Genomic DNA, 144,179 nt, shown 5'->3' with positions numbered 1-144,179 from the left:
CCTTGCTTTCCATGAAAACATACATGAAATGAGTTGCAAAATGAATCGGAAACATAGTCAAGATGTTGACAAGGTTAGAAATAATTATTTTTAATTGAAATAATAATTGTGTCCTTCAGACTTGGCTTTTGTCAAAGAATCCTCCATTGGTAGCAATTACAGCCTTGCAGACCTTGGCCTTCTAGTTCTTCTGAAAGAGATTTCACCCCATGCTTCCTGAAGCACCTCCCACCAGTTGGATTGGCTTGATGGGCACTTCTTACGTACCATACGGTCAAGCTGCTCCCACAACAGCTCAATAGGGTTGAGATCCGGTGACTGTGTTGGCCACTATATTCATAGACAGAATAGCAGCTGACTGCTTCTTCCCTAAATAGTTCTAGCATAGTTTGGAGCTGTGCTTTGGGTCATTGTCCTGTTGTAGGAGGAAATTGGCTCCAATTAAGCACAATTGATAGCCTTCCTTCTTCAAGATCCCTTTTACCCTGTACAAATCTCCCACTTTACCACCACCAAAGCACCCCCAGACCATCACATTGCCTCCACCATGCTTGACAGATGGCGTCAAGCACTCCTCCAACATCTTTTCATTTTTTCTGCATCTCACAAACGTTCTTCTATGTGATCAGAACCTCTCAAACATTGATTCGTCTGTCCATAACACTTTTTCCAATCTTCCTCTGTCCAGTGTTATTTTGCCCATCTTAATCTGTTCTTTTTATTGGCCAGTCTGAGATATGTCTTTTTCTTTGCAACTCTGCCTAGAAGGCCAGCATCTCGGAGTCGCCTCTTCACTGTTGACGTCGAGACTGCTGTTTTGTGGGTAATATTTAAGTTCAGGACATATGAGGCATCTGTTTCTCAAACTAGACACTAATGTACATGTCCTCTTGCTCAGTTGTGCACCGGAGCTTAACATTTCTATTTGTATTCTGGTTAGAGCCAGTTTGCGCTGTTCTGTGAAGGGAGTAGTACACAGCGTTGTGCGAGATCTTCAGTTTCTTGGCAATTTCTCGCATGGAATAGCCTTCATTTGTCAGGGCAAGAATAGACTGCCGAGTTTCGGAAGAAAGGTCTTTGTTTCTAGTCATTTTGAGCCTGTAATCGAACCCACAAATGATGATGCTCCAGATACTCAACTAGTCTAAAGAAGGACAGTTTTATTGCTTCTTTAATCAGAACAACAGTTTTCATAATTGCAAAATGGTTTTCTAATGATCAATTAACCTTTTAAAATTATAAACTTGGATTAGCTAACACAACATGTTGGAACACAGGAGTGATGGTTGCTGATAATGGGCCTCTGTACACCTAAGTATGTAGATATTCCAAAACAAATCAGCCGTTTCCAGCTACAATAGTCATTTACAACATGAACCATGTCTACACTGATTTTCTGATTAATTTGATGTTATTTTAATGCTTTTCTTTCAAAAACAAGGACATTTCTAAGTGACCCCAAACTTTGAACTGTAGTGTATATTGTATGAAGATCAATAAATATTATGTTAAACCTAAAACGAATATGCTATGAACGTCATAAAACCTGACTTATTTGGAAATTGTGGAATGTGTAACATTGTGGGAATGTTCTGTGCAACCTATGAGAATTTCACAAGAATATTCTTGTAACATCCCAGACAACTCTCATAACTAAATTAAATGTTCTGAGAACCTTTAAACAACTTAGACCAGGTGTTCTGCTAACATGCTAGGAATGTCCTGTGCAACCCAACTTAATAATTGCATGAATGTCATCACAACTAAGCATATTTTGTGTTGTAGGAACCGATGTACCCACATTGTTCCCACAACCTAATAAAATGTTATGTCAACATTCTTGCAACATCAAAGGAATGTTTTGTGCACCCTGACATAAATATTATCTGAATATCAGCACAACAGCACAGTTTTAGTGTTTTCTCTTGGTATACAGTATCCGCACAATGTTCCCACAACCTAAATAAATATTATGTGAACGTTTAAAGAACATACTAAATGTGTTCTGGGAAGGTTCTTGTAACACCAGGTGAATGTTTTTTTGCATTGTAGAATTGTACAAACAACTATACAGTTTTTGTGTTTTGGGAACATATATTTTGTGATGTCCCCACAATGTTCCCACCAGACTGTTCCCACAACCTAATGAAACATTCTGGGAACCTTTAGTTTAAATATGGTCTAGGAATGTTCTACAAACATTCTATAATCATCAGCATGACTAGACAGTTTGAGTTATTAGAACATTTGCTGCGATCTAACCAATCTCCTGGGAACTTTCACAGAATCAATTTTTGTTTGATGGGAAGACGTCAATATTCTTGTAATATTTGCATGAAATATCTTAAATTACAAAAATGTAGCATGTTCAGAATGTGTTATTTATTACAAAGAAATGCAGCAACTCCTGCAAGTTAACGCAATTATATTTTTTTATCGTTTGGCAGCCCTAGTTATTACCCTAAGACCATGTACTTATCTGGTCATTTCTGTACTGTACCAGAAATATAACATTTGTCAATCAAGAACATAATAAAACTATATTAGCCTGTAACCGGTCATGAGAAGCAAAGGCAAAGTCATACTAAAATACCTAGACAATATAATGAATCTCTCAGCGCCGTTGCATCCTCAATAGCTCTACAAGCATCTGACTAATTTCCAGTGGCAATTAGGAGCCTTTATACATTCCAAACTGCACTGCTCCTGCAGCTGCTACCTCTGAGGGAATATAAGGAGCTTAAACATTAGATGTGTTCATTGGAAAGTGAGATATCAAGCCTTTGCCTCATCACATTAGTGCCAGCCCTTAAAGTGACTGTTTACCATGAGGTAGTGTTCACGGCTTTTAATGAGCTCTCTGCCTGTTCTAGTATCATTCCAATTAGGCCTTCTTCTCAGACTATTGCATGATTACCAACATATGAAGCCTCAGATACCATTGTATTAGGTACAGCAGTGAATGGAGCCCAGACTGTTTTCCCTGTATAAGCCAGCACCTGGTGAATTACACATAGTAGCATATGATGAAACAGGTATTGGTTTATTAATCCAGAGGAGAGGAGTATACACATCCCTTAGGTCACACCTGTGAAAATTCATATGTGAATTGAATATTATTTTCTAGAATTGTAATTATAGACTACAGGTTCATGGAGGTTACGTGCCACCACAGGTTTAATGTGTTGAATGCCTCCTTTCTTACAATAAGATGGTATTCTCAAAAGAATATGGATCGACTGACATTAGTAGTATAGATTTTGAATGACATCCTGTCTCCTGAGTGGTGCAGTGGTCTAAGGCACTGCATCTCAGTGCTAGAGGTGTCACTACAGACCCTGTTTCAAATCCAAGGCTGTATCACAACCGGCTGTTATTGGGAGTCCCATAGGGTGGTACACAATTGGCCCTGGGTTAGGGTTTGGCCATGGTAGGCTGTAATTGTAAATACGAATTTGTTCTTAACTAACTTGCTTGGTTAAATAAAAGATATCTGATGTGATAACAAACCATCACTAAGAATAGGCTGATCTGATGTGGTACAATTCTGGCCACTGCCATATCCCCAGCTAGCAGAAGCTATTGTATTTCTGATCAAAACACAGGCAGGAGGAGAGTCAGCCATTTACACTGACAGCTTGCGGATCTCACATCACGATGGCTGTGGCTCTCCAGGAAATGTGCCCTTTATAGGACATTACTTTTTTATCAGGGCCCGTGTGGATCTGGTCAAAAGTAGTGCACTATATAGGGAATGTGCTACTTGGGAAGCACCCTTAATCTCATCCTATCGTATAGTGTGTCTGTGAAGATGCTGATTTGTCAAGAAGCACACTACCCAGACATTAAAGTATTTATATTTTGGGAGAGTATGATGAAGGACAACATTATATAGGCTACTTTAGCTATTAGCTATGTTAGTTGCCGTCATCACTGACAGAAAGCAGTATTAGAATGTAATGTATAGTAGCCTATCATTCCAGAAAATGCTATTAAAACAGAGCAAAACAGGAGACATTGATAATGGCTAAAACCGACAGCAGATTTAGATTTAGCCTAGATTTGACACTCTTCACATGAAGAAGAGACAGGGGAAAAAATTATACAAGAGAAAGACCTTAAAAGAATCAATTTGGCAAGGTGTCTGGGTATGTGACTTCATACAGCACTGTGATTCCAACTGTCTTCCAGAAAGAGTGGGATGACTGTCTCTCTTCCACACTGACAGGCAGGCCAGGGCCAAATTGACAGTTCTTTAAAGCAGCTGACAGAAAGCGGAATTAATGAAGTCATTGCTGGACTTTAATTGTGTTAAGAAGTAAAAAAATAAAATAATCTAATATAAGAAAAGGTTACCAAGTCCTCTGTGGTGTCAGATTATCTACTTCTATGAATATTAATGTGCCTAATGAAGACAATATTTGCTTCATTACCTTCATTATTCTGTATTCAGGTGCCAAGCTTCCACTGCCATTGATTTGTTGTTAAAGAACAAATATGTCATGGGAGAAATGACAGTCTTACCTTTTATCTGAAATGTATCAAAATGCCTTTCTTTTCAGATGATGAGATTCTTTTTGTGTGGATTTTTTACCATGCATATTTAATTTTCAAAAACAGATTTGAGTGTGTATGTAATCGTGGCACACTTGCAAGTAGGCTATATTGGATAAACTGGATAAGCAATATTATTTTATGATGAATTATTTAAAGGGGGCAGAGGGAATGTAAAATCTATATGGACATTATACACTCCATTCCACTGGACAACAAATAAACAGGAAGCCACTAGAGCAAAATTGTTATAAGGGTCAATTACTGTGTAGACTTATGTTAATATTTTTATCATACTATACTATACTTCTTTCCTGATTCCAAGAGATAAACACAGTGATTCTATTGTGTCTAAGCAAATAGATATTAGAGGACAAATAGAGAATCTACAAGTCTGAGGATCATCAGCTTTGCAAGGTGGGGGAACGCAAATGTCGGCCATTGTTGGCAGATACCGTTATGTGATAAGATGTTTGATGACAAGTTACGTGCTCCTTCTGCATGCTACAGTAGGGGCCCTGGGGGATGGAAACACCAAGTGCTCCCCAAACTTCAATATTAACCAAGCATTATGATCGCCAGTTTCATTGAAGAGACAGAAACACAGAAATTAAAATGAACCTCGTTCTCCATGACAAGGCTACCTGAGTCCTTGTGAAGGATGAGCTATGGCTATTTCTGGAGAATTAAGTGCCGAGTCTTTGCCACAGGGCAAACCCTGAATAGCCAGGGCTGAAATTACTTGAAAAGGGACAGGACTGATGTACTTTCCACATGTCATTGAAGGAGTGTCTTTTTCCCCAGAACTCATAGATCAACATGGAAATCGACTGACTGTACACGAGGACTGATATGCAATGGTAAAATCTTTTGTGGGAAATGATCCTCCCAAAGTCAACAAATATACAACGAGGAAATGTATGTTCCTGATAAAAATGTATGTTTGTATGCAATATAATGTACATCTACAGTACGTGTTAGATAAACTGTATGCCATTTGGTATCACATTGTGCACTTAGTGTGAGTTGTAAATATAATCATCATGACATCGTTTTGAAGGTTTTCTCAGGAAAGTCTAAAAACAACATGGAAGATTGAAATCCCTGTTCTGTTCTAAACATGTCTGGTTGAGGAAGGATATACTGTCATAATATTGATATATTATGACAGTAAATATTCCTATTTGTCCAGATGTCTTTCTTTGTCCTGAATGGTTAATTAAAAGGAATAATAACCTTAGCTAATGTATGTCTTGGAGTGATGTATACAACTGTGTGAAGGATGGGGAAGTATGTACCTCTGGTCTTCTTTTTACTGCATCTGACAGATTACTTTTTCAGAGTCTTTGTCTGTTCTCTGCATGTGGGAGTTCCAACTACTAAACTAAGATATTTAGTCAAACAATCAACTTTGGCCATCATCACTGAATTACTGATGATGATTTGAAGTGTGTTTTTGGGAAACAGTAATTCAGGCCAAGATGATTGTGTTTGTGGACACAATCATTTTGGCGGATCATGATGAAAAATTCAGAATTTTATTTTATAGATTAGTTATTTTCATGTAGTTTTATGTTTCAGCAGTCTGTGTAACAAATGGAACTCACAGCACACTAATATTAAACAATTTGGAAGAGATCATGAACAATATATGAAGTCATGAACAATATTTAGCTTCATTGGAATGTTTGACTTTTCACCATGCACAATGGCTTTTGTTTGAGATGCTGCTCAACCTCAGCCATTGTATGGCAAAGCAGTCTGTGACAAATTGATTCTTTTGATTCAGCTACCGTTATTCTGTATTCCTGTTGAAATGTTTAAACATTTACTTTATGTTCATTTAAAAAAGGTTGTTCTTCTTTTCCTCGTGAGGAATTGTTGAACAAGCAATGTTCTCATCATGTTCTCAAGTTGATTGACTTCCATGTCACTGTAAATACCATTAGACCTTAAGGGGAATATACAGTACACTGTATTGTAAACAGTACAAAACATCTCATCATTTTACAGTTTATTTACCTTCTTATGAATGTATGAATTAGTAGTAGTGTGCCGTTTGTTTTTCCATCCGATCTCTGCAAGGCCACAAACGACCCAGGAGACTGTAGGAAGTGCCTGATCTGAGAGAAAAGTCGTGATAAGTCCTTCAACAACGCTTTTCTCTCTTCCACAAGCCTAGTCTGGCCTACCTATTAACACTTCCTTTCAATTATTCATGCTGATGGATAAAACACCTCCACAATTAATTGCATATGAGCCACCAGCACCCTCTGAAAACTACTGATAGGGCAGATCCTGCAATCACCGCATAGCCAACACCCATTCATTTACTTTGAAGCGTTTTCAGGATTTTATAGGCTCATTTGTTGCAAAACAAAAATAATAGCAATTTTATACTAACACTATTATGTAAACATCGCTCTGGACGCTGAAATGAATTGTATCAGATATTTGGTAGGCTACAGTAGATACACACAGTAAATTAAGGTCTGATGGCCTCCTCCAGTAATAATAAGCATTGAAGAGATAGAAAGAAAGAAAAGATAGACCCTTAAGATATGAAACTTTCCTAGCTTGTATACTGTATTCTGTTTCATGGACAGAACTTCAGAGAAAATGAGCACCACACGTCTGACATGCTCATGTAAATTAGATTAGATTAGAACCCCAACCTTGAGCCCGTCCGCTATGCAAAAGGCATTTCATTTCATATATTCATTATAAAACATTCAATGGATGCAGTATTAATTGCCCTACTTATTTAAAAATCTTAAAGATGGTCGGTTGGAGAGTTTTGGGATCACACTTCATACTATATACATGTGTGTTCAAATCATCATTTTTCCCCAAACCATGTATCTTCTCTAAAAGCTCATATCTAGACAAAACTTTCAAACATGTCCATTTGAACCTTACCTAATTGACTTCAGTGACCAACCACTTTCATGTAGAGTGGCAGGTAGCCTAGAAGTTAGAGCATTGGGCCAGTAACCAAAAGGTTGCTGGTTTGAATCCCCAAGCTGATAAGTGTTGATGTGACCATGGACAAGGCACTTAACCAACATTTTCTCCAGGGGTGCCATACGACTTCAGCTGACCCTGTAAAATTCCACATTTCCCTGCATATATCCGGTGTGCATATATCCGGGGTATGTGACAATAATAAAACATCTTTAATATCTCAGATGCAATTAAACATAAATTCTATCAAACATTTGAACCGTGATATAGTCAATGTTGTTATTAACTTTTCTTTAGATTTCTTCCGCATTATGGGCTGTAGATTCTGTATCATCAGACATAAAATACACAAGATATAAAATAATTGTATTTTCAACTACAGTATGCATACCCACAGCTAAGGCTAATGTGTAGCCCAACGTTTTATTGCCGTGCTGCTGAGTGCAATGCCATGCATGCAGCCCAAAAGGCTTCAAATCATTGGGGAGATTGTTAGGCTTCTGTGGAAATTATGGAAATGCAGGGGGAAATGGACAAGCAACACTTCATAACAATTAATCAGACTCCGCTGATTAATAAAGTTCTATATTTTTTTTTATTCTCGATGATTCAGGGGATTATCAAAAGGACACTGTCCTTGTCATATTGATTAAGAGAACGCCTCTGCAAGAGGACGACACGCTAAAGGGAGATGCTCTCTCTCTTGCCCGTAAAATAAATATTAAAATGAGAATATTAACTCGTTAACCTTGACAAGTATTTGTAATTTTCATAAGGGGGGAAAACTATAGCAGATTCAGCATAAAAAAATGCTGTGTGGGTTTAAGAAAGGGATGGCAGAGGGGAGCAGGGTGAGAGGGACGACGACAACACACAACAAATTACAGAGAATGAAGAATGCTACTGCATGAATCCTGTCATTTTTATGGGCTGAAATGATTAATTTGTTTGTTCAAATTCTCAATTAAGGCAGGAGGAACTGTGGAGAAATAGAGGATGAGAGCACTGCAGTGCAGTGCGGTGCTGTATTGGCTTTGCTAGGACCCAAGGGAAAGATACCTGATACAGTGCATTCAAAAAATATTCAGACCCGTTGACTTTTTCCACATTTTGCTATGTTACAGCCTTATTCTAAAATGGATTTTTTAAAAAATCCTCATCAATATGCACAGTACCCCATAATGACAAAGCAAAAACAGTAAAAAAAAAACAGAAATACATTATTTAAATAGGTATTCAGCCCCTTTGCTATGACACTCGAAATTGAGCTCAGGTGCACCTGGTCTCCATTGATCATCCTAAAGATGTTTCTTCAAATTGATTGGAGTACATCTGTGGTAAATTCAATTGATTGGACATGATTTGGAAAGGCACAGACCTCTCTACATAAGGTCCCACTGTTGACAATGCATGTCAGGCACAGATCTGGGGAAGGGTACCAAACATGTTCTACAACATTGAAGAACACAGTGGCCTCCATCATTCTTAAATGGATGAAGTTTGGAACTACCAAGACTCTTTCTAGAGCTGGCCACCCAGCCAAACTGAGCAAATGGGGGAGAAGGGCCTTTGTCTGGGAGGTGACCATGAACGCAATAGTCACTCTGACAGAGCTCCAGAGTTCCTCTGTGAAGTATGATAGTTGGCAGAATCATGCTGTGGGGATGTTTTTCAGCACCAGGGAGACTAGTCAGGATTGAAGGAAAGATGAATGGAGGAAGGTACAGTGAGATCCTTGATTAAAACCTGCTCCAACGCACTCAGGACCTCAAATTGTGGTGAAGGTTCACCTTCCAACAGGACAACAACCCTAAGCACACAGCCAAGACAACGCAGGAGTGACTTGGGAAATGTCTCTCAATGTCCTTGAGTGGCCCAGCCAGAGCCCAGACTTGAACCCAATCAAACATGTCTGAAGAGACCTGAAAATAGCTGTGCATTAGTAAAAATTCCCAAAAATCTGTTTTTGCTTTGTAATTATGGGGTATTGTGTGTAGATTGATGAGGAAAAAATATTTTAATCCATTTTAGAATAATGCTGTAATGTAACAAAATGTGAAAAAAGTCAAGGGGTCTGAATTATTTCCGAATGCACTGTACATAGGCCTTGGGTCACGTAAGCGAACATATGTCCTTACATAGGCTGAAACAGGACTAAAAATGTACATACATAGGCTGAAACAGGGATAAATATGTACATTCATAGGCTGAAACAGGGATAAATATGTACATTCATAGGCTGGAACAGGACTAAAAATGCACATACATAGGCTGAAACAGGGATAAATATGCACATACATAGGCTGAAACAGGGATAAATATGCACATACATAGGCTGAAACAGGGATAAATATGCACATACATAGGCTGAAACAGGGATAAATATGTACATACATAGGCTGAAACAGGGATAAATATGCACATACATAGGCTGAAACAGGGATAAATATGCACATACATAGGCTGAAACAGGGATAAATATGCACATACATAGGCTGAAACAGGGATAAATATGCACATACATAGGCTGAAACAGGGATAAATATGTACATACATAGGCTGAAACAGGGATAAATATGTACATACATAGGCTGAAACAGGGATAAATTTGTACATACAGTAATATAGGCTGAAACAGGGCTAAATGTTTACATACATAGGTATTCATATGGGATTTATTTTAGACATAACATTGTAACATGTATATGTAAGATCAAGCAAATACAAATCGTTTTCATTCCTCATGTCATTCTGCCTACCATATTTATTTGTCCAGGTTTCTCGATCAAGCGCAATGCCCTTAAAATGTCAGTTGTCTTCTATTAGAAATAAAGTGCAGATCACCACACACACACACACACAGCAGCCTTGGCATCACACACACAGAACATAAAATATGTAGCTTGCACTTCTTTTTCCCCAGGGGACCAGTGTACTTATTATTGTCAGAGTGACAGATGTTTTTCAAATGACGCCGTCCCATGTGTGTTGAACCTTTACCGAAACCATGAGAGACTATTGAATCCTCTACACAATCTGATCTCCATGACATTAGGAGTCTCATGAGTCTGCTGGGAGTTCCACTTCTGTTGGATGCACTCGGATTGTAAAGATCTCCAGCAACCAGCAGGAGATCTCTTGACTGCAGGTTTTACGGAGGAACAGCAAATTCTAGTGAGAATATCACCAATTATATGTGGACAATACAACCACTCTTACATTGGATGAGGCAGCTGCTCATATGTTCCCAGAACCACTCTGAGATAGAGACTTCACATCGTTCTTGTCACTGATTTGACAACAATGCTGCATTTCGATGGCTTATAATGCTAAGTGTCTGTTGGGCAACCTGCCCAAAAACCCAAACAACAATCCTTTACTGTCCACTGCAAGCCTTACTCAACGTTAAATCATCAAAACATTTCCTGACAGAGGAAGTTATTGCATTTGGCATACACTACAGTTTTTTTTTAAGACAAAGCGCAACTCCGTTATAATGTTTTAGACCGTTTTATGATTTTCCTAATGAAATCACAGTGTGTTTTCCAGATCAGTGGTTGCATTTAATGGTGTTGGCCACCTTTTCCTCCAACAAGGTGTCCTCTAAAAATCCAGAACGGCACGGCATTGACTGGAGCCAGCACTTCACAGTGAAGTGAAAATGCTTATTAGTCAAACAATGCCCATGAGAATAATGCCAGCATCAGCCAGTAGTGAAGGATAACTCTGTCTCCATGACACTCTGGAGCCTGTGTTCCACACCAGTCCTGCTTGAGTACACAGAGAACACACATTATGTATATGAGTAAACCATACAGTACTGCAGGCCAGGCCAAGGTAAAGGACAGTCATTTTTAGCAGCACAGGACTCCTATGAAGTATGAATTTCATGAATTTGCATACGTTTTAGGGTTTTACTGGTCAGTTTCTGCTCATTCTTTTTACTAATTTGGCTATTAGATACCTAAAGACATGTCACACTAATCATCTTGTACATCTCACTATGATTCTAATACACCAGTCCCTTGTTTGCACATGTTTAGTACAAAAAGGTATGTCAAAGCACTGTGTATTTATGGGGAACATTTGCTGTGTACGGAAAAGATGGAAATCAATTTCCCGCTCCTACTGATAATTGATGGCTTTTCTGAGTGTGCTCCCAAAGAGAAAGATGACAAGCCAGGTCTATCATAGTTTGAATGGTAGTAAAGCTGCCAAGGCCTCATTTCCTGGAGGCTTCTGACCCCTGAGCAACCCAATGTCTCTCTTACTGCCTAGAGCCAACACTCATTCATCAACCAGGCCTGGAACAGGTCCAATGTGTCAATATCACTGTCCCACATATCTTTCTATCTATATGGACTGTATGTATATACTGTAGGTGTATTTATGAATTGATCTATTGGTTATGGTAACTGTGTAAAATCACAGATTATAGATATGCACAGAGTATACAAAACATTAAGAACACTTTCTCTTTCCATGACATAGACTGATTAAATCCAAGTGAAAGTTAAGCCACTTGTTAAATTCACTTCAATAAGTGTAGATAAAAGGGAGAAGACAGGTTGAATAAAGATTTATAAGCCTTGAGACAATTGAAACATTGATTGTGTATGTGTGCCATTCAGAGGTTGAATGGGCAAGACAAAATGTTTACGTGCCTTTGAACGGGGTATGGTACTAGGTGCCAGGTGCACCGGATTGAGTGTGTCAAGAACTGCAACGCTGCTGGGTTTTCCACGCCAACTATTCTGTATCAAGAATGCTCCACCACCCAAAGGACATTCTGTCACGCTTGCTCCCGCTCCCCCTCTCTGGCGCTCGAGGACGCCAGGCAGCACATAATTACGCACACCTGTCACCATCGTTACGCGCATCAGCACTTCATGGGACTCACCTGGACTCTTAACTTTTTGATTGTCTCCCCTATATCTGTCACTTCCTCAATATCTTCCCCGTGTATGCATTAATGTCGTTTTGTTTCCCTTGTCCAGATGCTGTCCTTGTTTTGTTTCATGTCCATTATTTATTAAATATTCACTCCCTGTACTTGCTTCTCATCTCCCAATGTCTGTCCTCACAGAATGCAGACACCAATATTGGAAGCAACAGAGAGTTCTTTGTTTCTTGTTTGGTTTGGTGACGTTGGGTCCAGGTGTTGCTCCCGAAGGAACCAGGGGAGCCTCAGCTGACTCGTCTGGCTTCCATGTCTCAGAACCTCAGATTTCCCACTTCCTGGTTGGATTTTTCTCAGGTTTTTGCCTGCTATATGAGTTCTGTTATACTCATAGACATCATTCAAACAGTTTTAGAAACTTCAGAGTGTTTTATATCCAATACTACTAATAACATGCATATATTAGCTTCTGGGCCTGAGTAGCAGGAAGTTTACTCTGGGCACGCTTTTCACCCGAAAGTGAAAATGCTGCCCCCTATCCCAAACAGGTTTTAACTGACCCTTTTTTTCAATTTTTGCCTAAAATGACATACCCAAATCTAACTGCTTGTAGCTCAGGACCTGAAGCAAGGATATGCATATTCTTGATACCCTTTGAAAGGAAAAACTTTGAAGTTTGTGGAATTGTGAAATTAATGGAGGAGAATATAACACATTAGATCTGGTAAAAGATAATACAAACAGAAAACATGCATTTTCTTTTTTTACATCATCTTTGAAATGCAAGAGAAAGGCCATAATATAATATTGCAGTTTAGGCACAATTTAGATTTTGGCCACTAGATGTGTGTGAACAAAGTTTCAGATTGATCCAGTGAAGCATTGCAATACTGGACAACATTTTGTATCAAGTCTGCCCAAATGTGCTGAATTGGTCAATTGATACATTTCCAAGTACATAACTATAGAGAACATACAAACATGATATGGTAATACAAAATGTAAGTTTACACAGTCCCAGAAATGTCATACATGATGGATCATTAGCTTATACACTAACTTTCACACACCTAGATGTCACGTTCTGACCTTTATTTCCTTTGTTTTGTATTTATTTAGTATGGTCAGGGCGTGAGTTGGGTGGGCAGTCTATGTTTGTTTTTCTATGTTTTGGGGTATTTCTATGTTTCGGCCTAGTATGGTTCTCAATCAGAGGCAGGTGTCATTAGTTGTCTCTGATTGAGAATCATACTTAGGTAGCCTGGGTTTCACTGTGTGTTTGTGGGTGATTGTTCCTGTCTCTGTCTTTGCACCAGATAGGACTGTTTAGGTTTTCCATGTTTATTGTTTTGTAGTGTTCATGTGTACATTTACATATTAAAAGAACCATGGACACTTACCACGCCGCATATTGGTCCTCTGATCCTTTTCGCCTCTCCTCTTCGGAAGAAGAGGAGGAAATCCCTGACACTAGATGGCTGGGCAGGGTGGGTGTGGAGCCAGAGACAGCAGGGGTTCAAACTGTAGAACCCAGTTCCTACATTTGAATATAAAAATTGATTTTATCAAACAAAACTATGCTACATTTTTATCTCTGGGACCCTCAGGATGAAAAATTAGAGAAAGATTACTGAATGTAAGTACATTATTTACCTTCAGAGGTGAACGTATCAAACCAGTTGCTGTGATTTTTTGTTGTTGTTGTTTTGCACTCTCCTCAAACAATAGCATGGTGTTTTTTCACTCTAATAGCTACTGTAAATTGGACAGTGCAGTTAGATTAACAATAATTTAAGATTTCTGCCCATATAAAACATGTCTATGTCCTGCAAAGATTATTGTTACTTACAATGTCATGCTAATCATATTAGCTTACACTAGCTCAACCGTCCCGGTATAGGGGCCACCGATCCCATAGAGGTTATTAAGAACGGGAAGCATATAAATAGCGCACATAGAACAGATCTACCACTTCTTAGACTTGCTTTCAATGAGAATGACAGATTACATTTCTATGTGAAATTTGGTTGTCTCCTAAAAAGTTCAATACTGCAGCTTTAATGATTTTTGTATATTTATTTAGTTGTACTGCATATGAATGGGTGTCTCTGAAATGTCCGACTTGTTAAATGGTTGATCGTGGCACATGTACTTCAAATAATGTGTTACCCATTTACAGCAAATAAAGCCTTATACTTTGTCGTGTCTTTGGCTATGCCGGATTAAGTGATATGACATGCTATTCTATAAAATAATTTATTCGTAATTAATATTACCTGATTGAGCTAATCATGTAAATGTAATTAACTAGAGAGTCGGGGCACCACAAAATCATATTTATAGAGCTGTTATCTTCCGAATAAACTCTTAAAGACCTAGTCATATTTTACATCAATAGCAGACAATATTAATCATCACCTTAATTCAGTCTCATCTGAAAGTTGTAAATTTATTGGTTATCTTCACGAACCCTGGCTAACAAGTTGAATCAGCAATAAAAAATTGGGTTTAATTATTTATTTACTAAATACCTAACTAATCACACAGAATTACATATACAAAGAATGAATTATACCTTGATTACAATTTACGTCATAAAGGAAAACGTCCCTAGCGGGCGGAACAGATATGACAGCTGGTTACACAAAAGAAAAGGGGCTGGGTTTGAGTGAAAGAGCGGGAAGACTGAGGGACAAAGGAAGAAGCTGTGCTATCATAAATACTGTATCTTATGCATTCTAAATTACCACCCATTTGGAAAAGGAAAATACAATGAATATTTTCTCTGAGCTGCGCTTCGGTAGGTTGGTGGTAGATGGAAGGCCGTGTTGCCAAACCGAGTCCTTTGTCCTTTGAAGAATGTCTCTGGTGGTCAATTGGATACATTGTAGTAACGTCGTTGTGTGGTAGACGGGATACTCTGTCTGTCCTTTACTAGCCCGCGTTTGCAGCTGCTATAGCTAACTCAACGGCTAGGAGGTATCACTTCTGTAGTGAATAAGAGTTCAAAGTTCATACCATTCGCAACCAAAGCTCACGCTGATGTTGGCTTCGTTCTGTAGTTATTATCTGAACCATTCTGACATCGGACCGTCGTCCTCACATCCTCCGAACAAGAGGTTACATTTTCGTCAAGGCTTTATATAGTGGAGCAAGAAGGGTGTCTGAAAAGTTTTATAACCCGTGACTCTTCACAGCCACTGATTGAGCAGAGCCCTAACCTTATGAAAACCCAATTCTCACATTTTAGAAGCTAAAATCACATTTCATCCCATCACGAATAATTTCATATTCAAACATTTAAATTGAACAACAATTCCATGTGAATCCGATAACTCTGATGTGTAGACTTTCCACTCTAGAGTTTGTCATCTTATCATTGATGAGAATGTCTCAGATGACAACCGAACTGACATCATATTCATAAAGTACCACCGCATATGTTCAATTGGTTGGATTACCAGAACATAGTTAAATTCCCCCCACCTTCTGATGTTCCCAGAATCTCTATGTTAACCAAGGGGTTTGAAAATTTAACATCAGTAGGGTAGAGAGAGGAAAAAGGGGGGAAGAGGTATTTATGACTGTCATAAACCTACCCCCAGGCCAACGTCATGACAACTTGGGGCGGGCACAATTACTGCATAACTGTGTAACCGACAGTTATGAATGAAGACTGTCATGAAAATAAAATAACCATCACAAGTGTATGCATATATTATTATTTTTTCTGGAGAGGAGGGGTGACCAGGTGACTGAAGACGGGATGACCAGGCAATTAATGTGGTTGAGTGTGTTTCTGCAGTAAATGGACTCTTAACAACGTGATGAAACTTTGTTGCTCCTTGCTAAAACAAGCAAGGTTGTTGTAGCAAACGAGTCTTCAGTTGCCTAGACAATGCACCCCTACCTGCAGCAGCACATATAGAAATATAATGGATAGAGCGGGCTTGAAACCTCTAACCCTGGCAATTTGACTGGTAAATTCATGGGTACACTCGCAGTGGCTGCATGGTATTGTGAGTCACTATATTCCATGGTAATATAGAATGTTTATTCAAATGATGTTAACTTATGTGGCACATGCAATGGAATCTATTGTTTGTAATGTCAGTTGAGTTGAATCAACAAATCCCAGCACATATTGATGGGTACACTTCCTGGTTTTACTTCCTGCTTTGCTACTCGCAATGTCCGCCTGTCCACCCATTATGCCATCATTGACTTGAATGGGGACGCCGGTTTTATTCATTCCATTTCTATGGCAGCACATGCAGCCAGGAGCGGAGGAGAGGAGAAAATATGCATATTTCATTTTAAATCCATGACCGTCACAGCCCTAGCGATACTGTAAATGAGCGTTGATGTACTACAGGATGAGTCTTTAGATGCTAACAGAACAGTACCATCATAGAAAGAAGTGGTGAGTATAATATCATTAATGTCTTTGGGGCATACAAGTGAAAAATTCAGGAGTGTAAGTTGGCGTTTTCATTATAGCATAGGTAAGCTTCACAAAATAACGGTTGCATGTCTTTCGGCTCTAATTTTAGGTATGTTGTCAGGTCTGCTTCATCTCTTTGATGGCATCGCTGACGATTAGCAAGACAGTGCCACACAAAACCATCTGGACAGACACACATCTCTCACTGCTGAGGGAGACAGTTTTGGGTCTGACAAAAATACATTTCAATGTCATCGTTGTTGTCACTTTAAAAGTATCAGGTTCCCTTGGAGACATACATATTTACTGGATGACATTCATATTGAGATGGCAGACTCACTTGATGAAGTGTTTTGGAAAATGTTAAGTTTTGTTTTTGCATCTTTTACTTTCGGTTTTGTACACCAGCTTTAAACAGCTGATTATACACTCTTTTCTGTTATGGAAAATATGTTTCCCATTGGTTTAGATGGTACTGAAATTAGGAGAACTATTTGAATTTAAGCAATCAGGAAATGGTGGAGCGATTTCTGCATTGTCCATCTTTAAGTGTTACCAAGTTGGTTAGGTTGAAACACCAACCAAATCCATGGCTGTCCCTGCTGATTGCATTACGTACAAAACAAACCATATGACACTTCAGACTGACATGTGCTAAAGTGCATTATAGTTATAGCTGGGATAAAGGTCACGTAGCCTGCTTTTATAAATGAAATCAGACAGCTTGAGCATACATGTAGTGTCAAGTCTGAAGGAAAATCCCTCGGATCTTTTAGGGACAGATGTAGACAGACCTCGAAAGATCTCTCCTTCCTTCTTTGTGAGTAGCAGACACTTAATCATCAAATTGAACAGAGAGAGAGAAGTATTTTAACCAGTTCATTACATAAGACATAATAGACATGACATGGAGATGCTGTGCCTCATGGAGATGCTGTGCCTCATGGAGATGCTGTGCCTCATGGAGATGATGTGCCTCATGGAGATGCTGTGCCTCATGGAGATGCTGTGCTGTGTTAAAATGTGAAAATGCCCTTTTGATTTTCACTACTGTCTTTCTGAACTAGAAGGTTTGAAACCTGCCAGGGGTCATCACTATTCTGCATCATGCAGGAACAGTCAACGAACAGTTCATACCGGCTAATTCATCTTTCCTTCATGATATTGTCTGGTCATCATGTACATTTGGAGGTCTTATTTATTCTGTTTCTAGAATGTAGTATATCTACATATTCATTGCAGGTGTAATTGTCTATCAACTACCCTGTCCGGAGAAGCCTGTACAAGTGTGCGAGTAGCAGACTTTTGCTCAGAGGGAGAGAGAGAGACTTGAAAGGAAGTAAGCAAATTAATGCAATGCCTCATTAGCATGGTTTTATTTGACCATGCCTGCGCGGCCAATTAGAGAGCATATGTAATTCAAAACATTCAACCTAAATAGAACAAACTTAAACCAAAAACACATTTTTCTCATGGGACTCCATCTTTGCCTTGTTTTAATTCAAATTAAGTTTTTCCCAGTAACACAATTTATAACGTTACTGAAGTGTATACATATAATATTATGGGTATATTCAGGCTTAAATGCATGTAGATGGCTTATCTATCTATGGTGTGAATACCATTTTACATTAGGTCAAGGTTAAGGCCAGAAAAAACTAGGCTCACATCTGGCTATAGCTGACATGTTTGGCTATTGCTCTTTGTAATCAATACCTTCCATCCTGTCTTAAGAAATGGATGCTTGGCTGAAATATCTGTGTGCTGCCCTAACGACACAACGTGCAGCTCTCAGCTCAGCCCTCACGACACAATGTGCAGCTCTGCCCTAACGACACAACTGCCCTAACGACACAACGTGCAGTTCTGCTTGAGCCTAAGTCGCAGTCAGAAATAGATTGACAGCCAGTTCGCCAATGAATCATTCCCTTAGTGAAGATTTAACAGAGCATACCTCATAATCACAAACAGAGACAGCAGGGACTGAAAAATGTATACAAGTAAAAGGCTGCTGGTACATAAGACACATAGCAACTGATCTGCACCATTGCTAGCCTTATGACCAAAGCAAAATCCAGGTCCCAAATTGTTACTGTGCAGTGGACTCAGAGCCTCAGCCATGTGAAAAATAGTAACACCTGTATTGCTTATACTGGTTGTTAAGCATTGGAATAAAATGTTGAGCAATATGCATAACCAAATGCTGGAATAATGAGACTGCATGTGTGGTCTCCTCCTTGGAGATGCCAGGAACGGAGCCATCTGTGCGGCTGCTGCCAGCTGTTTTCGTTCTTATAACATGTTTATTAAAAGCTGAAGTTGTTGTCCTCTTCAAGAAAAGGAAAAAAATATAAATTATTGGTGGCAATGTCTGTCTGTGATCGGATTGTCTCCATTGTCTTCATTAGAAAAGGAGTTGGGATTCATTGTCTCCACTGTCTTCATTAGAAAAGGAGTTGGAATTTATTATCTTCACTGTCTTCATTAGAAAAAGAGTTGGGATTCATTGTCTCCACTGTCTTCATTAGAAAAAGAGTTGGGATTCATTGTCTCCACTGTCGTCATTAGAAAAGGAGTTGGAATTTATTATCTTCACTGTCTTCATTAGAAAAAGAGTTGGGATTCATTGTCTCCACTGTCTTCATTAGAAAAGGAGTTGGAATTTATTATCTTCACTGTCTTCATTAGAAAAAGAGTTGGGATTCATTGTCTCCACTGTCTTCATTAGAAAAAAAGTTGGGATTCATTGTCTCCACTGTCTTCATTAGAAAAGCAGTTGGGATTCCTTGTCTCCACTGACTTCATTAGAAAAGGAGATGGGATTCATTGTCTCCGCTGTCTTCATTAGAAAAGGAGTTGGGATTCATTATAGTCACTGACTTCAATAGAAAAGGAGTTGGGATTAATTTCCAACTCCCATAAAATATGTTGATCATTTTAAGAGATCTATACAAAATAATTCAGACATAAAAACTGGACAAATGTAAATCAAATATAAATTAAGACTTATGATTGCGTTTGTATGATACTACTATATCAACTGAGTCATATCTTCATTATGCATGCATAATTATGAGATCATGAGATCAAATCAAATTACTTTCCATTTTCAGAGTCAATTAGAAAAATATTGATTGGCTACAATCAGGCAAATGTTTGCACAGCAGGCAACCACCAACTTAAACTTCTCAAGTTAGAATCAGATCAGATCTCCCATAATTGAGGGTGGCAGAACAGCAGACCACCCTCTGTAGCTGTCAACAAGATGCGTCATGGATGCATCCTGCCATCCTTCCTGGGCTGGGTGATGGACACGGAGAAGGAGCACTGGAAATGTCCATCAGCATCCTTTAGCCAGTGCCATGTGCTGAACAAGACAGCTCAGGTCTGAACAGACACTGACAAACCCAGGGTTGGACACACTGTCGACACAGACTAAAGCAATGCCAAGAGACAAGTGACAGGTTGCTTTGATGCCTTACCTAAGTGCCCACTGCAGTAGGCCCACATGCAAACAGGGAGGCAGAAATGCTCACACACACACACACACACACACACACACACACAAACACACATTATTTTAAATTCCCTAAATACCCTACCCTAAAGATACATATAGGCCATCACAAAGGTTTAAACTGCAGAAACTCAGGGAAAGGCAAAACGATGTACTAACAGCAGGCCTACAGTTCACTAACATGTGCAATACATTGACATAGACTAGGTAAGATGTAGAGCTCTAGACAGCGTGTTCAATGTTCAGTACTTTAACAAACAAATGCTCTTTTTCTTTTTAAGCAATTACCTGCCACAGGGTGAACCTTATAGGATCAAGTGAAATGTTTGAGATAAATCATTAAAGACACTGACAGGGCATTTATCTTCACTCCTGCTTTACTGCCAAGTGCACAACATACACACCGACACAGACACATACCGACACACACACACACACACACACAGACACATACACACACACACACACACACACACACACACACACACACACACACACACACACACACACACACACACACACACACACACACACACACACACACACACACACACACACACACACACACACACACACACACACACACACACACTCCCTGAACCCAATGGGTGTTTTTGAACAGCCCTGCTGCTTAGTCCCAGTGTGCCTCAGTGTGTGTTCTTGTAAGAACACCGTTGCATGTGTCAATCCTCCAGTGGATCCATGTTCATAAAGCGCTTCATTTTGAAATCAAGCATGAATAATTAATTAATTTCACAAGGCTTCCTTAACGATATATTACAGGAGAGGAAATAGGTCAAGCGACTCGATGGTAGCCTATGCCAAAACTGATATATTAGGATTGATAAACTGGGTGGTTTGAGTCCTGAATTCTGATTGGCTGAAAGCCATGTTGTACCACAGGTATGACACAACATTCTGTTTTACTGCTCTAACTACGTTGGTAACCAGTTTATAATAGCAATAAGGCACCTCAGGGTTTGTGATATAAGGTCAATATACCACCAGGCACCACGTTGCGTCGCGCTTAAAAACAGCCCTTAGCCGTGGTATATTGGCCATATACCACACCTCCTCGGGCCTTATTGCTTAAATATTATCCTAAAGATATCAAGGCCATTGTTTATTCAACTTAGATAATAGACACCAAATTTAGAATTAAAAACAACAGAGATATTTAGATCCAAATACAATATTCTTGGACATTGAGCAATGTCATTCTCTAACATGTTAGTCCTGGCAAACTTTGACAAGGATTTCTCACAGTGGAGCGTTTGCTTCAAGGTTAGCAATCAGAGCATAAAACAGTAAAACCATTGTGTTAGTCATTGTCATAAATATGTGCATTTCAAATTACTCCAAATTAATATACAAAGTTCTCATGCAACTAATTGTAATATAGTTTGATATTTTATTGAGGCTCTTAGTTCTTTTGACTATTTTTTCCCCCAAACTGGTTTCTATATTTGATTTTGAAATGGGCATCTGCTGTTAACAGTATGCATATGTTGTTGTTCTACTTTGTAACCTATGACTCTCAAGATGGATCACTGGCTGTCCGTCTCACATGAAATTTCAGCTTTGAATCAAAAACAGGTTTGGATTTCCTAGGCCTTCCTTCTTTCATCATGGTGTCATGATGCTGGCTTAGGGGTAGGTTTATGACAGTCATAAATACCTCTCCCCCTTTTTTCCCCTCTTTCTACCCTACTGATGTGACTATTGAAAATCCCTTGGTTAACATAGAGATTCAAGGGAACATCAGAAGGTGGGGGGAAATTAACCATATTTTGGTCATCCTACCAGTTGAACATATGCGTTGGTACTTAATGAATATGTCAGTTCGGTTGTCATCTGAGACATTCTCATCAATGATAAAATGACATAAACTTTCCAGTGGAAAGTCAACATATTATAGTTATCAGATCCACATGGAATTGTTGTACAATTTAACCTGTTGAACCTATGGGGGCGCTGTGTCATTATTGGATAAAAAGACGTGCCCGTTTTAAGTGCAATATTTTGTCACGAAAAGATGCTCGACTATGCATGGAATTGACAGCCTTGGAAAGACACAACTCTGACGTCTCCAAAACTGCAAAGATATTATCTGTGAGTGCCCCAGAACTAATGCAACAGGCGAAACCAAGATGAAGTTTCATACAGGAAATGCCCCAGATTCTGAAGACGCTGTGTTCCAATGTCTCCTTATATGGCTGTGAATGCGCCAGGAATGAGCCCGCGCTTTCTGTCTATTCCCCGAGGTGTCTGCAGCATTGTGACGTGTTTGTAGGCATATCATTGGAAGATTGACCATAAGAGACTACATTTACCTGGTGTCCCGCCCGGTGTCCTGTGTGCGTAATCTGTAGGTCCATGCGCGTTCCATTTCTTCAGAACAGAAAGTAAAATGCCACGATGGATTTTATCGTCGATAGATATGTGAAAAACACTCTGAGGATTGATTCTAAACATCGGTTTGCCATGTTTCTGTCGATATTATGGAGTTAATTTAGAAAAAGGTTTGCGTTTTAATGACTTATTATTTATTTTTTTCCTTACCCAAACGCGATGAACAAAACGGAGCGATTAGTCGACACAAATAATATTTTTTGTAAAAACTGAACATTTGCTATCTAACAGAGTCTCCTCATTGAAAACATCTGAAGTTCTTCAAAGGTAAATGATTTTATTTGAATGCTTTTATGGTTTTTGTGGAAAATGTTGCATGCTGAATGCTAACGCTAAATGGTACGTTAGCCATCAATACTGTTACACAAATGCTTGTTTTGCAATGGTTGAGAAGCATATTTTGAAAATCTGAGATGACAGTGTTGTTAACAAAAGGCTAAGCTTGAGAGCAAATAGATTCATTTCATTTCATTTGCGATTTTCATGAATAGTTAACGTTGTGTTATGCTAATGAGCTTGCGGATAGATTTACACAATCATGGATACAGGTTTTTTTTCGTAGCTAAACGTGACGCAGAAAACGGAGCGATTTGTCCTAAACAAATAATCTTTCAGGAAAAACTGAACATTTGCTATCTGACAGTCTCCTCATTGAAAACATCTGAAGTTCTTCAAAGGTAAATGATTTTATTTGAATGCTTTTCTGTTTTTTTGTGTAAATGTTGCCTGCTGAATGCTAACGCTAAATGCTACGCTAAATGCTACGTTAGCTATCAATACTGTTACACAAATGCTTGTTTTGCAATGGTTGAGAAGCATATTTTGAAAATCTGAGATGACAGTGTTGTTAACAAAAGGCTAAGCTTGAGAGCAAATAGATTAATTTCATTTCATTTGCGATTTTCATGAATAGTTAACGTTGCGTTATGGTAATGAGCTTGAGGCTGTAGTCACGATACCGGATCCGGGATGGCTCGACGCAAGAAGTTAAATGTTTGAATATGAAATTATTTGTGAGGAGATGAAATTTGATTTTAGCTTCTAAAATGTGAGGATTGGGTTTTCATGAGTGAATTAGGCCTGACTCAGTGGCCCACCCACGTGAAGAGACATTGGTTATAAACTATGAAAAACACCCTCCTCTCCCTTCCTATATAAAGCCTTGAAGACAATATAACTTCATGTTCCGGGGACATTAAGGTGACGGTCTTGACCTTAGGAGGACAGTTGACACCTACAGAGCAAAGCCAATCTCAGCTACCTAACGAAATTAGCATTGAATTCCCACGTGAAGAGGACGATCGACACGTCGAATATGATGAATTTCGACAATACCAGCCAGAATATAGCATGAGCATATAAGCATGGCAACGGGGTATGAACTTTGAACTCTGATTCACTCCATCCACCAAGCGTGGACTGGGAAAGAGTATACCGTCTACCACACAACGACGTTACTAAAACGTTACTAAAACGAGTACAGTTTACCACCAGAGACGCTCTTCAAAGGATGGAATAACTCTTGGGCAACTCGGCCTTCCATCTACCACCAACCTATTGAAGCGCAGCTCAGAGTAAATATTGCATTTTCCTTTTCCAAATGGGCTATAATTTAGAATGCATAAGATCCTGTATTTACGATAGAGTAGCTGCCTATGGCCCAATAGAGATATCGCTTCTCCCTTTGTTCTTCAGTCTTCCCGCTCTTTCACTCAAACCCAACCCCCTTTTCTCTGTCTCTAACCAACTGTCATATCTGTTCCATCCGCTACGGATATTTCCTTTATGAAATAATTTGTAATCAATGTATGGTTCATTCTGTGTATATGTAATTCTGTGTGATTAGTTGGGTATTTAGTAAATAAATAATTAAACCCAAGTTTGTATTGCTGACTCAACTTGTTAGCCAGGGTTTGTGAAGATAACCAAGAATGTACAACTTTCAGATGAGACTGAAATAAGGTAACGATTAATATTGACTGCTATTGATGTAAAATATTACCAGGTCTTTAAGAGTTTATTCTAAGGATAACTGCTCTATAAATATTATTTCGTGGTGCCCCGACTTTCTAGTTAATTACATTTACATGATTAGCTCAATCAGGTAATATTAATTGCAGAGAAAGGATTTTATAGAATAGCATGTCATATCACTTAATCCGGCATAGCCAAATACACGACAATGGCTAGTATATTTTAATTAGACTGGCTATGCTGCTCGGTTTTGTAGCCAACCTGCGTAACTAAATAGTTGAATCAAAGATGCAAATGAGTGTTGGGTTGTTGCAACATTGGAAACAGTCACGAGGAGGTGAAACTAACTGCTCTTAGTGAATTCCAGAACACTGATTTCCTTAAATAAGAAAATCCTTGTTCAACATGAGGTCGTGGTCAAAAGTTTTTTTAATTTTGTTTCACATACACTATGTATACAAAAGTATGTGGACACCCCTTCAAATTGGTGGATTTGGCTATTTCAGCCATGGCCGTTGCTGACAGGTGTATTAAATCGAGCCCATAGCCATGCAATCTCCATAAACAAACATTGGCAGTAGAATGGCCTTACTGAAGAGCTCAGTGACTTTCAAATTGGCACTGTCATAGGATGCTGCCTTTCCAACATTAAACTTTTTTTTTTACAGAGACATTTGAGAGATTTTTTGCCCCCCAAAAAATTGACTGATTGATGTCAAAGTGCATGTTTGTGCCTTTCTTGTGTTTAGCGAACATCGATTACATGTTTCATCATTGAATGAGTACATGTGAGCAACATCATTTGCAATTGGAATATGTTTATATGATTTTATAATGTTGGGGCTTTGATATCCTCAGACAGACAAAATTCTAACTAAGTATACACACATCAGTGTGTCTTTGTTTACGGCCTTCTCAGCATGCAGGCAACACAATGCATCTAATTGCTGCAACACTGAACATTTTGGAAGCTTGAAGCCACAAGTGTCCACAGTTAGGAACATAATCCCACTAAAACTGGTTTGTTACCATATGTTATGGTTGTGGATCATCAGCCATGTGGTGGAAAATCCATAAGCAGCCAAGTAAGAGGGATGCAGCCGTGTAACACTGAAATGCTTGACAAAAAGATGTGAAATTGTACTATAGCATAGACTAGTAGCAATATACAATATACTGTATATACACTGATTGTACCAAACATTAGGAACACATGCTCTTTCCATGACATAGATTGACTAGGTGAATCCAGGTAAAAGCTATGATCCCTAATTGATGTCCCTTGTTAAATCCACTTCAATCAGTGTAGATTAAGGGAAGGAGACAGGTTAAATATGGATTTTTAAGCCGTGAAACAATTGAGACATGGATTGTGTATGTGTGCCATTCAGAGAGTGAATGGGCAAGACAATATTTAAGTACCTTTGAATGGGGTATGGTAGTAGGTGCCAGGCGCACCGGTTTGAGTGTGTCAAGAACTTCAAAACTGCAGAGTTTTTCACGCTCAACAGCTCCTTGTGTGTGTCAAGTTGGCTGGATGTCCATTGGGTGGTGGAGTCAACATGTGCCAACATCCCTGTGGAACACTTTCGACACCTTGTAGAGTCCATTACCCGACAAAGGCGTTTGTACACTCAGTGTATAGCAGAGATATCCCATAGACATCAATGCATGATTCACGCATGCACACGCACACACACACACACACACACACACACACACACACACACACACACACACACACACACACACACACACACACACAACCTCCCATAGACATCAATGCATGATTTACACACACGCACGCACACACACACATAAGAACACACACCCCTGAACTGAGGGGAGCTGGGTGGCGGTGTACACACACATGCTTCTTTTGAAACACACAGCCGGGACCGGGGTGGGTGTTAAAAGCTGTCAGACAGGTATGGCTGGGGTTGCATCTAAGCCGTGATTGATCACACCGGTTCAGGCCGAGTTCAGGGGAGGTCGCTGGCATTGTGGGTAAGATGACTGATATCCACATCAATGGCATGATGGAATATTATTATGAAGCCATTTGTAATGTAGGGACGGACTGGCCAGGGCAAACCAGTTTCTCCGAAAGGGTTTGTGAGATCATGTTGCACTGTGAGGACCACCGAAGTCATCCATCATATTACCTAAACCTAGTTTCTGATTATGTCATGAGTAGCTTCTCTATGTAATAGGAACACAATTTGTCTAAACTCCTACTTACCTCAATAATCTAGTAAGGACATTTCTGGTGAAGCAGTTGGTCAAGTTCTCCTGCAGCATTGCAATTCTCAAACAGAAATTGTAGAAATGGGCGGGGATTAGACATAATTATCACTGTATAAGATATTTCTAAAATATTAGAGCACAATATTACAGCACAAAACGTGTTTTTGTGATGGTGAATGTGAAGTTGATGAACATGATGCTACGCAAGACTGATTCACAGATTACAAAGACATAAACAGGTGTTGTATACTTCTTATACAACTCTATAACCTCATAGCATTTACTATGTTTGGAAGTAATTTCAGTTTTGAAATACCTATTTATTTCTTCCTTTCAACACCTCAGCAAAACATTGTGAAAACAAAAGGTAATTTAAATCGATGACGTATTGTACCTTCTTTAAAAAAAAGTTTCTACCGGGCCATATCCTGGTATTTTCTCTAGCCCCTGTCCCTTTAATAAGTTATTGAGCGTAACAAATGTATGGTTTCCACTAGCCATAAAACGAAAATTGGCACAAAATAAAGTCGCTTTTTGGTCTTACTTTTTTTTTACTTTAAGGTTAGCAGAGTTGTTACGGTTAAGGTTAGGTTTAATATGAAACATTTATAAGACACATTTTAGAAATGGGCGGGGTTTAGACATAATTATGACTTTGTGGCTAGTGACGACCAAATGTCTGACTGCCATCATCAAGTCCAGGCGAGGAGGGAGGAGTTTTTAATGTTCAGTTTGTACTATGTATTGATGTTTGCTGGCATCGCCTCACCCTGCCTGCTCCTTGCGTGATATAGCCTACTGTACCATTACCCAAACGTTTTACGCTCTTCCTTCCATATATGCTATTTAATACAGGGTGCTCTCAGAACCTGACTGGCATCTATCTGACGGACGTCGTCCTATGGCTTTGGTGGACCGAAACGGAAAGAAAAGGAGAAGACAATCCGCCCTATATGATCTAGGAACCGTGAAAGAAGAAGAATTGCTTTGACACCTGCATTGCCCAGGCAACGTTTTCTGACTCTGGATTTTATAGTAAGAGGAAAGAAGTAGCCTACTCTGAGAGCAAAATAGAGTCGCTCGCTCTGCATGGACTAGTTTATTAGACTGCATACTGATTTCACCTGGACAGAGTGAGCTACGTGAACTACGAGTTAAAAAAATGCCAAGGAGGAAACAGCAGGCGCCGAAAAGGGCTACGGGTAAGAGGACATTCACACGTATATTGGTATTGAACAATATTAGATGTTATTCTTATCAAACTGATATAGCCTCTTTACTGACCCAAAGCGAATATCAATGTGACGGTAATACGATATGACAAAGGTGCAATTCATTCAAATATACTCGAGTCTTTTTTTAAATAATAAGTTAAAGTTTTCTGTTTTTGAATAAGAGAGAGATGCATAGGCTATTATGCGCACATATGTGGGGGTAATTTCATTGAATTAGTCTACTTTAGGGTTTATAATTTAGTCCAAGTCATTCGAAAATAGTTTTACTAGAAAGCAAAAGTTGTGTGTATTACCATAAACCATTAAGCCGTGCGTAAAAGTACATTTCAGATGTGTGCTTCGAGTAGGCTATCTCAAACAGTTTAACTTACAAAGAACTCTTATTATTTGATATCACGGACAAATGGAGAACAGAGTACTTTTTGGTGTGTGTGTGTGTACTGTGTTATGTGTTTAAACAAGATGGAGAACACCTGAGACAATCATTGACAACCACTAACAGTGTAATGCAAATGTTATATAAATAGTTATACCTGACTGTCACTGAGTAAACTGAATACATACAGTAGGCCTACATCATCTACAGTGCAAGGTGTAAAATATGAACAAAGCTCCGTTGCCTAAATGTAGGTGTTATGGGTCATCAGGAAAAATACATGCACATCTTTCAAATAAGGCTAGAGTTTGTGTTGCCCTTAGTTTTTTGTGTGTGTACTTAAGCATATTTCTCAGTGTGGCCTTTCTTCATGACAAATAGTACTGTAGTGCTAAAGGTCATCAGTGTGCCAATACTTGGTTTGTTATGGTGACCAACTAATTTTAGTGTTTACTAATCGGGTTACTTATGCCAGATCGATCATTACCAAAACCATCAGGCTGTCCTACTCCTTCTTTCATCCTTTGTTACCTCACTCTGCTAAATAATTGGTGTTAATGCTCAGTAATTCAGGCCATATACATCACCTGTATGATTAATCTTAACCTTGTTCTTTGACAGTGTTTCCACCATTGTAATAACGCACTGTAAGTGCAGACCAGTGGCTTTATTAAAATAGGGACTGAAAATATTTGAGATGATGGATATGAATTGATTGATAAAAGGTATTGTCAGTGGAGGTGGCAGAATGGGGTGGGTATAATTTGTGCAACGTTCCAACAGGAATCTGTTCCAAAAACTTCAGAAATAACAAGGTTGCCAACAAACAACGCATACAAAGTTGGATAGCGGCCGAATACGATACCGGGTAGGGAGTGAGCTATTTCATAGTTTTCACTCACCACGTTTATTCAGAAAAATGTCTCTGGTAGCCTATGGACAAAGATTAAGAATAAGCTACGTTGGTGAGTTGATGCCTATTCGGCAGCTAGTTAGCTAGGTGAATTGATCATGCTACTTTGTATGCGTTGTTTGTTGGCGACCTTGCACTTTATGAAGTTTGTGGAACAGATTCCTGTTGGAACGTTCCACAAATTATACCGACCCTGCAGTTCAGTGGGTTTCGAAGTTGTCACTCCTTTTTATGATTGCGGATGTAGGCATCAGATGGTGGTTGTTCTCTGCCAGTAATGGCAGATCAATATAGTCGCTTAAGATCGTGAAACCCTTATCTAATAGACACCCACTCAAGTGTATGGATACACACACACAGACCGACAGAAAACCACCTCCAAACACACACACTCATCCTTATATATACACACACAGTGCCTTCGGAAAGTATTCAGACCCCTTGACTTTTATCACATTTTGTTACGTTACAGCCTTATTCTAAAATGGATAGTAAAAATAATAAAAAAGCACTCTACACACAATACCCCATAATGACAAAGCGAAAACTTTTTTTTATTTTTTACTTCTGCTTATTTATTAATAATAAAAATAGAATTTATTACATCAATAGTCAGACCCTTTGCTGTGAGACTCGAAATTGAGCTCAGGTGCGTTCTGTTTCCGTTGATCATATTTGAGATGTGTTTTGACAACTTGATTGGAGTCCACCTGTGGTTATTTCAATTGATTGGACATGAATTGGAAAGGCACATACCTGTCTATGTAAGGTCCCACAGTTGACCGTGCATGTCAGAGCAAAAACATAGCCATGAGGTCAAAGGAATTGTCCGTGGAGCTCCGTGATGGTGTTGTCAAAGCACAGATCTTGGGAAGGGTACCAAAAAATATCTGCAGCATTGAAGGTCCCGAAGAAAACAGTGGCCTCCCATCATTCTTAAATGGAATAAGTTTGGAACCACCAAGACTGTTCCTAGAGTTGGCCGCCAGGCCAAACTGAGCAATCGGGGGAGAAAACCCTTGGTCAGAGAGGTGACCAAGAACCTGATGGTCACTCTGACGGAGCTCTAGAGTTCCTCTGTGGAGATGGGAGAACCTTCCAGAAGGACAACCATCTCTGCAGCACTCCACCAATCAGGCCTTTATGGTAGAGTGGCCAGACTGAAGCCACTCTTCAATAAATGGCACATGACAGTCCGCTTGGAGTTTGCCAAAAGGCACCTAAAGACTCCCAGACCATGAGAAAGAAGATCCTATGGTCTGATGAAACCAAGATTGAACTTTTTGGCATGAATGCCAAACGTAATGTCTGGAGTAAACCTGGCACCATCCGTACGGTGAAGGATGGTGGTGATGGCATCATCCTGTGGGGTTGTATTTCAGCGGCAGGGACTGGGAGACTAGTCAGGATTGAGGGAAAGATGAACGGTGCAAAGTACAGAGAGATCCTTGATGAAAACCTGATCCAGAGTGCTCAGGACCTCAGACTGGGGCAAAGGTTCACCTTCCAACGCAACCACGCCCCTAAGCACACAGCCAAAACAACGCAGGAGTGGCTTCGGGACAAGTCCTTGAATGTGTTTGAGTGGCCCAGCAAGAGCCCGGACTTGAATCCGATCGAACATCTCTGGAGAGACATGAAAATAGCTGTCCAGCAACACTCTCAATCTACCCTGACAGAGGTTGAGAAGATCTGCAGAGAAGAATGGGAGAAACTCCCCAAATACAGGTGTGGCAAGCTTGAACTTTCATACACAAGACGACTCAAGGCTGTAATCGCTGCCAAACGTGCGTCAACAAAGTACTGAGGAAAGTGTCTGAATACTTATGTCAATTAAATATTACATTTTTTTTATTGTATTTTTTATACATTTGCAAAAATGTCTAAAAACCTGTTTTTGCTTTGTCATTATGGTGTATTGTGTGTAAATTGTGGGGGGGAAACGATTTAATACATTTTAGAATAAAGCTTTAACGTAACAAAATGTACAAAACGTCAAGGGGTCTGAATACTTTCCGAATGCATTGTAATGTACATACCTACATACACAAAACACCAGTCTCAACGTCAACAGCGAAGAGGCGAGTCCAGGATGCTGGCCTTCTTGGCAGAGTTGCAAAGAAAAAAACATACCTCAGGCTGACCAATAAAAATGTAAGAATTAAGATGGCCAAAAGAACACAGACACTGGACAGAGGAACTCTGCCTTTGAAAGCCAACATCCCGGAGTCGCCTGTTCACGTTGAGACTGGTGTATTGCGGTTACTATTTAATGAAGCTGCCAGGTGAGGACTTGTGAGGTGTCTGTTTCTCAAACTGGACACTCTAATGTACTTGTCCTCTTGCTCAGTTGTGCACTGGGGCCTCCCGCTCCTCTTTTCTATTCTGGTTAGAGACCGTTTGTGCTGTTCTGTGAAGGGAGTAGTACTCAGTGTTGTGCGAGATCTTCAATTTCTTGGAAATTTCTCACATGGAATAGCCTTCATTTCTCAGAACAAGAATAGACTGCCGAGTTTCGGAAGAAAGGTCTTTGTTTCTAGTCATTTTGAGCCTGTAATCGAACCCACAAATGATGATGCTCCAGATACTCAACTAGTCTAAAGAAGGCCAGTTTTAGTGCTTCTTTAATCAGAACCACAGTTTTCACCTGTGCTAACATTATTGCAAAATGTTTTTCTAATGATCAATTAACCTTTTTAAAATTATAAACTTGGATTACCTAACACAACGTGTCATTGGAACACAGGAGTGATGGTTGCTGATAATGGGCCTCTGTACGCCTATGTAGATATTCCATAAAAAATCTGCTGTTTCCAGGGATAATAGTCATTTACAACATTATCAATGTCAACACTTTATTTCTGATCCATTTTATGTTATTTTAATGGACAAAAAAAGGTGCTTTTCTTTAGAAAACAAGGACATTTCTAAGTGACCCCAAACTTCTGACCGGTAGTGTACACACACACACATATAGTTGAAGTTGGAAATTTACGTATACCTTAGCCAAATACATTTAAACTCAGTTTTTCACAATTAACATAGGTCAGTTAGGATCACCACTTTATTTTAAGAATGTGAAATGTCAGAATAATAGTAGAGAGAATGATTTATTTCAGATTTCTTTCTTTCATCACATTCCCAGTGGGTCAGAAGTTTACATACACTCAATGAGTATTTGGTAGCATTGCCTTTCAATTTCGGGTGGCCTTCTACAAGCTTCCCACAATAAGTTGGGTGAATTTTGGCCCATTCCTCCCAACAGAGCTGGTGTAACTGAGTCAGGTTTGTGGACCTCCTTGCTCGCATATGCTTTTTCAGTTCTGCCAACAAATCTTCTATAGGATTGAGGTCAGGGCTTTGTGATGGCCACTCCAATACCTTGACTTTGTTGTCCTTAAGCCATTTTGCCACCACAACTCTGGAAGTATGCTTGGGGTCATTGTCCATTTGGAAGATCCATTTGCAACCAAGCTTTAACTTCCTGACTGATGTCTTGAGATGTTTCTTCAATATATCCACATAATTTTCCTCACTCGTGATGCCATCTATTTTGTGAAGTGAACCAGTCCCTCCTTTAGCAAAGCACCCTCACAACATGATGCTGCCACCCCCGTGCTTCACAGTTGGGATGGTGTTTTTCGGCTTGCAAGCCTCCCCCTTTTTCCTCCAAGCATAACAATGGTCATTATGGCCAAACAATTATATTTTTGTTTCATCAGATCAGAGGATATTTCTCCAAAAAGTACGATCCTTGTTCCAATGTGCAGTTACAAACCGTAACTGCACACTGGCTTATGGCAGTTTTGGAGCAGTGGCTTCTTCCTTGCTGAGTGGTCGATATAGGACTCGTTTTACTGTGGATATAAATACTTTTGTACCGGTTTCCTCCAGCATCATCACAAGGTCCTTTGCTGCTGTTCTGGGATTGATTTGCACGTTTCCCACCAAACTACATTCATCTCTAGGAGACAGAACGCGTCTCTTCCCTGAGCGGAATGACTGCTACATGGTCCCATGGTGTTTATACTTGCGTACTGTTGTTTGTACAGATGAACGTGGTAACTTAAGGCGTTTGAAAATTGCTCCCAAGGAAGAACCAGACTTGTGGAGGTCTACCATTTTTTTTTCTGAGGTCTTGGCATATTTTTTTTGATTTTGCCATATTGTCAAGGCATTGCGTTTGAAGCTAGGCCTTGAAATACATCCACAGGTACACCTCCAATTAATGTCAATTAGCCTATCAGAAGCTTCTAAAGCCATGACATCATTTTCTGGATTTTTCCAGGCTGTTTAAAGGCACAGTCAACTTAGTGTATGTAAAACTACTTCCGGCGCCGACAGAGATGACCGCCTCGCTTCGCGGTCCTAGCAGTTTTTTGTTTTTTTACGTGTTATTTCTTACATTAGTACCCCAGGTCATCTTAGGTTTCATTACATACAGTCGAGAAGAACTACTGAATATAAGATCAGCGTCAACTCACCATCAGTACGACCAAGAATATGTTTTTCCCGACGCGGATCCTGTGTTCTGCCTTTCAAACAGGACAACGGAATGGATCCCATGCAGCGACCCAAAAAAACGACTCCGAAAAAGAGGGAAACGAGGCGGTCTTCTGGTCAGACTCCGGAGACGGGCACACAGTGCACCACTCCCTAGCATTCTTCTTGCCAATGTCCAGTCTCTTGACAACAAGGTTGATGAAATCTGAGCAAGGGTAGCATTCCAGAGGGACATCAGAGACTGTAACGTTCTTTGCTTCACGGAAACATGGCTCACTGGAGAGACTCTATCCGAGGCGGTGCAGCCAACGAGTTTCTCCACGCATCGCGCCGACAGAAACAAACATCTTTCTGGTAAGAAGAGGGGCGGGGGCGTATGCCTTATGGCTAACGAGACATGGTGTGATGAAAGAAACATACAGGAACTCAAATCCTCCTGTTCACCTGATTTAGAATTCCTCACAATCAAATGTAGACCGCATTCTCTTCGATTATAATCACAGCCGTATATATCCCCCCCCAAGCAGACACATCGATGGCTCTGAACGAACTTTATTTAACTCTTTGCAAACTGGAAACCATTTATCCGGAGGCTGCATTCATTGTAGCTGGGGATTTTAACAAGGCTAATCTGAAAACAAGACTCCCTAAATTTTATCAGCATATCGATTGCGCAACCAGGGGTGGAAAAACCTTGGATCATTGTTACTCTAACTTCCGCCACGCATATAAGGCCCTGCCCCGCCCCCCTTTCGGAAAAGCTGACCACGACTCCATTTTGTTGATCCCTGCCTACAGACAGAAACTAAAACAAGAGGCTCCCACGCTGAGGTCTGTCCAACGCTGGTCCGACCAAGCTGACTCCACACTCCAAGACTGCTTCCATCACGTGAACTGGGATATGTTTCGTATTGCGTCAGATAACAATATTGACGAAAACGCTGATTCGGTGTGCGAGTTCATTAGAACGTGCGTTGAAGATGTCGTTCCCATAGCAACGATTAAAACATTCCCTAACCAGAAACCGTGGATTGATGGCAGCATTCGCGTGAAACTGAAAGCGCGAACCACTGCTTTTAATCAGGGCAAGGTGTCTGGTAATATGTCCGAATATAAACAATGCAGCTATTCCCTCCGCAAGGCTATCAAACAAGCTAAGCGTCAGTAAAGAGACAAAGTAGAATCTCAATTCACCGGCTCAGACACGAGGCATGTGGCAGGGTCTACAGTCAATCACGGACTACAAGAAGAAATCCAGCCCACTCACGGACCAGGATGTCTTGCTCCCAGGCAGACTAAATAACTTTTTTGCCCGCTTTGAGGACAATACAGTGCCACTGACACGGCCTGCAACGAAAACATGCGGTCTCTCCTTCACTGCAGCCGAGGTGAGTAAGACATTTAAACGTGTTAACCCTCGCAAGGCTGCAGGCCCAGACGGCATCCCCAGCCGCGCCCTCAGAGCATGCGCAGACCAGCTGGCCGGTGTGTTTACGGATATATTCAATCAATCCCTTTACCAGTCTGCTGTTCCCACATGCTTCAAGAGGGCCACCATTGTTCCTGTTCCCAAGAAAGCTAAGGTAACTGAGCTAAATGACTACCGCCCCGTAGCACTCACTTCCGTCATCATGAAGTGCTTTGAGAGACTAGTCAAGGACCAATACACCTCCACCCTACCTGACACCCTAGACCCACTCCAATTTGCTTACCGCCCAAATAGGTCCACAGACGATGCAATCTCAACCACACTGCACACTGCCCTAACCCATCTGGACAAGTGGAATACCTATGTGAGAATGCTGTTCGACTACAGCTCGGCATTCAACACCATAGTACCCTCCAAGCTCGTCTCGACCCCGCCCTGTGCAACTGGGTGCTGGACTTCCTGACGGGCCGCCCCCAGGTGGTGAGGGTAGGCAACAACATCTCCCCGCTGATCCTCAACACTGGGGCCCCACAAGGGTGCGTTCTGAGCCCTCTCCTGTACTCCCTGTTCACCCACGACTACGTGGCCACGCATGCCTCCAACTCAATCATCAAGTTTGCGGACGACACAACAGTGGTAGACTTGATTACCAACAATGACGAGACGGCCTACAGGGAGGAGGTGAGGGCCCTCGGAGTGTGGTGTCAGGAAAATAACCTCACACTCAACGTCAACAAAACTAAGGAGATGATTGTGGACTTCAGGAAACAGCAGAGGGAACACCCCCCTATCCACATCGATGGAACAGTAGTGGAGAGGGTAGTACGTTTTAAGTTCCTCGGCATACACATCACAGACAAACTGAATTGGTCCACTCACACAGACAGCATCGTGAAGAAGGCGCAGCAGCGCCTCTTCAACCTCAGGAGGCTGAAGAAATTTGGCTTGTCACCAAAAGCACTCACAAACTTCTACAGATGCACAATCGAGAGCATCCTGGCGGGCTGTATCACCGCCTGGTACGGCAACTGCTCCGCCCTCAACCGTAAGGCTCTCCAGAGGGTAGTGAGGTCTGCACAACGCATCACCGGGGGCAAACTACCTGCCCTCCAGGACACCTACACCACCCGATGTTACAGGAAGGCCATAAAGATCATCAAGGACATCAACCACCCGAGCCACTGCCTGTTCACCCCGCTATCATCCAGAAGGCGAGGTCAGTACAGGTGCATGAAAGCTGGGACCGAGAGACTGAAAAACAGCTTCTATCTCAAGGCCATCACACTGTTAAACAGCCACCACTAACATTGAGTGGCTGCTGCCAACACACTGACACTGACTCAACTCCAGCCACTTTAATAATGGGAATTGATGGGAAATGATGTAAATATATCACTAGCCACTTTAAACAATGCTACCTTATATAATGTTACTTACCCTACATTATTCATCTCATATGCATACGTATATACTGTACTCTATATCATCGACTGCATCCTTATGTAATACATGTATCACTAGCCACTTTAACTATGCCACTTTGTTTACATACTCATCTCATATCTATATACTGTACTCGATACCATCTACTGTATCTTGCCTATGCTGCTCTGTACCATCACTCATTCATATATCCTTATGTACATATTCTTTATCCCCTTACACTGTGTATAAGACAGTAGTTTTGGAATTGTTAGTTAGATTACTTGTTGGTTATTACTGCATTGTCGGAACTAGAAGCACAAGCATTTCGCTACACTCGCATTAACATCTGCTAACCATGTGTATGTGACAAATACAATTTGATTTGATTTGAACTTCCGACTCACTGGAATTTTTATACAGTGAAATAATCTGTCTGTAAACAATTGTTGGGGAAATTACTTGTCATGCACAAAGTAGATGTCCTAACCAAATTAATTAAAAATCCTACAATGTGATTTTTCTGGATTTTTTTTCTTATTTTGTCTGTCATAGTTGAAGTGTACCTGTGATTAAAATTACAGGCCTCTCATCTTTTTTAAGTGGGAGAACTTGCACAATTCGTGGCTGACTAAATACCTTTTTGGCCCACTGTATATACACTGCTCAAAAAAATAAAGGGAACACTAAAATAACACATCCTAGATCTGAATGAATGAAATATTCTTATTAAATACTTTTTTCTTTACATAGTTGAATGTGCTGACAACAAAATCACACACATTATCAATGGAAATCAAATTTATCAACCCATGGAGGTTTGGATTTGGAGTCACACTCAAAATTAAAGTGGAAAACCACACTACAGGCTGATCCAACTTTGATGTAATGTCCTTAAAACAAGTCAAAATGAGGCTCAGTAGTGTGTGTGGCCTCCACGTGCCTGTATGTTCTCCCTATAACGCCTGGGCACGCTCCTGATGAGGTGGCGGATGGTCTCCTGAGGGATCTCCTCCCAGACCTGGACTAAAGCATCCGCCAACTCCTGGACAGTCTGTGGTGCAACGTGGCATTGGTGGATTGAGCGAGACATGATGTCCAAGATATGCTCAATTGGATTCAGGTCTGGGGAACGGGCGGGCCAGTCCATAGCATCAATGCCTTCCTCTTGCAGGAGCTGCTGACACACTCCAGCCACATGAAGTCTAGCATTGTCTTGCATTAGGAGGATCCCAGGGCCAACCGAACCAGAATATGGTCTCACAAGTGGTCTGAGGATCTCATCTCGTTACCTAATGGCAGTCAGGCTACCTCTGGCGAGCACATGGAGGGCTGTGTGGCCCGCCAAAGAAATGCCACACCATGACTGACCCACCGCCAAACCGGTCATGCTGGAGGATGTTGCAGGCAGCAGAACATTCTCCACGGCGTCTCCAGACTGTCATGTCTGTCACATGTGCTCAGTGTGAACCTGCTTTCATCTGTGAAGAGCACAGGGGGCCAGTGGCGAATTTGCCAATCTTGGTGTTCTCTGGCAAATGGAAAAACGTCCTGCACGGTGTTGGGCTGTAAGCACAACCCCCACCTGTGGACGTCGGGCCCTCATACCACCCTCATGGAGTCTGTTTCTGACCGTTTGAGCAGACACATGCACATTTGTGGCCTGCTGGAGGTCATTTTGCAGGGCTCTGGCAGTGCTCCTCCTGCTCCTCCTTGCACAAAGGCGGAGGTAGCGATCCTCCTGCTGGGTTGTTGCCCTCCTACGGCCTCCTCCACGTCTCCTGATGTACTGGCCTGTCTCTTGGTAGGGCTTCCATGCTCTGGACACTACGCTGACAGACACAGCAAACCTTTTTGCCACAGCTCGCATTGATGTGCCATCCTGGATGAGCTGCACTACCTGAGCCACTTGTGTGGGTTGTAGACTCCGTCTCATGCTACCACTAGAGTGAAAAGCACCGCCAGCATTCAAAAGTGACCAAAACATCAGCCAGGAAGCATAGGAACTGAGAAGTGGTCTGTGGTCCCCACCTGCAGAACCACTCCTTTGTTGGGGGTGTCTTGCTAATTGCCTATAATTTCCACATGTTGTCTATTCCATTTGCACAACAGCATGTGAAATTTATTGTCAATCAGTGTTGCTTCCTAAGTGGACAGTTTGATTTCACAGAAGTGTAATTGACTTGGAGTTGCATTGTGTTTAAGTGTTCCCTTTATTTTTTTGAGCAGTGTATATCACACACACACACACAGTTGAAGTCAGAAGTTTACATACACCTTAGTCAAATACATTTAAACTGAGTCTTCTTGGGTATGATGCTACAAGCCTGGCACACCTGTATTTGGGGAATTTCTCCCATTATTCTCTGCAGATCCTCTCAAGCTCTGTCAGAGTGGAATGGGAGCTTTGCTTGACAGCTATTTTCATGTCTCTCCAGAGATGTTCGATCGGGTTCAAGTCCGAGCTCTGACTGGGCTACTCAAGGACATTCAGACACTTTCCCCGAAGCCACTCCTGCATTGTATTGGCTGTGTGATTAGGATTGTTGTCCTGTTGGAAGGTGAACCTTCGCTCCAGTCTGCGGTCCTGAGAGTTCTGGAGCAGGTTTTCATCAAGGATCTCTCTGTACTTTGCTCCGTTAATCTTTGCCTTGATCCTAACTAGTCTCCCTGTCCCTGCCACTGAAAAACATGCTGCCACCACCATGCTTCACCGTAGTGATGGTGCCAGGTTTCCTCCTGACGTGACCCTTTGCATTCAGACCAAAGAGTTCTATCTTGGTTTCATCAGACCAGAGAATCTTGTTTCTCATAGTCGGAGAGTCATTTAGGTGCCTTTTGGCTAACTCCAAGTGGGTTGTCATTTGCCTTTTGCAGAGGAGTGGCTTTCATCTAGCAACTGTACCATAAAGGCCTGATTGTTGGAGTGCTGCAGAGATGGTTGTCCTTCTGGAATGTTCTCCCATCTCCACAGAGGAACTCTAGAGCCCTGTCAGTGTCGCCTGTCGGGTTCTTGATCACCTCTCTGACCAAGGCCTTTCTTCCCAGATTGCTCAGTTTGGCCAGGCTGCCAGCTCCAGGAAGAGTCTTGGTGGTTCCAAACTTCTTCCATTTAAGAATGATGGAGGCTACTGTGTTCTTGGGGACCTTCAATGTTGCTGAAATGTGTTGGTACCTTTCCCCAGATCTGTGCCTCTACACAATCCTGTCTCGGAGCTCCACGGACGATTCCTTTGCCCTTATGGCATGGTTTTTGCTCTGACATGCACTGTCAACTGAGGGACCTTATGCAGGTTTGTGCCTTTCCAAATCATGTCCAATCAAATGAATTTACCACAGGTGGAGTCCAATCGTTGTAGAAACATCTCAAGGATGATCAATGGATACAGGATGCACCTGAGCTTCATTTCAAGTCTCATAGTAAAGGGTCAGAAATCTTATGTAAATAAGGTATCTGATTTTTATTATTTATAAATTGGCCAACATTTCTAAAAACCTGTTTTCATTTTGTATTGTGTGTGTATATTGATGAGGAATAGTTTTTTATTTAATCCATTATATAATAAGGCTGTAACAACAATGTTAAAAGTCCAAGGGGTCTAAATGCTTTCCATATGCACTGGGTATTTATTATTATTGTTATTATTATTATTATTATTATTATTATTATTATTCACACACTAAGTATTTTTGTCCCACAAAAATCCCTTTTCTTAAAAACAATGTGTCCCCAACCCACTATTATCCTGGGAACTTTTGAAAAGATGCCTAAGATCCCTTTACACGCTCTCAGCTGCCTCGTCTGTAATCTGGTAAATGTGTCAGCCCTTTAGAGAAATAAGCCTTCCTGAAGAGTTTCTTCATTGTTGAGGTAATTGTCTCCTCTTTGACAGGCACATTCATCAGTGGCTTAATGGTCAATCAAAAGTTGGCAGGCAGAGTGTTTCCATTCTTTCCTATCCACTACATTAGGAATACTTAATCAAAATGTCTCCCGGTAATGGTTGTGAAGAGTTCATGACTGACTGATCCGTTGTCAGTGCCGATAGAAAATTAACAGCTCGGCACCGGAGAGATGTTGGCCTGCAGATAAACAAATTGTGTATTAATATTTCATCTTCAAGACCTGGGATGTGCTAGCAGGCAGCTGAATATTCCTGGGCGTTGTTGTCATTTTTCTCACTCGCTTTTTCCCCCCCCTCTGTATTCTTGAAGGCTCTTTGCAGCTGTAACTCATTTCGCTTGATGACTTTACTGGGGTTACAGAGAGTGATGACAAATTGATTACCTGGCAGAGCAAGAATGGTGCGAAGAGAGACGTGGGCTGACAGTCATGTTATAATAATATGTTTAATGATGTGTGGATGGGAACCGGGAGAGAGGGCTATTGAAATAAGAGATGCAAGGATTAGTTTTTATTTTTTTTTTGTGCAGATGTAGTAGGCCTATACCTCAGTGAAAATGTGATTTTGAAGGTGTAATGAAGAGAATGTCCTCAGCTACAGCCAATTAATTTATGGGACATTTTGTTTGAGGCGACAGACATTCATGCGAATTTCAGTTACAGTATTAGATTTGCTCATCATTCATTGAACGTAAGGGTGACTTAAAGTTACAATTCCTTTCTGGCACCAAGGAATATGGGATGGAGTATAGGAAAGCATTTCAGTGTTTTGTTTCATATGTTGCAGACATGCAACCCTATGACTGGACTAAATACTGTAGCTCTAGCTGTGCCTCAAACCGTTAGCCCAATTTGCTTTTAAACAAGATACATTGAACAACAAACAAAGTCTTTAAGTGTTGCAGTGCCAGTACGTGAGTGACAGTAGCTTGTGGGGATTGGCAAGCTGAAAGTGATTTGTTCTGGAAACATCTTATCATCAAGGCAGATGTTGTTTATTCTAGTTCATGTAAAAAGAAAAGGATGTCCAGAGTAGCAGTTTGATTTGAAAGAAGGGTAAGGGCACCACCAAATATAGAAGTGATACATTTTCTGTCCTATTTTTCTATAGAAGATTATAACCTTTGCTAATTATTGTGTTTTGTACCAAAAAGTGTTGACTTTGTCAAAGGTCTTGATGGCTTAGTTTTGCTCTCATATTGAGTTGTCCTCATATTTGGTATAAGAGTAATATGGGGTGTGTTGTGTGATTTTGGAATGATAAATGCCGTTTAGCGAATGTTTTTTATCCAAGGAGACTTGCAGTCATGCGTGCATACATTTTTAGAGTGGGTGGACCCAGCAGGATTCAACCCACAATCTTGGCATTGCAAGCACCATGCTCTACCAGCTAAGCTATAGAGCTCTCGTTACATTTCACGACAGTGAGGTGAGGTGACAGCAGGTGTGGATAGGTAATAGTCTGAGAGGGAGTCAGTGCGCCCCCCTGCTATCTATGTGATAAGAACAGAGACTCCTATGCCCTCCAGCGGACTGATCTCTCCTGTGTGGAAAACAGACTGTTATGATTGGTCTCAAGGCGAGTGCCTGACTGCCTGTGCAGTGTTGCACCGTACCTCCTCAGTCACAACGAGACTGCAGCCTACAACTGCAGCTTGCAACTGCTCATTCACCTTGCGTTCCCTCTGAGACCTGTGCTAGTTTCCAGGCAAATTACACAATTTGATATGCCATTGGGCTGGGTGATTCATGTGTCCATGTGATCATCGTAGCAGAAAAATGCTTTGTTATATTTTTGTTCCAAATTAAGGCCGACAATAACTAGAATATTGGGAGAGTTTATTGTAAGCAGGCTAAATCTCAAGGATCAAGGAAATTATGCCACAGCACTGTGCTTTGTCCAGGTTCCAGATACAATGGTTTAAAGACCGAAATGGGGAAAAGACTGAAGAGTAAGGGCTGTTCATCTAAATATACTTTGAAGATGAAAATGGGGAAGGATTAGTAGAGATAATGTAATAAAACACTTCCTGCTGTGTGAAGGATGTTTGTATATGACGAAGTACAGTGGAGGATTTCCACTTGCCAAGAGCACTGCATTCTTGTAAGTATGCAATAAGCACATTTACCCTGTACATCACCTTATAAAACACAGTTTACTCCAACACAGGAAAGACTAGGACTACCTGAGAATTGTTGAATGAAATGTATGGTTGTAGACCTACTTTTTGGACATATGGCTCTGAAGGCAGTGCTGGATCCGGTATCTAGCGCCATATGCCTCTCAAATGGATACATCCATATACATCCATATCTGTTCTATTTGACCCAATTCACAGAAGAATATCCTGTGTTGTATATATGATGTTCTCTCATTTTAGTTGTATACACATCATATTGTGTACGCCACATCATATTGTACGTTACTTAAATTGTGAAATAAATCAAAAGTAGTTGTGTGTAAGATTAGCATAGAGAAATTTCAATTTCGACGACAGCACCTCGAGAAACTATACAACATTTGAGCAATTTAGTGCTTTTGAGGTTGTTTTGTTTTGAATCTTTTATTTTGGGGTGGGGTTTGATTAATTCATTTTTTTCTTTACACATAATGTGGGTTGAATGCTGTAACAACACAGAATAAAACAATTTAATACCAGTCCCATTGTTAGTGTCTGCCCATTACTGCTAATCGGTTATTACCCATAATGTATTCCCATTACTTTAATCAAATATTTCAGTAGTTGTGTATATTACATTTGATTACTTGATTATTTTATTCTCAAGTCATCAACTCATCGCTATAGAGCTGCTGCCTATACTGTCTGACAAACATCATTTTAGTAGTTCTTCAAAGTAAATAAGGCTTACTTTTATGACTGCTGAATACCTACTATCAATCACTTAGATTGGGTATTTTCAGGTAGAGACCTCGCGAATTAACTGCTCTCTCCCTTTCCATCACACATTCTTCTGTCTCCTCTCTCTCTCCTTTCCTTTTCTTCCCCACACTAACCTAATGTGGCAGGCGTAAAAGAAACACACAGACCAGACAAGTAGGCGTGCAATGGATTATGGTCATTGTAGTTAGTTTAGCGCAGACAATGTGGTAAATTATGTAGAATTATTGGTCTGTTGGAAGCTACAACTCCCTACAACATCACACAGTTCGTAGTAGTGATCTGATTTATCTTTAGAGAAACTGTGCAAAGTGCACATTAAGCTCACTGAAAAAACAGACACATAATAGAACTGATTCGGTCAATTAGTTGTTTTTAACAAAAAATAATCAACATTTTGGTTAATTGCTCAGTGCCACTGAATGCAAAAAAATCTCAAACGCAGTGAAAACATTAATCTGAAGTTATCTGCGGTGTACCTAATTTGATTCTAATCAAATCCTTAATCGGCTTAAATTAAGATGTATTATGCAAATGAACTCTCAGCAGTTACTGTTTGCAGGAGCTAGGACAATATTGTGCTAATGGTGTGATCTGTTACAATTTACAAAGGTAAGCTGACTTCATACTGTGGCTCTATGCTTTTCCTAGAGGTCAAAAGGCAGTTTCATTTGCATTTAAATGTTGTTCATATTTTAGCATACATTCTTAGAAAAAAAGGGTTCCAAAAGGATTCTTCAGTTGTCCCCATATGAGTAACTTTTAAAGAACAAATGTTATTTTCAGGTAGAACCCTTTTGAGTTTAATGTAGAACCCTCTGTGCAAATGATTCTACCTGGAACCAAAAAGCTGACCTCCCTGGCCTATGCTCTCCATTCTCTAGACTGGTGTCAAACGGAGGCTTTTATGTTTGAAAGAATTTCACCAATTCAATCACATTTCGTGTCTTGAAAGAACGACTCTTGTACATTAACCTCTTAGTATTAAACTATTCAGGAATATAAAGTGGGCAAAAAAATCATGGTATTTTCAATGTCAATTACTGTATTTGACAATCAATTCATTGATCAATCAATGGACTGAACAGAACCGTATATCGGTTTCTTCTGATTTTGGGCATTTAAAACAATTTTGCTATGATAGCAAAATATCAGATCGATATACAGATAGATATATAATGTCAGTTGATGGGCCTCTTAGTAACATATTGCAATAAACATTCATACTGAACAATATTCCTAAAATTCAATACAGCAAATGTAGTGTGTGGTTACTCAAATCAGACTGTTTTCGCTCTTCACTTTCCATTGGTGTGCATTTCAAGCCTTGAGTTATTTGCCTGCATGTGCTGAGCCAGTCTTTTGAAACCAACATCTTAATTGAATCTCATTAAATAGCACTGACAGCTTGGGTGTTTTTGTTGAATATAGAGTAATTCTGCTGTGCTTGCAACTTGATTAAGAGGATTCAAGAGAACATATTATTGTATGCCTTGGTTTACTCTGGTATGTAAAATTAAGTCAATCATTAAAGGGAATAACCTGTTTAATGACGTTTTACCAGGCATGTACTTACTAGGTTAACAGTTATGTTACTTACAGTGCATTCGGAAGTTATTTAGACCCCTTCGACCCTTTTCCACATTTTGTATTCTGTTTTTCCTCCTCAATCTACACACAACACACTATGACAAAGTGAAAACAGGTGTTTAAAAATGTTTGCATATGTATCAACATTAAAATAAAAAAAATACCTTATTTAAGTATTCAGATCTTTTCCTATGCGACTTGAATTTGAGCTCAGGTGCATCCTGTTTCAATTGATTATACTTGATGTTTCTACACCTTGATTGGAGTCCGCCTGTGGTAAATTCAATTGATTGGAAATGATTTGGAAAGGCACACACCTGTCTATACAAGGTCCCACAGTTGGCAGTGCATGTCAGAGTAACAACCTAGCCATGAAGTCGAAGGAATTGTTGGTAGAGCTCTGAGGCAGGATTGTATCACGGTACAGATCTGGGGAAGGGTACCACCAAAAGTTTGCAGCATTAAAGGTTCCCAAGAACACAGTGGACTCCCTCATTCTTAAACAGAATAAGTTTGGAACCACCAAGACTCCTCCTAGAGCTGGCCGCCCTGCCAAACTGAGCAATTGGGGGAAAGGGCCTTTGTCAGGGAGGTGACCAAGAACCTGATGGTCACTCTGTCAAAGCCACTCAGTAGAAGGCATGTGACAGGCACCTAAAAGGAATCTGACCATGAGAAACAAGATTCTCTGGTCTGATGAAACCAAGATTGACCTCTTTGGCCTGAATGCCAAGCGTCACGTCTGGAGGAGTCTTGGTATCATCCCTACGGTGTTGGCAGCATCATGCTCATGGGGATGTTTTCAGTGGCAGGGACTGGGAGAAGGATCAAGGGAAAGATGAACAGAGAAAAGTACAGAGATCCTTGTTGCAAACCTGCTCCAGAGCACTCAGGACCTCAGACTGGGGCGACGGTTCACCTTCCAACAGGACAATGACCCTAAGAACACAGCCAAGACAATGCAGGAATGGCTTTGGGACAAGTCTCTGAATATCCTTGAATGGCCCAGCCAGATCCCGGACTTGAACCCGATCAAACATCTGTGGAGAGACATGTAAATAGCTGTGCAGTGACGCTCCCCATCCAACCTCATAGAGCTTGAGAGGATCTGCAGAGAAGAATATGAGAAAATCCCCAAACACAGGTGTGCCAAGCTTGTTGTGTCATACCCAAGACGACTCAAGGCTGTAATCGCTGCCAAAGGTGCTTCAACAAAGTACTGACTAAAGGGTCTAATTACTTATGTAAATCTAGTATTTTATTTGATATACATTTGCAAAAAATGTATTAAAAAAATATTTATCATTATGGGGTGTAGGAAACATTTTAATAAATTTTAGGACAATGCTGTAACGTAACAAAATGTGGAAAAAAGTGGGTCTGAATACTTTCCGAATGCACTGTACGTGCCTATTAGTACTTACATTCTCATTTTCCAGGAAAATACAATACTAAACAAATAATTGAGCATCTTAGACAATTACTGCATAAGTTCATATGTATGTAATATCTTGTAGTATGTTATCTTGTAATAGCGTGGTACTTTGTTATTCTACTGGAACAGTGTTACCTTGGAAACTCAACATGCACAACAACGTACTATACAGTAACAGGACAGTTTGCATGCAACTCAAAATGTGAATCATTTTGATTTTATTGTTGCATTTATTCATGCAGGGCAAAATATATAATCTTAGCTTCAATAACAGAGTCCGTAGTAGACGGAGTTATGAAAAATATACATCCTGTATCATCTAAGCTAGCAATAAAAGGCAATTGGAATTGGTTCAAAATTGTCTGTCCTTGTAATGAGAGGATGATGACATGGTATAATTTAGGGAAAGGAAATGAATGCGGGTAGACCAAAGAAATAATGGTTCTGTTGCATTTCTTATTCCCCATGAAGATTCACTAATTCTGCTTAATATACCAGGAAATGTATGATCGCCAGTTAATTATTAGGTATTTTCTAACATTGTTATAGTCTGGTAGTAACACAAATGATGTATGGACAATGTAGATTTGATAGATAGTGTGTGTATGAAGACGAGTAGGCTACACAAATATTTTCAACATTGAATCCATTTCTTAGCCCACTTTTTCTTCTTTAGCCCCCCCCTCTTTTTTTACCATTAACTCAGATCATCCTGTACTTAAGAACATGAATCATTGCAGATTCCAGTACTTGGCCCATGAATGATCTCAGATTGCAGACATCTGATTAAACTACACAAGTCCTTTTCACCATTTTTAAGATCATGAAAAGGGTGGGGGTTTTCCGAAGGAGATGGATCTAAAGCTCAATAATTCTGTCCTCCCATGATTAATAGTAGACAGGGAGGGCTTTGTACAGGAAAGAGCTACATCTAATTGTGGGCCAAGTGTATCTAAGTGAAAGAAAACAACATGATGCCAAAGGCTTCCTGTATGAAGTGACATGACTAATCATGAAAGGTTCACGTGGGTGTTAGATGCTGTGATGATGTCACAGATGAGATTTTAGAGACCGCAAATGTTTCATGACTGATTGGACAAATGCGTTTCTGGCATTCCCACACAATTCTAAAGAACACCCAGGCAACTTTTTCCGAAGAAATGTTGTTAGTTGAAAGGCAGAGAGGTGTGTGTGTGTGTGAGGGTTTCCGGTAATAGCCGGCTTTTGGCGTTTTATTATAATTATTTTGGGCGAGAAATTAAATTGGTGCCGACCAATTGTCCGGGAGAATAAGAAATCCTGTTGCGAAATAATACGTTTTAGACTCTTCATTGATGTAAATACCAGATGATATAAATACATTTGAGTGGTAATGCTATTCGGTCTATAGGTTAATTTGCATAATTTAGTGGAATTAAAATGGTGCGTGTGTACACAGTATAAGCGTTATGTATCTTATTTATCACACTAGTACAGCATTCAGATACTGCTGCCGCAGTATGCATTTTGAATACATACACTACCGGTCAAAAGTGTTAGAACATCTACTCATTCAAGGGCTTTTCTTTATTTGGACTATTTTCTATTTTCTAGAATAATAGTGAAGACATCAAAACTATGAAATAACACACATGGAATCATCTAGCAAACAAAAAAGTGTTAAACAAATCAAAATATATTTTAGATTCTTCAATGTAGCTACCCTTTGGCTTGACAGCTTTGCACACACTTGGCATTCTGTCAACCAGCTTCACCTGGAATGCATTTCCAACATTCTTGAAGGAGTTCCCACATATGCTGAGCACTTGTTGGCTGCTTTTCCTTCACTCTCTGACTCATCCCAAACCATCTCAATTTAGTTGAGGTCAGGGGATTGTGGAGGCCATGTCAATTTTATTTTATTGATTTATTTAGCCAGGTAGGCCAGTAGAAAAATCTATGTACAATGTGTGCAAATGTAGAAGAGTAGGGAGGTAAGGCAATAAATATGCCATAGAGGAAAAATAATTACAATTTAGCATTAACACTGGAGTGATAGATGTGCACATGATGATGTGCAAGTAGAGATACTGGGGTGCAAAAGAGCAAGAAGATAAATAACAATACGGGGAAGGGGTAGTTGTGGTGTGCTATTTACAGATTGGCTGTGTACAGGTACAGTGATCGTTAAGCATCAGCTGTCAGAGCATCTTAAAGTTAGAGAGGGAGATATGACTCCAGCTTCAGTGATACATTTTTTTTGTAAATCGTTCCAGTCATTGGCAGCAGAGAACTGGAAGGAAAGGCAGCCAAAGAAGGAATTGGCTTTTGGGATGACCAGTGAAATATACCTGCTGGAGTGCGTGCTACGGGTGGGTGTTGCTATGGGGACCAGTGAGCTGAGATAAGGCGGGGCTTTACCTTGTAAAGACTTATAGATGACCTGGAGCCAGTGGGTTTGGTGACGAACATGTAGTGAGGGCCAGCCAAGCATACAGATCGCAGTGGTGGGTAGTATATGAGGCTTTGGTGACAAAACGGATGGCACTGTGATAGACTGCATCCAATTTGCTGAGTAGAGTGTTGGAGTCTATTTTGTAAATGACATCGCCGAAGTCAAGGATCGGTAGGATAGTCCATTTTACGAGGGTATGTTTGGCAGCATGAGTGAAGGATGCTTTGTTGCAAAATAGGAAGCTGATTCTATATTTCATTTTGGATTAGAGATGCTTAATGTGGGGGGGGCAACAATCGGTTGAAGAGCATGTATTTCGTTTTACTAGCATTTAAGAGCAGTTGGAGGCCATGGAAGACGTGTTGAAGCTCGTTTGGAGGTTTGTTAACAGTGTCCAAAGAAGGGCCAGATGTATACAGAATGGTGTCGTCTGTGTAGAGGTGGATCAGAGAATCACCAGCAACAAGAGCGACATCATTGATATATACAGAGAAAAGAGTTGGCCTGAGAGTAGAACCCTGTGGCACCCCCATAGACTGCCAGAGGTCTGTACCATAGGCCCACCGATTTGACATACTGAACTCTATCTGAGAAGTAGTTGGTGAACCAGGCGAGGCAGTCATTTGAGAAACCAAGGCCATTGAGTCTGCCAATGAGAATACGGTGATTGACAGAGTCGAAAGCCTTGGCCAGGTCGATGAATACGGCTGCACAGTGCGGCCTTTTATCGATGGCAGTTATATATTGTTTTGGACCTTGCGAGTGGCTGAGGTGCACCCATGACCAGCTCGGAAACCAGATTGCATAGTGGAGAAGGTACGATGGGATTTGAGATGGTCGGTGATCTGTTTGTTAACTTGTTTTTTGAAGATTTTAGAAAGGCAGGTCAGGATGGATATAGGTCTGTAGCAGTTTGTGTTTAGAGTGTCTCCCCCTTTGAAGAGAGGGATGACCGCGGCGGCTTTCCAATCTTTGGGGATCTCGATTCGAAAGAGGTTGAACAAACTAGTAATAGGGGTTGCAAAAATTTGCCGGATAATTTTAGAGAGGGTCCAGACTGTCTAGCCCAGCTGGTTTGTAGGGATTCAGATTTTGCAGCTATTTCAGAACATCCGCTGTCTGGATTTGGGTTAAGGAGAAATGGGGGCTTGGGCAAGTTGCTGCAGGGGGTGCTGAGCTGTTGGCCCGGGGTAGTGGTAGTCAGGTGGAAAGCATAGCCAATCGTAGAAAAATGCTTGTTGAAATGATCGATTAGTATATTCGATGCTAATGCAGAATGCCACGGGCTGTTTTTGTGCTGGTCAAGGGCAGTCAAGTCTGGGGTGAACCAAGGGTTATATCTGTTCTTAGTTTTTTTATTTTATTGAATGGGGCATGCTTATTTATGATGGCGAGGAAAGCACTTTTAAAGAATAACCAGCCATCCTCTACTGACGGGATGAGGTCAATATCCTTCCAAGGATACCCGGGCCAGGTCTATTAGAAAGGCCTGCTTGTTGAAGTGTTTGAGGGAGCATTTGACATTGATAAGAGGTGGTCGTTTGACCACAGACCTATTACGCACACAGGCAATGAGGCAGTGATCGCGGAGATCCTGGTTGAAGACAGCAGAGGTGTATTTAGAGGGCAAGTTGGTCAGGATGATATCTAAGAAGGTATTTATGGTTGTACCTGGTCGGTTTCTTTAATAATTTGTGTGAGATTGAGGGCATCTATCTTAGATTGTAGGATGGCCGGGGGGGTTAAGCATATCCCAGTTTAGGTCACCTAACAGTACGAACTCTGCCCCCCGTTTATCTTCAATCAATTCACATATGGTGTCCACAGCTGGGGGCTGAAGGGGGTTTATAACAAGCGGCAGCTGTGAGAGACTTGATTCTGGAAAGGTGGATTTTTAAAATGTGATTTTCTGGGAAAAAAATTCTCATTTTGTCTGTCATAGTTGAAGTGTACCTATGATGAAAATTACAGGCCTCATCTTTTTAAGTGGGAGAACTTGCACAATTGGTGGCTGACTAAATACTTTTTTGCCCGACTACATGGGAAAAGACAAACACCCACGTCCGACTGCTCCGCCATCTTGGATTAAAATAACCGTTACACAGCCTGGAGTTGTGTTGAGTCATTGTCCTGTTAAAAAACAGGTGATGGTCCCACTAAGCACAAACCAAATGGGATGGCCGATCACTGCAGAATGCTGTGGTAGCCATGCTGGTTAAGTGTGCCTTGAATTCTAAATAATCAGACAGTGTCACCAGCAAAGCACCCCCACACTGACACCTCCTCCTCCATGCTTTACGGTGGGAAATACACATGCGGAGATCATCTGTTCACCCACACCGCGTCTCACATGGCGGTTGGAACCAAAAATCTCCAATTTGGACTCCAGACCAAAGGACAAATTTACACTGGTCTAATGTCCATTGCTTGTGTTTCTTGACCCAAGCAAGTCCCTTCTTATTTGTGTCCTTTAGTAGTGGTTTATTTGCAGCATATCGACCATGAAGGCCTGATTTACACTGAACAGTTGATGTTGAGATGTCTGTTCCTTGAACTCTGTGAAGCATTTATTTGGGCTGCAATTTCTGAGGCTGGTAACTCTAATGAACTTATCCTCTGAAAAAGAGGTAACTCTGGGTCTTTCATTCCTTTGACTGTCCTCATGAGAGCCAGTTTCATCATAGCTCTTGATGTTTTTGCGACTGCACTTGAAGAAACATTCAAAGTTCTTGAAATGCTCCTCATTGACTGACCTTCATGTCTTAAAGTAATGATGGACTGTCATTTATCTTTGCTTATTTGAGCTGTTCTTGCCGTAATATGGACTTGGTCTTTTACCAAATAGAGCTATCTTCTGTATACCTCCCCTACCTTGTCACAACTCAACTGATTGGCTCAAATGCATTAAGAAGGAAAGACATTTCACAATTTTTAACAAGGCACACCTGTTAATTTAAATGCATTCCAGGTGACAACAGTACCTCATGAAGCTGGTTGAGAGAATGCCAAGAGTGTGCAAAGCTGTCATCAAGGTGAAGAGTAGCTGTTTGAAGAATCTCAAATATGAAATATCATTTGAATTGTTTAACACTTTTTTGATTTTGACATGATTCCATATGTGTTATTTCAAAGTTTTGATGTCTTCACTATTATTCTACAATGTAGAAATGATTCAAAATAAAGAAAAACCCTTGAATGAGTAGGTGTTCTAAAACTTTTGACCGGTAGTGTGTACTTCGTTTGAAACCTGAACGTTTTACTACATATTATGAGGCATGTCTTACCTTGCTTCAAAGTAGCCTAGCCAAAATCAGACCAAATCTGTTGAGGCAATTATTTTATATTATAAACTGGGTGGTTTGAGACCTGAATGCTGATTGGCGGGCAGCCGTGTTATATCAGACCGTATACCACAGGTATGACAAAACATTTAATTTTAATACTCTAATTACATTGGTAACCAGTTTATAATAGCAATAATGCACCTTGGGGGTTTGATACAGTTGAAGTCGGAAGGTTACATACATTTAGGTTGGAGTCATTAACTTGTTTTTCAACCACTCCACAAATTTCTTGTTAACAAACTATAGTTGTGGCAAGTCGGTTAGGTCGGAAATATCAATACTTATTCACTTATAAGTGAAATAATCTGTCTGTAAACAATTGTTGGAAAAATGACTGTATCACAACTCCAGTGGGTCAGAAGTTTACATACACTAAGTTGACTGTGCCTTTAAACAGCTTCGAACATTCCAGAAAATGATGTCAGAAGCTTCTGATAGGCTAATTGACATCCTTTGAGTCAATTGGAGGTGTACCTGTGGATGTATTTTAAGGCCTACCTTCAAATTCAGTGCTTCTTTGCTTGACGACATGGGAAAATCAAAAGAAATCAGCTAAGACCTCAGATAAAGAATTGGAGACCTCCACAAGTCTGGTTCATCCTTTGGTGCAATTTCCAAACGCCTGAAGGTACCACATTCATCTGTACAAATAATAGTACGCAAGTATAAACACCATGGGACCACGCAGCTGTCATACCGCCCAGGAAGGAGACGCATTCTGTCTCCTAGAGATGAACGCACTTTGGTGCGAATAGTGCAAATACATCCCAGAACAAAAGCAAAGGACCTTGTGATGATGCTGGAGGAAACGGGTACAAAAGTATTTATATCCACAGTAAAACGAGTCCTATATCGACATAACCTGAAAGGCCGCTCAGCAAGGAAGAAGCCACTGCTCCAAAACCGCCATAAAAAAGCCAAACTACGGTTTGCAACTGCACATGGGGACAAAGATCGTATTTTTTGGAGAAATGTCCTCTGGTCTGATGAAACAGAACTGTTTGTCCATAATGACCATCGTTATGTTCGGAGGAAAAATGGGGAGGCTAGTAAGCCGAAGAACACCATCCCAACTGTAAAGCATAGGGGTGGCAGCATTATGTGGTGGGGGTGCTTTGCTGCAGGAGGGGCTGGTGCACTTCACAAAATAGATGGCGTCATGAGGAAGGAACATTATGTGGATATATGGAAGCAACATCTCAAGACATCAGTCAGGAAGTTAAAGCTTGGTCACAAACTTCAACTGTATATGGCCAATATACCACAGCTAAGGCCTGTATTCAAGCACTCCGCATTGCGTCTTGCAATAAGAACAGCCCTTAGTCGTGGTATATTGGCCATATACAACACCTCCTCGGCCTTATTACTTAATGAACTATCTTTTATTGTTAAATAGCCAAAGGCACAATCCTAGTTATACTAGCAACCTATGCAATTATTATGTATTTTTTGGGGCCTACTGGTACATTAGTATGAATTTGTGATCTATCGTCCCACAACTGTCTGAGTCTGTTTGGAATAGGCTATTTATTTCTTGACAAGTTGACTGATGTCATAGGTAAACTTTTCTACTATGGGGGATAGTAGATTGACAGGTAAGTGATTTTGCTGTTTGTTACTTGTCTTGTTGGGTGAGAAAAAAGTACATTTGTAAAGTTATTCTAACATCATCAGAATTTGGTAAGAAGGACCGCACATCGTTGCAACCTCGACTTGCATGGTCTGTTTAATATTAATAGCATAATCTAAATGAGATTTCTGTCATTCTGAACACCGTGGGTGGACGCCCTAATCAGGTTACACACCCAATGCATATGAGTCAGGTACATTTCTCAACTGACCGGTAAATTTAAATGTTCCCGGTCAATTGTCTGGCGCCACATTTTCCTAACGAAAACCCTGGGGTGTGTGTGTGTGTGTGGGAGGCAGGGCTTTCGGGGATCAGCAGTGTAATACATGCCATTACATTGCCAGTGGGAGTCATTAACGGTCAGCAGGATCCTGTTCCACATCATACTGCAGTCAAATTAATTCTGCGGTAAAACGACAATATGCATTTCAGTGGAAACCAGACTTTAATGTTCTCAGGCGTTTCCACTGTTGTTCCCTGAACATACAGTGTACATATTTATTTGTCCTTTACTGTTTTTCAATAAAAATGGAAAGTGGAAAAGGGAAATATCAATACTTATTGAGCTAACAGTGATGTGATCAGGTACTGGTGGGAAGTCTTCACATTCAGAAGGAATGTTAATGAGTCCAAAAGCCATTTTAGCTGTAAAAGACAATATTTTTTCCCTTCCCTCTCATATCCTGCAAAACATGCTGACTCAGCATTTCCTTTTTTTTGGATCAAAGTTCATTAGTTTTATATTTTTATTCATTGTTTTTTAAAAATCTTTAACTAAAGGACCTTTCAGTAAGCGTTTCACTGTTAGTCTACACCTGTTGTTTACGAAACATGCGACAAATACAATTTGATTTGAATTATCTCATAGTCCCCTCAGGTAATTTTGTGAAGTAAATCACAGCCATTTTCTCCATGACGTCTGTGGTGTAGTGTTTGGATAAGAGGGAAGCCATTGTCTGGAGGTGAAAGTTATCATGTTGGGAGTGAACCACGAGCCAGTCGTCCCCTTGGCCATAATAAGCCACAGCAATCCTCTGTCTGTGAGTCTGAGTGACATGACCAGAGCTCAGGGCTGTGGGAAGATCATCTCCACGATAACGTAAGAGGTCACACATAGATCAAAGCACGTTGCCCAGAGCCATGACATTAACACTGGACAGGCTCTTTGTCAGCTGGACAGGGTACTGCATATCTCTTCATATCTACTGGAAACATGCATCCAAACAATCTGCTCCTCTATCATTGTTGTGAACTGAGCCAGACTGTTTCAGTTCTGTATGTACCCAACAACAATCATTGCATGTCTCAGTACTGTACAGTATATGCATTCATCCCCAAGCTGGCTGAACAAGGCTTAGAGACAGGGGTTGATTCAATTTGAAAAGGGACTTTGTGATTGGCTGTTCGATACGTGAAACTGTATATCAGATGTCATATGGAGGATGTAAGTGGATTCATTTCTGATGTCTATTTAACACCTATATCAATAACACATTTGATGTAGTTTATATAGATTTGACTTTGTGTTTGTAAACATTGTTAAATGTTAAGTGCATTTCCCTCGTATTTTGACAACACCCTGACCCCCCTTCAGAATAACTTTGACTCTGAACCCCTAACCCTATTTGCTGACACTTTCATTTCCTGAAACACAAAAGAGGTGGATCCAGAAGCGCTGAGTTATGACTCATGACTTCCTGTCCTGTCCACTCTCTTACCTTGTCAATCTAAGAGACTCATGCAGCTGTCAGGACACATGTACTATGGCCAAAATAACAGCTGCTATACATTGTCTTAGAAAATCGCTTATCCTTATGTTGTTGTTGTTTTGTAGTGTGTTTGCATGTATGTCTTGTGCTCTACTGTACATACGCAATTGCAGTCCTTATACATTGTGTCAGTGACATGTGTTTGCACACTTCAAATCAAATCAAATTTCAAATCAAATCAAATTTTATTTGTCACATACACATGGTTAGCAGATGTTAATGCGAGTGTAGCGAAATGCTTGTGCTTCTAGTTCCGACAATGCAGTGATAACCAACAAGTAATCTAACTAACAATTCCAAAACTACTGTCTTATACACAGTGTAAGGGGATAAGGAATATGTACATAAGGATATATGAATGAGTGATGGTACAGAGCAGCATACAGTAGATGGTATCGAGTACAGTATATACATATGAGATGAGTATGTAGACAAAGTAAACAAAGTGGCATAGTTAAAGTGGCTAGTGACATAAGAATGCAGTCGATGATCTAGAGTACAGTATATACATATGCATATGAGATGAATAATGTAGGGTAAGTAACATTATATAAGGTAGCATTGTTTAAAGTGGCTAGTGATATATTTACATCATTTCCCATCAATTCCCATTATTAAAGTGGCTGGAGTTGGGTCAGTGTCAATGACCGTGTGTTGGCAGCAGCCACTCAATGTTAGTGATTGCTGTTTAACAGTCTGATGGCCTTGAGATAGAAGCTGTTTTTCAGTCTCTCGGTCCCAGCTTTGATGGACCTGTACTGACCTCGCCTTCTGGATGATAGCGGGGTGAACAGGCAGTGGTTCGGGTGGTTGATGTCCTTGATGATCTTTATGGCCTTCCTGTAACATCGGGTGGTGTAGGTGTCCTGGAGGGCAGGTAGTTTGCCCCCGGTGATGCGTTGTGCAGACCTCACTACCCTCTGGAGAGCCTTACGGTTGAGGGCGGAGCAGTTGCCGTACCAGGCGGTGATACAGCCCGCCAGGATGCTCTCGATTGTGCATCTGTAGAAGTTTGTGAGTGCTTTTGGTGACAAGCCGAATTTCTTCAGCCTCCTGAGGTTGAAGAGGCGCTGCTGCGCCTTCTTCACGACGCTGTCAGTGTGAGTGGACCAATTCAGTTTGTCTGTGATGTGTATGCCGAGGAACTTAAAACTTGCTACCCTCTCCACTACTGATCCATCGATGTGGATAGGGGTGTTCCCTCTGCTGTTTCCTGAAGTCCACAATCATCTCCTTAGTTTTGTTGACGTTGAGTGTGAGGTTATTTTCCTGACACCACACTCCGAGGGCCCTCACCTCCTCCCTGTAGGCCGTCTCGTCGTTGTTGGTAATCAAGCCTACCACTGTTGTGTCGTCCGCAAACTTGATGATTGAGTTGGAGGCGTGCATGGCCACGCAGTCGTGGGTGAACAGGGAGTACAGGAGAGGGCTCAGAACGCACCCTTGTGGGGCCCCCGTGTTGAGGATCAGCGGGGAGGAGATGTTGTTGCCTACCCTCACCACCTGTGGGCGGCCCGTCAGGAAGTCCAGTACCCAGTTGCACAGGGCGGGGTCGAGACCCAGGGTCTCGAGCTTGATGACGAGCTTGGAGGGTACTATGGTATTGAATGCCGAGCTGTAGTCGATGAACAGCATTCTCACATAGGTATTCCTCTTGTCCAGGTGGGTTAGGGCAGTGTGCAGTGTGGTTGAGATTGCATCGTCTGTGGACCTATTTGGGCGGTAAGCAAATTGGAGTGGGTCTAGGGTGTCAGGTAGGAAGGAGGTGATATGGTCCTTGACTAGTCTCTCAAAGCACTTCATGATGACGGAAGTGAGTGCTACGGGGCGGTAGTCGTTTAGCTCAGTTACCTTAGCTTTCTTGGGAACAGGAACAATGGTGGCCCTCTTGAAGCATGTGGGAACAGCAGACTGGTATAGGGATTGATTGAATATGTCCGTAAACACACCGGCCAGCTGGTCTGCGCATGCTCTGAGGGCGCGGCTGGGGATGCCGTCTGGGCCTGCAGCCTTGCGAGGGTTAACACGTTTAAATGTCTTACTCACCTCGGCTGCAGTGAAGGAGAGACCGCATGTTTTCGTTGCAGGCCGTGTCAGTGGCACTGTATTGTCCTCAAAGCGGGCAAAAAAGTGATTTAGTCTGCCTGGGAGCAAGACATCCTGGTCCGTGACTGGGCTGGGTTTCTTCTTGTAGTCCGTGATTGACTGTAGACCCTGCCACATGCCTCTTGTGTCTGAGCCATTGAATTGAGATTCCACTTTGTCTCTGTACTGACGCTTAGCTTGTTTAATAGCCTTGCGGAGGGAATAGCTGCATTGTTTATATTCGGACATATTACCAGACACCTTGCCCTGATTAAAAGCAGTGGTTCTGGCTTTCAGTTTCACGCGAATGCTGCCATCAATCCACGGTTTCTGGTTTGGGAATGTTTTTATCGTTGCTATGGGAACGACATCTTCGACGCACGTTCTAATGAACTCGCACACCGAATCAGCGTATTCGTCAATATTTCCATCTGACGCAATACGAAACATGTCCCAGTCCACGTGATGGAAGCAGTCTTGGAGTGTGGAGTCAGCTTGGTCTGACCAGCGTTGGACAGACCTCAGCGTGGGAGCCTCTTGTTTTAGTTTCTGCCTGTAGGCAGGGATCAGCAAAATGGAGTCGTGGTCAGCTTTTCCGAAAAGGGGGCGGGGCAGGGCCTTATATGCGTCGCGGAAGTTAGAGTAACAATGATCCAAGGTTTTACCACCCCTGGTTGCGCAATCGATATGCTGGTAAAATTTAGGGAGTCTTGTTTTCAGATTAGCTTTGTTAAAATCCCCAGCTACAATGAATGCAGCCTCCGGATAAATGGTTTCCAGTTTGCAAAGAGTTAAATAAAGTTCGTTCAGAGCCATCGATGTGTCTGCTTGGGGGATATATACGGCTGTGATTATAATCGAGGAGAATTCTCTTGGAAGATAATGCGGTCTACATTTGATTGTGAGGAATTCTAAATCAGGTGAACAGAAGGATTTGAGTTCCTGTATGTTTCCTTCATCACACCATGTCTCGTTAGTCATGAGGCATACGCCCCCGCCACTCTTCTTACCAGAAAGATGTTTGTTTCTGTCGGCGCGATGCGTGGAGAAACCCGTTGGCTGCACCGCCTCGGATAGCGTCTTCCCAGTAAGCCATGTTTCTGTGAAGCAGAGAACGTTGCAGTCTCTGATGTCCCTCTGGAATGCTACCCTTGCTCGGATTTCGTCAACCTTGTTGTCAAGAGACTGGACATTGGCAAGAAGAATGCTGGGGAGTGGTGCGCGATGTGCCCTTTTTCGGAGTCTGACCAGAACACCGCCTCGTTTCCCTCTTTTTCGGAGTCGTTTCCTTGGGTCGCTGCATGCGATCCATTCCGTTGTCCTGTTTGTAAGGCAGAACACCGGATCCGCGTCGCGGAAAACATATTCTTGGTCGTACTGATGGTGAGTTGGCGCTGATCTTATATTCAGTAGTTCTTCTCGACTGTATGTAATGAAACCTAAGATGACCTGGGGTACTAATGTAAGAAATAACACGTAAAAAAACAAAAAACTGCATAGTTTCCTAGGAACGCGAAGCGAGGCGGCCATATCAGTCGGCGCCGGAAGTCACTTGTTTGTGCGTAAATACTGTATGTGTTTATTTTTGCATGTTCCCTACATGTACTATGGCAGCCCCACCATTCTCGCATGGACCCAACTGAGAAGGTTCCGGCAGTGTCCAGACGCATCCTTTTAAAAGGACCTCATCAGGTCCTGAACCCCCCCACCCCCCCCACATTCATATTCATTTCCTCCTCTGATTTGGGGGAAATGATAAAAGGCGAGTTTCTTCCCCCCACTCTTATTTCCTGCCTGCATTACTTACAACACAAACTTGCACACTCATTCACATTTAAATTTTTCGTATTTTTTAAATGTATTATTTCCCCCTAATCCTACCACCCCTCCTCTAATTGAAGTAAAGTAATGGACAACAATACTTAGGCTTCCAGTTCCAGCTTATACATTCTCATTTGATTTAGACCCTAGACCAGGGGTCCCCAAACTTTTTCCTGTGAGGGCCACATAACTTTTCCCTTCTCTGATGGGGGGCCGGTGTCAGTTTGTAACAGAAAAAGTGTGACGATCGTAGGGGAGCTTAAAAAATTTATTGTTTTCCAGAAAGCCACACATAACCAAATAACCCTTTCCAGGTTCTTTACAGAAAAAAAGTCAGGAAACAAATAATAACACTATTAATGAAATAAATAATAACTAAATAACCCTCTCTGAGTTCTTCACAGAAAAAACAGGAAATAAATAATAACTAAATAACTCTCTCTGGGTTCTTCATAGAAAAAAAAGCCATGGAACATTAACTTTCTGTCGTGCCATGCACAATCTTAACAGATAAAAGTTCAGCTCAGTTGTCAGAGCAGAATCTCTCTGACACATATGAGCAGTCTCTTAAAGTTCTTGTGTTCCTTCCTTATAATCCTTTTGTAGGTTCCAGTAGGCTTGTAGACACCGCTGTTTGCAGCTCTCTCTCATCAACTTCCCTGTGAAAACCACAAAAGAAGCAGGTTGAGAAACTGAACTAAGTGATACAGCACCTACACAGCACAATACATTTCACTACCAGTATGGTTGTAAAGATGGATTTTATCCCAGTAGATTTTATTATGATTATATTTGTTTATGCTCAGAATGACTCATTCAAGTCAGAAAAGTGAGCTTACCTATGTATGTTCATCAGTGTGAACTGTGGGCCTGCATCTGGCTGGTGAGAAGTTGAATATCAGGTTCCATTCTAGTTACAGCCAGTCTCAAGCACTGATGCAAATGTTCATCTGTCAATCTTGATCTTATCGGGGTTTTCAGCAGTTTCATGCGAGAAAAGGTTTTCTCGCAGATATACGTGCTGCCAAAAACTGTGGACATTTTCATTGCGTGTTTTTTGATGTTTGGATATGTGTCGTTTGGGAGGGCGGCATAGAAGTCAATGAGACTGTTGGGCTTGAATGCGTCTTTCAGAACATCACAGTTCTGTAACTCAGCCAACTCAAACTGATATGAAGGCTGGGCTTCATCAATGTCGGCAACAAAGGGGTTCTGAAAAAGACGGATTTCTTTTGCATGAACATGTAGTTCACTGAATCGCACACCGAACTCCGCCTTCAGCATTTCCAGTACTTCCACGCACTTTTCAGCTGGGAACGGGACCGCTGGGTTCTCTGTCGACAGGTTTTGGGTAGCAGGAAGATGGACGAAGTTGCGCTTTTTCACTTGTTCCAAAAGCAGCGCTAATTTCACCTCAAATGCTTTTATGTGTGAATACATGTCGCAAATGAGTTTCCCCTCGCCTTGTAGCTGCAAGTTAAGGCTGTTAAGTATTTCTGTCACATCTGTTAAAAATGCGAGGTGCCATTTCCATTCTGGGTCGATCAGCTCTGGGACCGTTTTGTCTTTTAAATGAAGAAATGCGTTAATTTCAGGTAGCAGCTCGTAAAAACGCCTCAAAACTCTGCCCCGGCTCAGCCATCGGACCTCTGTGTAGTACAGCACATCTCCGTGCGTAGACTCCAGTTCAGACAGGAATTCTTGGAACTGCCTGTGTTTAAGTCCCTTTGCTCTGATGAAGTTTATGCACGACACCACAACCTTCATTACAGAATCCCACTTCAACACTTTGCAGCACAGTGCTTGCTGGTGAATTAGGCAGTGGACTCGTAGCGGGCGGTGAGACCCCTTTTTCCAACTCCCGGTTCATGCGTCCTATTAGACCGCGAGTTTCGCCCACCATGCTAGGAGCCCCGTCAGTCGTGATGCTAGCTAGCTTTGACCAGTCCAGGTCCAACTTCTCCATGGTTTGGCACACTTTGTCAAAAATATCCTCTCCCGTTGTAGTCCCTTTGAGACTTTGGAGGGCTGCCAGCTCCTCGCATATCTCAAAGTTTGCGCTAACTCCACGAATAAAAATGAGCAGTTGCGCTGTGTCTTGCACGTCCGTGCTCTCATCCAGTGCTAATGAAAAAAAGTCAAATTCTTTCGTCTTCTGCTGCAGCTGGGCATATACATTACTCCCGATTTCTTCAACGCGTCTGGTGATTGTACTCGCCGACAGACATACGGCATTAAATGCATCTTTCTTCTCGGGACACACCTCCTCCGCGACAGCATCCATACATTTCTTAACAAACTCTCCGTCAGTGAAAGGCTTACCGCTTCTTGCTATCAGTTTAGCAACCCGAAAGCTGGCCCGAACGGATGCCTGGTTCAGCTGAGCTTGGCGTACAAATGTATTCTGCTGAGATAGTAGTCCACTTTTTAGCTTTGAGAGTTTGTCTGCTCGTATTTGGCCTTGCAAGCTATCGTACTTGTCTTTGTGACGGGATTCATAGTGTCGGCGAAGATTGTATTCTTTGAATACCGCCACCGTCTCTTGACAGATGAGACAAACAGCCTTTTCTTTGCATTGAACAAAAAAAAAATCGTTTGTCCACTGCAGGTTAAATACCCTGCATTCTGAATCAATTTTTCTCTTACCTAACCTTTTCGCCATTATTCCGTTCTCTCTTTGACAGGGCCGGGCCTAGGATTTTTTTTCTGGAGGCCAAATAGGAAAAAAATTCGATAGCGTCTCTGGTATTGTTCAGAGGGCCGGGCCAAATGTGCTGACGGGCCGTATCCGGCCCGCGGGCCGTAGTTTGGTGACCACTGCCCTAGACTGTTAATGATTGTTATGCCATGTCAGTGGGTAGGATGAAGGAAAGCTCCATGTTAGGATCTGTGATTACTGAGTGTAGTGTTAGTGACCTCTTTGTTGGGTGTTTTTTTTGTTGACATTCATCACTCCAGATATCCATATCTTAGTTGCTTCATATACTAGTACACTTTTGTGTCATCTTAAAGATGTGTTTCTCATCCTGAACTGAAAAAAAACCCTCTAAATTAAGTTTTTACTGCCCAATGATATAGAGATTTGAAATAAATTATTATGATTAGACTGCTGGCTGTATATTTATTTTCTTACTGAGGACGTTGAGTAAATTAATGGTAATGAAAATAAGTCGGTCATGTAACTCAACCCTTTAATTACTGGCGTACTTTGATGTTGCTATATGATACAGACAGCATACGCATCTACCTATTTATCCAAAACTCAAGTATCATTACATCTTATCCAGAACGACTTACGGGAAAAATTAGGACTAAGTGCCTTGCTCAAGGGCACATTGACATATTTTTCACCAAGTGAGCCCAACGCTCTTAAGCACTAGGCTACCTTCCACCTCATCATTTGCACAATATTAAGTATCCTTCCTCTAAATATGCAGGCCTGGGTGGGGTAGCTTAGCTATAGCTCTGTGACTCTGTAGGCTGTAGTCTGTATGGTTGCCATGTCAACTCTAAACACACATACACACAACTGCAGCACCTTTAGCTTTGAGAGGATGATCTCCACCTCTGGCTCAGATCATGAGGGGTCTCTGTCTCGGCTCTGTTCAGTCAGCGAGGAATGTGCTCCCTGCTCTCTGCCTCCCTCTCGCCTACAGGCACATTGAGCAGAATGTGTCTGCAGTCTTCGAACAGCCCACATTGATCGTTATTCATGACAAAAAGTCATCGGAGGTTTTATGCTTATTCTAGTGAGAGCGCAACAGTGTGTTTGTTTCGATCTGAGTAACAGAAACAACTTTTTTAGTAGATAGGCCTTAACTACAGTTACTGTAAAGACACCTACTTATTCTTGTAATAGGTGGTGCGATTCAAGTGTGGATAACGAAATGGAAACTGAAACAAAATAAATTGCCAAGGTTGTTCATTATCTTATTTGCACATACTGTGTGTGTGTGTGTGTGTGAGAGAGAGAGAGGCTGTATATATGGGCTAGCTGAGATTCCAGCCTGTGAGTAATTGACTTGCTCTGGTAAACTCCTGAATGACACAGGCATAATTCAGCCTAAAAGTTTGCACTGTCACCAAGATGAGCTAACTGTCTCCCACAAATATATGGGTGCAATTTTCGTAATTGGGTTTATAGCAATTCTTGGGAGAGGAGAGTGAGATTGCGATATTACTGACTTTATTACTGCAGCTGAACACCATCTAGCACCTTTCCCCTCAGTATCTCTCTATTCCTCTATTGAACACTATTGTGAAGGTTTACATGGCCCATACATTTGAGATATTACCAAAGCAAAGATTTTAAACATTACTTAAGTACAATACAGAATAGGAGGATGAAAAGTCACCATACATAATGTCTTATTACCCATGCCTACCGTGTATTCTATTACTGATGTAATAATGTCAGAAATTGTGTTCCAGTTTCCTGGTCCTCTTGTACATTACTGTAGTTGCACTCCCAAAATTTCACCATCATTGTAAAGCCCTAGTTATTTTGTTGCTTTGACAAAATCATCTCTGAAGATGATTATTTATTTAATGTGATTCATTTACATCTGACCCGCATTTTAAGGTCAACACTGTTACGTGAACTGAACTCTCGTTTTAATATTGTGAAACTATTCATTTTAAAATATATACTTTTCAAAAGACACATTTGAACATCTAGTAGTCAAATCATAGAGTAAAACCAGGTGAGCTGGTTCCACTCTGGCAATCTTCTGGTGTTTTTGGTGGGAAACTGAGCTGGTCTAGCATACCACTGTTACACATAGATAGATAGGCTAGAACTGTTTTTAACAATTTCTTTGTTGTGAAGGTTTCATTCAGTTGCCACTCCCTGTTACACATAAGATTCCATTGCCCCTACAGGTGGATGAAGGGGATGTACTGTACCAGAGGGGTTGAGGGGGTGAGGCCTGGATGGGGATCACAGGGTGATTGCTCTGGGGGTAGAGGAAGAGAGGGGAGGGCAGATGGAATTGTCCCAGCATTCTTCTCCTCTGGGGTCCTGGCGTAGAAGAAACAGGTTGGTTGGGCTGAGCTTTCCCCACCACCTGATATTTATTTTTCATTTCATCTTTATTTACCCAGGTAGGCTAGTTGAGAACAAGTTCTCATTTACAACTGCGACCTGGCCAAGATAAAGCATAGCAGTGTGAACAGACAACAACACAGAGTTACACATGTGTGCAAAAGGCATGAGGAGGTAGGCGAATAATTACAATTTAGCAGATTAACACTGGAGTGATAAATGATCAGATGGTCATGTGCAGGTAGAGATACTGGTGTGCAAAAGAGCAGAAAAGTAAATAAATAAAAACAGTATGGGGATGAGGTAGGTAAATTGGGTGGGCTATTTACCGATGGACTATGTACAGCTGCAGCGATCGGTTAGCTGCTCAGATAGCAGCTGTTTAAAGTTGGTGAGGGAGTTGGAGACTTAACTTCAACGATTTTTGTAATTCGTTCCAGTCACAGGCAGCAGAGAACTGGAAGGAAAGGTGGGCAAATTAGGTGTTGGCTTTAGGGATGCACCTGCTGGAACGCGTGCTACGGGTGGGTGTTGCCATCGTGACCAGTGAACTGAGATAAGGCGGAGCTTTACCTAGCATGGACTTGTAGATGACCTGGAGCCAGTGGGTCTGGCAACGAACATGTAGCGAGGGCCAGCCGACTAGAGCATACAGGTCGCAGTGGTGGGTGGTATAAGGTGCTTTAGGATGGCACTGTGATAAACTGCATCCAGTTTGCTGAGTAGAGTATTGGAAACTATTTTGTAGATGACATCGCCGAAGTCGAGGATCGGTAGGATAGTCAGTTTTACTAGGGTAAGTTTGGCGGCGTGAGTGAAGGAGGCTTTGTTGCGAAATAGAAAGCCGATTCTAGATTTGATTTTGGATTGGAGATGTTTGATAGGAGTCTGGAAGGAGATTTTACAGTCTAGCCAGACACCTAGGTACTTATAGATGTCCACATATTCTAGGTCGGAACCATCCAGGGTGGTGATGCTTGTCTGGCGTGTGGGTGCAGGCAGCGAACGGTTGAAAAGCATGCATTTGGTTTTTACTAGCGTTTAAGAGCAGTTGGAGGCCACGGAAGGAGTGTTTTATGGCATTGAAGCTCGTTTGGAGGTTAGATAGCACAGTGTCCAAGGAAGGGCCAGAAGTATACAGATTGGTGTTGTCCGCGTAGAGGTGGATCACGGAATTGCCCACAGCAAGAGCAACATCATTGATATATACAGAGAAAAGAGTCGGCCCGAGAATTGAACCCCGTGGCACCCTCATAGAGACTGCCAGAGGACCAGACAACATGCCCTCCAATTTGACACGCTGAACTCTGTCTGCAAAGTAGTTGGTGAACCAGGCAAGGCAGTCATTAGAAAAACCGAGGCTACGGAGTCTGCCGATAAGAATACGGTGGTTGACAGAGTCGAAAGCCTTGGCCAGGTCGATGAAGTCTGCTGCACAGTACTGTCTTTTATTGATGGCGGTTATGATATAGTTTAGTACCTTGTGCGTGGCTGAGGTGCACCCGTGACCGGCTTAGAAGCCAGATTGCACAGCGGAGAAGGTACGGTGGGATTCGAGATGGTCAGTGATCTGTTTGTTGACTTGGCTTTCGAAGACCTTAGATAGGCAGGGCAGGATGGATTTAGGTCTGTAACAGTTTGGGTCCAGGGTGTCTCCCCCTTTTAAGAGGGGGATGACCACGGCAGCTTTCCAGTCCTTGGGGATCTCAGACGATATGAGAGGTTGAACAGGCTGGTAATAGGGGTTGCGACAATGGCGGAGGATAGTTTCAGAAATAGAGGGTCAAGATTGTCAAGCCCAGCTGATTTGTACGGGTCCAGGTTTTGCAGCTCTTTCAGAACATCTGCTATCTGGATTTGGGTAAAGGAGAAGCTGGGGAGGCTTGGGCGAGTAACTGCGGGGGGTGCGGAGCTGTTGGCCGAGGTTGGAGTAGCCAGGAGGAAGGCATGGCCAGCCGTTGAGAAATGAAGTTTTCGATTATCATGGATTTATTGGTGGTGACCGTGTTACCTAGCCTCAGTGCAGTGGGCAGCTGGGAGGAGGTGCTTTTGTTCTCCATGGACTTTACAGTGTCCCAGAAATTTGGGGAGTTAGAGCTACAGGATGCAAATTTCTGCTTGAAAAAGCTGGCCTTTGCTTTCCTGACTGACTGCGTGTATTGGTTCCTGACTTCCCTGAACAGTTGCATATCGCGGGGACTATTCGATGCTATTGCAGTCCGCCACAGGATGTTTTTGTGCTGGTTGAGGGCAGTCAGTTCTGGAGTGAACCAGGGGCTATATCTGTTCTTAGTTCTGCATTTTTTTGAACAGGGCATGCTTATCTAAGATGGTGAGAGTTACTTTTAAAGAATTTAAAGAATGACCAGGGCCAGGTCAATTAGAAAGGCCTGCTCGCAGAAGTGTTTTAGGGAGCGTTTGACAGTGATTAGGGGTGCTCGCTTGACTGCGGACCCGTAGCGGATACAGGCAATGAGGCAGTGATTGCTGAGATCCTGATTGAAGACAGCGGAGTTGTATTTGGAGGGCCAATTGGTCAGGATAACGTCTATGAGGGTGCCCTTGTTTACAGATTTAGGGTTGTACCTGGTGGGTTCCTTGATGATTTGTGTGAGCTTGAGGGCATCTAGCTTAGATTGTAGGATTGCCCGGGGTGTTAAGCATATTCCAGTTTAGGTCACCTAACAGAACAAACTCTGAAGCTAGATGGGGGGGCGATCAATTCACAAATGGTGTCCAGGGCACAGCTGGTAGCTGAGGAGGGGTCTGTAGCAGGCGGCAACAGTGAGAGACTTATTTCTGGAGAGATTCATTTTTAAAATTAGAAGTTCGAACTGTTTGGGTATGGACCTGGAAAGTATGACATTACTTTGCAGGCTATCTCTGCAGTAGACTGCAACTCCTCCCCCTTTGGCAGTTCTATCTTGATGGAAAATGTTATAGTTGGGTATGGAAATCTCAGAATTTTTTGTGGCCTTCCTAAGCCAGGATTCAGACACGGCAAGGACATCAGGGTTGGCAGAGTGTGCTAAAGCAGTGAGTAAAACAAACTTAGGGAAGAGGCTTCTGATGTTGACATGCATGAAACCAAGGCTTTTTCGATCACAGAAGTCAACAAATGAGGGTGCCTGGGGACATGCAGGGCCTGGGTTTACCTCCACATCACCCGTGGAACAGAGGAGGAGTAGGATGAGCGTGCGGTTAAAGGCTAACAAAACTGGTCGCCTAGAGCGTTTGGGACAAAGAATAAAAGAAGCTGATTTCTGGGCGTGGTAGAATATATTCAGGGCATAATGAGAGGTTGTATCTCTGGACATGCTGGTTGTAATGGGTGAGGTCACCGCATGTGTGGGAGGTGGGACAAAGGAGGTATCAGAGCTATGAAGAGTGGAACTAGGGGCTCCATTGTAAACTAAAACAATGATAACTAGCCTGAACAACAGTATGTATACAAGGCATATTGACATTTGAGAGAGACATGCAGCGAGGCATAAAGTAATCGCAGGTGTTGATTGGGAGAGCTAGCTAAAACAGGTGAGACAACAACAGCTAATCAGCTAACACAACAACAGCAGGAAAAATGGCGATGACTAGGCAGAGAGGGTCGGATTAACTACACACAGAGCCTGAGTTCGCGGCTGGGGCCGACAGATAAAAAATAAATAAACAGAATGGAGTACCGTGACTAATGGACAGTCCAGCAGGCATCTGCTATGTAGCCAAGTGATCATAGTGTCCAGGGGGCAACAGTAGATGGAACAGGGAAGCCGCCACTACGCTAGCGACACAGCGTTTAAAGTTAGTAGCCCTGGGCTAGTAGAAGTGTCTGCTCCGACGGAGGCTGGATGAAGGCACAGCGGATGGAGTATTTGTCGGCAGAGCAGTCGTGGTGGTGTGGCGGGGCGCCGCGTCGACAGAGAATCCAAGCCAGATGGCGAAAGAGGTATTGTGGAATTTAGTTTGCTAGCCGGGAGATGTGCCTGGCTCACGGCTAACTGGTGCTAGCTTCGTGGCAGTGGTGTTAGCCACTAAATCCAATTGGTAGCAGCGGTGATCCGGTGCCAAGGTCCAGAGCTTACAGCAAGGATCCGGTGTAGTATTGGGCTCTAGCCGTGTATGATTGTGGTTCGGGTGAACAGCTCAGTAGGCCGGTAGGTGGGCCTCTGATAGCTTCGGTACTGGGTACCATGGTGAGTGCAAGCTAGCTGTGAACTAGCTAGCTGTGAGCTAGCTAGCTTCAAGCTAGCTGTGAAGATCAGAAGTAGTGGTCCAGGGATTACGGCAGGAATCCGGAGTTGTTGTGGAGACACAGTCCGATACTGGTAGACTAGCGAGTATTATCCAGGCTAAAAACAGGGCTGGTATCTGTGCAGAAGGTAAAAGCCGCTAGCAGTAGGTAACAATGACTAAATAGCTTGTAGCTAATTAGCTGGTTAGCTTCTGGAGGTTCTTGAATGTGTTCTAACATTTAAAATAATAACGATTCCGTGTCACATTGTGTGAGGCAGGTTACCGGAAGGTATAATCGAATTAAAAATCGAAAAGAGATTGAAAATAAATTTGAAATACATATACAAAAAATACAATATTACACGAGAGGACAAACAAACAAACACTCACTTATTGCCGCTCACTTTTATTTTATTTATTTAACTCTTGAGATTGGAAAACTAGTTTTTTTATGAAGTTGAATGTGTTCTTATTGTCAGAATGTTAAAATTAGTTGAAATCCAAAGTTTTTTTGACAAAGTTTCACTTCTCAAAAGGCAATGAATTGGTGGAAAGAGCCATTAACATTTGAGTTGGCTTGTATTATGTTTTATGTTTGCCTTCTAGTAGTCCGGACTAAAAAGGCAAACGTGTGGTTCAGTTGGTACAGCATGGCACTTGCAATGCAAGAGTTGTGGGTTCGATTCCTACGGGGGACCAGTACAAACAAAATATGAAAATGTATGCACTCACTACTGTATGTCGCTCTGGACAAGAGTGTCTGCTAAATTACTCAAATGTAGAATGTAATGAACCACAAAAAAATAAGAATGTTTCTGAAATTAATGATTTTACTTTACACAAACAATAAGAATTTGTGCCAAGGACTACAAAGGATTACAAATGAGATCATGATGTATGAGTTGTTGTTGTTGTTGAGCTATAAAGCAAAAACAAAATGTCTTCAAAATGTCATCTACAAAAACCTTCCCTACTAAAGCAAACAGGTTCTCTACCAATCATGATGCATTTTCAATCGTCTTTTTTATTAAAATGAAATCAAACTTTATTGGTTGTGTAGACAGTGTAGCAGATGTTTTAGCGGGTTCCGCGGGATGCTTATGTTCCTAGCTCCTAACAATGCAGTAACATTTCAAACAAGTACAAAAAACATTTAATTTTTTTAATTAAATTGAACAAAATCAAGAAATGTCTTAACCAATCGAATTAACAACCCAAGTAGTCCAAATGCATTCTTTACGTATATACACCGGATGAATTTACACAAGATACAGTTGAAGTTGGAAGTTTACATGTATTTCAAGGCCTACCTTCAAACTCAGTGCCTCTTTGCTTGACATCATGGGAAAATCTAAATAAATCAGCCTACACCTCAGAAAAATTATTGTAGACCTCCACAAGTCTGGATCATCCTTGGGAGCAATTTCCGAACACCTGAAGGTACCACGTTCATCTGTACAAACAATAGTACGCAAGTATAAACACCATGGGACCACACAGCTGTCATACTGCTCAGGAAGGAGATGCGTTCTGTCTCCTAGAGATGAATGTACTTTGGTGCGAAAAGTGCAAATCAATCCCAGAACAACAGCAAATGACCTTGTGAAGATGCTGGAGGAAACCGGTACAAAAGTACCTATATCCACAGTAAAACGAGCCCTATATCGACATAACCGGAAAGGCCGCTCAGCAAGGAGGCCAGACTACGGTTTGCAACTGAAAAAGCATGTGTGAACAAGGAGGCCTACATCCTGACTCAGTTACACTGGCTCTGTCAGGAGGAATGGGCCAAAATTCACCCAACTTATTGTGGGAAGCTTGTGGAAGGCTACCAGAAACACTTGACCCAAGTTTAACAATTTAAAGGTAATGGTACCAAGTACTCATTGAGTGTATGCAAACTTCTGACCCTCTGGGAATGTGATGAAAGAAATAAAAGCTGAAATAAATCATTATTTCTACTAATTATTCTGACATTTCACATTCTTAAAATAAAGTGGTGATCCTAACTGACCTAAGACAGGGACTTTTTACAAGGATTAAATGTCAGGAATTGTGAAAAACTGAGTTTAAATGTATTTGGCTAAGGTGTATGTAAACTTCCAACTTCAACTGTAGTTATCACAGATAAACAAGAACACTCGCCTATGACAAGCCTCTAGTTAAAGTCTTCTATTTTGAAAGTCTTGATAGACTATGGACAGAAGTCAATTATTGCACATTGCTTTTTTGGCAAATTCAAATTACCGTAGAACCTTTCACTTATATCGACCATTACCAAATATTGATTGATAAAATTGCTTTTTCAAGTAGAAGTTTCAAGGATTTAAACTGAGTTTAATTGCATTTGGCTAAGGTGTATGTAAACTTCTGACTTCAACTGTATACTTCGAATGATATGTACAGCAGTAGATGCATTATATTGCAGTGAGCTATGTCAAGAATACAGTATATAAATGGAACATACAGTAGTAGAATGAACAGCTCATTGTTGAACCCTCTCATTGGATCATTTTCTCATCTTTACTCATGTGCCAAAACATAATGTGAACTCATAAATCTAATATACATAGGCTGTATACACATCCCATAAATTGATTTTGACTCGAGCGTTTGAACAAAAACATCACTGTTACATTGCCCATGTTAGAGAGCTGATGCCACTCCCCTCTCTGGCTCCCTGTGAATACTCTCCTTTAATAGTGTGATGGGTGGTAGCTTACTTTGTGGGTTGAGGGAGAGGAGAGGTAGGATGGGGTTTCTTTGACTGGCAGCAATCAATCACTTTGTGAGTGCAGGCTAATAAAGCGGCCTGTGGTTTATTAAAGGCTAGCAGGGAAAAGATTACTGCTGGGCCTGGATTTCGACAGGCAGACAGGCAGACAGGCAGACAGACAGCTGCTATAATTGACGGTTAAAGGCCAGCCATAAAGCAGTCAAGGTGTTAACTCAACACTGGCTCCTATTATGTGACCTGGGTATATATGTGAATGCAAAGCTTTATACATTCTGTATTTTAGTAGGAGGAGAGGGAGAAAATAACAATTTTGGGATTTTTATAAGGATCCCCATTAGCAGACGCAAATGGCGACACATAATGACGCCATCCTGGGGTCGACACATAATGAAAAATTAATTACAGACAAAAAGGCTTTACAATTGACATACATTTAAAATCAAATCACATTTTATTGGTCACATACACATGGTTAGCAGATGTTAATGTGAGTGTAGTGAAATACTTGTGCTTCTAGTTCCGACCGTGCAGTAATAACAAGTAATCTAACAATTTCTTAACAACTACCTTATACACACAAGTGTAAAGGAATGAATAAGAATATGTACATATAAATATATGGATGAGCGATGGCTGAACAGCATAGGCAAGATGCAGTAGATGGTATAGAGTACAGTATATACATATGAGATGAGTAATGTAGGGTATGTAAACAGTTTATAAAGTGGCATTGTTTAAAGTGACTAGTGATACATTTGTTACATGCAATTTTAATTATTAAAGTGGCTAGAGATTGAGTCAGTATTTTGGCAGCAGCCACTCAATGTTAGTGATGGCTGTTTAACAGTTTGGCCTTGAGATAGAAGCTGTTTTTCAGTCTCTCGGGCCCAGCTTTGATGCACCTGTACTGACCACGCCTTCTGGATGATAGCTGGGTTACACAATACATGAATGTTGCGTTCGGTAAAGTTAATATTTATATCCAAAAATCTGAGTTTACATTGGCGCGTTACGTTCAGTAATTCCAAAACATCTGGTGATTTTTCAGAGAGCCACATCAATTCACAGAAATACTCATAATACACATTGATAAAAGATACAACTATTATGCACAGAAGTATAGATACACTTCTCCTTAATGCAACCGCTGTGTCAGATTTAAAAAAAACTTTACTGAAAAAGCACACCATGCTATAATCTGAGTACAGCGCTCAGAGCCAATACAAATATCCGCCATGTTGTGGAGTCAACTTTAGTCAGAATAGCATTATAAATATTCACTTACCTTTGATCTTCATCAGAATGCACTCCCAGGAATCCCAGTTCCACAATAAATGTTTGTTTTGTTCGATAATGTCCATTTATGTCCAAATAGTTCCTTTTGTTAGCGCATCCAGTCCAGTAATCCCCATTCATGAAGTGCGTTCACTAGTTTCAGACGAAAAGTCAAAAGTTATGTTACAGTCCGTAGAAACATGTCAAACGATGTATGGAATCAATCTTTAGGATGTTTTTAACATAAGTCTTCAATAATGTTCCAACCGGAGAATTCCTTTGTCTTCAGAAATGAAGTGGAACGCAGCTACCTTTCACTTGAGCGCGCGAGACTGAGCTTGTGGCGGCTGGCAGACCTCTGACTCAATCCCCTCTCATTCCCCCCTCCTTTATAGTAGAAGCATCAAACACTTTTCTAAAGACTGTTGACATTTAGTGAAAGCCTTAGGAAGTGCAACATGACCAATATACCACTGTATATTCGATAGGGGATGAGTTAAAAAACTACAAACCTCAGATTTCCCACTTCCTGGTTTTCTCAGGTTTTTGCCTGCCATATGAGTTCTGTTATACTCACATACATCATTCAAACAATTTTAGAAACTTCAGAGTGTTTTCTATCCAAATCTATTAATTATATGCATATTCTAGCTTTTATAGCTGAGTAGCAGGCAGCTTAATTTGGGCACGCTTTTCATCCAAAATTCCCAATACTGCCCCCTAACCCAATGAAGTTAAATGATGGGGCTTTTGGCATCTGGCACTCACTAGGCCTCTCCTCACTAGCCAATTATTCTATGATACATTTGCTTCACTTGCTCAGTTACAGGAACAGTTCAACCTCCCCAATCCCACTTTTTCCGCTATCTCCAGACTAGAAACTTTGTCAGAGCTAACACACCTGAATTTCCCCATAGGCCTGCGAATACAGCTTTAGAGCGCATATTTGAGCTGAACAAGCTTCCTAGGGGTGCAATTTCAGATCTATATGCAATCATTCATGACTTACAGAACCCTTCTTTGGTGCCTTCAAAGACTCGATGGGAAAAGGATTTGGGGGAGGAACTTGGGGAAGACACCTGGGAATCTGTGCTGCACAGGGTACATTCATCCTCTCTTAGCACCAGACACCGCCTCATTCAATTCAAGTTGGTTCACCGTATCCACTGGTCTGGGGCCAAACTTGGAAGAATATTCTCTGATTTTGCTTCTACCTGTGTCTGATGTAAAACGGAATCAGCCACACGGGATCGTATGTTTTGCGGCTGTCACAAACTGTCAGGTTTCTGGGAATTAATATTTAAATGTTTCTCTGATATATATATATATCTATATACATACATACAGTGGGCAGAACACGTATTTGATACACTGCCGATTTTGCAGGTTTTCCAACTTACAAAGCATGTAGAGGTCTGTAATTTTTTTTATCAGAGGTACACTTCAACTGTGAGAGACTGAATCTAAAACAAAAGTCCAGAAAATCACATTGTATGATTTTCGTTTGCGTTTTATTGCATGACATAAGTATTTGATCACCTACCAACCAGTAAGAATTCCGGCTCTCACAGACCTGTTAGTTTTTCTTTAAGAAGCACTCCTGTTCTCCACTCGTTACCTGTATAAAAGACACCTGTCCACACACTCAATCAAACAGACTCTCACCTCTCCACAATGACCAAGACCAGAGAGCTGTGTAGGGACATCCGGGTAAAATTGTAGACCTGCACAAGGCTGGGATGGGTTACAGGACAATAGGCAAGCAGCTTGGTGAGAAGGCAACAACTGTTGGTGCAATTATTAGAAAATGGAAGAAGTTCAAGATGATGGTCAATCACCCGCGGTCTGGGGCTCCATGCAAGATCTCACCTCGTGGGGGCATCAATGATCATGATGAAGGTGAGGGATCAGCCCAGAACTACAGGGCAGGACCTGGTCAATGACCGGAAGAGAGCTGGGACCACAGTCTCAAAGAAAACCATTAGTAACACAGTACACCGTCACGGATTAAAATCCTGCAGCGCACGCAAGGTCCACCTGCTCAAGCCAGCGCGTGTCCAGGCCTGTCTGAAGTTTGCCAATGACCATCTGGATCATCCAGAGGAAGAATGGGAGAAGGTCATGTGGTCTGATGAGACAAAAATAGAGGTTTGGGTCTAAACTCCACTCGCAGTGTTTGGAGGAAGAAGAAGGATGAGTACAACCCCAAGAACACCATCCCAACCGTGAAGCATGGAGGTGGAAACATCATTCTTTGCGGATGCTTTTCTGCAAAGGGGACAGGACAACTACACCGTATTGAGGGGAGGATGGATGAGGCCATGTATCGTGAGATCTTGGCCAACAACCTCCTTCCCTCAGTAAGAGCATTGAAGATGGGTCGTAGCTGGGTCTTCCAGCATGACAACGACCCGGAACACACAGCCAGGGCAACTAAGGAGTGGCTCCGTAAGAAGCATCTCAAGGTCCTGGAGTGGCCTAGCCAGTCTCCAGACCTGAACCCAATGGAAAATCATTGGAGGGAGCTGAAAGTCCATATTGCCCAGCGACAGCCCCGAAACCTGAACGTCTGTATGGAGGAGTGGGCCAAAACCCCTGCTGCAGTGTGTGCAAACCTGGTCAAGAACTACAGGAAACATATGATCTCTGTAATTGCAAACAAAGGTTTCTGTACCAAATATTAAGTTCTGCTTTTCTGATTTATCAAATATTTATGTCATGCAATAAAATGCAAATTCATTACTTAAAAATCATACAATGTGATTTTTGTTTTAGATTCCGTCTCTCACAGTTGAAGTGTACCTATGATAAAAATTACAGACCTCTACATGCTTTGTAAGTAGGAAACACTGACGATTTTGCAGGTTTTCAAATACTTGTTCTCCCCACTGTATATACACTGCTCAAAAAAATAAAGGGAACACTTAAACAACACAATGTAACTCCAAGTCAATCACACTTCTGTGAAATCAAACTGTCCACTTAGGAAGCAACACTGATTGACAATAAATTTCACATGCTGTTGTGCAAATGGAATAGACAACAGGTGGAAATTATAGGCAATTAGCAAGACACCCCCAATAAAGGAGTGGTTCTGCAGGTGGGGACCACAGACCACTTCTCAGTTCCTATGCTTCCTGGCTGATGTTTTTGTCACTTTTGAATGCTGGCGGTGCTTTTCACTCTAGTGGTAGCATGAGACAGAGTCTACAACCCACACAAGTGGCTCAGGTAGTGCAGCTCATCCAGGATGGAACATCAATGCGAGCTGTGGCAAGAAGGTTTGCTGTGTCTGTCAGCGTAGTGTCCAGAGCATGGAGGCGCTACCAGGAGACAGGCCAGTACATCAGGAGATGTGGAGGAGGCCGTAGGAGGGCAACAACCCAGCAGCAGGATCGCTACCTCCGCCTTTGTGCAAGGAGGAGCAGGAGAAGCACTGCCAGAGCCCTGCAAAATGACCTCCAGCAGGCCACAAATGTACATGTGTCTGCTCAAACGGTCAGAAACAGACTCCATGAGGGTGGTATGAGGGCCCGATGTCCACAGGTGGGGGTTGTGCCAGAGAACACAAAGATTGGCAAATTCGCCACTGGCGCCCTGTGTTCTTCACAGATGAAAGCAGGTTCACACTGAGCACGTGACAGAGTCTGGAGATGCCGTGGAGAATGTTCTGCTGCCTGCAACATCCTCCAGCATGACTGGTTTGGCGGTGGGTCAGTCATGGTGTGGGGTGGCATTTATTTTGGGGGCCGCACAGCCCTCCATGTGCTCGCCAGAGGTAGCCTGACTGCCATTAGGTACCGAGATGAGATCCTCAGACCCCTTGTGAGACCATATGCTTGTGCGGTTGGCCCTGGGTTCCTCCTAGTGCAAGACAATGATAGACTTCATGTGGCTGGAGTGTGTCAGCAGTTCCTGCAAGAGGAAGGCATTGATGCTATGGACTGGCCCGCCCGTTCCCCAGACCTGAAACCAATTGAGCACATCTGGGACAGCATGTCTCGCTCCATCCACCAACGCCAAGTTGCACCACAGACTGTCCAGGAGTTGGCGGATCTCCTCCCAGACCTTAACTAAAGCATCCATCAGGAGACCATCCACCACCTCATCAGGAGCATGCCCATGCGTTGTAGGGAGGTCATACAGGCACGTGGAGGCCACACACACACTACTGAGCCTCATTTTGACTTCTTTTAAGGACATTACATCAAAGTTGGATCAGCCTGTAGTGTGGTTTTCCACTTTAATTTTGAGTGTGACTCCAAATCCAGACCTCCATGGGTTGATAAATTTGATTTCCATTGATCATTTTTGTGTGATTTTGTTGTCGGCACATTCAACTATGTAAAGAAAAAAGTATTTAATAAGAATATTTAATTCAGATCTAGGATGTGTTATTTTAGTGTTCCCTTTATTTTTTTGAGCAGTGTATATGACACTGTTCTTGATCAGTCTCCCCTTACAGCCCTTACTGGAGTACTGCCCATAGGTACCCCCCTGTCAAGATTTCAGTTGGACACTGTTGCTTATACAACTCTTTTAGCTAGACTACTAATACTATTAAGGTTGATATGCCTATTGATTCTTATTGAATGTGTCCTGCGGGTGCCTTTTTCACCTTGCCCTGTCAGAGACTAATATGTGAGCTTGTTTTGCCCTGTTTTTTTTGTGTTTTTTTTCCACTCTTACATAAAATTATCATCATTTTTTGTTGTTGTTGAAAGCATTGTAAACTTGATATATTTTTTGGGTCCAGTGGCTGGTCGGTCTGTGTCCATGACTGTCTGTGAGTGGTTGCATTTCTTCACCCCTATCCCTGGTCTGTTTTCAGGAACAAAGTTGAGGTGTCTGCTCTGTCCCCTTTAACCTTGGTAGCCTTCTGCCCGATGTGTTTAACTTGTCCAAAGTACGGTATCTTTAAAGAAAAAAAGCTATTCTTTTTTATTTGTATTTTTTCTAGTTGAGTATATTATTTATATTGTTTTGTATTGTCCTGTGTGTAAAACTGAATAAACAGTTTAAAAAAAAAACATTCATCTGTTTAAGTTTATATAAGTAACTTTTTCTTGTCATTTTTTTAAAACAGAGAGAGCATTTAAATCAAGGCACACAAATATAGTTAGGAAGACAAATGAGTAGCAAGAGTGAAAAATGCAAAGAATATATTTCTCTTTATTTTAATGGTGGTGAAACATTACGGATGCCATTAGAGACCTTTTATTGCCTTCTTTTTGTCCCTCAACCCGCCCGCCCAGAGGAAAGAAAACCCTTGTGGTGCGAAGTAGCCTCTTTACTTTTAAGAGATCATTTGAAGCCATTTCCAATTAATTCCCTTATCTGTCAGCAGGCTTTACAGGGCTTCCGATGCAATTACTCTACTAACTGAAATGAGGTAAAGAAAGATAACTCGGAGGTAAATCTATCGTATTAGTTGTCTGTCTTTAGATTGATACCATCAACTAAAAATGGCTCTTGTTGATCATGAACTGTACCAAAAATGGAAAATCCTTTGAAAACAGAAGTATAGGGTACATAGCTACAACTTTTTTAAAGCACTGTAAATGATAACAATCAAACAAATTCTCGATAACCACCAAACAAATTCTCGTCAGACATTTCTAATTACATATCCTGATCAGATTTACATATGGTGGGTGTGAGTCATGCGTTTCCTCCCTGCATCAGGTCCAACCTGCAGGTCTCCCAGGGGTCTGACTCTGGGATGGGGTGAGATGAACTATATGGCTCCATCCCACAGTCCAGACGGTAGTATATCATCGAAATCGCAGCCGCATGGGCGTGTGTGTGTGAACGCGCTACTCATAAATATCCCCTCCCCCATAGGGGCCCCTCTGATGGTGATGGCGAAAGGATGTTGCTGTCTGAGTGATTGAGTGCTCCTGATCCTGGCCCTGGGCACATCCCTGTACTCAGCACCCAAATGGGAGGCCTACCGCTGAGCAGAGCACTCGGCTGGCTGGCCTGAGGGGGCTCTTCTACTAATGCAGGCCGATCAGTCGCAGACATACAGCTACACACACAGCATAAAAGCTGCAGAGACCCTTTCTCCCTTTCAGACCAAAGACAAAGGAACACTTGCAGTGCAGCCAGCTATACCGTGAACACAGTGTGAATGGGGTATTGTCTCATAGTAGGCCTACATCGGTGGGGAGAAACATACATTAATTTATGAAATGTGAAACTTGGTGTGCTGAATTGTTTTATTGTAGTAGAAAAACATGATACAATTTATGGGGGGTAGATCATGTGATAAATGTGTCTTCACGTAACCTCCTAAAGGCGTCAGCAGACTTCATTTCGGCTGGCGGCTAGGCGAACCGAACGAGTATGCTCGCAATACTCCCTTAAAAGATTCAATAGTACTGTTTGTACATTTTGAGACATCATGGCCAGCATTCACTTCCTCAAAATAATCAGAATTAATCTAAAATATCTCAAGAAATCTGTCATTTTTTTGTTTTTGCGGAGTAGATCTTAGTTAAATGTAAAATTGTGCGACTAAGACGTTTGGTGCAGGGTTTCTCAATAAAAACAAATGTCCCTCGTTGAATGACAACAAAGAAGAATTCCTAATGTTGACCAGTCGCCAAAGGAAGGGCATAGAAAAATGTTTGTGTGCCGGAACAGCCCCAAATAAATACACCAACGTCCAAACAAAAACGCCACAAAATGTCATCATAGTATATACACAAACTCTTCTGAGCGGTTTCGGCTGGGAAGCATGCGGGCTCCTTAAGTACTGTAACATTATCAATACAGTATTGTGTGCCCTGTCGTTAACTTCAAATAGGAATCTCTCGCTCTCTCTCACCTCTTGCTCCCTCTTTCTCTTCATCTCTCTCTCAAACTCTCTCTCTCCCTCCTGTCTGTCTATCACTCACTCTCACAGGAATCTGAGATTATCAAGGAGCGGTAATTAGCCTGACTTGCTTCATGGTAATTGGGAGCAGGAGGAGGTTGATCTTTCTCTGTTTTTCTTTTCTTTCTGATAATTATGTACTTTATGTTGCTAAAGCCAGCTTTTTTCCTTCAGTCTTTTCCTCAACTCGTCCAGCTGAAGTGGATAGCAGCCATTTTATGGGCTCCTGACCAATTCTGCTGTTTGGTGTGTTTTTTTTATACTGGTATTAACCGTTTTGTACATTATGTCTTCGCCATGATTTCCTATGACCGAAAAGAGCTTCTGGGCATCAGAACAGCTATCACAAACCTCAATTAGAATGACATTTTCTATTTCAACAAGTTCGCAGCTCTGGACGTTATGCTTACTTTCGACCAGGCCCTAATCCCTTGGATTCGAAAGAGGAAGCGACGGCGCAAGAGAGGCAGGCGAGCCAGCATCCTGACGAGACTACGTTGGCAAGCAAATAAATCACTTCTACCCTCTGTTCTATTTGCGAACTTACAGTCACTAGAGAACAAACTGGACAAGCTTGGTTCGAGACTATCCTATCAACGGGACCTAAACTGTAATATTTTATGTTTCTTTTTCAATGCAACGTCAAGACAGGTCGGCAGCCTCGGGTAAGCGAAACAACAGCTGGTGTGCGATCTCTGATGTTAAGGAAGTCTCAAGTTTTTGATCACCTGAGTTAGAAAACTCATGATAAGCTGCAGACCATACTTATTTACCAAGAGTTTTCATCTATTTTTTGTAGCTGTCTATTTACCACCACAAACTGAGGCTGACACTAAGACCGCATTTAACGAGCTGTATAGGCCATAAGCAAACAAAAAAATGCACATCCAGAGGCTGCGCTTCTTGCGGCCAGTAATTTTAATGGGGGGAAACTGAAATTCATTTTAACACATTTTTACCAGCATGTCACCAATGCAACTAGAGGCGACAAAACTACAGATCACCTTTACTCCACACACAGAAACACAAAAGGCTCTTTCTCGTCCTCCCTTAGGAAAATCTGAACATAACTCTATCCTCCTGATTCCTGCTTACAAGCAAAAACTCACAGGAAGTACCAGTGATGCACTCAATACGGAAGTGGTCAGATGAAGCGGATGCTAAACTAAAGGACTGTTTCGCTAGCACAGAGTGGAATATGTTCCTGGATTCATCAGATAACATTGAGTTTACCACATCAGTCACCGGTTTCAGTAATAAGTGCATCGGCAACGTCTTCCCCACAGTAACTGTACGTACATATCCCAACCGGAAGCCATGGATTACAGGCAACATCTGTACTGAGCTAAAGGCTAGAGCTGCTGCTTTCAAAGAGCGGGACACTAATCCAAATGCTTATAAGATATCCCGCTACGACCTCCGATGAACCATCAAACAGGCAATGCTCTAATGCTCGTTGGATGTGGCAGGACTTGCAAACTATCACGGATTACAAAGGGGAACCCAGCCATGAGCTTCCCAGTGTCACACGCCTACCAGACTAGCTAAATGCCTTCTATGCTTGCTTCGAGGTAAGCAACACTGAACCCTGCATGAGAGCACCAGCTGTTACAGTTGACTGTGAGATTTTGCTCTCCGTAGCCGATGTAAGACCTTTAAATAGGGTAACGTTCTCAGTGTCGTGGGGCCAGACAGATTACCAGGACGTGCACTCAGAACATGCGCTGACCAGCTGGCAAGAGTCTTCACTGACATTTTCAACCTCTCCCTGACCCAGTCTGTAATAACTACATGTTTCAAGCAAACCAGCCTGCCCAAGATCGCCAAAGTAACCTGTCTAAATGATTATCGCCCCGTAGCACTCTCTTTTGTAGCCATGAAATGTTTTGAAATGCTGGTCATGGCTCACATCAACACCATCATCCAAGAAACTCTGGACCCACTCCAATTTGCATACCGCCTCAACAGATCCACAGATTATCTCTATTGCACTCCACACTGCCCTCTCCCACCTGGACAATTGGAACACCTATGGCATAATTCTGTTCATTGACTACAACTCCATATCAACACCATAATGCCTTCCGTGCTCATTGCTAAGCTCCATACTTGTGGTTGGGATATGTACATATGGTCCCTGTGGGGTCCCAGGGACTGAACACCTCCCTCTGCAACTGGATCCTGGACTTCTGACTGGCCGCCCCCAGGTGGTGAGGGTAGGCAACAACACATCCGCCACTCTGACCCCTCCTGTACTGTTCACCCATGACTGCGCATGATTAAGTTTTCTGACGACACGGCAATGGTCACTGTTAGTCTACACCGATGCATGTGACAAATACAATTTGATTTGATTATTTTATGTTTGTTTTTTACATAATGACCCTTGCATTTCATCATCAGTCAGTAGCAGCTCAGGCATTTGAGAAAGGTTAGAGTTCATGTATTGAAACCATTGTCTATTCCTTTTTAGGTTTAGTCAGCCAGTGCCTCAGTCCTTGCTGAACTTTCAGCCTGAGCATTGACACTGTCCAGGTCTGTCCCACTTGGTAAGAGACGCTGCAATAGAGGAAGGGAGAGTTTATTTCCTGTTCTTGCAAATCATATATCAGTACAAATCCCCTCTGTGCTGTTTGGCAACGGCATAATGAAGGGTGTCATTTATCATACAGGTTGAAAGAGGCTGTGGGAAAAGGGATTTGATTTTTTTTCTGAGGTGTGTGGATTCTCCTTAGTGGAGGATGATTAAATGCTGGAGATTTTCAAGCGGGGATATAAGTAGCACCTCGTCTAGATGTTACTTTGTGCCCTGTTGTATTGCTTGGCTCTATCACTCATTGTCTCAGAAAAATTAGATTTAGATGGTTTCGTATGGCGATGAAGACAGAAAAATTGGGACATGTCGTTAGCAGTATTATTTTAAACCTACTGGTACGTTCCTTAATAGACATTGCAGTATTTATTTGGTTGGCAATCTATAGCATTATGATCAGTGGCGACCCGTCATTCAGGCCCCCAACTGTTTAGCCTAAAAACATTATAAAATGTATTAATTTTAGTTGTTGCCTGTTTTGCATGTTATTTTGGCATTAATATGTGTCACATATAGGTCTGCAAAAGTGTATGTATGGACGTATGAATACATTCAGTCAGTCAGTTAGTCAGTCAGTCAGTCGTGCATGCCCAAAAGTTTTGAGAATGACACAAATATTAGTTTTCACAAAGTCTGCTGCTTCAGTGTCTTTAGATATTTTTGTCAGATGCTACTATGGAATACTGAAGTATAATTACAAGCATTTCATACGTGTCAAAGGCATTTATTGACAATTAAATGAAGTTGATGCAAAGAGTCAATATTTGCAGTGTTGACCCTTCTTTTTCAAGACCTCGGCAATCCGCCCTGGCATGCTGTGAATTAACTTCTGGGCCACATCCTGACTGATGGCAGCCCATTCTTGCATAATCAATGCTTGGAGTTTGTCAGAATTTGTGGGGTTTTGTTTGTCCACCTGCCTCTTGAGGATTGACCACAAGTTCTCAATGGGATTAAGAGCTGGGGAGTTTCCTGGCCATGGACCCAAAATATCGATGTTTTGTTCCCCGAGCCACTTAGTTATCACTTTTGCCTTATGGCAAAGTGCTCCATCATGCTGGAAAAGGCATTGTTCGTCACCAAACGGTTCCTGGATGGTTGGGAGAAGTTGCCCTCGGAGGATGTGTTGGTACCATTCTTTATACATGGCTGTGTTCTTATGCAAAATTGTGGAGTGCCCACTCCCTTGGATGTGAAGCAATCCCACACATGAATGGACTCAGGATGCTTTACTGTTGGCATGACACAGGACTGATGGTAGCGCTCACCTTGTCTTCTCCGGACAAGCTTTTTTCCGGATGCCCCAAACAATTGGATAGGGGAGTCTTCAGAGAAAATGACTTTACCCCAGTCCTCAGCAGTCCAATCCCTGTAACTTCTGCAGAATATCAGTTTGTCCCTGATGTTTTTCCTGAAGATAAGTGGCTTCTTTGCTGCCCTTCTTGACACCAGGCCATCCTCCAAAAGTATTCGCCTCACTGTGCGTGCAGATGCACTCACACCTGCCTGCTGCCATTCCCGAGCAAGCTCTGTACTGGTGGTTCCTCGATCCCGCAGCTGAATCAACTAGAGGAGACGGTCCTGGCGCTTGCTGGATTTTCTTGGGTGCCCTGAAGCCTACTTCACAACAATTGAACCGCTCTCCTTGAAGGTCTTGATGATCGGATAAATGGTTGATTTAGGTGCAATCTTACTGGGAGCAATATCCTTGCCTGTGAAGCCCTTTTTGTGCAAAGCGATGATGACGGCATGTGTTTCCTTGCAGGTAACCATGGTTGCCAGAAGAACAATGATTCCAAGCACCACCCTCCTTTTTGAAGCTTCCAGTCTGTAATCCGAAGTCAATCAGCATGACAGAGTGATCTCCAGCCTTGTCCTCGTCAACACTCACACCTGTGTTAACGAGAGAATCACTGACATGTCAGCTGGTCCTTTTGTAGCAGGGCTGAAATTCAGTGGAAATGTTTTTATGGGATTCAGTTCATTTGCATGGCAAAGAGGGACTTTGCAATTAATTGCAATTCATCTGATCACTCTTCATAACATTCTGGAGTATATGCAAATTTGCTGTCATAGAAACTGAGGCAGCAGACTGAAAATTAATATTTGTCATTCTCAACACTTTTGGTCACGACTGTGTGTGTGTGTATACATATACACACACACATGCATATACAGTGGGGATAACAAGTATTTGATACACTGCCGATTTTGCAGGTTTCCCTACTTACAAAGCATGTAGAGGTCTGTAATTGTTATCATAGGTACACTTCAACTGTGAGAGATGGAATCTAAAACAAAAATCAGGAAAATCACATTGTATGATTTTCGGCAGTGTATCAAATACTTGTTCTCCCCACTGTGTGTGTGTCATAATAATTTAGTAACATTTGCTTATAACTGCTTATAATTGAAGCTATCGTTGAAGTACCTTGTTGAGTGTGAAAATGTCCAGGTGTGTTGAATTCTGATTAGTGATCAAATAGAGCTATTATTTTTTATTACTTTAACTGATATCTGTAAACTGTGTTGATATCCAGTGGTTTCTGTGGTGTATTTTGTTTAATTGACACATGGCAACCATTGAGTATTCATTAACATAATCACTAACTACCAGCTGTAAGATTTTGTTGAACCTTTATTTAACTAGGCAAGTCAAACAGAAATTTGCATCCTGTAGCACAAACTCAAAAACGTTCTGGGACACTGTAAAGTCCAGGGAGAATAAGAGCACCTCCTCCCAGCTGCCCACTGCACTGAGGCTAGGAAACACTGTCACCACCGATAAATCCACGATGATAGAGAATTTCAATATGCATTTTTCTACGGCTGGCCATTCTTTCCACCTGGCTACCCTTCCACGCTGCACCCCCCACAGCAACTCGCCCAAGCCTCCCCCATTTATCCTTCACTCTCACTGAGTGCAGGGTAGAGCAGAGGTGTGTCGGGGTGTTTTCTAAACCCAACTCGGAGTGCATGACCTTTTCCAGTAGCAATAGAGTCTGGAGCCAGTATCTTGACATGTAAGGCTGCCACTGCCTGCTGAAGGAGAGTGTAGCTGCCCCTGAGGTAAATGAAAACATTTGGTTCTTGCCAGACCTGCTCAAGTCATGTCTCAACTGGGCCACATGGGCAGGCAGGTGAGCAAGCAGGCAGGTGGTACGTGTACCAGAGGAGAGGAGATCTACACTAGAGACTGTACCGTGGTGGTGGCCTACTTCTTCTTCTGTCTCCATGCAGGCCAGCGCCACAACCCAATGAATCCATTTGTTTTGTTTCAGAAACACACCTGTATAATGCATGACCTGCATGCATCGAGGTGGGTTAATCTTCTACAGACTAAGCCCTGTCTAAACTGGGAGGGGGGGGGGGGGCAAAACTGAGAACACCATCGTGTTCAAGTCTCATTGTGAGAAGACCATTTGTTTTTTTTTGGGGGGGGGGGCTCATACCGCTCTAGCTCTGTCACCTTTTTACCGCAGATGCGGAAGTACAACATTGGCGGATACGGTGGATTGAGACACATCCAATGCAAAAAAGAACAATGTCGCTAGCTTAAACTGACAGATTTTTTAATGGGGATCTTTGTTAATATGCTAATTAGATTTCCTCAGGGCGCAGACATCGAATCTAGGGGGTTTTAAAGGGTTTATGCAACATTTTGCCACGGTCTTTACAGCATTAAACCATTATCTAACTTACACTCTTAGTAAAAAGGGTTCCAAAAGGGTTCTTTGGCTGTCCCCATAGGAAAACCCTTTTTGGTTCCAGGTAGAACCATCTGTGGAAAGGGTTCTACCTGGAACTCACTGTTATCCTATGAGGACACCCGAAGAACCCTTTTTCTAAGAGTGTACAGTATGATGATAAAAGGCATCTTACTACAGTAACCTATATGTGGTATCCTGGGTAAAATGTTTCTATAACAATATGTTCTATTGTTCTTGTGCATATTAACTTAGCATTATTGCAGTGGAACGAATGGAAACACAGAGCATATTCTTCCTGTCATCCAGTGTAGTGATGTTCCGTAGACAGGCATGACTAATCAACCTGCTGGCCTATCTGTTTTCTACTCTGAAAATTCACCATGGAGGGTTGATACTGTCACGAACTCATATCAACATTCGCAATTACTGAACAGCCCCCATATGAGTCCCTAAGGGAACCATGATTGCAATTAAAAAGCATGGGCCAAATTTAAATTAAGTAAACTACTTGAAACGGGAAACAATGAATGCTTGAAATTCCTTGACTCTGTGCTACAATTTAACTTCCATTTTTATCTCTGTTGCCTGTTGCCCATTAAGATAATAATAGAGCTTTATTTCACTGGCATACTCATTATAGTCCCTGTGTCTAAAACAAATTGCTTCATTTTGAAAAATATTGCTATTAAACATAATTATGTTAAGGATAGCTGATACTATGGTATCATAATATAAAAATGAAGAAACTGTAATTTACAGCTTTCTTTTAAAATCAAACCTCCATTAAATGTTATTTTTTGTATTTTTGTGTTCCTCTTCAGCTGAGTGAAATGTAGTTGTAGATAGATGAGGAGAGACTAGGAGAGCACTGCAGTTCATGGGGTTATTAAAATCAGTAGAGCAATAGCAGCTGAACTTCTGTATCCAACGTGATTGATGACCCAAGCCTTATTTGCTGAGGCGGAGTGTTTGTTCCTGTGTAATTGTCTACCAGATGGCTAAGCGAAGTGTTCTTAAATGCCTTTAGACCTGCAGGGGTCTGAGGTCCAAACATTTTAAGTACTAATGGTATTGTTGTTGTTCTTAACATCCTGCAGTTGGAAATGCTGTTTGAGATCATGATTCACTAGCAAGCATTGAGTTGAAATAAGTCCTCCTAAACTCCACCTACTTAATGTGTTCAACCTAGATCTTTTCCAGTGACGGTATTTGTAAAACTAAAACAACCCGTCTTCAGATCAAATTTTATTGGTCACATACAAGTGTTTAGCAGATGTTATTGTGGGTGTAGCAAAATGCTTGTGTTTCTAGCTCCAACAGTGTAGTAATATCTAACAAGTAAGAATGTTAACACAAGGGAAAAGAGGAAAAAACAGACTATTTGTATCCGCTAGCTAGGCTAGCTGAGGTAGAGTAGCCAGATTGTGCAGAAAAGTGGATCTAGGTGGCAGTGTGATCATCAATCACAGGCCCTCAAGGGGAGCTGCAGCTAAAGCTGGGCTGAAGTGCTATCTGTCAGCTGCTTCTCTGATACAGGCCCGGAGAGGAGAGGGGCCCTTACAGCAGCCATCAGCTCATATTCCAAAATGCCATGTAAACACGTACAAGTGCTCCTGTCAAAATAACCCCTGTCCCAGTTCAGCAGGTCACACATATTTCCACAAATGGATGGATAGTCGGTCATCCTTGTTTAGTGGGATGAAGGAGGACACGTTGCATTGGGATGTTTTACATCCTGGCTCTTCTAGATAGACTGCTGCCATTGTTTTTCTGTTGGCATCAACGGCTGGTTTTAAACTACCATTCAATATTTGTCATTTATAAGGGTATGTACTGTGTGTACTGTCTCGCTCCCTCTACATCCTACTTTTGAATAAATCCACCAAGAGCTTCTCCACTGAACCACATACCTCTCAAGATGGATAGTTGTTTTGCATGCTTGTTTATTCGGCACTGGGAAGATTTATACTACCGTTCAAAAGTTTTGGGGCACTTAGAAATGTCTTTGTTTAAAAAAAAAATCAAAAGCAATTGTTTTGTCTATTAAAATAACATAAAATTGATCAGAAATACAGTGTAGACATTGTTAATGTTGTAAATGATTATTGTAGCTGGAAACTGATGATTTTTATGGTCTATCTATATAGGCGTACAGAGGCCCATTATCAGCAACCATCACTTCTGTGATGACCTTCTAGGCAGAGATGCAAAGAAAAAGCCATATCTCAGACTGGCCAATAAAAATATTAAGATGGGCAAAAGAACACAGTCACTGGAGGAACTCTGTCTAGAAGGCCAGCATCCCGGAGTCGCCTTTTCACTGTTGAGAGTGGTGTTTTGCTGGTAGTTTTTAATGAAGCTGCCAGTTGAGGACTTGACACTCTAATGTACTTGTCCTCTTGCGCATTTCTCAGAACAAGAATAGACTGACGAATTTCAGAAGAAAGGTCTTTGTTTCTAGCCCTTTTGAGCCTGTAATCATACCCCCAAATGCTGATGCTCCAGATACTCAACTAGTCTAAAGAAGGCCAGTTTTATTGCTTCTTTAGTGAGCACGACAGTTTTCAACTGTGCTAACATAATTGCAAAAGGGTTTTCTAATGATCAATTAGCCTTTTAAAATGATAAACTTGGATTAGTTAACCCAACATGCCATTGGAACACAGGAGTGATGGTTGCTGATATTGGGCCTCTGTACATCTATGTAGATATTCCTTAACAAATCTGCCGTTTCCAGCTACAACAACATTAACAATGTCTACACTGTATTTCTGATCAATTTGATGTTATTTTAATGGACAAAAAAATTGCTTTTCTTTCGAAAACAAGGACATCTCTAAGTGACCCCAAACTTTTGAACGGTAGTGTTTATAAGTATAATTGGTCATTTCTATAGTTATGTGGAGTCCTAGTTAAAAGCCCAGAGTGGGGGGAGATGGCATGCCTTGGGAGGTAAGGAGTTTGGGAAATGGCGAATTGTCTGATGCTTGGATGAATGACTCCACGGGTTTTCGTTTTTTTACTGCAAGTGCTGGGTCCTTTTAGCTACTATTTGTTTTCACCACTGTCCAAGAAAAAGTATGTGATGGATCCAAGGACTGAGTAGCATCGTCGTGTCATGTGCAGCTGCAACCACACAGCGAACAGGGTGGTCCGAGCTGAGCAATAGTTACATGCTGCATATGCGTAGGCGCAGTACACTTGACTGCAGTCTGCTGGTCTATGGACTTGGAATGAATTTGCCTGTTTAAATACAAATATTCAGGATATGTTGAATATAAATATGCATGTTGTTTTGTCCATTTTCGTCAATTGGAAGAGCAACACTACTAGGAAGAAACACTGTTTAGTAGTCAAAGCTACAGTAGTATCCCTGTGATTCTACTTTGATTATGTTCCACTTTGGGCTTGGAGCCAACATGAGCACTCGCTTCGTTACTGTATGGATCATCTTTTAAGACTATTTAGGATCACAGTGCCCAGAGTCACAGTCAAGTAATGACTACTTCAACAGACTCAGATGGTCATTAAGCTCTTTCATTCATTCAACTTGAGGAGCACTTCTTCTTTGACGTGCTTGTCTTTTTTTGTTTATTTCTGTACAGAATACAGTGGGTGTTATGACAAATTCTTATTTTCATTTAAAGCAGATATGCTATTTGTGTTACTTCTGAGATCTCCCTCGGTGGTTTGAATTTGAAAAATAATTTGAAAAATAATTATACGAGTTGTGACAACAATAAGAAGAAAACAGAGAAAGAAAAACTGAAACAGATGAATGGCAAGCAATTACTTCAGTTGTCCATCAAACTGTTTTGATCCATTGTTGAATCAAAGATGATTGATATACATTATCAAATCTCACCTGAAAATGATTACTACTGTATTTGAAAAGCTGTTTATGTCAGTGTGCATGTGAGCTTCTGCATTCAATATCCACGGTATTCCACTGCCACAAGAGTTTCAATTCTAGATGGCCATTGTGTCTTCAGTTGCATTTTAGACTGACAAAACGTTCTTTTCCCAGCTGGAATGAGTGCGCTTTTGCTGTCGTTCAGCAACAACGGAGAATATCCCACAAAACGCTGTTTGTCTCGGATGTCCCCAGTCTCCCTCTACGGGCATTGAATATAGGACAGTTAGGACAGTCCACCAGGCCTTGGTAATCTTGCTACATACTCATCACGTAGCCCTTTTCTCCCATACACATTATAAAACCTGGTTGCTTGGATCCTGGATGCTGATTGATTGATAGCAGGGAGATAACACACAATAATTCCTGAAAAATGCAAAGCTGCTGTAATGGCATAACTTCTTTTCAAGTATCAATATGTATCCACTGTCCCGCACCCCAGCCAGGCAATTCAACTTCAAATGCCCTCGGATGCCCTCGGGCGGGTGGGGGGCGTCTAGAAATGATTTCCCCATGCTTCTTACCTAGCATTTGGTTTGGTACAGCGGGGGTTAATGTAAGCCTCACTGTCTGACTATCTGACCTCGTTTCACTTTTAAGTTCCAATCTGCCTTGTACGAGTGAACGGTGCCCAGACGAGACATTTTTCTGAGCCAAGCGAAATCACACATCAACATCATTGGCGGCAGCGTAGCCTAGTGGTTAGAGCGTTGGACTAGTAACCGGAAGGTTGCAAGTTCAAACCCCCGAGCTGACAAGGTACAAATCTGTCGTTCTGCCCCTGAACAGGCAGTTAACCCACTGTTCCCAGGCCGTCATTGTTCTTAACTGACTTGCCTGGTTAAATAAAGGTAAAATTTAAAAAAAAAAAATTTTTAATTATCATGGATATATCCAATTAAATACCAATAGAAAAAGCTAAAACAAATAAATGCAGCTGTCATTCCAGTGCAATGTTTGATGTGACTAAATTAGCACAAGTTGGCTAGCTAGCTAACAACTTGCTGTTCATATCAACATCCCCAACTACTAGCTTGCTATAATATGGACTGGCCAACCATTTACTATATTTATATATTTATTTATTAAAGTGATTCTCTGTTACTATTGTATACTTTTTAGTCAGGAGTTCTGAAAGTAGTGCTCACAAGACAAAAGTGGTCCCCAAAAATTGATTGCGTACTATATCACATATGTGTGCCACGTCATTTCTCTCTCTCTCTCTCTGCTGTATATGTGCATCTTGCTAGCTGTCAGTCAAATGGTGAGGCACTGAAGCTCACAGCTTCTGGAAAACAGTTGCTTTCAAACTAGGGATTTCGTGACTAATTGAGGTAAGACAGTAATTCTGCTCATTAAGCATGTATGAACTACACATTGATAAATCCAGCCCAAAGTCTGTTCCGGGAACATGTCTTTAAGTCATTAATTATTGAAGTTCTTGTCTATCATCATCATTTTATCTCTGCTAGCTAGCTAACAAGCTACATGCCAGTGATTTGTTTAGCATAGCAATGTGGAATAAATAGAATGAACAACTGGGTCAAAACATGAGAACAACCAGCCCATTTGGATATCAACATCAGAATCTCCGAACTAAAGATTGGTTTTTGCCCAAATGATTTTGTATGGTGGAATTTACTCAATATACCTGTTTTTAACCCTTTACACTCGTGGGAATTGGCCTATATGGATAAGGCTAAATTGAAAAGCATACAGTATGCATAACAACGGTAGGAATTTAAAGGGAACAGTTTGGAGATAATGGGAAAATTATTAGACCAAATGTGAGTACACAACAGTTCACCTGACACAGTACTGTATCCAAAAATGTTTACATTATGTGCATTTTACATTGAAATCTGAAAATCTGGATACATTCAGTAATGTAAAACTAATCCTGGAAAATGTGGGGTAGCTGCAACATAAGACAAAAACATGACAAGGGTCTCAGTGAGAGGACTAACTGGTGTCTCCAAGAGGCCACACACCTCTCCAAAGTGTGCACAATTCCTAAGCAATTTCAATGCACTTTTGTGACTCAGTCTTATAAGGTATTTTTGTAGCTCTTCTAGCTGTGCCATTGAGGGTCTAGAGCAAGCACACTTGTTGTTTCATTTGAAACACAACCTTGCATCCCCGCCATCACACAATTACTGTTGCTGATCTGGGTTAGGTGGGCATAATTTGAATGCTTGTTCTATTGGCAACATATATTATCAAATATAATCTTACTCTTAGGCTTTCACAATGCAATTCAGTGAAACCGTTTTTGTAATTTTGGTGAGCATAGAAAGAACTCTAGTGCGTTCAGGTGCTTGTGCCCCGGCAAATTTTCTTCACAATTAACAGAGACAGGCTCATTCTGTTCAGAACAACCCAGGGTATGATGCCATGTCATCTTGTAACTGTACATCAAACATAGTGACGCTGTATATGATTTGGAAAGTGCACGTTTGCTTGTTTGAAATCAAAGCAGTATTTATTATAATCCTCAACGTCTCACCTTTGAAAGTACATTGAGTCATCTTAATTTATAGCGTTTCCCTCACTGACATTTTTATTTTTTGTTGCAAGTTGACCAATTACTAAGAAGAATGGGGGCAACTTGTCACACGCTTAAGTTCAGTCAAAACCCATAGAGTGCTGTGAAGTGCAGAGCCAGAGCTCTCACATCATGTATAGCATGTTACTGTAGAGCCACTATGTTCCAATTTAGGTGCTTATTAGTGCCCAAATCAGCCATTTTCAACCCGTATGCGGGTATGAGTGTAAAAGGCTACTGAAAACATGTCATTAATCTTTTTTTTTACATGTTGGCAACCGGTTCATGAAAGCAATAAGTTCCTCAAACCCAGGAATGATTGTGTGATAACTCCATCCTAAGGGCTGTTTCACCAGCCCTTGGCTTTGCCTCTGGCCTAATAACTGCCCCTAGTCGTGAGTTATCACATGATAATTCCCAGGTTCTCATGCCTTATTGCTTAAACAGCCCACCCACTAATGCCCCTGGGCGCAGTCCATTCTGTAGGCTGCTTAATGTCACAGTATGTCAAAGCATCCATATGCAAACAGAGATGTAGAGCACCCCATAGGCTTTTAATATTGAAAAACCAAAGTCTTACCATTAGAGCAGTCATTTCCATTTTGTTTGACTGAGCAGTGACGCAACACACAACAAAATAACCATTTGCATGCCAAATCTCTTTGGAAAGCTAGGACATGAAATGACATATCCCTCTTTCTCTCTCCCTCTTCTTACTCTGCTCGCTAATGTCTTTCCTAGAACTTGAACAAACAGTGTGTGTGTAGGACACATAAGACAGATGTTTAGGATTACTTTCACCTTGTTTGCACTTTAACAGAGCTTAGCTGATGTGGAATGCCACTCATTCAGCCTCCTTGCTACCCCAGGGCTTTTCTAGCCTTTTTTCCATAGAGCCATCTGTACTGGACAGAGAGTAGCTCTAACCCACTTCTCAGGCCATAATCTCCGCAAGTGGGATTTGTATCCAAAGAAAAAGGTTAAATAGACTTATCTTAAATACAACCAACTTCTGTTATAAAAAACTGAACTGATGTGTATTACTCTATTGAATAGGCCTCATTCAAACACGGTTTACTATTTGCATGGCTATGTTATCACTTGTGTGTAGGCCCGCTGTATGCTTTTATCAGTTTGTGCTGTCGGGTCTGTTTGCAGACTAGGCCCTTATTGATATTGTTGAGGAGTGACTATCTTTAAGCAGTGCACTTATCTAATCCGTCTGCTGTGCTTTGGGAAGCCAGAGGAAGCGGCTACGGGACAGAAGCAGAGAGAGGGGACAGGGACGGGCTGTGGATGCTACTGCATATTTAATTGTCGTTGATATTGCCACAGCGAGAGAAGGAGAGAGAGGCAAGAGGAGAGGATAGAGGAGCAGAAGGAGGGAGGGGATAGAAAGCGAGGACCCTCCATGTTCACTTTTTAATTAAGGCTCCGTAGTGTAACTCGTCAATGTACATTATTGGAAGAATGAACATCAATGCCATTGCTTCTTCTCCCCCTCCTTTATCTCTGTCAATGATTCAAAGACATGATTTATGGTTTGTCTCCGTCTTTCAGGATCATCCATCAAGTTCCGGCTCTGCCGCCGCGCCACCCGTTGTAAATCATTCTGAAAGCCTGTCACTCATTACCATTAACCCCTCTGTCGCTCTGGTCTGCGGCTTCCTCAACCTCTCTTTTTTTTCTCCTTCCCTCCCTCCTTTTCCTCCTCCTCAATGCACAACCTACAGCCACACAGGGTATCAGTTCCGTTTCGCTGCCCCGTCCGTCCGCCTACCTTCTTTTCAATAAATTAACCAATGAATAAAAAGGCCCTGTACTCGTCAGGCAGGCAGCTCCTACTCCTCCTCCATTACATTAATGCTGCTTTCATAACCAAGTGGGAAGTGGGAATTTACCACATATGACTGGGACAAATCCCCATAAGCAGCCCTCCACCTGATAATTACTAGTTGGAAACCGGTCTATTGCCACGTTCACGCGCTAGTCGGGACTAGGAAACTCAAATGTCCAACTTGCTAATTGGTTGAACGCAGCACCTGTATAACTACAACCAATTAACAAGTAAGACATTTTAGTTTCCTAGTTCCGACTAGTATATGAACACAGCATATCATCCTAAGCCCCCACTTCTCCTACATGGTGACCTCTGACATTGCCTACTAAGGAAATTACCTTGATAACAGCATTTTCAGCAGTTAAATGCAACATCAAAACTTTATTTATAAAAAGCAATTTATTAATATGGTTTTTGAATGCTATAATTTATTTGTGTTTCTCAACAAGTTCAAAGCACATGAATGCATGTATTTACAATGGGTAAGTTCCCACCTCATACTTGGTTACGAATGCAGCAGAACACCACAGAAATGTCACTGCTGAGAAGCTCAGCGTAATTGAGGTAGTAGCACATAGAAAACATAATTGTTTTACTCCGTTACATACATATACTATGTAAATCTATGGATTTAATAACCTAACAAACTAAAGGAATATCATCACAAGGATTTTGTTATTTGTAGCCAGGGTTATAAAGTTACTCTGTACTTTCAAACCAGTATTTGTGGTGGGCACTTCCACTAAATTATATCGCTTTACTGGAAACGTTAATGCTTTACAAACAGAGGCTTACAATGACTGTACTCTTTAACCAGATCTTATAGAAAAAGGTTTTTATGAACTGAAACATTGACTCAATGGAGTGAATGTCAATCTCTCAACAATAGATGATGCGCCGCCGCAGGAAGCTTCAATTCACTAGCTTCTTTCTTTTATCATTCTAATCCACATCTAGGTATCAACGCTACAGAATATCCACGAACAGCGGAAAGAAGCCATGAGCTACAGTATTGAGGGGCAACTTTCAGAAATTTGGTGCCAACACATTTCACTATTTGGGCAAGCATTGTTCTCAGAACGGGCTGTCAAAGTGACATTTCACTATTTGGGCAAGCATTGTTCTCAGAACGGGCTGTCAAAGTGACATTTCACTATTTGGGCAAGCATTGTTCTCAGAACGGGCTGTCAAAGTGACAATGCAGCGGCAGGCAAATCCAGAAGTTTGCGCTTTTCAGAAAAACTGCGAGCCCTAATCATTTTTGCAGAAGGACATTTGACAACAAATTTGCCATTAAAATGAATGGGAGGGAGGCTGGGTTGTTTTGAAGCATTTCTGCCTTTCTTACTTTTTAGCTTGTCTCGTCCCCCAAAGCTGCTGCAGGTTTGCCGGGTCTGCTTCTCCCCTCTACACTTGCCATGAAACAGCCTTTGGTCCCACAAGAAACCATCTGACAGTACCACACCTCCGTTGTATTTAATGAAGGGAAAAAGCAGCAATCTACTATTAATGAATTTGGAATATAAAAAATGCCCCCTTTGCTGAAAACGGCACACAACTGCTTATATAGGGAAAGCCTCTTCTGGATTCCCGTCCAGATTCTAATGAAAGATCCATAGAGCCAGAAGAGGGAGGGAGAGTTAGTGAAATGCAGATTGTTTTAATAGAATACACACTTCACCAGGCAGCTGCAGTATCAGATTCATGATGGCCAGCGTTTTTGTGAAGTTCATGATGCTGTGACTATATACATTCACTTATCTCGGAGAAGAGGAAATGTAACAGAGTGAACCATGTAGTGACAGAGGTGGACCACCAGCAGCCTTTATATTTCATGTTGTACACTGAACAAAAATATAAATGCACCATGTAAAGTGTTGATCCCATGTTTCATGAGTTGAAATAGAAGACCACAAATGTTTTCATGTTGTGCACAAATTTGTTTACATCCCTGGGCAGAGCCCTACAGAAGGCAAATAAAATGGAGGTTGACTCTTCCAACCCACTCCACTCCAAATTCCAGCTCCTTCCCTCTGGCCGCAGGTAAAAGAGAGTACTCTTTTATTCCAAATGCAATTATGCAACTTAACAAAATGTTGGACTAATTGCACATTAGCACTGAAATTGCACTACCCTGCCTAAATGCTTGTAAACATCCTTTGCTATTTTATTTTTATTTTTTATGTGCAATGTTTTATGAATTGCCTCTCTGAAGTCATTAAAGTTTTCTGAATCTGTTAGTGATTATTTCTCCTTTGCCAAGATAATCCATCCACCTGACCGGTGCGGCATATCAAGAAGTTGATTAAACCGCATGATCATTATACAGGTGCAACTTGTGCTGGGGACAATAAAAGGCCACTCTAAAATGTACAGTTTTGAGGGAGCATGCAATTGTCATGCTGACTGCAGGAATGTCCACCAGAGTTGTTGCCAGAGAATCGGATGTTAGTTTCTCTACCATAAGCCGCCTCCACAAGAATAAGACTCCTAGAGAATTTGGCAGTACATCCAACGGGCCTCACAACTGCAGAATACGTGTAACCATGCCAGCCCAGGACCTCCACATCTGGCGTCTTCACCTGCGGAATCATCTGAGACCAACCACCCGGACAGCTGATGAAACTGTGAGGTTGCACAACTGAAGATTTTCTGAGCAAACCGTCAGAAAATGTCTCAGGGAAGCTCATCTGCGTGCTCGTTGTCCTCATCAGGGTCTTGCCCTGACTGCAGTTCATTGTCATAACTGACTTCAGTGGGTAAATGCTCACCTTTGATGGCCACTGGCACGCTGGAGAAGTGTGCTCTTCACTAATGAATCCTGGTTTCAACTGTACCGGGCAGATGGCGTGTATGGCACCCTGTGAGCGAGCGGTTTGCTGATGTCAATGTTGTGAACGGAGTGCCCCATGGGGCAGTGGAGTTATGGTATGGGCAGGCATAAGCTACAGACAATGAAAACAATTGCATTATTTTTATTTTAATGTACAGAGATACCGTGAAGAGATCCTGAGGCCCATTGTCATACCATTCATCCACTACCATCACCTCATGTTTCAAAAGCCTTACACTGCATGAGGTAAATGGTTGTCATACTGGCTGGTTTTCTGATCCACGCCCCTACTTTAAAAAAAATCTTTATCTGTGACCAACCGATGCATATCTGTATTCCCAGTCATGTGAAATTAGGGCCTAATGAATTTATTTCAAATGACTGATTTCCTTATATGAACTGTAACTCAGTAAAATCTTTGAAATTGTAGTATGTTGCATTTATATTTATGTTCAGTGTATATTACATCAAATGCACTATGATGTGTAATAGCTTATTGTCACTACACAATGTGTTATACCAAAATATAATGTATAGGTTTTTTAATTCATTTAGGAATTTTCTCTAAAAGATTCAATTCAACCACTTTCACTTTGTAAAATAAGAATATAGCAAAATCTAATTCAATAAAAATCTCTATTTGCAATCAAATTACCTGGTAAATGTATAATGCATTTGTTTTATTAGTCTGTATGTGGCAGAACTACTGGGCATCATAAAATCCCAGTCCGGTCAGACAAGTGTAGAATAATTGTCCCATCCTCCTCTTCCCAGCCTGTGGCTCATAAAAGCTTTGAACAAAGACCTAATCTGTGCGAGGCAGTGGTCCTTTAAACGATGGCCCACTTTCCCCTACCCTGCCTGCCAAACCACGCAAACATTCCTGACTGACATTCAATCAGAGAAATTTGAACCGAAGCAAGATGGTCTTTTAATAGTACCTCTGTTTGCTTGACTGGTCAGCTCCAATATGCACAGTTTGGATGGGTGGTGTACAGTAAGATGATGGGTTCTCTCTGATAAGGGTGAATGAGGGGTAAACTGCTATTCTGCAGAAAGGAACCATCAGACCTCATCACGTCGCTCCTGGAGAGCCATGTCACAAGCTCTTCAAAAACCAAGTGACAGAGAGGAGCAAGCAGCAGCACGCTGGGCTGTACTGAGTAGCAGCTCTGTCTCTCTGTCCCCTTGTCTCTCTCTGTGTGTCTGCCGCTCGCTCTCTCTCTCTCGGTCTCCCTCTTCTCTCTCGCTCTCTCTCTCTCCCTCTGTGTGTCTCTCTCCCTCTCTGTGTGTCTCTCCCCCTCTCTGTGTGTGTCTCTCCCCCTCTCTGTGTGTCTCTCTCCCTCTCTGTGTGTCTCTCTCCCTCTCTCTGTGTGTCTCTCCCTCTCTCTGTGTCTCTCTCCCTCTCTCTGTGTCTCTCTCCCTCTCTCTGTGTCTCTCTCCCTCTCTCTCTGTGTCTCTCTCTGTGTCTCTCTCTGTGTCTCTCTCCCTCTCTCTGTGTGTCTCTCTCCCTCTCACTGTGTGTCTCTCCCTCTCGCTGTGTGTTTCTCTCCCTCTCGCTGTGTGTCTCTCTCTCTGTGTCTCTGTGTCTCTCAGATAAAAATGTTTTTTTTTAATTATATTGACAGTAGTATTTGCTGTTCATGATTAAATGTACTGTTTTCCTTTTCCTAAGAAAGTATTTGTTGCATTTGCCAGAAACAAAATCCTTGAACTTAACAATGGACTGTAGTGCCACTTCCAGTGAGGCAATATTCTCGTGGTTCCATCCATATTTTTTGGAAGGGTGTGTAGAATGTCCCCTGCCAGCCCTAAAAGCAGTGCCCTCCTCTTCTGGTGAGATGCAACAGTACTGCAAGTGAGGCGGTGGCAGGCAGGCGTCATGGCGGCTGGCGTTAGCACGGTGGCACGCTTACGTGATGACTTGGGTGCTAGAGTGCAAATTGCATTGCTCTCCTGCTATTCACTTCCAATTAGGCAGCGGGCCGAGTGATGCGTCTCGGAGCAGGAGCTTCTAGCAGCCAGGCATCAAAAAGAGCAGTGTCGCTCAGTGACATCATTGAGGGAGGGAGGGGAAGGAACTCCTGGAGCTACAGTAGGATGGCAGCCACAGCTTAATGTGACTAGGTGAGAATTGTGATTAGTATCGATGAAGAAACCGGGACACTGACGATTGACAGCATTTTTATTTTGAACATGAAAATCCCCAAATCAGAAAGATAAAAATCTCCAAATAGATTCAGCTCCTTTTTAGTCTTAGTCTTGAAACATATTGTAGCTGTTTCAAGATCAAGTGTCAATGGTGTAGGTTAGTAAGGTTTTCAATGTTTTACCATCATTCACTAACCAACATGTTGGTTGTCAATGTGGAAATATTGTTTTGATTGCCAAAATTATTGTGATGATTTTTGCCCAAATCAACCACCAGATGGTAGGGTATGGTCTGGCGTCATATTTGTGATCCTATCATATAAATCTGTCCATCCCAGTAGCTACATCGTGCTGCATTTAGCACAATTCACAATCTGCCTTTCTTCACATTGTCCACATTGTCTGCTTTGAAATGTTGAGGTTCTTTATTTGATCATATTAGACTATGAAATATTGAATGTGCCGGTGTATGAAAGCAAGGCATTTATCTGCATGAATAGCCCCGGTTTAGTGAAGTAGGTAATGCGCTTTCAGTATCATCCCATTCATGCATACAAAAATGTACACTAAACTCTGTCACATGGTTTCACACTGCAGCAGAACCCTCAGAGAGCTGCAATATGTAACTTTTTGGGCGACATAGAAATGTGAGTTATAGATATGTCATTCTCGTTAGACAAGAAGCAGAAGATCTGTTCTGTGTGCATTATTTCTATGATTCCCATGCTTAAGTTTTTTGTTTTTGCATCTTTTACTTTCGGTTTAGTATACCAGTTTCAAACAGCTGAAAATAAAATGTTTGGTTAAGGAAAATATATTTCACAGTGGTTTAGATGGTACAATGATTCTCTACACTATACTTGCTTGTTTTGTCTCACAAACTGAAATTAGGCGAACTATTTGAAATGTTGTGATTTCTGCAACCACTGCATTCTGAGTTCATCTTATTGTTGCTGGTAACATAAGTGTTCTGGGTGTATTTATGACTGTGTGGGTGATGTACTGTATCAAGCCAAATAAACCATCTAGGCTATAGGTGGAGTGTGAGGAAGATTGTAAAAGTTATTTAGGCCTACTTAATTTACCATTTTTAAAAATACAGATATTTAGTGTCTTGTCTATTACCTTCCAGGAATAGTTAACTGGATCACATAGGCTAGGCAGTTTGTGAACCCTGTAAACATGTCCCTTCATTTTTTCGAGACAGTATATTTGACTTGTTTGTCTTTTATACTGTCTGTAAAATAAAGCAATGATTATTGAGTTTACAGTAAACTATTGGCCCGGATTAAAAATGAACTCATGCAATGTCAGCCGTGTATCCAGTCTCAGATTGATCTAGATAAACAGCATACTGTACCCTGACTTCAACTGACTGACGTCTGTCAGATAGTACATCTCTGTCAGATATTACATAGCTGGTATGTCTCTCCGTCTTATGACAGGCTTGTGCATTAAGCATAAGTTAATACTGTACATAATGATGACTAACCACTAGAAAATGTGTAGCCATCTTGCAGACACTATGAAGTCAACAACAAAAGTATAGTTTTAGTAGATATTTGATCAAAATTACAGTACAGTGCGTCAGCCCCCCACAGCCTCTCTTTGAGATGTCTCCCTTCACACTACAAGGACTCCAACTCCATAGAGGGCTCTGGAGAGGAACCTACAACATATCTATCTCACTTACCTTATTATAGAACTGAAATCTTTGCAAACTGGAAACCATTTATCCGGAGGCTGCATTCATTGTAGCTGGGGATTTTAACAAAGCTAATCTGAAAACAAGACTCCCTAAATTTTATCAGCATATCGATTGCGCAACCAGGGGTGGTAAAACCTTGGATCATTGTTACTCTAACTTCCGCGACGCATATAAGGCCCTGCCCCGCCCCCCTTTCGGAAAAGCTGACCACGACTCCATTTTGTTGATCCCTGCCTACAGGCAGAAACTTAAACAAGAGGCTCCCACGCTGAGGTCTGTCCAACGCTGGTCAGACCAAGCTGACTCCACACTCCAAGACTGCTTCCATCACGTGGACTGGGACATGTTTCGTATTGCGTCAGATGGAAATATTGACGAATACGCTGATTCGGTGTGCGAGTTCATTAGAACGTGCGTCGAAGATGTCGTTCCCATAGCAACGATAAAAACATTCCCAAACCAGAAACCGTGGATTGATGGCAGCATTCGCGTGAAACTGAAAGCGCGAACCACTGCTTTTAATCAGGGCAAGGTGTCTGGTAACATGTCCGAATATAAACAATGCAGCTATTCCCTCCGCAAGGCTATTAAACAAGCTAAGCGTCAGTACAGAGACAAAGTGGAATCTCAATTCAATGGCTCAGACACAAGAGGCATGTGGCAGGGTCTACAGTCAATCACGGACTACAAGAAGAAACCCAGCCCAGTCACGGACCAGGATGTCTTGCTCCCAGGCAGACTAAATAACTTTTTGCCCGCTTTGAGGACAATACAGTGCCACTGACACGGCCTGCAACGAAAACATGCGGTCTCTCCTTCACTGCAGCCGAGGTGAGTAAGACATTTAAACGTGTTAACCCTCGCAAGGCTGCAGACCCAGACGGCATCCCCAGCCGCGCCCTCAGAGCATGCGCAGACCAGCTGGCCGGTGTGTTTACGGACATATTCAATCAATCCCTATACCAGTCTGCTGTTCCCACATGCTTCAAGAGGGCCACCATTGTTCCTGTTCCCAAGAAAGCTAAGGTAACTGAGCTAAACGACTACCGCCCGTAGCACTCACTTCCGTCATCATGAAGTGCTTTGAGAGACTAGTCAAGGACCATATCACCTCCACCCTACCTGACACCCTAGACCCACTCCAATTTGCTTACCGCCCAAATAGGTCCACAGACGATGCAATCTCAACCACACTGCACACTGCCCTAACCCACCTGGACAAGAGGAATACCTATGTGAGAATGCTGTTCATCGACTACAGCTCGGCATTCAACACCATAGTACCCTCCAAGCTCGTCATCAAGCTCGAGACCCTGGGTCTCGACCCCGCCCTGTGCAACTGGGTACTGGACTTCCTGACGGGCCGCCCCCAGGTGGTGAGGGTAGGCAACAACATCTCCTCCCGCTGATCCTCAACACGGGGCCCCACAAGGGTGCGTTCTGAGCCCTCTCCTGTACTCCCTGTTCACCCACGACTGCGTGGCCACGCACGCCTCCAACTCAATCATCAAGTTTGCGGACGACACAACAGTGGTAGGCTTGATTACCAACAACGACGAGACGGCCTACAGGGAGGAGGTGAGGGCCCTCGGAGTGTGGTGTCAGGAAAATAACCTCACACTCAACGTCAACAAAACTAAGGAGATGATTGTGGACTTCAGGAAACAGCAGAGGGAACACCCCCTATCCACATCGATGGAACAGTAGTGGAGAGGGTAGCAAGTTTTAAGTTCCTCGGCATACACATCACAGACAAACTGAATTGGTCCACTCACACTGACAGCGTCGTGAAGAAGGCGCAGCAGCGCCTCTTCAACCTCAGGAGGCTGAAGAAATTCGGCTTGTCACCAAAAGCACTCACAAACTTCTACAGATGCACAATCGAGAGCATCCTGGCGGGCTGTATCACCGCCTGGTACGGCAACTGCTCCGCCCTCAACCGTAAGGCTCTCCAGAGGGTAGTGAGGTCTGCACAACGCATCACCGGGGCAAACTACCTGCCCTCCAGGACACCTACACCACCCGATGTTACAGGAAGGCCATAAAGATCATCAAGGACATCAACCACCCGAACCACTGCCTGTTCACCCCACTATCATCCAGAAGGCGAGGTCAGTACAGGTGCATCAAAGCTGGGACTGAGAGACTGAAAACAGCTTCTATCTCAAGGCTATCAGACTGTTAAACAGCCACCATTGAGTGGCTGCTGCCAACACACTGTCATTGACACTGACCCAACTCCAGCCACTTTAATAATGGGAATTGATGGGAAATGATGTAAATATATCACTAGCCACTTTAAACAATGCTACCTTATATAATGTTACTTACCCTACATTATTCATCTCATATGCATACGTATATACTGTACTCTACATCATCGACTGCATCCTTATGTAATACATGTTTCACTAGCCACTTTAACTATGCCACTTTGTTTACTTTGTCTACATACTCATCTCATATGTATATACTGTACTCGATACCATCTACTGTTTGCTGCTCTGTACCATCACTCACTCATATATCCTTATGTACATATTCTTTATCTTCTTACACTGTGTATAAGACAGTAGTTTTAGAATTGTTAGTTAGATTACTGTTGGTTATCACTGCATTGTCGGAACTAGAAGCACAAGCATTTCGCTACACTCGCATTAACATCTGCTAACCATGTGTATGTGACAAATAAAATTTGATTTGATTTGATTTGAAATCTATAGTGACGACAACATGAAATTGCTCATTTACAACAATATATCAACAAAAGTCTTGCAGAAGTTAGGGAGAAAATTTGACTCCAGAAGACAAAGTCTGTAGATTGCTTTATTTGCCCGACCTGTTTTAGTAACAGACTCTAGAAGCTGTATTCGTATGTGGGACACCATAGACGGACGGGCAGCCTAGACGGACGGACAGCCTAGACGGACGGGCAGCCTAGACGGACGGGCAGCCTAGACGGACGGGCAGCCTAGACGGACGGACAGCCTAGACGGACGGACGGACGGGCCTGCTGTTTTATTTTTTTCTATTTAGCGTGCCATAAATCCGGGAGATGAAAATGTCATGGAGCAGGATCATTTTCCAAAGAGGTTTTGATTGCTATGAGCGTGTAATTGATTGTTCCAAGGACAGGGGGAAATCTAGAAATGTCATAACAGTCCTGCTTAGGTCGGTCCCACTGCCAGGCAATCAATGTGAAGTAAAAAGGGATATTGATTTGTGAGCTGCGAAAACTGTAGCTTGAGACAACCGGAGAGCAGTTCAGGAAAGTGGCACAGACATGCAGACCTGTCACTGGCACCTATGAATTACCCAATTTTCTGTGAAGATAGTATTACCTGGGATATTGCAGGCAGCTGTCCATTAGCTAACCCTGTCAGGCTGCTCACTGACTGTGTTGTCACTTTAATGAGGGAAATGTTGACCTTCCATGGGATAAATGTTGATATCTTTACCATTACAAAGTTAATACTAACAGGCTAATAGTGGAAGTTAAATACTGTTACTGGGGAAAAACACAGACTAATTTCAGCATGCTAACTTGGAAAATGCCAAGATTGTCATACATTTTTAAATGTTTGTATTTCTGTATTCTGACATGTTTAATACCCATTCAGTTGTTTTAACTGGGGGAAAAAATCATTCCTGTAAGTGTGAGAATATGATTTCTTATACTACGTCTACCACTACCCATTCACTAGGCTGTGTTCTAAAATTGCCTTGGCTCAGAAAGTGACTGCTTCTCCTGGATATTCAGGCCTTGTTGTGCCAGGAGTCTGTTCTAACGGATTCATGTTATAAACACCTCAAGTAGCTGTTTTATGATGGACACCGTATGTTTTTTGACCTTTGCATATCCCTGTCTGAAGATAGACATTTGTAGTGACACAGATTGGAGGCTTTGCAGGGGTTTATGACATGATAAATCTCAGCCCTGGCATGCCAACCCTCTCATTTTACAAGCCTAGTTAGACTGAATGCTGCCTATACCAGACCAAAAGGCACAACATTTCCTCAGAAGGTCTACTTTGTAGTTTAGGAGACATTCATAAAAGTTGATGATCACTGAAATGATGACATCATCAGTATTATTGCATCTTGTTTAATCTTGTACTGTATTTTGACAGTTGTAGCAATTGTAAACTACAGGTATTCAGTTGACGATTTACTACTAGGGTGGAGTGTTCCAGTATTGCATTGACACATTTTGTCATCATAAAGTTTTAGAATCTTAATTTGAGACTGTTTGCTACAGCAGGAAAATAATCCAGGAAATGTGAATTATTATGTGGATTATGCTTAATGGACATCGATGTAGGAGTTTCTACATTTTTTGTAAGAGAAATTCAAGTCTGAAATTTGGAAATTAGTGGAAATTACGATCTTCAGAAGCCTTTTCAAGCCTCAAATAGACTACAAGTTTTACATTTCCTGCCTCCCTGGAAAGTTATTCTGCAACAGGTGATCAAATTATGATCATCCATTTGTATCGGAGATGTAGACTACAATGTCCCTAAGTAGCATCAGAGAAGGCTCTGCCCTTGCATTTGATATTGCTAATTGGCATCAACCAATGGTTGGCAAAATGGAGTTACAAAGAGTGTGAGAAGTGGAAGTAGACATGTGGGTCACCCCTGGTCATCTTGGAGTCACCCCTGCCTGGTGCCTTTGGATGTTGATAACCAAAGATACTGTATATAATGACGAGATGGTCTTGTCTCCGCCCTAACTATGGGAGTGGTTGTCGCAAATGTGGGAAGGCAGGCGGTCTGTATTCCCGCATGGACGGGAGTGGAACTTCTCGCGACACATCTTTTTCACTGATATTACTTCTGATCAAATGGGCAGGAAATGCTGCTGATCATTTCTCTCAATTTCGTCTGGAAATACAAAATATACTGAATGTAGACTGTTCTCACATTCTGTTACTTTAGGATTTTAATTCCTTTATAATTAAGTTATCTTAATAAGTTTTTGTTTCATTAAATAGCCATGCTGAGTTTGATAGTGCTCTATGGCAGTGTAGATAAAGCTACTTGAACATAGTAAATTCTATCATCTAATTGCCATGAAATAACAATTTATTGGATGCATGTCAGCTCCATTGCTGTATGATTGCTAAATGTCTTTGAAATATTTATTAATGCTAATTCCTAATCCATGAATTAGTTAGAAGGTTCACTATCTGCATGAAGTAGGCTAAGTAAAGCTGTTTTGCTATATCTGCAATATGTCACCAGACAATCCTTGAAACTTCTACTTGAAAAAGCTCTTTTATCAATCAATATTTGGTAATGGTCGATATAAGTGAAAGGTTCTACGGTAATTTGAATTTGCCAAAAAAGCAATGTGCTATAATTGACTTCTGTCCATAGTCTCTATCAAGACTTTCAAAATAGAAGACTTTAACTAGAAGCTTGTCATAGGCGATAGTGTTCTTGTTTATCTGTGATAACTACAGTTGAAGTTGGAAGTTTACATACACCTTAGCCAACTACATTTAAACTCCGTTTTTCACAATTCCTGACATTTAATCCTAGTAAAAATTCCCTGTCTTAGGTCAGTTAGGATCACCACTTTATTTTAAGAATGTGAAATGTCAGAATAATAGTAGAGAGAATTATTTAATTTCAGCGTTTATTACTTTCATCACATTCCCAGTGGGTCAGAAGTTTACATACACTCAATGAGTATTTGGTAGCATTGCATTTCAATTTCTTGACTTGGGTCAAATGTTTTGGGTAGCCTTCCACAAGCGTCCCACAGTAAGTTGGGTGAATTTTGGCCCATTCCTCCTGACAGAGCTGGTGTACCTGAGTCAGGTTTGTAGGCCTTGCTCGCACACGCTTTTTCAGTTCTGCCCACACATTTTCTATAGAATTGAGGTCAGGGCTTTGTGATGGCCACTCCAATACCTTGACTTTGTTGTCCTTAAGCCATTTTGCCACAACTTTGAAGTATGCTTGGGGTCATTGTCCATTTGGAAGACCCACTTGCGACCAAGCTTTAACTTCCTGAATGATGTCTTGAGATGTTGCTTCAATATATCCACATAATGTTCCTTCCCCGTGAGGCAATCTATTTTGTGAAGTGCATCAGCCCCTCCTGCAGCAAAGCACCCCCACATCATAATGCTGCCACCCTCGTGCTTCATGGTTGTGATGGTGCTTTTAGGCTTGCAAGCCTCCCCCTTTTTCGTCCATACATAACGATGGTCATTATGGCCAAACAGTTATATTTTTGTTTCATCAGACCAGAGGACATTTCTCCAAAAAGTACGATATTTGTCCCCATGTGCAGTTGCAAACCATAGTCTGGCTTTTTTATGGCGGTTTTGGAGCAGTGGCTTCTTCCTTGCTGAGCAGCCTTCCAGGTTATGTCGATAAAGGACTCGTTTTACTGTGGCTATAGAGACTTTTGCCCCTGTTTCCTCCAGCATCTTCACAAGATCCTTTGCTATTGCTCTGGGATTGATTTGCACTTTTTGCACCAACGTACGTTCATCTCTAGGAGACAGAACACGTCTCATTCCTGAGCAGTATGACGGCTGCGTGGTCCCATGGTGTTTATACTTGCATACTATTGTTCGTACAGAGGAATGTGGTACCTTCAGGCATTTGGAAATTGCTCCCAAGGATGAACCAGACTTGTGGAGGTCTACAAAAGGTCTTGGCTGATTTCTGAGGTCTTGGCTGATTTCTTTTGATTTTCCCATGATGTCAAGCAAAGATGCACTGATTTGAAGGTAGGCTTTGAAATACATCCACAGGTACACCTCCAATTGACTCAAAGGATGTCAATTAGCCTATTAGAAGCTTCTGAAGCCATGACATCATTTTCTGGTATTTTCCAAGCTGTTTAAAGGCACAGTCAACTTAGTGTTCGTAAACTTCTGACCCACTGGAATTGTGATACAGTGAATTATAAGTGAAATAATCTGTATGTAAACAATTGTTGGAAAAATTACTTGTCATGCACAAAGTAGATGTCCTAACCGACTTAAACAAGAAATTTGTGGAGTTGTTGAAAAATGAGTTTTAATGGTTCCAACCTAAGTGTATGTAAACTTCCGACTCCAACTGTATGTATAAAACAATCAATAAAACATGTCTCTGTACTCTGACAACACTCCCTCTCCTGCATGGGGGGAAGAGGGTGTTTTGAAGGCCATCAATGATCTCAGTTGGCCAATCCAGAAGTTTCTCTTGTGGTTGAGGGTCATAGCACATTCGGGAATCTCTGGTGTGCTGTGTGGCTCCTTGTTCTCCATGTTTGTTTTGAAGTTTTGTGTCCCATGACCATCTTCATCCATTAGCTGGCAACCTCTAGAGCGTGTCCTGAGGCTCTTGTGAAATACTGATAAAAAAAACAGTATTTTTTTCCAAATGCGAAGGAGGATGACATTCTTCATTCTATGGGCTGACCCAGTGTTCTGTAGTACTTGGAGTGCTCCTTACATTCAGCATTCCATAGATTGCCCCTAAATCAAAGGTGAAATATTACCCACATTAGATGCATAGGTTCCTAAACAAGGCCATTGTGCCCTTTTCATGTTTATCTAAAATCACATCTGCCATAACTTCTCCCAAAATGCAAATTTTCCAACATGAATAAGAGAACATACTGCAAGATGTCTCTTCAAAAGTATTTTTTAAGTAGTTTGTTTTCATATTGTAGACTGGCTAAATTTGAGAGGGACCTTAATTCAACAGAGAAGAGTTTGATATTTTTGTATTGATAGTAGTTTTCCTGATTCATTTACTGTATGAATATCTGATCCTCCAGCCCTGTTCAAAACGGCTTAATATGCTGTATCACAAGTAATGCAAATTAGATTATGTTAAATATGTCAATTAGAAAAATGGTTGTTTAATTATCAGTTAATTGATGCAATAACATTGAGCCCTATGAGTGTGAACAAACAGGTGAATAATGAAATGGATAATTGCTGTTTATGAGACTGTCAAGGACAATATAACAATGTGACAGATTGCCAACCACTTCTAGAAATGTTAGTTAAAGATCTTGTGATAAATACATATATTTTCAACAATTTACTGGTTCTTTGTTGTGCTGTGATTCATGTGTTAATAATTATCCAGATTTAGGTTTACATTTGCATAAAGAATTCAAATTTCACTGTCAAGAAAGACTGTCTCACTCTGTAACCACTTAATGGAGACAGGATACATTTCATCTCATTTTGAAATCTGAAATGTAAGTAAACCCCTCATCTTGCAAGGCTCAGGCTTTTTCATTTATTCATAGAACACTTGTGGAATATTAGAATATCGCTCAGTCTTTGTAATTTGGTGCAACACAATCTGGTGGATCCAAGCATGGGAAGATATTATCCAACTGAGAAAGCTTCAGTTTTTTCATTGCAAGTTCATTGCAGTTTGGAGATACTCATAATCACTTTGGAATAGGCCACTTGCAATAACACTTAGTAAAACCCTACAAAGAAATCAATTGCATTTTGCCTGTCATTGGCCAACGATTGTTGTAAACATTTCAACATGAGGCAGGGAAACCTTTGACACAGCACTAAGTCAATGGCCCGCCATGAATCACAAGGAGCTGCTTGACCTCTAGTAGTTTGTTTAAAAAAGGCATGTGACATCCACACTGTTGATCCTCTCATGTAGCTCAGGCCTGCATTGTGCATGTAGCCTTGTGTGGATTTCACAGTTTCTCTGAAAACAGAACAAACAAAACCTCTTGTTTTGACGTACTTTGCATATTTTTCCACTCTTGGAAATATTTCAAATGCTCAGAAGTGATTGCAACTCAACTAATTTCCCTCTCCTATGGTGATTTCTTACTATTATGTAGTCTAAACAGAGATAGGGGTCTTGTAATGAATAACCTCGTCCCCAGGCTATTGGGCATATAAGCCTGGGATATCAACGATTCAAACTTGGCCTTAGAATTCTATGGTCACTCCCACTATGGGAGTTGCCTACTGAGTCAAGTATTTGTCATCATTTATCACATGACTGTGAGGCGTGGGGAGGGTTACAAGGAAGATGTTGTAGATTAAGCCAATGCCTATGCACCGGGAGTTTCTCCCGGTCTTTCTTTATTGGCTAACGAAGACACAGTTTGACGCGTTGGTCCACCAGATTTTCATTGGACGGAAGTGTCTGGGAACGAGATTATGTGAAGCGTAATAACAAAGGTCTCTAAATTGTATCTCTCCTTCTTTTTCAGTATACGAGCCTGATGAACATGGCGTCATGCGAGAGACCATCCCTGAGGATGACAGAGAGAATGACACTCCAACTGAAGAGAAGACGAGTCCCAAGGCCTCAGAGGACAAAGAGATGGACAACAAAAGCAGCTACAGCTACCAGGACTCCCCCGTCAGTGTCCTTTCCCATCAAGAAGCCGAGTTGGAGTCGCGCCTTAGCGACGCCAGCGATAGACTCTCACTCTCAGACTTAAAAAGTTCCTCACCACCTGAAAGCCAGAAGGACGAGGGGAGCAGCGGTTTGAAATACAAGGATGACATGCACAGCAGCCTGGAGAAAATGAGGGCCGCCTATGCTAACTTCCTCTCAGATTCCTACTGCACAGGGATCGGAACGGACTTGAAAATTAGCAAAACTCCCAGCAAGGCTAACTGTGACAGCACCAATGTTAGCACCAAGAGTGAATTTGACTGGCATCAGGATGCACTATCCAAAACCTTCCAGCAAACACACTCCCCAAAGCCTGTGTCCAAACCCAACCTCTTCAGCTCGGTCCACCTCTACAGACAAAGTAGCAAAGCAGGTGGGACAGTGTTTACAGGGGCCAGCCGTTTCAAGTGTAAGGACTGCATTGCATCCTATGACAGTATTGTGGATTTGACAGTGCACATGAACAAGAGTGGACATTACCAGGACAACAATCATGGCAAACCAAGCAATGCCTCCACATCCTCTTCCAAATCAAGGAAACGAAATTTGCAAGACATGGAAGGGAAAGAGGATGCACAGAAAGTTTTGAAGTGTATGTTCTGTGGCCATTCTTTTGAGTCCCTCCAGGACTTGAGTGTCCATATGATAAAAACTAAGCATTACCAAAAAGTACCTTTGAAAGAACCTATTCCAGTACTCTCACCGAAATTACTGCCACCAGCAAAGAAACGGACCTATGAGGCCAACAGACCTTGTTCTCCTGATTCTACCACAGGGTTAGCTGGCTACAGCGAGGCCCAACGGTCCGCTGCTATTTCAAATGCTAACAGTAATCGCTATGGTTATCAGAATGGGGCTAGCTACACTTGGCAGTTTGAGACATGCAAATCTCAGATTCTAAAATGCATGGAGTGTGGAAGCTCACACGATACCCTGCAACAACTCACCACTCATATGATGGTCACTGGACATTTCATGAAAGTTACAAACTCAGCCTCTAAGAAAGGGAAACAGTTAGCTCTGGATCCCTTGGTTATAGAAAAGATGCAGGTATTAGCTGAGCCGCTTGCTAACGAAACCGATGGCGATCAAGTGTCTCCAAAAACATATTCCCCAAGGGTCAGTGAGAAAGATAGCCAGAGGGATGACACATTGGACAAAATGGAAGAAAGTGAAGTGAAAGATGACAAGGCAGACAGTGAGGATCAAAAGGCAGGGAACAGGGTGATTAAATATCGCTATCTTCGTGAGGAGGATCTGGAGCAACAGGGATTGTCAGGTGGTGGGGGGGATATCCTCAAGTCTTTAGCCAACACGGTCGCCTCTGCAATCAACAAGGCTCAGACTGGGACCCCCAGCTGGAGTGCCTACCCCAGTATCCACGCTTCCTATCAACTCTCTGGGATCATCAAGAGCAGCACTCATCTCTCAGCGTCTCCCCCCATTCAGATAAAGCACACATTCAACCACAAGCTGAGACCGATCGCCCCAAAGGGGAAGTTTCTTCAGGGTGCTGGGGGAGTTGACACTCCACAGCAACCGTATCGAAAAGCGGACACCAAGAAAGAAAAGATTGGCATTAGCGATGGTAAAGAACGTCTGAATATTAAGTTTGATCTGGTGGAGAATAATGACAGCGATTGTCAGGACGATTCCTCTACCTCTTCAAAGCTCAATGCAGACTGTCTGAATGAAGGGAGTGATGTGATCAGAGGGAAGTTGAGCCCAGATTTCTCAGACAGAGGCAAGACACCAAGCCCTCCTGCCACCGGTGGACGAAGCACTACTTCAGAGCTTGTCAATGACACCCCGGAAATACTCGGCATAAACCCTCTAAGTGCACTGCAGTCAGTTCTGAACAGCCATTTGGGTAAAGCAAATAAGCCCACCAATTCAAGATCTGAAAATAGTAAACCATCTGCTCGCTCTCAATCTATATTAGCTGAACTCAACCAGAGTATGGAGAAACCAGCAGTGGTGCATGCTACCCCTGCTAGGAACAGCGCTAACATTGCCTTCCTGTTTGCTAGCAATGATCAGCCAATAGACCTGACAAAATATAAACCTAACAAGCAGAGTTCCTCCCATCTACAAACCTTTGCCCCAATGCCACAGAAACACGCTCTGTCTGACATTGCTGACATGGTCAAGGTTCTTCCTAAAGCCACCACACCAAAAGCCTCTATGTCATCAAGGATACCCACCATGAAACTGGAATCAGACGTGAGACGCTCTGAGGACGTGTCGGCTGAGGTATACTCGGTTCACAAGCGCAAGGGAAGGCATTCGAACTGGAACCCCCGACATCTTATCATCCTCCAAGCCCAGTTCGTCTCCAGCCTCTTTCTGACTTCTGAGGGCAAGTACTTACTCTCAGATCTTGGTCCTCAGGAACGAATGCACATCTCTAAGTTTACTGGACTGTCCATGACAACCATCAGCCACTGGTTGGCCAATGTGAAATACCAACTTAGGAAAACAGGGGGGACCAAGTTTCTGAAGAGCATGGACACTGGCCATCCGATCTTCTACTGCAATGACTGTGCTTCCCAGTTCAGGACACCACCAGCATTCATCTCTCACCTGGAATCACACCTAGGGTTCCAAATCAAAGATATGCGCAAATTGCCTATTGAGCATCAGACAAAGGTAGAGGAGCCAGAACTGTCAAAGGCTCTCAGTGTCCGTGCGACAGAGACGCTAGTCACAGAGGAGGATGTTGACACTAAGTTCAAATGTAAGCTGTGTTGTAGGACATTTGCTAGTAACCATGCAGTTAAACTCCACTTGAGTAAAACTCACAGCAAATCACCTGATAACCATTCACAATATGTGGAAATGGATAAAGAGTAGGAGTTGTTCATTTTTGCTACCTTTTTGGTTGTTGTTCATTTTTGAAACACTGGTTAGATATTTCAGCCATGTTTCCAGTAGCATTGTGTAGTATGGATAAAGACATTGAAAACATTTGATTGAATATGACATGGACACACTGACTAGACTAAACCCTAAAATGTTAAAGAATACACCAACTTATACCTTTGCACCCTTCTCAAATGCATCACCAGTAATGAAATGTATTACTGCTTGAAATATAATTGCTAACGTTTGCATGCAATAGCTCTGGCTATGACTACTATTTATTTGTATATTATGTAAAGTTTCAATTGTATTATTTCAAAGACAATGTAATGGATAAATTGTAATGTTCATCTCCAATGCTACACCTTTGTAAAATATGCAGCTGTTTTAAACAGGTAGCCAGACACATGTTAACACATTTATTGCACTGTACATTGAACTGTACAGTGAATTGCTATGTAAAAATGTTTTGTTTCATTGATAGAACAGAAAAGCACTTTAATAAATGTTAACTCACCAGTTTAGACTCAGATTATGTACATGAACCCAACAAATATAGACCGGTTGGAAACAAGGAAAAATCTAATATAAATGTGTTTCATTTTAAAAGGATGACAGTGAGACAAATGATACCTGCACCTTCTTTTTTTCACCAATTTAAATAAAGAATTAACATTTGATACCAGACTGTGTTCATTTTAAGTTTTCATGAGTCTCCTGTACGTCTCCTGAAATATTGTAAATTAACAATATATGCGTAGATCAATGTGTGGTTGGGAATGACTGTGTTCTTCATAACAAGTAGACATTTTCTTCAGCTCTTTTATTTCACAGCTATAAAATATAATTGCCTGCTAAATTCATAAACATTTTACACAATTTATCTCTCTTCTTTCCAGCAATCAAGTCCCTCAATTACCACCACCATCAAATCTCTGTTTAATAACAGGCGGCTGACATTTGATGGCAAATGGAGAAAAGCACATGGGCTCTATGGTGATTTGAATACTGTGACACCAACTTGCCCTCTGTTGGAAATGAGCAGGCAATCACAATTGTTCATCAGATGACTCCTAATGCAGTTAAAGTATTCAGCTATAATTTCTTCTTGCATTTATAATTACTGTCATATACCACACACCTCAGTGAGCAGATTAAAGCTATAAATTATGTAATGCCTCGCCTCACCAATGGATCCCCTAATTCGTCTGTAGAGCCATTATGTTGTAGAGCAGCAACTTGTTTTAAATTGAGACCAGCACAAATGATCTAAGATATGGGAAGATTATAGTGGGAAAACTGATTGCAATATTCAGATCATTTGTGTTTATTCATGGAAATTAAAATGTGAGATTGAATTGTCTTATTAAAGAGGAGATATGCCTCAGTACTGCTGCAGTTGTAAGCATTCAAAATGTCACAATTTTGCTTAAGTTCCTTTATCCTTTGTGAAATTACTATAGAAATTCACTGCAGTATTGGATGTGGGACAACAAGCGTATATAGTAGTCTGGCTCTATCAGCATAGCATGCAAGTGATCAACATTAGGTTAAGGCTTACCATTGATAAAATACTGTCATCAATGCAATAAACTGGATTGTTTCTTACCTTAATTTGGTCTAATAAGTCAGTCACATTCGTGATTTATTGTTACTGTACAGGGAAGTGATACACTTAGGAACATGTGCTCTTTCCATCGCATAGACTGACCAGATAAATCCAAGGCTATGATCCCTTATTGATGTCATTTGTTAAATCCACTTAAATCATTGTAGATGAAGCGGTGGAGACAGGTTAAAGAAGGATTTTTAAGCCTGGAGACAATTGAGACATGGATTGTGTGTGTGTGCCATTCAGAGGGGGGAATGAATAGGCAAGTCAAAATATTTAAGTGCCTTTGAACAGGGTATGGCAGTAGGTGCCATGTGCACCGGTTTGAGTGTGTCAAGAACTGTAACGCTGCTCGGCTTTACACCCTCAACAGTTTCCCGTGTGTATCAAGAATGGTCCACCACCCAAAGGACATCCAGCCAACTTAAGACAACTGTGGAAAGCATTGGCGGCAACGTGGGCCAGCATCCCTGTGGAACACTTTTGACACCTTGTAGAGTCCATGTCCCAACGAACTGAGGCTGTTCTGAAGGCAAAAGGGGATGCAACTCAATATTAGGAAGGTGTTCCTAATGTTTTGTGCACTCAGTGTATAATCTATAAGTAAAATATATGTACTGTATATGTGACCATGAGCTAAAACAAATATTCCACAAGGTTCAAATTCTATTTTATCAAACATAACACAGATTCTGGTAAGTGAGTTGCTAAACAATCCAGGCTTCATGATTTTTCATATGGAATGTTTCCATTTCCATACAGTTAATCTTTGTACACCTGGCATGATTATTAAGATTTTTGATTTTCATTTGCAAAATAACTGGGCACCTCCGCAATGGCTGAAGGTAGTAGTATTGTATCCCTACTGCACTTCATGGACTGAAATATATGGTTAGCAGCAGGGGCGCAACTTTGGTTTGGGGGACATCTTTTTTTTTTTTTTTTTTTTTTTTTTTTTAATCCAGTCCGATGAACACTCCAAACACCCTACCCGACCGCTCGGATGTGTCAGTATGGTCCTAAAGCAGACCGTTGCCTTGTTTTGTATCACATTCCAATTAGAAAATTGGGCTCCCGAGTGGTGCTGCCCTGCATCTCTGTGCTAGATGCGTCACTACAGACCCTGGTTTGATTCCAGGGTCTGGAATTGAACCATACCCTGGGAGTCCCATAGAGCAGCACACAATTGGCCCAGCGTGGTCCGGGTTTGACTGGTGTAGGCCGTCATTGCAAATAAGAATTTGTTCTTTACTGACTTGCCTAGTTAAATAAAGGCTATATAAAATAATAAAACTGGGGGGGACAAAAATGTGTGTGTGGGGGGGGGGGGGCGGTTACACCCCTGGTTAGCAGAGACCGTAGTATACACAGTACTGTAAATCCAGCAGTTGTGGTGAATTGTTAAAGCTAGATTGTGTTATGTGTCATCACATTTCCTCTCATCCATGGAAATTGAATGAAGGAAAAGTAAATGAAATAAACTTTGGAAAAATATTAGTACTGATGTGAAATTCTCTGTCTTAGTCATATCAGGTTTAAGAAATTATTATTGCCTAATGTTTTGCAGTCAATGAAAAGTAACAGCCTGCCTATACCATAATGCGGTTTGTCTAGCTGTAAAATTGTTTTTGAAACATTTAAACTGTCTTATTAAGGTTTATAAATGTCATGATTCTGATTATTCACAGTCTGATGGATCCGAAACATCAAAACAGCTTACCCTCTCCACACAGGCTAGGGCTTGGAGATTCTTTTTAAAAACTGTACCAGTGGCTTAGTAGAAAAATTGAATTATCCACATAACTATGCTAGCATTGCAGACACAGCCGTGAAAACCGAACTTAGCAAAATTGATGCCAGCTCGCATTTGCAAATCCTTTGTCAATCTGCCATTAAACATATCAAATAATGATAAGTGTACGCCCATTGCTTGGTCCGCTATGATGTTGATGTGCTGTAATGGGACATTGGAATTTGCCTGCTTGGATACACACAAAACATTAACTATATGCCTGACTTTGTTTCTTTCTATGGGTTAGACAGGGATGTGTTTTCTGCATGTTCTGTGAATCACAGAGGAAAAGAGGGTTGAAAGAGGGTTGTCACACAACATCATCATAATAAGTGAATCTCATTTGTTTAATGAATTACCATGAAAATAATTACCTGTTAGAGATAAGGGACAGAGACCGAGCCCTTGAGTATCATTTCTTCTTCCCTGAAATCTTTATGATTTGTAATGTCCATTCTACACCATTACACCTCATTACTTCTAGGCCTCCATTTTCAGTCCCCATACTGTATGCATGACTTATTGCATGAGCTAAGAATGGATTGCAATTTTCACATAAAAGTGCTCATTGCACAGATTTTACCTATAGATGTGGTCAAAATTAGTAGCCATCTCCATTACGCCTCCTTCAGTAGGCCTATCTGTCATGTTATTTATGTTAGATTGTTGTGTTGTTACAAATGTGCTAATCATATCAAACACTTGATTAATATACTTCCAAACATTTCATCAATCAAGTGGCATGATACTGCATATTCATCTTGCATCAAAGATTATAAACTCCTTATTATTTAGCCATTATGGCACATGCATGTCTTATCAATCATGTAACCTGATATCTGATTCTAAAAAGAAAAGATAAGGGTTGATAAAGTAGTGGAGAACAGGTGAAAACTCAGGAACAGTGCTGTATTCCATTACAAGTCTACAAAATGTTCTATCATAATAGTTCAAACATTGTTTCATAATTTAGGCCGACTCATGATTTCTGCCCTCTTTTCTTCTAATCATCCTCTCTTCCTTGTGCTTTCTCTGTCTGTCTCTTATGGTTTAACTTATAATGGTCGTCCTTAATTATTCATTTTGTTTCATTTCTTGTTCAATGCGAAATACATAGGCCAGTCAATGATTGAGTCATATCATTACTTCTCTGTGAGAGGAGAATAACATTTGAAAGGCTTCACCATTGTGTCAGTCAGTAATCTGATGTCAGGGAGATTTGAAGAGTCTCCCTCCCTCTTAAAGTGCTGTATGTTGCACTATCAACGCAGAGTCCAACGCAGTGGGGTGTATTCATGTATTCATGGATGTATTCATGGATGCCAAGGGAGGCCAGGTTTCCCGCCAAAAATGTACCAATGTCATAAAAAAAAGATCTTTCATATCTCTGTATTTCATCATTTTTCCTTCAATTTGCAAGGAGCTGAATGTATCTCACAGGAGAAAGCATCCGAGCGAGCGAAACTGTGCTCCTCTGTCTCTCTGCATGTAGGCCATCAATCTGATGCTGTCTTGTCGAAACGAGTATGACATTGTTGCCACCTGTAGCATTGAAGGCAAGGGAAGCCAGAGAGCATTTGGGCTCCCTTGATAAAAAAAGTACACAAAATTTGCCAATCTGCGTTGAGCTAAACTGAGCGAGCTCAACTGTACATCCCATTGAGAGCATCCGTCATTGACAGAAAAACTTGAATTGCTGCATCTCGTTGTGTTGTTGTCCTCCGGTGGCTAGCTAGATAAAATTGGCACTTTCCTAAATTAGCCATGGATGGAGATCGGGATTTGGACTTGTGGTTTTATTTAATTCGCCATACTAGCCAATGATTAAAATGGCGATTTTGATCCAACCATTAATTCAAACATTGTTGTGCACTTGGCCTGAGAGGATGGAAGTTCAATATGTAGCTAGATGTAGAAGGCTAATGTTAACTAGCTAATGTTGCCCATGTATGGAAGTTAGGCTAGCGAACAACTATTTAGCCATGTAGCCAAGGACAACATAAAAGGAAAATGTGTACTGTATGATAGTGATAGATAGTGGTAGTGATAGACCATTTTGTCAACGTGAAAGAGAGGAGGATGGTATTGGCGTTTCAAGTCTGAATTTGTCCTGCTAGGTGACCTAAACTGATACATGCTTAAATCACCTGACCAAGTCCTAACGAGACTCCCTAAATATTTCTCAGATTATTACCAACCCCACAAGGTATAACTCCAAACACCCAGAAAAGGGTACTCTTCTTGATGTAATCCTCACAAATAATCCTGATAGGTATCAGTCTGGTGTTTTCTGTAATGACCTTAGTGATCACTGTTTTACAGCCTGTGTTCGTAATGGCTGTTCACTGAAATGACCTGTCCTGATTTGTCATAGACGCTTGCTAAAAAACTTTAAAGAGCAAGCCTTCCTTCTTGAACTGGCCTCTGTAAAATGGTATAGAATCAGCTTGATCCCCTCTGTCGAAGACGCTAGGACCAGTGGTATTGTTACCAAACACACCCCCATAAACAAAATGAGAATTAAAAACAGGTTCAGCCCATGGTTTGACTGTGATCTTGCAGAGTTACTCCACCTCAAGAATTGCATTTGGAGAAAGGCTCGGCACACGCATACTCAGGCTGACTGGCTTTCGTTCAGACAAATGAGAAATAAGTACACTCAGGCTATCTGGAAGGCCAAAGTTATTTACTTTAAGGAGCAGTTCTCTCTCTGTGGGTCTAACCCCAAGGTATTCTGGAAAATGGTTAAAGACCTGGAGAATAAACCCTCCTCCACACAGCTGCCCATGTCCCTTAAAGTTGATGATTTGGTTGTTACTGACAAGAAGCACATGGCTGAGCTCTTTACTCGCCACTTCATTAAGTCAGGATTCCTATTTGACTCAGTCATGCCTCCTTGCCCATCCAACATATCCTCATCTACCACCCTTTCTAATGCGACTATCGCCGATGCTTCTTCCTCTTTTCCCCTGCCCCGCTACAAAGTTTCTCCCTGCAGGCAGTCACTGAGTCCAAGGTGCTAAAGGAGCACCTGAAACTTGACCCCCAAAAAACACCTGGGTCAGAAGGTTTAGACCCTTTTGTCTTTAAAGTTGCTGCCCTATCATCGCCAAGCCTATCTCCAACCTTTTAACCTGTCTGTCCTTTCTGGGGAGGTTCCCATTGCTTGGAAGGCAGCCACGGTTTGTCCATTATTTAAAGGGGGAGATCAAGCTGATCCTAACTGTTATAGGCCTATTTCTATTTTGCCCTGTTTATCAAAATTGTTGGAAAAACTTGTCAATAATCAACTGACTGGCTTTCTTGATGTCTATAGTATTCTCTCTGTTATGCAATCTGGTTTCCGCTCAGGTTATGGATGTGTCACTGCAACCTTAAAGGTCCTCAATGATGTCACCATTGCCCTTGATTCTAAGCAATATTGTGCTGCTATTTTTATTGACTTGGCCAAAGCTTTTGATACGGTAGACCATTCCATTCTTGTGGGCCGGCTAAGTATTGGTGTCTCTGAGGGGTATTTTGCTGTACTTTGCTAAGTACTTCTCTCAAAGAGTGCAGTGTATAAAGTCAGAACATCTGCTGTCACAGCCACTGCCTGTCACCAAGGGAGTAATCCAAGGTTCAATCCTAGGTCCCACACTCTTCTCAATTTACACCAACAACATAGCTCAGGCAATAGGAAGCTCTCTCAACCATGTATATGCAGATGATACAGTCTTATACTCAGCTGGCCCCTCCCCGGATTTTGTCTTAAATGCTCTACAACAAAGCTTTCTTAGTGTCCAAAAAGCCTTCTCTACCCTTAACCTTGTTCTGAACACCTCCAAAACAAAGGTCATGTAGTTTGGTAATAAGAATGCCCCTCTCCCCACAGGTGTGATTACTACCTCTCAGGGTTTAGAGCTTGAGGTAGTCACCTCATACAAGTCTTTGGGGGGTATGGCTAGATGGTACACTGTCCTTCTCTCAGAACATATCAAAGCTGAAGGCTCAAGTTAAATCTAGACTTGGTTTCCTCTATCGTAATCGCTCCTCTTTCACTCCAGCTGCCAAACGAACCCTGATTCAGATTACCATCCTACCCCTGCTAGATTACGGAGACATAATTTATAGATCGGCAGGTAAGGGTGCTCTCGAGCGGCTAGATGTTATTTTCCTTTCGGCCATGGTCATCTCTGGTTGATTCTTATTTATAAAACCCTCTTAGGCCTCACTCTGTCACGCCCTGGCCATAGAGAGGCTTTATTCTCTATTTTGGTTAGGCCAGGGTGTGACTAGGGTGGGCATTCTAGTTCCTTTATTTCTATGTTTTCTAATTCTTGGTTTTTGGCCGAGTGTGGTTCCAAATCAGAGGCAGCTGTTTATCATTGTCTCTGATTGGGGATCACATATAAGTTGTCATTCTCCTATTGGCGTTTGTGGGATCTTGTTTTTGGTTAGCTCTGTGAAGCCTGCAGAACGTGACGTTCGTTATTCTTTTGTTGTTTTGTTTGGTGTTCTGAGTAAATAAAGAATCATGAACACTTACAGTGAGGGAAACAGAGTTTTCTGATTTTCTGATTTTGTACGTTTGCTCACTGACAAACAAATTATCAGTCTATAATTTTAATTGTAGGTTTATTTGAACAGTGAGAGACAGAATAACAAAAACAATAACAAAAAATCCAGAAAAACGCATGTCAAAAATTTTATAAATAAGTATTTGACCCCTCTGCAAAACATGACTTAGTACTTGGTGGCAAGTAGAGATCAGACGTTTCTTATAGTTGGCCACCAGGTTTGCACACATCTCAGGAGGGATTTTGTCCCACTCCTCTTTGCAGATCTTCTTCAAGTCATTTAGGTTTCGAGGCTGACGTTTGGCAACTCGAACCTTCAGCTCCCTCCACAGATTTTCTATGGGATTAAGGTCTGGAGACTGGCTAGGCCACTCCAGGACCTTTATGTCCTTCTTCTTGAGCCACTCCTTTGTTGCCTTGGCTGTGTGTTTTGGGCCATTGTCATGCTTGAATACCCATCCACGACCCATTTTCAATGCCCTGGCTGAGGGAAGGAGGTTCTCATCCAAGATTTGACGGTACATGGCCCCGTCCATCGTCCCTTTGATGCGGTGAAGTTGCCCTGTCCCCTTAGCAGAAAAACACCCCCTTAGCAAAAAAAATAGCATTTTAGCTGCGTAGAGAAAAATGTGCAGCTTGAATGTGAATGTCCTGCATTTTGCCATGGGTCGTAGATCAAATGTTGCTGTTTTAAAGCACATTTTCTGCAAATACTACACATTTTTCCATGGGTCAGAGACAAAATGTTGCAGTGTTAAAACTAAGGTAACACTTTATTTGGATAGTCCATCTGTAGATGCTCTACAGATTATCTACAGACAATCAGTACCATTTCAACTAACTATCTACTAACCCTATATCTAGCTCTAACCTTAATTCCTATCCTAACCCTAAACTTAACCCTTACCCTTATACTAAAACTAACCCTAACCGTAGCAAGCAGTTGCTTATTAAAATATAGTTTTTTGATAGTATGATCATCTGTAGAGCATCTACAGATGGAACACCCAGACTATTCAAATAAAGTGTAATCAAAACTAATTTCATCTGATTCTACTCATTTTACAATGGGATGGAGATAACATTTAGCAGTTTTAAAGCTAATGCCCTTCAGTTCTACACATTTTTCCATGACTTAAGCCATCTTCATATGATATCTGAGTGAGAGTAACTGACAAAATTAATGGGGGCCCCCTGAAGGTCAGGGGCCACTGTGCACGGTCAGTAATTCGGCCATGATGACTACAAGGTTTTCAAATCTGGTTAGACTAACTTACTTGGCGATCTAAAAAAAATGTATCTGACATGGGGTAATTGAGTAGTTCAGAGGACGATAAGGTAGCTAAGGTGAAACAGTCCCCCCCGTTTATCCAATATTCTCCTATTTGCTTTGGATAGTGTGATTATTTTTAGCCAGACATAGACCATCTATTCAAATCCTCTTTATTCAAATATTGTTTAAAGTCCACATTTAGCATTTCTGTATTCCCCTTCCAAAGTTTATTTTTAAACAGGATGAGTTTGCCACAGAGAAATGTGGACGAATTTCAGCGTAGGAATGCATGGCCAACATTTTCATTGCCATCATTTACTGGAGGAGAAAACAAACACTTGATTGCCAGCAGTTCATCAGTGCATCCTTCAAATGTGTCACCCAGCCTGACTCAAGGCACCATGCTGGCTCAAATTGAAGCTGACATGTCCCAAATATGAACACAACAAATCACACATTTTTATTGGAGCCTAATCTGCAGCCTAGCCCCCTTGCAGACATCAGCACAATCACGGACGCCTCTCTAATTCCTGCCGACTGGCTGCTTGTGCCTCCCAAGCATCTTCAGACTCACAGACCAAACACTAATGGCTAGACGCCAGAGATGAGGGTGACACCTATGCTTATCAGATGACTTTAATACAGTTGTAAAGATGTGTTCGGGGAGAGAGGAGGATTCTGCCTCGGTAAATACATGGTTGAGATGTAAATTGAGCTTACATCTGCAACAATGTCTGTGTTCAGTCAAATCAAATGTGGTTGTTTGATGGAAGACAGTGTGGGTGCTAAACCAACTCTGAATGTAGCTATATTGTCTGTATGGTATTTGGTCAAAAGCATTCAACTAAATATAATTGTCAATGCATTAATGAAGTCTTTATAAACCCTTTATAAAGCCTACAGTTGAAGTCGGAAGTTTACATACACCAAATACATTTAAACTCAGTTCTTCACAATACCTGACATTTAATCCTAGTAAAAAAATCCCTGTTTTAGGTCAGTTAGGATCACCACGTTATTTTAGGAATGTGAAATGTCAGAATAATAGAAGAGAGAATTATTTAATTTTAGTTTTTATTTCTTTCATCACATTCCCAATGGGTCAGAAGTTGTTTAACTTTGGTCAAACATTTCCTGTAGCCTTCCTCAAGCTTCCCACAATAAGTTGGGTTCATTTTGGCCCATTCCTCCCAACAGAGCTGGTGTAACTAAGTTAGGTTTCTAGCCCTCCTGACTCGCACACGCTTTTTCAGTTATGCCCACAAATGTTCTATGGGATTGAGGTCAGGGCTTTGTGATGGCCCCTCCAATACCTTGACTTTGTTGTCCTTAAGACATTTTTCCACAACTTTGGAAGTATGCTTTGGGTCATTGTCCATTTGGAAGACACATTTGCGACCAAGCTTTAACTTCCTGACTGATGTCTTGATATGTTGCTTCAATATATCCACTTAATGTTCCTGCCTCATGATGCCATCTATTTTGTGAAGTGCACCAGTCCCTCCTGCAGCAAATCACACTCACAACATGATGCTGCCACCCCCGTGCTTCATGTTTGGGATGGTATTCTTTGGCTTGCAAGCCACCCCCTTTTTCCTCCGAACATGATGGTCATTATGGCCAAACAGTTCTATTTTTGTTTCATCACACCAGAGGACATTTCTCCATCTTTGTCCTCACGTGCAGTTGCAAACCGTAGTCTGGCTTTTTAATGGAGGTTTTGGAGCAGTGGCTTCTATCTTGCTGAGCGGCCTTTCAGGTTATGTCGATATATGACTTGTTTTACTGTGGATATAGATACTTTTGTACCTGTTTCCTCCAGCATCTTCACAAGGTCCTTTGCTGTTGTTCTGGGATTGATTTGCACTTTTCTCACCAAAGTACATTCATCTTCCTGAGCGGTATGACAGCTGCGTGGTCCCATGGTGTTTATACTTGCATACTATTGTTCGTACAGATGAACATGGTACCTTCATGCGTTTAGAAATTGCTCCAAAGGATGAACCAGACTTGTGGAGGTCTACCATTTCTTTCTGAGGTCTTGGCTGATTTCTTTTGATTTTGCCATGATGTCAAGCAAAGAGGCACTTCCGGGTTGGAGCGAGCGGTCGCATCTGCACTCGGTCCGCAGGTAGTATTACATTTCATTACATTTCATTATAGTACAACGGTTTGATTTGTCTAATCTTATCAATTTCTTCTTAGCTAGCTACACAGCCGTCTTTGTTTCATAGATAATTGCGTAATTATCGTATTTCGTCGTCCTAACGCAGTCTACACTGCCCTGCAGCTAGCCAGCTAGCTAACGTCCACCGTTAGCTAGTCCACCGTCTACCGATTAGCAGCACAACTATTACACTCAACTGAACGACTTGATTAGTGTAGTGTTAGCTAGCTACATAGTTGTCTTTGCTGTCTTCGTACCCAAGATAATTGTGTAGTTTAGAGTGTGTAGTTTTATGTCGTCCTTAACATAGGAGACTCTGCTAGCTAGCCAACAGCTAGCCAACGTCTACCGAACAGAACTTCTGCACTCAACAATCCGGTCGCATTTCGCTTCGCTCCACAGGTAGTATCACATTTTCATTTCATTTCATTACAGTACAACGGCTTGATTTGTTTGATCGTAGCTAGCTACATAGCTAGCTACACAGCCGTCTTTGTATCAAAGATAATTGTGTAGTCTAGAGCGACTTCCTAGGTTAGTTAGCCAGCTATTGTCGTTCTTTTAACGCAACGTAACGTAATCAACACTGCTAGCTAGCCAGCTAGCCCCGAATAGCAGCACAGTAGAAACTATTACACTCAACGGAACGACTTGATTAGTGTAGTGTCAACAACGCAGCCAATGCCAACTAGCCTACTTAGTCAACAACGCAGCCTCTGCCAGCTAGCCTACTTCAGCAGTACTGTATCATTTTAATCATTTTAGTCAATAAGATCCTTGCTACGTAAGCTTAACTCTCTGAACACTCGTGACGTGTAGTCCACTTGTCATTCCAATCTCCTTTGCATTAGCGTAGCCTCTTGTGTAGCCTGTCAACTATGTGTCTGTCTATCCCTGTTCTCTCCTCTCTGCACAGACCATACAAACGCTCCACACCGCGTGGCCGCGGCCACCCTAATCTGGTGGTCCCAGCGCGCACGACCCACGTGGAGTTCCAGGTCTCCGGTAGCCTCTGGAACTGCCGATCTGCGGCCAACAAGGCAGAGTTCATCTCCGCCTATGTCTCCCTCCAGTCCCTCGACTTCTTGGCACTGACGGAAACATGGATCACCACAGACAACACTGCTACTCCTACTGCTCTCTCTTCGTCTGCCCACGTGTTCTCGCACACCCCGAGAGCTTCTGGTCAGCGGGGTGGTGGCACCGGGATCCTCATCTCTCCCAAGTGGTCATTCTCTCTTTCTCCCCTTACCCATCTGTCTATCGCCTCCTTTGAATTCCATGCTGTCACAGTTACCAGCCCTTTCAAGCTTAACATCCTTATCATTTATCGCCCTCCAGGTTCCCTCGGAGAGTTCATCAATGAGCTTGATGCCTTGATAAGCTCCTTTCCTGAGGACGGCTCACCTCTCACAGTTCTGGGCGACTTTAACCTCCCCACGCCTACCTTTGACTCATTCCTCTCTGCCTCCTTCTTTCCACTCCTCTCCTCTTTTGACCTCACCCTCTCACCTTCCCCCTACTCACAAGGCAGGAAATACGCTCGACCTCATCTTTACTAGATGCTGTTCTTCCACTAACCTCGTTGCAACTCCCTCCAAGTCTCCGACCACTACCTTGTATCCTTTTCCCTCTCGCTCTCATCCAACACTTCCCACACTGCCCCTACTCGGATGGTATCGCGCCGTCCCAACCTTCGCTCTCTCTCCCCGCTACTCTCTCCTCTTCCATCCTATCATCTCTTCCCTCTGCTCAAACCTTCTCCAACCTATCTCCTGATTCTGCCTCCTCAACCCTCCTCTCCTCCCTTTCTGCATCCTTTGACTCTCTATGTCCCCTATCCTCCAGGCCGGCTCGGTCCTCCCCTCCCGCTCCGTGGCTCGACGACTCATTGCGAGCTCACAGAACAGGGCTCCGGGCAGCCGAGCGGAAATGGAGGAAAACTCCGCCTCCCTGCGGACCTGACATCCTTTCACTCCCTCCTCTCTACATTTTCCTCTTCTCTCTCTGCTGCTAAAGCCACTTTCTACCACTCTAAATTCCAAGCATCTGCCTCTAACCCTAGGAAGCTCTTTGCAACCTTCTCCTCCCTCCTGAATCCTCCTCCCCCTCCCCCCTCCTCCCTCTCTGCAGATGACTTCGTCAACCATTTTGAAAAGAAGGTCGACGACATCCGATCCTCGTTTGCTAAGTCAAACGACACCGCTGGTTCTGCTCACACTGCCCTACCCTGTGCTCTGACCTCTTTCTCCCCTCTCTCTCCAGATGAAATCTCGCGTCTTGTGACGGCCGGCCGCCCTACAACCTGCCCGCTTGACCCTATCCCCTCCTCTCTTCTCCAGACCATTTCCGGAGACCTCCTCCCTTACCTCACCTCGCTCATCAACTCATCCCTGACCGCTGGCTACGTCCCTTCCGTCTTCAAGAGAGCGAGAGTTGCACCCCTTCTGAAAAAACCTACACTCGATCCCTCCGATGTCAACAACTACAGACCAGTATCCCTTCTTTCTTTTCTCTCCAAAACTCTTGAACGTGCCGTCCTTGGCCAGCTCTCCCGCTATCTCTCTCAGAATGACCTTCTTGATCCAAATCAGTCAGGTTTCAAGACTAGTCATTCAACTGAGACTGCTCTTCTCTGTATCACGGAGGCGCTCCGCACTGCTAAAGCTAACTCTCTCTCCTCTGCTCTCATCCTTCTAGACCTATGGGCTGCCTTCGATACTGTGAACCATCAGATCCTCCTCTCCACCCTCTCCGAGTTGGGCATCTCCGGCGCGGCCCACGCTTGGATTGCGTCCTACCTGACAGGTCGCTCCTACCAGGTGGCGTGGCGAGAATCCGTCTCCACACCACGTGCTCTCACCACTGGTGTCCCCAGGGCTCTGTTCTAGGCCCTCTCCTATTCTCGCTATACACCAAGTCACTTGGCTCTGTCATAACCTCACATGGTCTCTCCTATCATTGCTATGCAGACGACACACAATTAATCTTCTCCTTTCCCCCTTCTGATGACCAGGTGGCGAATCGCATCTCTGCATGTCTGGCAGACATATCCGTGTGGATGACGGATCACCACCTCAAGCTGAACCTCGGCAAGACGGAACTGCTCTTCCTCCCGGGGAAGGACTGCCCGTTCCATGATCTCGCCATCACGGTTGACAACTCCATTGTGTCCTCCTCCCAGAGCGCTAAGAACCTTGGCGTGATCCTGGACAACACCCTGTCGTTCTCAACTAACATCAAGGCGGTGGCCCGTTCCTGTAGGTTCATGCTCTACAACATCCGCAGAGTACGACCCTGCCTCACACAGGAAGCGGCGCAGGTCCTAATCCAGGCACTTGTCATCTCCCGTCTGGATTACTGCAACTCGCTGTTGGCTGGCCTCCCTGCCTGTGCCATTAAACCCTACAACTCATCCAGAACGCCGCAGCCCGTCTGGTGTTCAACCTTCCCAAGTTCTCTCACGTCACCCCGCTCCTCCGCTCCCTCCACTGGCTTCCAGTTGAAGCTCGCATCCGCTACAAGACCATGGTGCTTGCCTACGGAGCTGTGAGGGGAACGGCACCTCAGTACCTCCAGGCTCTGATCAGGCCCTACACCCAAACAAGGGCACTGCGTTCATCCACCTCTGGCCTGCTCGCCTCCCTACCACTGGGGAAGTACAGTTCCCGCTCAGCCCAGTCAAAACTGTTCGCTGCTCTGGCCCCCCAATGGTGGAACAAACTCCCTCACGACGCCAGGACAGCGGAGTCAATCACCACCTTCCGGAGACACCTGAAACCCCACCTCTTTAAGGAATACCTAGGATAGGATAAAGTAATCCCTCTCACCCCCCCCCCTGAAAAGATTTAGATGCACTACTGTTCCACTGGAGGTCATAAGGTGAATGCACCAATTTGTAAGTCGCTCTGGATAAGAGCGTCTGCTAAATGACTTAAATGTAAATGTAAATGTTTGAAGGTAGGCCTTGAAATACATCCACAGGTACACCTCCAATTGACTCAAATTATGTCAATTAGCCTATCAGAAGCTTCTAAAGCCTTGACATCATTTTCTGGAATTTTCCAAGCTGTTTAAAGGCACAGTCAACTTAGTGTCAACTTCTGACCCACTGGAATTGTGATACAGTGAATTATAAATGAAATAATCTGTCTGTAAACAATTGTTGGGAAAATGACACAAGTGCACAAAGTAGATGTCCTAACCGACTTGCCCAAACTATAATTTTTTTATTTGTGGAGTGGTTGAAAACAAGTTTTAATGACTCCAACCTAAGTGTATGTAAACTTCCGACTTCAACTGTATATTCCTGATCTCTATTATGGCTAAGTAGCTCCTATTATAGCTACATACTGACTTAGAATATGTTGACAACGATAAATACCTAGGTTTCTGGCTAGACTGTAGTCTCTCCTTCCAGACTCACATTAAGCATCTCCAATCCAAAATGAAATCTAGAATCAGCTTCCTATTTCGCAACAAGGCCTCCTTCACTCATGCTGCCAAACATACCCTCGTAAAACTGCCTTTTCTACCGATCCTTGACTTCGTCGATGTCATTTACAAAATAGCCTCCAACACTCTACTCAACAAATTGGATGCAGTATATCACAGTGCCATCCATTTTGTCACCAAAGCCCCATATACTACCCACTACTGTGATCTGTATGTTTTCGTTGGCTGGTCCTCGCTACATATTCATCGCCAAACTCACCGGCACCAGATCATCTACAAGACCCTGCTAGGTAAAGCTCCGCCTTATCTCAGCTCACTGGTCACCATAGCAGCACCCACCCGTAGCACGCGCTCCAGTAGGTACATTTCACTGGTCATGCCCAAAGCCAACACCTCCTTTGGACGCCTTTCCTTCCAGTTCTCTGCTGCCAAAGACTGGATTGAATTCCAAAAATCACTGAAGTTGGAGAATTACATCTCCCTAACTAACTTTAAGCATCAGCTGTCAGAGCAGCTTACAGCTGCAGCTGTACACATCCCATCTGTAAATCGTCCATCCAACCAGCTACCTACCTCATCCCCATAATTGTTTTTGTTTTTCTGCTCTTTTGCACACCAGTATGTCTACTTGCACATCCTCATCTGCACATGTATCACTCCAGTGTTAATAGCTAAATTGTAATTACTTCGCCACTATGGCCCATTTATTGCCTTAGCTCCTTACTTAATTTGCACACACAGTATACATATTTCTCTATTGTGTTTTTGACCGTATGTTTGTTTATCCCATGTGAAACTCTGTGTTGTTGTTTCTGTCGCACTGCTTTGGTTTATCTTGGCCAGTTGTAAATGAGAACTTGTTCTCAACTGGTTAAATAAAGGTGAAAAAAAATTATACAGTGCATTCGGAAATATTCAGACCCCTTGACTTTTTTGACATTTTGATATGTTACTGCCTCATTCTAAAATTGATGAAATTATTTATCTTTTTATCAATATACACACAATATCCCATAATGACAAAGCAAAAATAGATTTGTGAAATATTACATTTACATAACTATTCAGACCCTTTACTCAGTACTTTGTTGAAGCACCTTTGGTTAAAATTACACCCTCGGGTCTTCTTGGGTATGACGCTACAAGCTTGGCACACCTGTGTTTGGGGAGTTTCTCCCATTATTCTCTGCAAATCATCTCAAGCTCTGTCAGGTTGGACGGGGAGCATTGCTGCACAGCTATTTTCAGGTCTCTCCAGTGATGTTCGGGCTCTGGCTGGTCCTCTCAAGAACATTCAGAGACTTGTGATGAAGCCACTCCTGCATTGTCTTGGCTATGTGCTTAGGGTTATTGTCCTGTTGGAAGGTGAACCTTTGCCCTAGTCTGAAGTCCTGAGCACTCTGGAGCAGGTTTTCATCAAGGGTCTCTCTGGACTTTGCTACATTCATCTTTCCCTTGATCCTGACTAGTGTCCCAGTCCCTATTGCTGATGAACATCCCCACAGCATGATTCTGCCACCACCATGCTTCACCGTAGGGATGGTGCCAGGATTCCCCCTGAGGTGACTCTTGGCATTCAGGTCAAAGAGTTCAATTTCGGGTTTCATCAGACTGAGAATCTTGTTTCTCCTGGTCTGAGAGTTCTTTAGGTGCCTTTTGGCAAACTCCAAGCGGGCTGTCATGTACCTTTTACTGAGAAGTGGCTTTCGTCTGGCTACTCTATTATAAACGCCTGATTGGTGGAGTGCTGCAGAGATAGTTGTCCTTCAGGAAGGTTCTTCCTTCTCCACAGAGGAACTCTGGAGCTCTGTGAGAGTGACCTTTGGGTTCTTGGTCACCTCCCTGACCAAGGCCCTTCTCCCCCGATTGCTCAGTTTGGCCAGGCAGACAGCTCTAGGAAGAGTCTTGGTGGTTTCGAACTTCTTTCATTTCTTGGGGACCTTCGATCCTGCAGATTTTTTTTTAACCATTTCCCAGATCTGTGCCTTGCCTCAGAGCTCTACGGATAATTCCTTTGAACTCATGGCTTGTTTCTTTTGCTCTGACATGCACTGTCAACGTAGACAGGTGTGTGTCTTTCCAAGTCATGTCCAAGTCATCTTAATGATGAACAATGGAAACAGGATGCAACTGAGATCAATTTTGTATCTCATACTGTTGCAAAGGGTCTGAAAACTTATGCAAATAAGGTATTTCTGTTTTTTGTTCTTAATACATTTTCAAAAAAATAACAAAAAAATGTTTTTCTTTGTCATTATGGGGTATTGTGTGTAGATGAATGAGTTTTTTTTATTTAATACATTTTAGAATAAGGCTGTCATGTGGAAAAAGTCAAGGGTTCTGAATACTTTCTGAATGCACTGTAGCTACAATGGTGGCTACATTACTTACTATTACGGCTACATGACTACTATTATGCCTGGCAGACGGCAGTTAGAGGTGAGGGGAGTGGTAATTGAGGAGAGATATCTTGCAGGTAGCTGGCTCCACCCCCAAGCCTTATATGGACTTCCTGCCCCAACGAGGAAAGGCTGTGAGTCGTTAAGCCAGGGAGTGCTTCGGGATACAGGAGGATGCAGCCTCCACAAAGAGGCAGAGGAAGTAAGAGACAAGAGAGGTATGAACAGTGAGAAAAACGAGAGCAAAAATCTGCGTGAGTGCCCATTGTGACCTGGACTGTTAGACTACCCCCCCCGTGTACCGGACCGGATTGGCTGAGGACCCGAGTGTGAGGATTACCCCTGGAAAAGAGAATTGTGATTGGTGAATTCTCCCTTCTTTCCCCGTGTATGAAAATCCCTGATAAACTTCCCCTTTGCATTCTATTTGTGCTACTGGTTCCTGTTTTGTTAGTGAATTTGTGACATGGAAACCCCACACCCTTGATCTTGCTACAATAGATGCTATTTGTGCTACTGTAAATAGCTACTATAGCTAATAGCTACATAACCTGACCTGTAGGTATAGTCACTCATTCAAGACACCTATATGATAACTGTGAGATGCAGGCCTCCAAATACAATAATGTCTTTGCTTCACTTTCGGCACAAATAATCATCTTATGTCATAAAATAATGTGAACACTCAACTTGTCAGACAGCTCCCACTCTGAGCTCTCATCATCCTTCTCCCAAGCATTTCTATTTAATTTAAGTGTTCTGGGAAGTACATGCGTTTTGTTTTAATGACGTTTCTGAAGTTGACTGATCTGTAATGTAAGCTGTTCCAGTCCAAGTTTTTCTTTCTATCTTCTTTGTGTGACTCTCATATACGGGACTTTTCTCCTATTAAAAGAAAGTGTTGAATATTTAATGTAAAGGTAGACTTAGCAACAATGCGTCATCATACAGACCTCAACAACATATTTTAAATATAGCAAGACTGCCCCATAACATCTCCATAACTTTCCCATAACCTCTCCAAAGCCTACCCCATAACATCAGCAAAACATTCTCATTACGTACCCATAACATCACTATAACATTCCCATAAAGACCCCATAATGTTCCAATAACATTACCATAATGTCACTGATGTTCCCATAAAGACCCCATAATGTTCCAATAACATTACCATAATGTCACTGATGTTCCCATAAAGACCCCATAATGTTCCAATAACATTACCATAATGTCACTGATGTTCCCATAAAGACCCCATAATGTTCCAATAACATTACCATAATGTCACTGATGTTCCCATAAAGACACCATAATGTCCCAATAACATTATCATAATGTCACTGATGTTCCCATAAAGACCCCATAATGTTCCAATACCTTACCATAATGTCACTGATGTTCCCATAAAATCACAACATTCCCATAAGGTACCCATAATATCCTCATAATGTTCCCATAATGTTCCTATAATGTCCCCATAACATTACTATAATGTTTCTATATTGTCCCCAAAACATCATAAAGTACCCAAAACATAACCATAATGCTCCCAGAATGTCCTCATAAAATTGCCATATCATCACTATAACAAACACATTTCCAAAAACCTTGAAAGGCATTATCATGAGCTCATGCTAACAAGCATGATACAACTGCATGTACTCAATAACCATTCATCAATGAATAGGCTATAGTATACCAAATGCTACTTACTGAAATGATATTGAAAGCAGTGAAATTGACCCGATAAACATCAAAGACATGGCAGATGTCTTCAGCCATGCAAAATCAACAACAAAAAATCTAATCACACTCTATTTGTAACATGTTTCATAGACAATAGGTATAGACTAACAGAAATAGTGGCACAGTGAACTACAAATAACTTGTAAAAAATAACATGGCTATATATAGGGAGGAGGAAATAACATGGCTGTATACCGAGTCGATGTGCAGGGGTACGAGGTAATTGAGGTAGCTATGCACTTTACATACTGTATATACTGAACAAAAATTAACAATGCAACATGCAACAATTTCAACGATTTTACTGAGTTACAGTTCATATAAGGAAATCAGTCAATTGAAATAAACTCATTAGGTCCAAAACTATGGGTTTCACATAACTGGGCAGGGACGCAGCCATGGGGGGGCATAGGCCCACCCACTTGGGAGCCAGGCACACCCACTTGGGATCCAGGCCCAGCCAATCAGGATTGTTTTTCCCCCACAAAAGGGCTTTATTACAGACAGAAATACTCCTCAGTTTCATCAGCTGTTTGGGTGGCTTGTCTCAGACAATCCTGCAGGTGAAGAAGCCGGATGTGGAGGCCACGGGCTGGCGTGGTGACACTTGGTCTGCAGTTGTGTGGATGGTTGGACGTACTGCCAAATTCTCTAAAATGACATTGGAGGCAGCTAATGGTAGAGAAACTTTAAATTCTCTGGAAACAGCTCTGGTGGACATTCCTGCAGTCAGCATGCAAATTGCACTCTCCTTCAAAACTTGACACATCTGTGGCAAAACTGCACATTTTAGAGTTGCCTTTTATTGTCCCCAGCACAAGGTGCACCTGTGTAATGATCATGCTGTTTAATCAGCTTCTTGTCAGGCAAACTTAATGATGGTGTTGGAGTCGTATGCGGCCACGCAGTCGTGGGTGAACAGGGAGTATAGTAGGGGACTAAGCACGCACCCCTTGTTGAGGGTCAGAGTGGCAGATGTGGTGTTGCCTACCCTCACCACATGAGGGTTGCATGACAGGATGTCCAGGATCCTGTTGCAGAGGGAGGTGTTCAGTCCCAGTGACCCTAGCTTAGTGATGAGATTCAAGGGCACTATTGTGTTGAACACTGAGCTGTAGTCAATGAACAGCATTCTCACGTAGGTGTTCCTTTTGTCCCAGTGAGAAAGGGCAGTGTGGAGTGCAATAGAGACTGCATCATCTGTGGATCTTTTGGGGTGGTATGATAATTGGAGTGGGTCCAGGGTGTCTGGGATGATGATGTTGATGTGAGCCATACCCAGCCTTTCAAAGCATTTTTCATGGCTACAGATGTGTGCTATGGGGCAATAGTCATTTAGACAGGTTATCTTGGCATTCTTGGGCATAGGGACTATGGTGGTCTGCTTGAAACATGTAGGTATTACAGACTAGGTCAGGGAGAGGTTGAAAATGTCAGTGAAGACACCTGCCAGCTGGTTAGCTCATGCTCTGAGTACACGTTCTTGTAATCCATCTGGCCCTGCGGCCTTGTAAATGTTAACATGTTTAAAGGTCTTACTCACATAGGCTAATCAAACACCCATCCAGTGCCAAGGCATTATGTTTGAAAATGTTTCAACAAAGAATCAAACCAATAGACAATATCTGCAAGGAAACTGAGACAGATTTTTACAGACTGCCACATCAAAGCGCAGAAAGCTTAAAATAATACAAAAAGTCTAATCAGACGAGCGATCCCTGATGTTAATGAAGGTGTCACACATTGCACAAAGAAAGTTGTGCCTGGCATTCTTCCATTTTTCGGCTGCCTATACCAGTGACATTTCATCTCACATTCAAAGAGCGCATGGGCCCTTAATGAAATGCATAATTAACATATTCTAATTGTGCTGAGCACAGTGATGGTTTTGACAGAGCTCACTTTCCATGTCTAATTCAATGCTAATTTAATCTGTTCTTTTCCCGCCGACATGACCTTTTCTTGATTGAGTTTCACCGCACAGAATTTTTTGATGGATTGATTTATCAACCTCTTGGATTGCAACAAAAGCAGCAATTTCATACAGAAAAAAAGAGACGGGTGGAGAAAAGTAAGACAATGGAGACACCAGACATGAAATTAGGTGACAGGAGAGATGGAAAAAAAACACATTCATTAAAATGGAATAATGTCAGGCAACCTGAAACTGTGTCCATCAGTGATATATTATGTTATAAAATCATTCCTTGGTGACATACAGTACCAGTCCAAAGTTTGGACACACTACTCACTCAAGGCTTTTTCTTTATTTTTCACTATTTTCTACATTGTAGAATAATAGTGAAGACATTAAAACTATGAAATAACACACATGGAATCATCTAGTAATCAATAAAGTGTTAAACAAATTAAAATATATTTTAGATTTTAGATAGTGGGACTATCATTTGTTTTTCAACAGGACAATGACCCAACACACCTCCAGACTGTGTAGTGGCTATTTGACCAAGAAGGAGAGTGATGGAGTGCTACATCAGATGACCTGGCCTCAACAATCACCCGACAACAACCCAATTGAGATGGTTTGGGATGTGTTGGACTGAGGAGTGAATGAAAAGCAGCCAACAGTGCTCAGCATATGTAGGAACTCCTTCAAGATTGTTGGAAAAGCATTCCTCATGAAGCTGGTTGAGAGAATGCCAAGAGTATGCAAAGCTGTCATCATGGCAAACGGTGACTACTTTGAAGGATCTCAAATATAAAATATATTTAGATTTATTTAACAATTTTTTGGTTACTACATTATTCCATGTGTGTTATTTCATTGTTTTGATGTCTTCACTATTATTCTACAATGTAGAAAATAGTAAAAAATAAAGAAAAACCCTGGAATGAGTAGGTGTGTCCAAACTTTTGACTGGTACTGTATGTTGTCTTTTGAATATTTCATTCTAGCTGACACATTTTCGCAGTCATTTAATCACACTTGCTGGACATTGCTTAAGCCATTCAGCTGGCTTACCTTTCAGAGAACGATTAAGTGGGAAAACTTAAAAGCTTCATTTCACAAGATAAAGGAAGATCAACTCTATTCATGTATCTTCTAAATCTGAATATTTACTAAAGGGTGGTGCTGAACAGACAGCTCAGAAGACATCCCCTACTTGAGACTGAAATAGGGGTTTTAAATATGTCAATGTCTTGCAATCATCCAGCACCTCTCCTTTTCTATTATGCAGAATACACAAAATATTCACCCAAAATGTGAAAGACTCTGGAATTATTACAACATGTTTTCTCTTGTGTCATTTTGAATGATTCAAGTAAATGGACTAGTCTTTTTCTGAACCATATTATGTTGTGTGGACATTACAATGCAATATGAATGGATAAATGTGGATACATTTGGATAAATGTGAGATTTTTATAACAGACAATGCCAAATTGACACAGTGTTCCAAGGTCCTTCCAGTGGCTGTTTCTAATCCTGGTCTTTCTCTAAGTGAAAATATTGGTATTGAAATTGGGTGCAGAAACTGGGAATCCTAGGAAACGTGCAGCTGTCCGTCCGTCCGTCAGTCAGTCAGTCAGTCAGTCAGTAGCAGGGATGGGGGGATTATGCAGGGCTCAGAGTGGTAATTGAACACAGCCGGGCCCGCCCTCATTTACATCTCTCCCTTCTGCCGCATCTTTGATTGGCAGCTGTACATGCAATGCCACATCAGTTGAAAGTATGTTGTGAGCTGGCACTAACAATCCCGTGACTCCGGGGAAACCTGCCATATTGTAATTTGGTTATCAGGCATGAAGGAAATAATTCTAATTGCCAGGAAATGTGAGGCAGAATAAATACTTCACTGCTGCAAGTTGCCCAGGGTGACAGTTCTTATTTAATATACAAGAGTGTCCTGTTGCCTGCAGGATTTGGGGAAGGGAAATTAAGGGAAGCAAAGGGAATGAGGGGAAGGGCAAGAAAGGGAAAGGAGGGGAAAGGAAAAGAAGAGGGAAAGGTGAAAGGAAGGAAACGGAAAGGAAAGGAAGGGAAGATAAAGGAAAGGTAGAGAAGATAAAGGAAATGTAGGGTAGGGAAGGGAAGGGAAGGGAAGGGAAGGGAAGGGAAGGGAAGGGAAGGGAAGGGAAGGGAAAGGAAGGGGAAGGGAATGGAATGAAAGGGAAGGAATGAAGGAAAGGAAGGGAAGGAAGGGAAGGAAAAGGAATGGAATGGAAAGGGAAGGAAAGGAAGGGAAAAATATGTTAAATTAAGGGAAATTAAAGGAAGGGAAGAGAAAGGAAAGGAAGGGATGGGAAGGGAAGATGAAATGAAGGGAAGATGAAATCAAGGGAAGGGAATGGAAAGGAAAGGAAGTGAATGAAAATTAAAGGAAGGGAAGGGAATAGAAAGGAAAGGAAGGGAAGACAAGGGAAAGAAAAGGAAAGGAAGAGAAAGGAAGGGAAGGGAAAGGAAGTGAAGGGAAGATAAAGGAAAGGAATGGAAAGGAAGGGAAACGAAAGGGAAAGGAAAGAAAATGAAGTGAAGGGAAAGGAAGGGAAATGAAAGGAAAGAGAAAGGGTGGGAAAGGGAAGAGAATGGAAGGGAAGGGAAAGGAAAGGAAAGGAAGGGAAGAAAAGGGAAGGGAAGTGAATGGAGGAGAAGGGAAAGGAAAGAGAAAGGAAGGGAAAGGAGTGGCAAGAAAAGGGGAAGGGAAAGGGGAAAGGAAAGAGAAAGGAAAGGAAAGGAAGGGAATGGAACAGAAAGGGAAGGAAGGAAGGAAGGAAGGAAGGAAGGAAGGAAGGAAGGAAGGAAGGAAGGAAGGAAGGAAGGAAGGAAGGAAGGAAGGAAGGAAGGAAGGAAGGGAATGGAATGGAACAGAAAGGAAGGGAAGGGAAGGGAATGAAAGGGAATAAAAGGGAAGGGAAAGGGTAAGGAGAAGGAAAGGGAAGGAAGGGAAGGGAAAGGAAGAGAACAGAAAGGGAAGGGAAAGGAAGGGGAAGGAAGGAAGGGAACGGAAAGGAAAGGAAGGGAAGGGAAAGGAAGGGAAAGGAGGGGAACGGGTGGAATGGAAAGGGTGAGGGGAAGGAAGGGATTGGAAGGGAAACAGAAATTAAGGGAAGGGAAAGGAAAGGAAAGGGTAGGGAAAGGAAATTAAAGGAAAGGAAGGGGAGGAAGGGAAGGGGAAGGAAGGAAGGAAGGTAGGAAGGAAAGAGAAGGGAAGGGAAATGTAAAGTAAAGGGAAACCCATCAAGACAGTCGTGAAGCGGGAAGGGGAGGTAGAGGAAAGGGGGGGAAGGGAAGGGAAGGAATAGAAGGGAGAAGAGAAGGGAAAGGAATGGCAAGGGAAGGGAAAGGGAAGGAATGGAAGATAAAGTAAAGGAAGGAGAGGGAACGGAAGGGAAAGTAACAGAAAGGAATGGAAAGGAAGGGAATGGAACAGAAAGGAAGGGAAGAGAAAGGAAGGGAAAGGGGTTGAAAGGAAAGGGGAAGGGAAAGAAGGGAAGGGAAAGGAAGAGAACAGAAAGGAAGAGAAAGGAAATTAAAGGAAAGGAAGAGAAGGGACCAAAAAGAACACAAAGGAAGGAAAAGTAAGGGCAAGGAAAGAAAGGAAGGGAAAGGAAAGAGAAAATAGCAAAAGGAAGGGAAGGGGTGGCAAGGAAAGGGTGAGAGGAAGGAAGGGATGGAAGGGAAACAGAAATTAAGGGAAGGGAAAGGAAAGGGAATATAAAGGAAGGGAAGGGAAAGGGAATATAAAGGAAGGGAAGGGAAAGGAAAGGGAATATAAAGGAAGGGAAGGGAAAGGAAAGGAAGGGAAAGGAAAGGAGAGGAAATGGAAGGAAGGAAGGAAGGAAGGAAGGAAGGAAGGAAGGAAGGAAGGAAGGAAGGAAGGAAGGAAGGAAGGAAGGAAGGAAGGAAGGAAGGAAGGAAGGAAGGAAGGAAGGAAGGAAGGAAGGAAGGAAGGAAGGAAGGGAAAGGAAAAGTAAAGGGATGGGAACACATCAAGACAGTCGTGAAGAGGGAAGGGAAGGTAGAGGAAAAGAAGGGAAGGGTGGAAAGGAAGGTAGAGAAGGGAAAGGAATGGCAAGGGAAGGGAAAAGGAAGGAAGGGAAGGAAAGGAAGGGAACGGAAAGGGGAAGTGAAGGGAAGGGAAGGGAAATAAATGAAAGGAAAGGAAGAGAAGAGAAGGGACCGAAAATAACGTAAAGTAAGGGAAAGGAAAGGGGAAGGGAAAAGAAAGAAAAGGGAAGGGAAGAGGTGGAAAGGAAATGGTGAGGGGAAGGAAAGGATTGGAAGGGAAACAGAAATGAAATGAAGGGAAGGGAAGGGAAGGGAAGGGAAGGGAAGGGAAGGGAAATTAAAGGAAAGGGAAGAGAGGAAAAGAGAGAGAGAGAGAGAAATAGGGAGATACATAGGGGGAGAGAGAATGAGAGAGATAAATAGGGTGATACATAGGGGAAGAGATAGAGAGAGAGATGGGGGAGGGGGGTACATAGAGATTCATCAATCTAATTATACATAAATACCAGGGTTAAGAGAAACTGCGTCAACTTACACCCTTCAATGGAATGAACTGGAAGGTGTGATATGATGTGTGGATTATTTCTCAAGGGGGATAGGAGCTTCTCAATTCCAAATGCCTTGGTGTGGGTGGCTCAGACAATGATCGCTGTGGTTGGGCTATCATCCCCTGTGTCAGCAGGGATCACCCTCACATTTGAAGAGGGCCGCTCGTCTGCATCCATGCCACTTTGTGAAAGATCATTAGCCTGGCTGTCAATTTCCGCCTAACAGCATCTAGATGCTATAATTACATCCTTCTCAAGTCCTCATATTGTCTACATACCATTCCACTGCAGGACTGAAGACTGAATAGTCTGGAGAATGCATAAAAGCTCTCTGAGTTGCTCCTCCGTTTGTTTAAGGAAGGTTATGGGGAGCATGAACAGTACAGTTGGTATGCAAATTGCATAACCTAAATTAGAGAGAAAAAAATGTGTATATACAGTATATGTAAACCTTACACTTTGTGGTTTCACACTGTACCATGGCCCACAAAGATGTTCTGTCAAGAGAGTTTGTTTGTACTGCATCTACATGGACATTCATAAAATATCTGCCTTTTTCAGTTTTTGACTTTCATACTTCACCAAGAGAGCACTATTAGAGGCTGACAGACAGACAGGCTGAAACTGACAGATCAGTCAAGGCTCACAGTTTCCCTGGTACCTCTTCATGTCTGGGATCACTAAGTGCTGAAGAGTGGTAGGAGAGGGGTTCAATGGTGGGGCATTTATCTGCTACCTGGTCAAACAGCACTGTATGTGAATTGACAAACTCAGGGCATCATTAGTACTACAGATGTAGGTGCTTCATTTGAGCCAGTTTGCCACAGCTGGAAAATAATCCTGCAGCAACGGGAAATGTGAATTATTATGTGGATTATAATTAAAGGACATTTTTTGGAAGGGAAAATCAAGTCTGAAATGTAAAAGTGGAGGGGTGGTGTCTCACAGGGGGAGTAGACTTCAAGGTGTTGTTGCCCCAGGTTACTTTATGTCTGGTCTGGTCAGTCAGTTGGTCTGCTGGTTGATCCACCTCTAAGGGTCAGACAGAAGCAGGGAGCCCCATTGTCATTTCCAGTCTGTTGCAATCAGCTCACAAGGTGATCTGAACATTTTAGGGGAACCAAAGTATTGGGATAAATTCACTTAAATGTGTATTAAAGTAGCATTGGTCCCATATTCATAGCACACATTTGTTAGATGCAGATAATTGTTTCAGATATTTTTATGCTCAAAAGAAATTCATGGTAAATAATGTATATCGTCATTTTGGAGTGACTTTTATTGTAAATAGGAATATAATATATTTCTACACACTTCTACATTACTGCAGATGCTACCATGATTACGGATCATCCTGAATAATGATGAGTGAGAAAGTTGCAGGCGCACAATATCATACCCCCAAGACATGCTAACCTCTCACCATCACAATAACATGGGAGGTTAGCATTTTTTGGGGGGGGTCTGATCATTATTCACAATTCATTCAGGATGATCCGTAATGATGGTAGAATCCACATTAATGTAGAAGTGTTTATAAACTTTGTCTAATCGTATTTATAAAAATACCCTTAAATTAAAGCTGACAGTCTGCACCTTAACCTCATAGTCATTGCATAATTTCAAACCCAAAGTGCTAGAGAGTCAAAACAACAAAACATGTGTCACTGTCCCAACACTTTTGGAGCTCACTGTATGTAAATATGTGATATGTGACATCAACATATCTCAGGCTTCTTCTAGGGTATATCTTAGGCCACTTACCACCCTTCTGATGCTCTCCTATGAACGGGTTTTCATAAAGGCTCACAAATCAAAAGACATCAACATAAATCAATGCACCTGCGGACCAGTTTTCAGTCATTAATATGTCAGGGTAGGGTTGGAGCTAAAACGAGGACGGGATGTCAGGAGTTGTGTTTACTTTGTTTAGAGGTGTATTTATCGTATCTTACTCATTTTTTAAATTTTATCTTTATTTAACTAGGCAAGTCAGTTAAGAACAAATTCTTTTTTTCAATGACGGCCTAGGAACTGTGGGTTAACTGCCTGTTCAGGGGCAGAACGACAGATTTGTACCTTGTCAGCTCGGGGGTTTGAACTTGCAACCGTCTGGTTACTAATCCAACACTTTAACCACTAGGCTACCCTGCCGCCCCATTAGCGTGGCTTGTCCTCATACCTATCAATGTATTAATTTATGTACACTATTTATTTGTTTAAACTATTTATTTATTTATTTATACTATCAATGTATTTATAGCTCTCTTTATACCTATCTATGTATTCATTTATTTATACTATTTACTGTATGTATACTTTATTTATACTCTCTATGTATTTATACCTCTCTTTATACCTATGTCATTGCCAGACTAAGTTATGTCGATTGCCTGTGAAGATGGGATATCTTGGAAGCACTCACACAGGCCAAGGAGATTTAGCCTGTAAACTGTTATTTGCGAATACAGAAGGATCCCAATGGGCACACGCTGGTTGAATCAACGCACACACTGGTTGAATCAACGTTGTTTGCAAGTCAAAATGATACGGAACCAAAGTGGAATAGATGTTGAATTGACCTCTGTGCCCAGTGGGATAGTTTTTAAGATTCTAGTTCTAAACCCCTAATTCCGACTGACAAACCATCTCAAATCATGTTTAATTATGTTAGATTTATTCTACTCTTTTGAATCCATTTTTTTATTGTAAACAAAGCAAATGAGAATTAAGCTTTTTCAACCCTGAGGGTCATGAGCCTGAAACTATGAGCGTAGCATACTCTTTACTCCTACTGTGTTTTGATTGTAAAATTATAGTTTATTTTAATTTTATTTAACCTTCATTTAACTTGGCAAGTCAATTAAGAACAAATTATTATTCACAATGACGACTTACACCGGCCAAACCCTGACAACGCTGGGCCAATTGCGTGCCGCCCTATGGGACTCCCCATCATGGTCGGTTGTGATACAGCCTGGATATAACTTTTTTAAAATATTAAAATATAGTATAGACTGTTCAACAAAACAACATTGTTTTACTGCCTCATTTGTGTCATTGTCTGATTTGATTGGACAGTCTACAAAAACATACAGAATCCAAAACACTAGCCCAAAATTATAGCAATGTGTTGGCTTTTGTTCCAGATCTTGTGATGTTGTGGACTTCAAAAATATTGTCCTTACTGACGCTTGACGCAGCCGTGGTAGGGCAACATTTTTCCACACCTCATATTTGTGAGACATCAAACATTTTCCTGCGTGGAACTTTTGGCAGTAGCTCTGGGCTGCCTGCGCATTCTGAGAAGATAGAAGAAAAGAAAACAACGTATCTAAACCAGGTCAGTCATGAATTGTATCACCAACTGTGTAACTTTGTCACAGTGTTTCAAGTTTTTGCTGAACCTGAACATATTCAAAGTTTAATTCAAGATTGAGACCTCATATCACCATGTCAACAATAGGCTACTATTTACTGTCTTTTATACAAATCTGTGATCGTAATTTATATTTATAAGCTAATAACAGCGAACATGTATTGTGAATAGCCAACATCAATGCTTTGCTGAAGTATCCTTAATAGGGAGCTTAACAATTGTGGAGAAAGGCAACCTTCACAACTTTGAAGCACACATACAACTTCAGATCAATTGATTTTAAGTGCAGTGCAGCAAGAACTGGCCATACTAAAACTCAAAACTAAATCAACATTTCAAAGTCTACGGAGCTCTCTACTTTTGAGACAGAGCACAGAGGAGTGGATTGGCAAGACTTCATTAACATGGTTTAGAAATAGGCAGCTCACTGGTCCACCTTGAAAAATAAAGGGGATACTTTATCAGATTGATTATTTTACAAGACTGAAGAATAACCTTTCTTCTTCCACTCAGAATTGAAAAATAATACTCTTGAACATCAAAGGCAGCCATAATTGACACGTTACAACCGTGTAAATAGATCAAACCGGAGAGAGACTTCAATGAAATAACCTTACAGTGTGATGGAGAGACGGGAGCTGGGTTAAGAGAAGAGTAGGCCTGATTATGCATTCAGATTTCCCCCTTACACCACTCTGGTCATAAAAAGAGTGTGGACTCGCTGGAGAGTGAAAGAGTTTGGAAT

The 144,179-nt window shown here is 41.9% G+C and overlaps 1 protein-coding gene across 1 annotated transcript; it reads left to right on the top strand.

The window, feature by feature from the left end:
• Positions 1–27,706: 27,706 nt before the first annotated feature.
• LOC115132448 (teashirt homolog 2-like) lies at positions 27,707–114,210 on the top strand. The gene is made up of 2 exons (XM_029665113.2): positions 27,707–28,214; positions 110,478–114,210. The coding sequence occupies exons 1-2, from the start codon at positions 28,175–28,177 to the stop codon at positions 113,519–113,521; spliced, it is 3,084 nt and encodes a 1,027-aa protein (XP_029520973.1). The 5' UTR covers positions 27,707–28,174; the 3' UTR covers positions 113,522–114,210.
• The last annotated feature ends 29,969 nt before the right edge of the window (positions 114,211–144,179 follow it).

This window comes from Oncorhynchus nerka, linkage group LG7, assembly GCF_034236695.1.
Source record: "Oncorhynchus nerka isolate Pitt River linkage group LG7, Oner_Uvic_2.0, whole genome shotgun sequence".
In the NCBI taxonomy this organism is placed as follows: Eukaryota; Metazoa; Chordata; class Actinopteri; order Salmoniformes; family Salmonidae; genus Oncorhynchus; species Oncorhynchus nerka.
Note: the sequence above shows the minus strand (reverse complement) of the source record. Positions and strands in the feature narration are given on the sequence as shown.

Excerpts from the sequence above, each read along its gene's own strand:
- LOC115132448 (XM_029665113.2), top strand. The coding sequence starts at position 28,175 with ATGCCAAGGAGGAAACAGCAGGCGCCGAAAAGGGCTACGG. Across the intron at positions 28,215-110,477 it reads GGCGCCGAAAAGGGCTACGG|TATACGAGCCTGATGAACAT; the intron begins GTAAGAGGACAT and ends CTTCTTTTTCAG.